Source organism: Adiantum capillus-veneris, chromosome 12 (assembly GCF_014529385.1).
Source record: "Adiantum capillus-veneris isolate H3 chromosome 12, ASM1452938v2, whole genome shotgun sequence".
Classification (NCBI taxonomy): domain Eukaryota; kingdom Viridiplantae; phylum Streptophyta; class Polypodiopsida; order Polypodiales; family Pteridaceae; genus Adiantum; species Adiantum capillus-veneris.
Window position 1 is genome coordinate 19945515 of NC_140942.1, and position 144179 is coordinate 20089693.

Genomic DNA, 144179 nt, shown 5'->3' on the forward strand with positions numbered 1-144179 from the left:
GAGTAAGACCAAATCCCTCGTATTGTGTATGGAAATCTGTTATCTGCTCAGCTCTTAAGACTTGCTTAAAGAGTGACACATGTGCATACGGATCTCCTGAACCACCATACTTCTTTGGCATACACTTGGCTACTTGAGATGGTCTCATACGTCTATGATCTGCTACCAATCTCATTGCTCCTGTGTCCCGGCTAAAGCTTTCTCTAGCATCATGGACTTCATGGGTTACCCTTGTCGGTTCCCCCGCCCTGAATCTACTACTAGGAGGTAAATGTGATGGTTCCGCTTCAAACCTTGGACCTGGCGTGGTATAGGTGGGGATTGGAACTGCACTACCTCGATTCGTCTCCATTGACTCTCTGGAATGTAATGATCCCATTGGTCCGAGCTTCGAGTCCCAAGGTTGACTGAAAGAGTCAGCAACCTGAGTTCTTTGTCCTCCTGTTGTCATTGAGTTTCGCACTCCAGTTGTTGGTGCTGGTCTATGTGAGTTAGAAGTAACATAATACTGATGTAGTGGTCCCCCAAAGTATGTATATCCTTCTAATTCTTTCTTGCCCATTGTTGAGTATTGCCGGCCATACTTATCGTAAGCGGCAATTTTCACTTCCGATCCCTCTGTGTAGGTAAAGACATAAAGTCTTTTTTGGTCTGTCAACTCTCCGGTGTAGGGTTCTTCACATCTATAATAGAGATCTTGCTCCCCATTATTATATTTGTACAGCCCCACATAGATGTTATCAGTGTTGATCCTTGTAGTTTCATTCTCTCTTCTTAACCTCGCATTAGGGAAGTTCATTATTGGTGCTTTCTCCTCGAGTTCTTCATCTATTTTGGCTTTGGTGCCCATCAATCCCCACTTGTCCACAATGTTAGGATTTAGGACTACCAAGTACATGGTACCCTCGTCATCTAGATATCTATCTCCGCTATAGCTCACAGGCACTAAGTCCTTGAACTCACTAGGTCTATCTTCTATCTTTACACAATAGCGGTCCATTCCATCTTTGTAGATCTTGGCACCTTGCTCATTGTCGTACTGGTATTTTATGAACAATAGCTTCATGGTGGCGGAAGGGTTTGATGATCCTGCTGCCATATTTTCTCTGTTGTTCAGGTTCAAGTGTTCCAAGTTTTCGGTGAAAATCTCGTAAGACCTCTCCGAAGAAGTATCAGAAACACTTCCTTCAAAGATCGGCTCTAATGGTTGCACCCAACTTTGGTTTACACTTCCCTCGGTTGATATGGCACTTGTTGGTTCCCCTTGTTTTGGTTGATTATTCCGGAGATTCCTGCCCGATCTCAAATTCATCAATTCCCCTAAAGGACTGTAACTTTTCCGTCTCGGCAATTTGTTTTCCCAGGTTTTTGTGGTTAGAATTGATCCAAACTGACTGATACTTGGTCAACTGTTTAATCTTGTCAGTTGGACAACTTCTGTTTCATCAAGTGAGAATTTTGTTGCAGTTATGCTGAAAAAGACATTATACGCGTATGATGTCTTTTTTCACAGATTTAGACTATTTTGGTTATGCTCACTCTCAGTAGCCCCCTTATGCTCTTTCCACTCACAAAATTCAGTTTGAACTCTGTTTGAGCAAGTTATGGCTAATTTAGGCTTTTCTTGGCAATTTTCCGCTTTTGACTTGATTTTTGGGTCAATTGTGATCCAAATGGGATGAAACTTGAAATATAACCTTTAGACAGCTATTACAATGGATCTGTGTTGGCAAAGTATCAAAATATGTCCAAAATTAGGTCAAAGACATCATACGCGTATGATGTCTTTTTCATCAATTTGGGTCCAAACTTGATATTTATGCTTCCCACAGTGTTTGTAACAATCTTGTCAGGTCAGATTTCAAAAATAAGCAGTGGATGTGCCAAAAGACATTATACGCGTATGATGTCTTTTGTCCCAGATTTTGACTATTTTTGGTTTTAAGCCTTCTCCAATGTTTATAATTGAGTTTCAAGTGTTTTTGTCAGGTTTGAATGTAAAAACAAGATCTGAATCCAAAATTTCCTATTCTTTGCGTTTCTTGGACTCCGACTTGTCTTTTCGGGTTTCTTTGAGTGTTAATGCTCTTGTTTTAAGTTGATCTTAGGGTAAAACCCCCCTTCTAAACACTCTGGCAATGTCAAATTTTCAATTTGAGTCTCTGTTTAGGTCCTAAAACATCATACGCGTATGATGTCTAAAGTTGCAGATTTCTAGTTTTTCAGCACAGAACTCTTCCAATAGCTCTTTTAAGTGCTCAGCAACAATCAGTTACACAGAAAATTTTTCTGAACTTTGTTTATTGCATATTTCACTACCAAAGAGACTTTTTCAGTGATCTAACATGCAATCAAACACATCAAGCAAATAGAACACCAATCGATAGCTCTAGATCAGGATCAAATCAGGCCCTACCTAAGCTACTTCTAATCATAAAATGGATTTTTTGCAATTGAAAATATAAAGAGATTTACTACCACACAAGGAGTAGCAAATGCTTTTTATGTCAACAACCACTTAAACACCATCAAAAAACAATCTAATCTAAGCTAGACTAAAAATATTGTCAACGCGGAAGACCCAGGAATACCCCACTTCCTAGTATCTCTCGAGATCTTCGGAGTCCACCACTCCTAGATCTTTTCTAACTAAAGTATATAAAGTAGTTTATACGACTCACCTCGTAGGATTAGTCTAAGGTCACCTACTTAGGGCTTTCGTCCCCGGCAGCGGCGCCAAATGTTAAGGCGGTTACGCCGCTAGCGGAAGCTAAATAGCGAGAACTCAACCAACAACAGAATTTGTCAGACGAGGACGGAGCTTGACCCGCAGGCGCATGGAAACAACTAGGTGGGTGTCAAATCACCTACTCGACCTTCTAATGACAATCACTACTAAGGAAATCAAATCTAAGTTCTAAAATACGCAAGTGACTGAAATCCGGACTACGAACGAATGCTATACGAAACAGGATCTATAATCATCGAATCGATCTCAAACTCAAGGGGAAGTCTATACACTAGGTAAGAACAACACCCTAAAGACTTGAACTGCAAAATCAACCTATAACCACTCCGTGCGGTAAACGCGTATGAAGACAGGCCGAAAAATACAAGTGACCGAAACTTGACCCCGATGGTACTAATGTGTAGCTCTACTCGTTGTGGTTCTATAGATATGCTGCACGCTCTATTCCGACACACGAGTTGGAAGAAAACTCACACCGAAGCTCGTAGGAACTTACCACACATAGAAGCCGATAACGCGCACTCTTGGTATCAGTGCGTAGCTCTCGCCGTTGCTAACACAATGGCGGTGTCGCTTCTCCAATGGCGGCTCCGTAGCTCGCGTAGCAAGTAGATAAGACTCTCTCTCTCTCTCACTCTCTCTCAGACACAGTCACGGCGCTCAAAAACTCACTTTGATTAATAATTGAATCTTCCTTAGGTTACAAAACTTTGGCTTATATACCTCAGCCTTGGAGGTGAGAACATCTCTAATTATTTACATCAGCAGGTGAAATTACGTCGGGATTACAAGCTGGAAACTCAATTGAGTCCCGTTACTTAATGAATGGCTCAAATCAAAATTAATGTCGGAAAGACATTTATTACAATCAATGGTTACGAAATGATGGGTGTGAGCAAAAATGCGGGTGTGATCCTCTGCTGGCTCAACAGTTCCTTTGGCTATTTTTGCAGGAGTGAGATTAATTTTTTTGACCAGGAGTCATTGTACATACTTGCAGCTAGTAGTTTGACTTGTATATTGTTGACTTTATAGGATTGATTGAAACCAAGCTTGAGCTAAGAGCTAGTTTTGAATTGCGACAACGAAAACGGGTTGATTTTGGGTTTTAAAGGCCAGGTATTCAACTTCAGTGAGCATTATTGGTCTTTATGTACCTTAAATCAGGTCGTGTACTAGCAAACCAAAGTTTTAACTGAGAAATCAAGAGGAGAGTGTCAACTGAGGAGAGTGTTAACCAAGAAGGGGCGTGAGATACCATAGTTGAAGAAGTGCTAGACACTTACTCCGAATCTTCTTCAAAGATGTCTTCCTTTTTTGGTCATTCAAGTACTGGGACCTCACTTAGGTTTAAGCATATATTGACCTTTTATAAGACCAAAAAGCATGGGTCTCGGATTTATCTAGATCCTAATGAGGAGTACGTGGTTACAATTGATGATCATACAGTTGAATTCAACAAAGAGGTTAGAGCCAACAAGCAGGAAACCTTTTACATGGACCAAAATAGATTGCAATACTTAAGGATTGTAAACCCAGAGAATGTGGACAAGTTGGGATCAGAAGTTGATACATTGATTCTAGACATGACCACCAAAGAGGGACCACTTGTATTAGAGCTAGAAGGGTATGATCACGCTGATGTCAAACCTCTAAATCATATATTGAATGATATCCCAAGACTAGGAGTCTATTATTGATCGTGTGATATATTTGTTGTGGATAGCTCACGCAAACCAGGGCATTTAACACCCTTGAAGTTTATGTATATTTTCAAGATCAAGGAGATAGGTGCAACAAACCTTCGTGTACAACTTTTTATGGAGTTCTATAACAATAACTTTGTTATGATGACTCCAAAAGAGGTTGAATAGACTAGATGTTAGGGCTACTTGATTAGAGAAATGATAATGGGAATGGGATCTGACATGGATTAAAAATTTGAACCAATCAAAAGATCTTTTGGTAGCATAGACAATCAACAAGGCCGTAAGGAACCTACCTCAATGATGAGAATTGGATGAAAGTCAGAGAAACCACCACAAACCAAGGAATATCGGGTGACACTAAAACCAAGGGAGCTAAACGAGTCACCACTTCCAAGAAATTGGTTTGAAGGATTAGATGGAGGACCACTGGCCAACAGAGTTTGTGCCAAGCACAATCAAAGAGTGAGACCGGACTGATTTTCAAAAATGGGTCAAGAAATATAGTGCATCAAGAGATCCATACAACCACTTAGCCAGCTTTAGGCAAGTGTTGAGAGTAGATTATTTTTTTGAATTCCATACTTAGCTTAAAGGATTTGGAATGACCCTAGAAGCTAAGGCTTTGACCTGGTTTCCAATCATACCTTTTGGATCCATTACATTATTGTCAACATTGGCTGAAATATTTGTTGCTGCTTGCTCAAAAAGGGAAATCAAGCCTAGTACAATAATACAAATCTATAAATTTAAGCAAAAGCAAGGAGACTCTATGAGGGGCAATGTAAGTAGAATGAGGTAGATGTCCTGAGTTGGAAATTCCAACCAAGGAGAGGCTTGCCTAATTGTTACTTGAAGGTTTGCTCAACAAGGAGTTGCATGCTATATTGTATAGCAAGAAACACACTACCTTGGAGGCATGCATCCTCAATGCAATAGAGGCTTGGGGGATAACTATGAGTTTTTTAGTGACGAGAGCCCTGTGAAGAATACATATAGTGAGCGAACTACATCTACTGTGCTAGCATGGGTAGGGACCACTATGGTAGCTCCTCTAAATTCCATAGAGTACATGCTCAAACGTATGAATGACATGATGAGCAACATGCAAATGATACCAGTGAGAGGGCCATGACAAGGTCTACCACAAGGGCAACCCATAGAACCAACTAGGCCATCTAAGTGGTGTTCCATTGAAGGAAAATGGATAAACCATGAGACCAATGAGTGTTATTACATACCAAAGTATGATGGAAATGTCCAATACATGGCCATGAGACCCCATGGACAACCTCTGTATAGGTATCCACCTAACATGTGACAAATGCAAAAGCTACCCATGGCTATGGAGAGCTCACAGTCTGTGCTAAGCCAACAACCACCCCTATGAGGACACAGTGCAATACCAATCAAGCACATGCATCCTGGAGAACAAGTGGAGGAGTAGGCCATAGTACTGATCGCGTCCTATAATGAAGCTAGTTCATCAATTGTGGTAGTAGAGGAAGAATGATACACTCAACAACAATCTACCATGGTGGAACCAGATTACCATGCTCCTTTAAAGGTGGCATCTTTGTTTTTTATTGCAAACCAGGGGGCTAGGCCATCCATGGTGAAACAAATGCCTAAATCGCGAATGAAAAATTTCCATAACTATGGATTGGATGATCATTGGAAAATTGATTTCTCGGAACTTGACGAGAATGCTAAGCCAATTGAGGCTTATTCCATGCAATGTGGTTAAAAGAGGGACATTATCCTGAGGATTATCGTAGGAATCTAGAAAACAAAGGAGAAATGACAATCAACATAGTAAATATCATGCCAATTAGCTTCTCTGACACACTACAATGAACCTACGATTCTAGTCAAAGTAGCGATGAGGGCATAGGCCAAGAAGAACAAGAAAAACAATGCTAGTGAAATGGATAGGAGGGTAAAAAGTCCTAGGATTCTTAAAAAGAGAGATGACAATGCTATGCACTTAGGAAACAAAAACAACAAAGAGAAATCAAAGCAAAATCTCAAAGGTTGTTCAAGAAAAGAATGAAGTCAATGTCAATTGAGTTCAAGAAACCAAAGCCAAAATAGGGAGGCTCAATATTGGTGGATAAAATTGATAAGCCCATCAATGCAGCCTTGGAAGTTTACCAAATGGCATGTTGTGCCAACCATTAGGTAACCATTCATATATACACCTTCAAGCCCCCCAAGTCCATATGTTGATAGCATATCTCAAACCTTGGAAGCCTTTGAAGCAAGTTTGAAAGCGGGTAAAATAATGGATTTTTTTTGGAAAAACTACCCAACTCCTAATTTGGAAGCAATAAAACTAGAATCTTACTAGAACTTAGTGAAAATCACGTAAACAATGTGTGAGGCACAAAAAACAAAATTTGAAACCATTGGGAGTCCAACAAAAGATAGAAAAAAACCCAGAACCAATGGAGAAAAAGGACACTAAAGAATTGAGGGATTCTTTAGTTGAAAATGAACTACTTGACATCATAGTATGAGCTAGAAGGAATCCCCTTGGTGGAGGAAGATTGGCCTAATCAGTTGTGGGAATAGGTAAGAGAAGTGAATGATGGAAGCTTGACTTTGAAATCAGCAATTGGTTTTCCAATATGTCCAATATGTTGAACATTTAACATTTATTTGAGCCATTTGAGTGGACTAAAATATTGGCTACCATGGACATTTGTGTCAATGAGTCCACACCAGCCTTATTTTGTGACAAAGAAGGCTCACTACAAGAGATTGCTTAAATTTCGACGTCAGATTACCGACGTAATGGCAGGCGTTGGTATATGTGTAGGTAAATCTGGAGGGAGATCAATTTCTTAAAAAATATATTTTTTAATTTTTTGACACGTATATTAGTGCACTTTCTGGTGCATATATTGATGTGTATACCAGCGTGCATACAGACACTTGTACTACTGCACATACCGGCACCTATACTGGCGGATTTTGTAAAAATAGAACTGTGGGTTTTCCTGCGCATTTTCCTCCTTTCTTCACTTCGTGTCTTGCCCTACTCCTCCTCACTTGCTACAGATCTGTTGCCTTACAACTTTTCGGAGTTGAGATTTTCACTCATAGGTTGCACCCCATCAACAAGCTAAGATTCTTTTCAAGTTTCTTGTAGATTTGTGCACTTTTGTGTGTGTGTGTGTGTGTGTGTGTGTGTGTGTGTGTGTGTGTGTGTGTGTGTGTGTGTGTGTGTGTGTGTGTGTGTGTGTGTGTGTGTGTGTGTCTGTTTGCAGGTTTGAGGATAATTTTCCAATTGTTTCTTGCTCAAATAGGCCACATTTGAGTGCTTTAACATTCTTTTTTGTTGCATACACACACTCATTCACATAAACATGCACGCAAGTAAATAAAAATGCACACTAAACAATATAAACACACTATATATGACGCGCACACACATTTTTAAATTTTTTTTTAAAATTATTTTATAGATAATATTATAAATTAAAAATCATCACATTAACTAAGAAAGATAATGACATTTACATTAAAAGGAAGATTTATTTTGATTTATGTTATTTTATAATTAGTTTTGTTGTTTTTGTGTAAATAAGTTTAGAAATTAAAGTTTATATAGTTATTTTTGTAATTGTGACTTATAGTAGGCTATTTGCTTAATTAGGTTTAGTCCTTTAACACTGACCGTTTAAGTAATAAGTGGTTTTATCGTTTAGGATTGGTCCCCATTTAGATTGATAAAGGTGAGCTGCTTAATTAGAGCGCCTAACTGCTTACGTATTGAATCATTTAGCCGAGCCCACATAGTCCACTTAGTAGACCTACACGCGGCTCGGCTAGTTTCATTATTAGTCACTTAGCAACTTAGGGCTAGTTGTGTAGGTTTAATCGGTATTCAAACAGTTTATTAGGGCTTACCGCTTAAAGGTAACCGCTTAGATATTTAGTCGCTTGTTGGTAATTGCTTAGGTATTTAGTCGCTTATCGTTCAAAAACGACTACTTTGTATTTAGGGCGTTCAAGGCTACACGCTTAGTGTTAGCCGCAAAAGGACTTTGGTAAATGTAGTAAATAACACAATAGGACTTCAATAGCACACACAAACTTCAAAAAAGCAAAAAGACGTATGTCAAACCCTAATATATAGGCATTGACCAATAAAGACGAGATTATTACCCGGTGGTCCTAATCTCTGTGCACCCCTAGACCGAGGTGTGCGGAGATCGGGAATGGCTAGAGAATGTGAGGTTGTTAGAGCTAGCGGAAAACGGTATAAAAACCGCAAACGAACTTCAGAAATGCAAAAGTCTTCAGAAGTGACTTGTGTACTTCAAAAACGCAAATGGACTTCGACAAACAAAATAGTAGTAATGCAATCGGACTTCAATAGCGCACACAAACTTCAAAAACGCAAACAAATTTCAAAAAATACATACGTCAAACCCTAATATATAGGCATTGACTAATAAAGACGAGATTATTACCCGATGGTCCTAATCTCTGTGCACCTCTAGACCGAAGTGTGCGGGGATCGGACATGCTAGAGAATATGAGGTTGTTAGAGCTAACGGCTAATAGTAGAAAAACTGCAAACAGACATAAAATATGCAACAATATTCAAAAATGACTTGTTTACTTAAAAAACGTAAAAGTACTTTGACAAACATAGTAAAATAACGCAATCGGACTTCTATAGTGCACACAGACTTCAAAAACGTAAACAGATTTCAAAAACAGAGGTATGTTAAACCCTAATATATAGGCATTGACCAATAAAGATGAGATTATTACCCGATGGTCCTGGTCTCCGTGCACCTTTAGACCGAGGTGTGTGGGGATCAGGCATGGCTAGAGAATGTGAGGTTGTTAGAGCTAGTAGCAAATGGTAGAACAACCACAAACCGACTTCTGAAATGCAGCAGTCTTCAGAAATGACTTGTGTACTTCAAAAATGCAAACCGATTTTGACAAATGAAGTAAAATAATGTAATTGGACTTCAATAGCGTACACAGACTTCAAAAACCCTAATATATAGTCATTGACCAATAAAGATGAGATTATTACCCTGTGGTCCTGATCTTCATGCACCTCTAGATAGAGGTGTACAGGGATCAAGCGTGGCTAGAGAATGTGAGGTTTTCATGTAGTTAGTGGTGTGTACTTATAACAAAAGTGATTTATTTATTTGTTCCACCATTGGTAGATAAAGTGTGGACGATGGGATGATGTGTCCTTGTGTGCATTACAAGCATCAAATCTTTTGAAAACAAAAAATCTACAATCAACACATACGCAATAATGGTCTCTTTTCCATAGAGCAACTACAAGACCTGCATTATCAATCTCATGGTCCGGAGGCAGTAGATCAACCTCTGCAAGTAGGTATTGCTTCAACTTCATCCTAGAGAAGATGATTTTCAAACAAACAGCACATCGACTGAGTCCACCCCACCTATACCCGATTCCACATTTCAAGAAGTAGATATGGATCAGATGTTAGACACGTTCTTTGACATGGATCCCATCATTGAAAACCTAGAAGGCGACAATATTCAAGGAAACACTACGAACCAACCTCAATCATCCCGTCCATATCGATGGCATGATAGCAACGATAAAGAGGGTAAGATGATGCAAACTCTTACACGTGTGCCACTTACAATGGTTCAAAAATCTCAATTCTCCATACCGCTTTGGCAATGCTTAATTTGCAGTATGTCTTTGGGTGGTCCGATGCCTCCGTCACACAGAGCTTTTCAGGTAAATACATTGTATCATAAGCATGCCAAAGTGCAAATTATAGTTCAATAATATGATCATTGTGTTTACTTGTTGATGTAACGACAGGTTGCTCAACGAGCAAATCTTGCCAGAAGGCAATCATATGCGCCCTACCCGTCCAACCACTAAAAATATTCTTACTAACTTGGGCTTGAATTATCAAAAAATGCATGCATGCCCTAATGATTATATACAATTTTGCAATGAGTATGCAAATTTGGAACAGTGTCCCAATTGTGGTTCAAACAGGTATAGAGAGGACACACAAGAAAAATTTATCCCTGTAAAGGTCTTTCAGCACTTTCCTATCATTCCAAGAATGAAGAGCATGTTTAGGTGCAAGTCTATAGCCGCTTTGATGACATGGCACTCAAATACTAGATCGACAAATGATGTGATGCCAATACCTGTTGACTCTCGTGCATGGAAGCACATAGAGGAAAGATGGCCTACATTTAAGGATGAGCCTCGATGTATCCCTTTTGTTCTGGCAATGGACAAAGTAAACCCATGTGGATTACGAAGTTCTTCATGAAGCATGTGGCCTATTTGCTTGGTTAATTATAATCTTCCACCATGGCTAGCTATATCAAGAAGGGCCATCTGTTGTTGTCAGTGATCCTCCTAGGAAAGTACAAAGCAAAGAACATGGACGTCTATCTGGCACCACTTATAAAAGAGCTCCAAATCTTGTGGAGAGGGATCAATGTGGTTGATATGTCCCAACCAATCGGTTGACGAAATGTACATGTGCAAGGAATTCTCATGTGTACCATGCACGATTGGCCAGGCTTAGGTGAGTGTTCAGTTAAATATATTTGAAACTCTCACATACATGCTATTCCTGGCTATACCAATACTTTTATATTTTAATTTTATGATTTTTCAAGCTTGAGTTACTCAAGCAATCATGCAAAAGGGAGAGCAAGGCCCAAAGAGATGACCTACAGGCTGTGGGTCAAATGCAAGAGATGTGGCCTCGACTTAAACCCAATGGAAAGTTTGCTATACCAAAAGTTCCATGGGTTTTGAGTCGTGCAAAAGAGAAACAACTGAAGAAAACTATATCTTTATTCAAGACTCCCACTAGGAACATACGATAAATAAGAACGGCTTTTACTAGAGATGACAATCTTGGTGGTCTTAAGTCCCACGATTGGCATAAATTTTTACAGTTTATCTTACTTATTGCCATAAAGGATTGTCTCACAGATGACATTAGAAGAACTTTTTGTAAAATTAGTGAGTGGTACACTGGATCAGTTCAAAAAAGATAAGAAAAGACAACATCAATACATCACGCTTAAATGCTATTGAAGCAGTCTGTATGGTAGAGAAGTACATTCCAACAAACATTCTTACCATCCAAATGCATCTACCTGTGCATGTGGTCGATGAAGTTGCAATTGCTGCGATAGTCCATAGCATGTGGATGTTCTTGTAGAGAAGTGCATTCCAACAAAAATTATTACCATCCAAATGCATCTTCCTGTGCATGTGGTCGATGAAGTTGCAATTGTTGCGGTAGTTCATAGCAAGTGGATGTTCTTCTTGGAGAGAGATTCATGAAAACTTTAAAGGGTTTCATTTGTCAAAGGGCTCGCCCCGAGGGTAGCATGGCTGAAGGATCACTTATACAAGAGTCTCTTATTCTCATGAGTGAATTTTTGGGCTCAATGGATCCAGAGATGCCCCGAATGTGGACTACTGAGGTCAACATCAAGGTGATAGGGGACGAGCCGCAGGGACAAGGCATCATTAGGAAGATGGATATCACAATGCGAGAAAAGGTTATGAGATTTTTCCTTCTCAACTCAGACATCATGTAAAAGTGGCTAGAGAGCTACGAAGGGGAAAAGAAACAACGCTTGACAAATTTCTTGCAAGTTAGATGCAACAATCTTAGAGGCAAAGAGGAACGCAGTGTTGATTACTGAAGAGGAAGAGGAGATATCAAAGGGTTGCGATTGGCATGTAATTTTCACAACTTCCTTTTTGAAGAGTGAATTGATTCAAGTGAACTCTAGGTGAGTGTGGACAGATGCGCGGGATACGTTCGTACTTCCGCGGCATTGTGAACAAGTTGTGCTCACAATAGATACATTATGGAGAGAAAATGATGAAAAAGATATGTCTAAACCGCGTTGGCTCTATGTTGTTCAAGTTGCTCCACGAAGCAAGCAAGTGTGTGAAGGATTGGAAGTTGAGCTCAAAGAGCTTCATGAACAAAGTGCACGGTCGACGGATGATGTAAGTTTGGATGTTGAGCTAGAGGTCTGTGGTGAGAAGATGCCTGACCTAGAAATGAGCTTCAAATACTGAAGTTGATGCAGAGAGCGATGAAGAAGTGGAGTTTGATGATGAAGATGTAGAAGTATAGATTCAGATAGACATCTTTGGTGCATAAACTCTCATAGAAGATGAGAGATTGACTATTGATTTTTGCAAGAAACTCTTTTAATTAGTCTACAATACTTGATAGATTTAATGAGTTGTGTACAGCTTTGTTTTTTGTTATTTGCATTGCTTAAGATTTTCTTTTGTAAAATAACATATTGTATCTATGTTATTTGTGTATCTCTAGCCATGGCCGATGATGATGATACATACTCTCCTAGTTTTAGTTTCCTTGTCACTCCGACCGACATGTCACCCGAGAAGATGGGCTCCTTTTTGTCACAGTTCACACGAGGACATGTTACTTACGCACAGAACCTTTGGGCAACAAGTTCCTCTAGACCTACTACACACGCCCCTATGCCTAGGATTAGTATGTCCCCTATACCAAACGACCCTACACCTTAGTCGAGTGTGCCCCCTACACCGACGGATGGTTCATCTTCGAGACGAGGTAGGCGTTGTTCTAGAGGTGGTGGTTGTTGTGGTAGCGGTTCTATCAATGCATCCACACCACCAAGAGAGCATCCACTACTCTCTTCAGTAGATAGTTCACCGATTGGCCCACCACGTATACCTTGGGGATCACACGAGCATGATCCTAGCAAGGTGTACAAGAGCGGGGATGGCGTTGTTGCGACGAATAGGGTTGAAAAGGACATGAGACAAAGGATTCAGTATCTCTATACAGTTCAATTTGGCCACTCTGTGATGGAGATTGGGATAATCAAAATGATGAAAGAAAGGATTACATCATCAAGACCATTCACAAAGAGTACAGACCGATAGAGGGGTACGATCCACTCTCAAATGATTGGATTTTGAGTGTGGCGATTGCCACAATGTCACATCGTCGGTCAGAGGTGAGAGAGGTTCAGGAATGAAAATTCAAAGCCTGCATGGTTGGACGCAGAGGAGTGGGCGGGGATTGCACGACAGACACAAGACAATCCTTAGAGATTTCAACAGTAGAGAGATGCATCCAGAGCACGTTTGGAGTCTGCTGGAGCATCACATCTTGGGAGTGGAGGTTATGACACACTTTGGCATGAGTTTATAAGTATTATACGTATGCTTTAAATTGTCAAAAATGTACATGTTATTTGAAGGTTTATCTTAATTTCGATTAAATCATAATTTTGCAGAGGAAGTTTCCGTGAAGCGCCCTTCGACACACCGAGAGAAGAAGTATGGGTACAAGCATGGACTTGTGGCCCTTTTGACCCATCTCCAGGAGGAGGGAGAGGCCATCAATTGGGAGGCATTACCATGAGGGTGACATCCTCCATATATGTTTTTTTTTGTAGTTGTGGTCTACTTAATACAATTGTGCTCATTCATTGTATACATGTACAATTTCACGCTTATGTTTATGGTTTTGCATTTTGTTTACGATTATGATTATGGTATGACAATCAGGTTATGGTTATGGTTTTGCAATTAGGGTATGGAAATCATGTTATAGTTATGGTATGGCACAGAGGTTATGGTTATAGTTATGGTTATGGTTTTGCAATAATGGTATGGAAATCATGTTATAGTTAGGGTTTGGCAATCAAGTTATGGTTATGGTTTTGCAATGATGGTATGGCAATCATATTATGGTTATGGTTTTGCAATAATGGTATGGTTGTTATGGTTATGGTATGACAAGCAGGTTATGGTTATGGTTATGGTTATGGCTATGGCTATGGCTATGGCTATGGCTATGGCTATGGCTATGGCTATGGCTATGGCTATGGCTATGGCTATGGTTATGGTTATGGTTATGGTTATGGTTATGGTTATGGTTATGGTTATGGAATGGAAAGAAGATTATGTTTATGGTTTTCCAAATACGGTTTGGCAATCATGTTATGATTTAACAATCAAGTTATGGTTATGGTTTTGCAATGATGGTATGGTTGTTATGGTTATGGCATGACAAGCAGGCTATGGTTATGGTATGACAAGTAGGTTATGGTTATGGTTATGGTTATGGTTATGGTTATGGTTATGGTTATGGTTATGGTATGGCAATTGGGTTATGTTTATGATTTTGAGGTTTTTAAGTCATGTTTTAATTATGGCTAGAAAACATTCATGCTATTGTGCCTATGGTTTGGGAGTCGAAGTTATGGTTATGCTTTTGGAAACTTGTCATGTTTAAGCTTTTGATTTTGTGGTTTTGTTATGCCTACAATTTTGCTAATCTGTACTCACTCGCTCTTCAGCGTCAAACATGACGGTCACTATTGTGCCATGGGACAATCAACAAGTTTTCTCTAATCATTATTATGATGCTAGTGGTGAACTAGATGAGGACACTCTTACCACAAAGGAATTTGACTCAGAAGGAGAATATATGTAAGGTCCCTAACCTAGAGATTAGGGAAAACTTGATAGTTGGCCTTCCATTATTCTCAAATTCAATTAACGGCACCTTACTCCAATTAAAAGAAGTAAGGATACGAGCAATAGAAGAGAGGAAGTTCCCTATCCTTTGCGATCGTGGATGTAAGGGTCATAAAACACAAGCCACGTTTGATAACCCAAAAGTCATAATGGGAGTGAAATCCTATATCGCAAAGGTTAAATCTCATTGACATACCTAGGATCTATAAACAATGCCTTTTGTCCCACGTTTGAGAGGCACAATCGTCATTCATAAAGTCCTAGATGTGATATGAGACTTATCCTTAATTAACATATAGACTTGTGACAAGTATCCGACTAATCGAGCCACCCATTCCTAGACATAGTTCCCTTTGGATACTACCCTCCCACTTCCCACACCCACTCACCCACTACTCTTGTTTTTTTATTTACTACCACATTGTTTTATATGTACACTCAAAGTTCATTCATTAATTTTGGGCATGGGTTCTTTCACACAGCTCCTCAAATATCACCCAAACAATTCTTTCTCAAACATGGGGTAATGAAGATAGTCCTATATTTTAACAAAAATAATTATCCATAATCACAAGTTTGCTATTACTCATGAACTTCATCTGTATACCCACCAATAGAGCCTTTTTAAAGGCTTTCTTCTTCGCTAACCATGAAGCTGGCAATCAAAACTTTCCCAGTTGCTAACCGCTAGAGAGAATCCCTCACTTGGAGATGCAAGTGCTCCTAACCACAACTTATTCTCTACTATCCATGGGATGAAAGCATGAAAAGGTGGTCAGGTTTTGGGGCAAAATTGGTGGATCACTTTGGTACTTTCATATTGTGTGAGGGTCTAGTCTAAGTAATCTAAGGGGGTACCAAGATTTGAAAACATCATTCAAGATTTCATCATTTTTTGAAATGCAAGCATGCAAAAGATAATTTGCTCAATGCTGGCACGCGCCAAGGTCGCATTGCATGGATTTCTCCTGCTTGAAACTCTTTCAGAGCTCACTTTCTGTTGTGTTGTGCCACTAGTGCCACAAGACTGCTGACAACCATTTCTTCCTCAAGGTAGTGAGAGCTCTCTCTCTCTCTCTCTCTCTCTCTCTCTCTCTCTCTCTCTCTCTCTCTCTCTCTCTCTCTCTCTCCCCCCCCTCTGCTGATGCTTGCTCATCTCTATTGGGTTAGATTTCCTTGCATATCTAAACTGTTGAAATGTTGGATTCTCTTCTCTCTCTCTCTCTCTCTCTCTCTCTCTCTCTCTCTCTCTCTCTCTCTCTCTCTCTCTCTCTCTCTCTCTCTCTCTCTCTCTCTCTCCACTGAGGGTGTTGCATTCATTGTTGGATGAGATTTGATGGGTTTTTTTATTGGGACACCAGAAATGAAGACGCCACCGCATAAGTGCACCTTACCAAACAAATCACCGATTGAGGTGTCATCCATCAGCTTGCATTCCAGCAGTAGCAAATGGTCCAAGAGTGGTGCAAGTTTGTCATCAAAGGACACCTTTCTTGCCTCTGATAAGATCAATAATAATCACCCATTTCCTTTTCATGAATGTATAAATCTGTTAAATTAGTACTTTTTGGTTAAAAAATTAGATGTTAAAGGTTTGACACTATTTTTTCCATGTCCACATTTCATTAGTTTCATTACATTGAATGCATAGTTTTACATGGCGGTGGAAGTATTTTGACTAATCCCCTTCCCTCTGAATTTTTGTGCTCAATAGTAGCATCTTGGAAGGCTCAATATCCCAAGTAGACCAAATTCTACTTTATCCGACATAAAAGGAGTACGGTCTAAGTTTGGAAGGCAAGTTGTACCAACATTTGTCTGATGAGGATGTGACAGATGAGGATTGGCTGGGCAGTCTTCACAAAGAAAAGGGAGAAGGGTGCTAGGATCTTCTTGCATATGGTGCGGCCTGAATATGCAGAAGAATGTAGGTTATTGTTTCACAAAGTATATCAAGCCATACCAACCAACAAAGAAATCACGCATAAGTTTTCAACCTTGTTTGTATATGAGAGATGCCCAGCTGCCATGCAAATTCCAACGGGTCAACAGAAGGTTGCATGAGCTTTTTTTGGTAAACAGGTCCTAGATCACTGCAAGAAGCTCGTGGGCAGGATGGACAAAAATCTCAAGAACTAGACTAACTCCAATGACAATCGCCAACATGTGACTCGGACCACACAATCCACTCTGTTGCAATTAGGGTCACAAGGAAACACACATAGCTTAGAGAAGACGAAGGAAGCTCAAGGCACACAACATAGAGTGTATTACTTAGTGTGCAATGGAAAGATAGATAGCCCTAGAGTGATGGGCGTATATATAATGCATGAGGGAAAAACCTGCTAAAGAGGGAAAAATGCTCCTGCGGTCCTAGTGTGTTCACACACATCACTATCACATGTATATGGTAACAAATCCCCCCTGGGAGTGATGTGATGAACGAGGGATGGCACAAAGAGTAAAGGGAAGTGCCATGCCATGAGGATAGGATCAGTCCACAAAGGGGAGCAAGCCCAAAGCTTTGCAGAAAGCTTCAAACTTCTCACGAGACAATGCCTTTTTGCAAAGATCTGCAAGGTTGTCCTCTGTTGGCACATAAGACAAGCTGATCTCTCCTCTTGAGAACCTCTCCTTGACATAGTGGTAATGTACCTCAATGTTCTTCTTTGTGCAAGCGTGAAAAATTGGGTTCCTTGCAACTGCCAATGCGCTCTGACTGTCAGTGTAGATGATGTTGGCAATGTCTTGTCCAACACCCAAATCATCCATAAGGCATCTAAGCCATACACACTCAACCGTAGCTGTGAAGACTGCCCTGTACTCAGCCTCACAACTAGAAGTGGAAACAATGGGTTGCTTCTTGCTCAACCATGAAATACATGAACTGCCAAGCATGAAACAAAAACCACTTGTGAACACTCGCGTGCCATAATAACCAGCCCAATCAGAGTCCAAAGAAGCATGTAAATCTAGTGGCAATGATCCCCCCTTTGGATAAAACAAGCCAAGATGCAAAGTGCCACTCAAGTAGCGAAAAAATTTCATGACTGCCTGCCAATGCTTAGACCCTGGACTATGCATAAATCTGCTGACCTGTGAGACTACAAACTGAATATCCGGCCTCGTGTTGCATACATAAATGAGGTAGCCAACAACAGTTTGGTAAAGATTGACATCATCAGGATCACCACATCATGTAGACTCAACTTCAAACCTGTCTCCATGGGAGTGAAAATAGGTTTGCAATCCTCAATTCCAAACTTACATAGCAATGTCTCTATGTAACTTTTCTGACACAAGGCAATACCACCATCACACTGCTTAAACTGTATGCCCAAGTAATGATGCAACATGCCCAAATATTTCATCTTGAAAATAGCATTCAAATCAGCCTTAAATTCATCAATATGTGCCTCATTGGGACCAATGATCAGCAAATCATCCACATAAAGAACAACAATGAGAAGTACATCACCCTCACGCTTGACATACAATGTGCTTTCTGTTGGACTATTACGAAAGCCTCGTTTGACCAAGTGAGTGTCAACTTTCTCATACCAAGCACGAGGAGATTGCTTCAATCCATACAAAGCCTTCTTACATCTGCACACTTTGTCCTCTTGTCCTTTCTTGACAAAACCGCGAGGTTGCGTTACATAGACTTCCTTAAAAATATGACCATTCAAGAAAGAAATACAATATCAAATTGATGTACATCCCAACCAAAATGAGCTATCAATGTACATAGAAAATGAACAATAGTCATACGACAAGTGGGAGAAAAAGTTTGTTCATAATCTATGCCTTTCTGTTGTGCATAGCCTTTTGCAACAAGTCGAGCCTTATGGCAATCAACCTCACCATCTAGCTTGCATTTCAACTTGTAAACCCACTTTGTACAATGGCCTTCTTCCTAGGAGGACAATCACATAAAGTCCATGTGCGTCATACTCTGATTGCATGGCAGCCATCCATTTTTTCGAATTCTATGCTTCGTCAAAAGATAGAGGTTCCTCTATATCACATAAGCTAGACACAGCCAAAGCATAACAATCTAATGCATAAGAGGCATGGAGAGAGCCTCAACGAGTATGACTAGACAAAGGTGCATCCTATTACTATTACGCAAAGTGTGCACCAGCCATTTTGGCATACCTCTAGCCTGCTCATTTTCATCCCTTTCCTCATCAAGCACATCATGTACATCTGCAATAGTAATAGGCTGATCTGTAACATTTTCAGGAACCCCCACAGGCTGTACATTTTCCTGATTGGAATTTACATTCGTACTTCCACCACTCAAGAAGCAACAAAGTGTCATAAATGTCCTGTGAGCTTACATTACTGTCTCTAGTACATGACAACAAGGGCTGAACAGAGTCTTCCACAAACACAACATCTTGTGAAACCAAAATATGTTTTTTTTGTGGATGATACAACCTGTAACCTTTGCTTTCAACACTATAACCAACAAAAATACAACCTTATCATCCAATTTTTTGCGTTGTGTTTGTGGCACCAAAGCATATGTCAAACAGCCAAAAACACGCATGTGCTCAATAGAAGGCTTTCTATCATGCCACGATTCATATGGAGTAATAGAATGCAAAGATTTTGTAGGACACGTGTTTAGTACGTAAGTGGCCAAAAAGAATGCGGCTTGACTCTTGACCATACATCGTGCCATTTTCGTAAGTGACTTGTTTTTTCTCTCAGCAACACCATTTTTCTTAGGCGTATAAGGCACTGTGCATTGGTGTTTTATCCCATGAGCCAGAAATTCATTAAATTCATGAGACATATACTCCCCCCCTTGATTGAAAGGGAGGGTGCCCATAGTACATTTTGAGACATTTTCAGCCATAGCCAGAAATTGTTTGAAGCACATAAATACTTCGGACTTCACTTTAAGCGGAAATACCCATGCATGCCTGGAGTAATCATCAACAAAAGTCACAAAGTAAAGGTAATTGCCCAACGATGGAGTTTGCATGGGCCCACAAACATCACTATGCACAAGCTGCAACCTGCATGTGGCCCTAACTGAACCATCCTTTGGAAACTTAGAACACTGCATCTTACCCAAAATACAGCCTTCACAGATGTGTTTGACAGGTGCTTCAAGAGGCGGCAAAGAAGCAACCATATCAGATTTCTGCAAACATAGCAAACTGGCAAAATTCAGATGACCAAAACATGCATGCCAAAGTTTTGCATCTGAAATAGCCTTTGAATCCAAAACTGCATTTGCAAAATTTTGTCCACACTTGTCATACAAAGTGAGCTTATACAGCCGACGACATAAAATGCCAGATGCAACAATTTCATCATTGAAACTGAGATCATGTATTGTACATCTGTCATGCACAAATTTGACTACAAGACTACGTCTAGCAAGTGCAGATACAGACAAAAGATTCTTCTTGATCCTAAGTACATAAAGTGTATCAAGAAGTGTGACAGAACTGCCATTTGCAGCAATAAGCACAATCTTTCTAACGCCCTGAACCGGATAAGAGGCATTGTTGGCACAAGTAAACAAATCATGATCTGAGGTAATGTGCTTTGTAGCACCATTGTCAAAATACCACACATGTGAATCTGCAGCAAACAAGCGTGCATCATGGACAACAGGATTACAGGTACACTATGTGCTAAAAGCCCATTCTGCATCAACATCAGCATCGCAGTCTCCTTCCACAGAAGTCTCAACAATAGCTGCATTTGTAGTGGAGCCAGCATTTGCAGTGGAACCACCCTCTTTCTTCTTATTAGCCTCTTTGGCCTTCAACTTAAGACACTGCTTGATCAAGTGATCATTAGCTTTACAATAATAAATGGCAACGCATCTTCTTTTTGCCCTTATCACAAAATTTCCAGATGAATTGTTGCCAACAGAAGCATTAGGAACATGTGATTTTCCACTTGTTGCATTGTTGTTACCACCCTTTCTTTGAGCAGCAATAAACGCATGTTCAATTGCACACTGTCTAGTCTTGTTTTTACTGGAAAGTGACTCTTGCAACAACAATGTGCACAATGCATCAAACTTGACAACTTCAAGATTTCCTTGGGTCATAACTCTCCAAGTACTAGCAAAAGTCTGGTAAGAGTTTGGCAATGCATCAAGAATAGTCTGCACAAGGGAACTGTCTGAAATGACTTCACCTGCAAAAATAAGTTGCTCATTAATATCCTTGACACCAGCAAGGAAAGTGTCCATATCATCTTCCTCATGCATAATCTTTGACTCCATCTCTTTACGCAGCAATGCAATTTTTGCCTCATTGTGGCTTGCATAAAGACCAGCCAAAATATCCCAAGCCGGTTTTGCAGATTTTGTTGAATGAATGTGAGGAGTAATGGTGCGTTTCACAAACAATGCAATCAATGCATTAGCCTACACATCCTTTACATCCCAACAAGCATGTTCTATTGAAGGTAAAACAACTTTAACAGTAGCAAGACCTGCAACATCTTCAACATCACCTACATCCTCAGAAGCAGGACGTACACTCGGGGGGTCCACCTCTATGTATGTAAGTATACCATGAGAGTTCAACAGGAGGGGTTTTTTAATTCAAAAATTTTGGGTAAATTTACATAATTATATTTAAATAAGGGTTTTTTTATAGCACTTTGGGAAAAAACCCGTAAGCTCATAAAGAAAGAGGGGTTGTTTTATTAGTTCAAGATTCATAGATAAGGGGTTTTTTAAATACCCTTTGAACGCACGTTGTATAGATGGTTTACATATAACGAACCCCCCCAGGACGTACATTAATGTCTTGCACAATATTCTAGACACCCTTTGACACAAGAACATGTTGCATCATGTAAGCCCACATGGGTAATTGTCCCCATCCAATCTGTCCTCATTAGCAAGCCATGGTAGATGTTGCACCTGATGTGAAAATTGCCCAAAAAGCGGAGAAACAAAGCGGGAACAACACGTTCTATATAACACAAACCGTAGAAGACTGTAAGGGACCTGTTATGCAAAAAACGGCAGTGCCAAAAAATCTGCACAAAATGACAAAATATCATATCTAGTATTGCCTAAAGTGGAAACGAATGCCGAAATGAGCCTAAATCAAAAATATAAGCAGACTATGCTCTATGAGCTCACCCAAAAATGTTGTCGACCAGCAAACGCTTTCCAAAGTTCACTGAAATCGGAGAAAGTGAGCATGTATGTGTTGGAGCTACTGGTGACTAAGTTCGAGAGGATGCAACTTGCTCTGATACCAATTGTTGGAATTAGGGTTGTAGAGAAACACACATAGCTTAGAGAAGACAAAGGAAGCTCAAGGCACACAATAGAGAGTGTATTACTTAGTGTTCAATGGAAAGATAGATAGCCCTAGAGTGATGGGCGTATATATAATGCACGGGGGAAAAAACCTCCTAAAGAGGGAAAAATGCCCCGACGGTCCTAGTGTGTTCACACACATCACTACCACATGTATATGGTACCACACTCTGAAGGCTCTCATTGACCATGGGGTGATAACTTCTATTTCTTGCAGTTTGGGCCCTCACTCATTTTTGAATTGCAGCTCTGCTAATCTCTAAATTGTAGCAAAAGTGGAGCAGATGTTGGTTGCAAGAAAGAGTACATTGGAGTCTTTCAAAGTACCTTTCATAGGTCGATACTTTGAAAGTACATATGCCCACTTTCCAAAGTACCATGAATGTGTTTGTACATTTTGAAAGTACATGTCTTTTTTTGATAAGTACCATGCATGTATTTGTACCATGGGAAAGTACACATGGGTTTGTTGCAAAGTGCCTTTAAGTTCTTGTGATTGGTACTCTGAGCTTGTCCTTGGTACTCTCATAGGTACTTAGAATGTATTCTTGGTACTTTTTTTACATGGGCTAATATTTACTTATCAAGTGTGGTGTAGAAAGAACTAATTGAGCTAGCAGCATCAAAAGCTACATGTGTTGCTCAAGTCACATTTTGTGAGAGCTTGTTGGATCAAGTGAAGAGAGGTGACTCAATGTTGCTACGTCCAATAGATAGCGAGCATGGGAGTCACCGACATGCCAAAGTGACTGTTCCAGGAGCATGTGTTGCAGATGGTTTAGGTTTTGTGGCTTTTGAAGTAGTTGTATACACTAGCGTGTGATGATGCATACCATGCTTTGTGTTTTGATGGATGGGCTGGGTCAGAGAAAGAATGTGCCAACCCTTCCTGTAAGCAGAGTATTTTGGAATCGGCAAAGTCGATGCATGTGCATAATGGTTGTTTTTCTATTCTCCATGTCTATTGAGATTAATAGAGTTTGTTAAGAATGTAAGAAACTTTTTTTGATTACACAAGCTACAACTTTTGTGGTGTAGTTGCAAGTTCCAGTCATTTGCCATATGTGGCAACATTACCAGCTAAGGTGCCAAACGTGAATGTTGACCGAACTCCGAACGCCCACACCATAGACACAAACATGAAATTTGATGATCAGCCAACTCCAGGTGGCAGGGAAGGTTCATCCTTGGCAAGTGACAAAACTCTAGCTTGCAAGGAAAGCTCACATGTGGCAATTGACAAAACCCCAGCTGAGGTGGATCCCTCTCAACAGACAGTAGGTGAACCAGAACCAAAGCAAACTGAACCAATGGAAGATGATGACGGATTCTATAGCACAAGAGAGGGTGGAAGCGGTGCAACACATAGTTCATGGTGATGCAGATCTAGATTCCCCTGTCTTCCTTAGTGATATGGTGAAGAAGTCAAGGAAGCAAAAGAAACATGATGATGGTAAGTTGTTTTGGCTATCTAGGACTTGGCTCCCTATAGGAATTGAGTGATTTTTATTGATGTGTCTCTTTATGGTGCAACTAGACAATCCAAAAATACGCGAGCCTCATAGATGAACCGCTCAAAGCAGCAATCTGACAAGGCTGAGGAAGAGAGTGATGGTGATACCTCTTTTACTCATGGCTTGTTTAGGAAAAGAATCTCAGCACGTAGAGAAAATTTGTAGGGTAAACCTCATTGATAGTTTTATCTCTATAGCTCGTGTTCATGCTCATCAGTGTATAAGTCGCCTAGGTTTTGGTTTTAGGTGGAGATGGGAAAGCGATGAGCGAGGAAGTTCCGAAGTCATCGCCTCCTGCGAAGAAGTCCCCCAAAAAAAGTACTCCCCTCCAACATCTAGTATTATTTTCCACCCCCCAAAGCCTTGTTTTTGCAAGAAACTGTGGCATTGAAGACCCTTTGTGTCTGCACTCTCTTGTAATGACAGAATTTTTGATTCTTGCTTTTTGAATAGAAATGAGAATTTTACGTTGGCCTCCATTTCTCTGTCTCTCAATTTATTGGAGTTGTCACTCTTGCTTAGTCTACTCCTTGAAGTATGTAAACCCCATGTCTTTTACAGAGATACCAAAAGAAAAGGGAACTCTCAAATTGCCTATCAAAGAAATAATAATTATCAAAGATCCACCTCCCTATATTTCAAAAACCATCACATCACTTCCATTTGATATCCCCTCATGAACATCATTAGTGTTTGATCTTAACGATGTCTTCTGTATTTCATGGATTAAAGATCCTGATAACTCAGATGCTTAACCCATCAACAAAAAAGATAACATGTTTGACTGAGGCTTTGAAGTATTTTTTATGTATGTATGATTTGTGCATGCCCACAGAGCGGGAATTGTTGTTCTTTAGGTACCTCTATGTTCCCAAGGATGCACAACAGTTCTTAGCTTGGGCTCTGGATTGGGCAAATATTTACATTTGGAGTTCAACAATACTGAACAGAGTGAACAGAATAATCAAAGCAGCTTTTGGGAGGCTTTGTGACTACTTCAGCGGATGGGTTGGACATAGTTGTGTGATGTAGCCACATTCTAAATGGTAGGTGCAAAACCATTATTTTTCAAGAATCTGCAACAATTTCTAAAGTTGGTTCCACGATACGATACAAAAAATGTGCTATTGATCGACAACAATCTTTATAAATGCCATTTTAATTTGCCTAGTCCCTACATCATTGTACCTGGCCTAGAGGATCGGGGTAGTAAATTTTTGTCTAGGGATTTGCAAGAGGTTCTTGCCAAGTGGCATGATGTTGCGGATCGATCAGCCAAAGCTTTCACCTTCAATGTGAAGCCTACATCGGAGGACAACTATGTTAAAGCTACACTCAAGCGAGGTGGAAAGACGACTAGTTATGGAGAATACTTGATGGGGCCACATTTAATGCCAATGGTCTTTTAGCCCTAGTATATCATCCTTAAAAAGCTCATGTAATTTTAGGAAGCCAAGCTTTGTAGAAAACCCTTATACTGCCATGTTATCATTACAGCTTAACGCTCTCTACTAACCCATGAGGGATGGTTTTTTGGATAACATTTTGATTGCCTCTATCTTAAGTAATTAACATGTAACTTATCGGCAACACAAAATTTGAATTTACAATTATTCCATTATGTCAGTTTAACATGCTTTAAACTCTAGTTTTTGTGCTTTGGACTCAATTTATGTTGTGGTTTGTGTGTGTTTGGTTAAAAGTGTTTTTGAGGCATGTTCCTTAAGGTTTAGAGAGAGGGTCCCACCTCCATAGAGTCGTTATTGAGGTACCAGAGGTGGCCACGTGTTGCTTTCAATGGACCCAAGTTGTGGGCATCAATGGGGGGACTTGTGTGATAGACCCTAACCTGTCAATTGTTGAGTTAGGACCCTGCCGTTATAGGCTTGGGAGAGGTACCCTTTGGTGAGAGTGTAATGAAGAGTGGTTTTGGCGAAATCCTTTTACCCAGTACACAGCACGACGGGCATCATACACTAATAGCGCGAGAGAGGCTTGTTGAGTTGCAACGGATAATTGGCAGGATGAGTGTCTCACTACTGAGTTCTTGGCAAATTTTTGGGAGCGCTTGTGGGACACAAGACAACCGCGGAGAGTCAATGGCTAGTTGCCCATGGAGCTACTGCATTTGGGAGTTGGTTGGTGCGCAGAGGTCACTGTACAATATGCACTGTCCACTTAAGACAATGCCACTGTCTGTGCGAATGTCCCATGGCACAACAAATCTGGCTTCAATTGATGCCTACAGCTAGCTAGTACACTTGGGGTGTTGTAGCTTGGTCCACCCTCATAGGCCCAACACTTCATTTTGAGATGGCTTCAGTCAACAATTGTCACAAGACAATTGTGATACAGGAGCGCCAACCTACACTCCAGCCCACCACAAAGCTTGTTGTCAAGAGTGAAGCAAAGATAGAGAGAGAGTTGTTGGGAGCTCGTCTGCAACAACATACTGTGGTTTATCTAGAAAGCCCATTGCTTATCTTGAGGCTCAACCCGTCTCATCGACGAAGACTGTACGAGACATCCGATTGGAATTGATCCATACACTCGAGAGACAATTCCGGAGGCTTCAAGGCAACTTTGATTGCATGTGGGAGTATCACAAGGCCTTCTTGCAACTTTGTTGACCAAGGCACTTCTTCACCATGGTTCACGGGTGCCTCGATGGCAATACTGCTGACTCGAGCAGTTGTTTTCTCCTCCCAAATCTTCATTTAGCTATCATTGTATACATCTAACTTCTCATTGGGAGCCTCCTCACATTTGGATGTAGCCCTCTCTAGTAGGGGCAAGTCGTAGCCCATTGGACAGTTTTCTTAACTAATGGAAGGATCATTTTCTTGCAAAAACAAAAATGAAAAATTTTATTAAATACATGATTGCTTTTTGCTTATGCAATCACTCTTGTTAGAGTTTAGTGGATCATTCTTCTTTGATTGGTTTGATTTCAATGATTTAAAGTGTTGATTAGGCATTTCCATGTAAGATTAATTTCCCTTGGGATGTTTTAATAAAACAAAGAATACTCACATCACCCTTTTGTAATTCTTTAAGGCTAGCACTTAAAAGTATGCTTGTTTAGTCTGACACAAATAACTTGACTTGCACACAAAACTTACAAGGAAAATACAAAATCATCACATACCAAGCAAATTGCATCATAAGTAGGAGAAATGAACTTGTTTCTAACATGAGAGTTGAAATGGAAAAAATGGTTTTCATATATAAAGAGGTGCCCTGTGTGCATGCAATGTGCAACTTTCTTTCTTCACCTTTCACTTGCTGTTTCTTCTTCTTCGAGGGTTTCCACTTGAATTTAATGTATTTAAACGCATTAGGAGATACAAAATATTGTCATCAGTAGCAGCATAGAAAAGTGTAAAAGTCATGTCTCTGGATATAGATATAACAAAAAAACCTTAAGGCTGCCACACTGTTTAGTGTTAGCCCTAGCAATCAAAATGACACTATGAAGGCCACCAAACTTGCTTAGTGTTTGCCACACCAACTGCATTCAATAGCCATGCATTTGTTTGAGATAAGGCCTGTTTTCTTCACCTTCCCTCATATTCTATGGAATTCCTTTGTGAGGCCACATGAGGAAGTCTTCCACAAAATGTTTACACTCCACTCCAAGCCAGAAAGCATAAAGTTAAGTTCTTGATCTAAAAAATCGCCGAAAAGCAGTACCCATCCAACCACAGCATATTCTACACTCACAAGTCACACCTGTATGTTTGTAGAAATATATCATAAAGATTCATTTATTTTTTGTCAGCTGTATGTTCGAGCTTCATGAGTTTTTAAAAAAAGCTGCCAGGCTGAAGACTCTGCTGAGCAATTGCTATCAAGCAGGCTCATTTCATAAGGGTTTTCCAGAGGCGGTTTTTTTTCTCCCCACCACCATTACAAGGAGAACATGCTATGGCTGAAAACAACATGGCTTGAAAAGAACATGGACATGGAACTTCTGACATCTAATAGAACTTCCTCTCCTCTCCTTTTTCAACTCGAAAGGGATTTGGGGTAAGTCCAACTCATCTTTTCCCGAGCCCTGGTCGCTATCAAATGTCAGTTCTCATCAAGGGATCTTGGATAAAAAATCGAATGCATACCATACAACATAACCGTGAAACCATGTTGCAACCAGGCTTCTCAACTGAACGGGTCGTATGGCACAAGCTTGTATAGGATTCGAAGTGCAAGGTTACTATATTGATTCTCAACAAAATCTGCACACGCACTTACATCCTTCCATTGCTAGCTGAGGTGCACATGCTGTGAAAAGAGAACATGATCTGTAGAAAAAGAATGAATGTGGCATACCACCCAGCATTCTATGTACCTTGTCGTTTATATTGCCATCTGTGCCGCCAATAACAAACCTAGACCTAATGCCGCTCCAAATGCTGTATGCAGACGAACACAGTAGTACTTTGCAAGAAAAATCTTTTCCTTATTCTGTGTCCAAAAAAAACACCAGTCAATCCTCTCTCTCTCTCCCACACCCGCACCCCCACCCCCACACCCCCCATCAAAAACAAAAATCTCCCATTACAATGGACATCTGAGGGACACAAGATAGCCTCCAAAACCTCAAAGTCTTGCTGGATTTATGGCAATAAACCTCTGCAAGTGCTGTTACACAAGTGAAACAGGGAACGGGAATGGCCAAAGGTGCCGAACGGGAATGGGGGGCCGGAATGAGGACACAAAAACAATTAAAATACACAATTTTCAGCTCTAGATTCCAAAATGTTAGATCCACACGACACATTGAGCCCTAGGTGCCCCAACCTACTCTAGTCTCATGAGTGCAGCATCACATTCACTACAGCTAAGTGGGGAGGGGGAGGCAAGTTGTCACTTGCAAGTGCCAAGGCCTAAGTGCTGTGAGAGCCAATGAGAACAGGAGAGGAAGGGAATCTCTTATTTAGCTTGCAAAGAGAGAGCCCGTGAAAGAGGGCTCCTTTCAAAGAGAGCCCTCCTCTTGAAAAGGTACCATTTGGCCTCTGATGTGGCCATTTTTAGCATTCAAAATGTATTCAGACATTGCCCGGCCCGACATGCCCGTTCTGTACACCCCGCGTCTGGTCACCATCTGGAAGCGTTCTGACAGTACCAAAACAGGAAAGTGGAACACTCGGGCGTTCCAGGAGTTCCACTTGTCCAAAGCTGGCCAGAGCGCCGTTCTGAGGTACTAGAATGCACATTTCCTGTTACTATGCATCTAACCAACTAAAGCTTTACAGGCTCTATGGTATTCTAAATATTGCTTCACAAATCCTCAATTTCCTATAAATTCAAGTTGGAGCAACAGAAACTAGCGTTCTAGAAGCATATAGGAAAAGTTCCTTGATAGTCATACCTCATGATGCTCTGTCACATAGTCAACAATCATCTTTCCAATTGGTACCGTCAACAAAACAAGAACCTGCATAAGCCATTTGAAACAGACAATGTAGTCATCACAAAAGAATGCTACTCAGCTTCCAAAACTCCAACATAGACTCTGATATGTCCTCATCAAAAGTACTCCTCACTTCTAAAAGCCTATTTGGCCTTCCAGAATTGTGTCAAAACTCAGTGACAAGTTACAACAAAACTTTAACAAAGGTACCGCCAGAATTGTTCCGAAAGGCATACTTACTGCACAATGATAAGGCAGCCATTTCATTGCTATCATTCCTAAAGCAAGCATATAAAGCCCAATAACTGATACTTTGACCACTTTTTTGCCTTTCTCTGTTCCCAGCCTCACCTGTAGAATTATACATACAGTAATAAAATGGAAAAGATGAATAAATCGAGTAACCAGTATAAACTCTTTCTTCACCAAGGAAACTCCCTCTATATATCAACATGTGCCTTACCAATGGAGAGAACTTGCCCACACTCCTGTCTCCCTCAATCTGCATTTGTTTAAGAAACGTTATAGTTTAGTCCTCTTGAATTTTCTGAACTCTTTAAACCTTGTTAAGAATGCATCAAAGCTGGATAAAATTGCTACAAAACAAGGGACAGACACGAGCGGCGGCCATTGGAGAACGTAAAAATTCCTATTTCCTCTGGCAAAGGATTTTTTTTTTTCTTTTTTTTTTTTGGGGGGGGGCCGTGGGGGGGGGATCAGAGTTTAAAACCTGCCTGGTGGAAATGGCTGCAAAAAAGGATCAATGTTGTGGTAATGCCAACTAATGTTGCCGCTCCCAGGATCGTGCCAGTTATTGGCAGGCTACGAACCATTCAGCTAGATAAGCACATGAAGATATTTTAGAATATAAGGAACTTGAAAGGTAATATAATTCAGGTTTCTCATACCTGCCAATTTGTTGGCTTAAATAAAAAGCTGTTGTTGCAAGCGGACCGAATGCAGTAAAACAAAGAGGCTCTCCTAGCCCCAAATAGCTGAGTCGAAATGGAGGACACTGAGTAGAGTGACACACAAAATTGTGTCAGATAGCATAACCAATTACATTTAAATGTACAAAAATGGAGCTTGGGACCAGTACTATTATAAGAAATGCCACATGTACAACCATAAGCTCCCCATACACACAGTATAAGCCCAATCAATTAAAAGCATAAGCTCCCCAACACATGATGATAAAGCCCAAACCCCTTCGTGATCCCTCCCTGAGGAAAATTCCCCAAAAACCTCTCAGCTAGCATTTATTACTTTACACAGAAAAAAAAACAGCAAACCTGATATATGTACCCACAGGCAATAGCAGCAGCTTCAAGGGCAAAAATTTGCATGTTTTGAGCTTGCCAACAGACCCATAAAAGACCAGAAATCCCAAGAGCCAGGCATGCATATGCAGAAACTAATACTGCTTCACGACTGCAAAGACAAGCCAAACACGTCATGCACACGTTTGAATAGCTCTTTAAGCACCAGCGAACCCACAAGCTTAGCATTACCTTCCTGTCATATTGACAACAGACTCTCTTTTTCCTTTATCAACGCCTGTCTCAGCATCATAGGCATCATTACTGACCAACGCACAAAATTGAAGTTAATAGGATCAAATCAAACTGAAAATTATGAACCAGGAAACCCAATTACTATCAATCAAAGCCAAACCTGTGTAAGCATAGCAAACATTCAACAGCCTGTAGAAACTTCCAAGCAGAATATCACAAAAGGCAAAACATAATACTTGAGCTCTTTCTTGTTGCAAATTAAACAGAAGAGTTGTTTTTTTCCGGGAAAAGTACCAAAATACCCCCGGAATTTGTGAAAGCACCCAAAATGCCCCTCAAATTTAAAGATTCCCAAAATACCCTCCCAGTATACCACTTGTCAATTTTAGGAACATATCTCAAGACATTAATTTTTACAAGTTTTTGGTGCTCCCTCAATGCAAGATGATATAATTATTAGGATCTAGAATGATATTATGAAAAGGTTCATTATTCCTTGACATAAATGCCACTATGTGAGCACATTGGTAAAAATTTCTGTCTAAGGAATGGAATATGATTTGAACATATGCTTCAAAGGAAGGTGTCAACCATGTAAAATTTTCCCCAGAAAAAGCTGTGTCAATCTATTGTATGAAGGCTAAGGCCTTCTCATTATCCTGGGAACCATGAAATTTAACGCTTTCTCCACTTGCCTTGTAAGCTGAGCCAACAGGTTGTCTTGGCATTGAACCAGTTGCATTCTGAAGAGGAGGATACCCTAAAGACTATGATCAGAAGTTCTGAAACTCTCATCTTCTTGTAAGAAATTCTTTCCAACTAGTTACTTTGGAAAAGCAGTTGGAAAAGTATGGTTGTGGGCTCCCTCAGAAGCTCAAACGCTTAGAATCAATACAAGAGTTATTTTGAAGCTTTTAAACCTTCATGTGTACTTTGGGAATTTTTGCAAAATGCATTGATATTTCGATATACCTTCATAAGTTCAGAATAGTCTGAACTCACGAATTATAAGAGGGAATAAAGAACTCATAAAACTATAAAAGCGAGGGACTCAAAAAAAGAAAAGAGAAAAAAAAAATCACTTTATTTGCTATGAAACAAAACTAGATAAAACAGAACATTATTAACATAAAAATGTTTTTAGAAGAGCGACAAGTAAAATAAGTTGACGCATCTTACTTGGCTAAAACTTAAAACAAGTACTCAACTTTAAACAAAAAAGGAAAATACGTCTTAAAACCTTAATCCTAGAAATCAAACTTCACACAACAACTTCTAAAGGAACATAATCTTAAGTCCTAAGTAAGCTAAATACGAAATCGAAAAATGAATACTACTACAAACCTATGAAGAAGAGGCTGCAGATAACCGAAGAAGTACGAAGATCCAAACTTGACAAAATGTGACCACAACTTCGCTACTTGTCCAAACAGGAAGAATAAGATTATCACCTTTATCATGCATAGCTTGGACAACAACTATGACATCCCTACTCACGTCGTCAGTGCCCAAGAGTAGGTGCAGGTTTGTATAGAGGTCATTCATGCTTTGAACATACTCTACAAAACCAACGAGCTGAGTTTCTATCACCCTCCGGATGCATTGATATTTCGATAAATAACCTTTTATTTTTAACATTTATTTTATGTTCTCTTGATTTCAACCTCCCTTGTAGATGACTTTTAATCAGTTTTTGAAATGGTTTTGATTTACAATTTTGAAGAGGCCTAGAGGGTAGGGTCCTAAAGAAAGGACCCTAGGTTTATTTGTGAGCTATCTGATATGATCACCACACTTGGACTACAGACCCTCGGTGATGCTTGCTCAAGACACTCTGTGAGGATTAGTGGTGCTAATCCTATAGTTAAGACTAAAACTTCATACTTGAGATCAAACTAAGACTAGAGACAAGAACACTTGTTGTTTGATTGATTGAATAAATGCTTGAAAACTGAGTACAATAGGCTCCTTATATAGGAGACGAAGAGTCATAATTGAAAAGACAAGTCTCATGGTGAAGAGATGAGACTTTAGATGTAAAGAAAATCCTTTGGACGAAGGGCTGCAACCATTGGTTAAAGGGGTGTGACCGGACGTTGAAGGAGTGTGGCTTTTGGTGAAGAGGCATGTCTCGTGACCTGTTTTCCTTGGCATGTCACTTCTCGTATCTGCAACTAGGACAAGATGTAATAATGTAGCATAGTCACAATCGTGACATTCCCTCCCATTTAAAATAAAACCCAAGGGTAGCTGTAGAAACTCCGAGAGAAGGAAAATATTTCTGCTTGCTTCTGCATCCAAAGCTCTAATTGTTAAGTCCCATGTCATGACACTGTTATTGACCATAACTATTTTGCCAAACTAAAAACTGACCACATCTGCAACTTGATTAGTGCCTTTGTCAAAGTCATTTGTAACTTTGAGCTTTGTCCAAGAAAAGATTGAAACTTTATCTGCTTCAAGCGAAACTATTGGTAAACTGACTTGAGTTTTCCGTGGAGTGATGACCACTGGTTGGAAATCTGCAAGGTATTCCATTGGTTTGTTTGAACAATAAAATCCTCCAAAAGAGATGCCGTACACTGAGATAGAGTAGTGTTTGGAGGTATAACCATCTGTAAAGGTTTATCAATAGAACAAGTTGCGCCCAAAGATTCAATTGCAACAACTAAAGTCGTGTTGCAAGAGTTTGCATCTGATTTATCTTTTGCATTACTGAAGGTAAGGACTGGTATCTTCAAGTTTGAAAAATTCATTCACCACTGCATTTGGTATCCATTCACAGACAAAGACTTTATTCTGCAAGGGTGGTGACGAGGCGAATATTTTTGCCTGGATCACAGTCAAAGAAGGGGTTATGTGCTTGTTGGTTGTCACACAAGAACCAAAAGCTTTTGAATCTTCAACTGTTTTAGCGGGTATTAAGGCTTCGAATTGAGAAGCGGGGGTTTGAGGGAGTTGTTGCCTCTTAGACCTCCGAAAAATCCTCTTGCACAAGGAAAGGATCAATAAATCTTCAACTTTACCACCATCAGACAAGAAAGACTTAAATGTAGGACATAACTCGCGAAGGGGAACTTGTCCAGCATCGCGGCATTCACGACCGAGTACTCGACTAAGATCAGATATATGTGCCACTAAGTAAGCCCATCTTGATATGGCTGATTTCTTTTTAAGATAAGATCCTTTGGAAGCTTCATATTGTTGCTTTTGTTGTTGATGATTCCAATAAGAAGTAGGTTGCTTAGAACTGTAACATCTCAAAGAATGTTTATGTTGAGACTCTTGCTGCTCACATGAAGATACTTTGTGTCTAGTTGTCTCTGCGAAACCATGCTTTGGTGGGTGAGGAAATTTGGGATGAGAAACCTCCGGTTTGAGCGGTTCTTCCTGGTCGGTTGGTGAATCTGCTAATGAGGAAACTGACTGTGTAGCCCTCGGCGCGCGCAAAGAAGAATGACCCTGAAGTACGTCCAAGCATGATGCCATCGATGTAACAATAGAGATAGCTTGTTGGATCTGCTCTTTTAGAACTGCTATTGGATCTTTGGCATAATATGGTCGTCGCCATCTTTTGAACCGGCCATGCTGACTGCTCGGCGAAAGTAAATGTTTCTGATACTTCGAGCATGGTTAAATTTGACACAGGTACCGCCTTTGGAACAAGTTCCAACTCTGGGGTAGGAGAATCTTGCGTGCAATTTGTTGGCAAAATCTCCATCGGAACTTCGTCTATATACGAGATATACGGAAGAGGCACAGACACGTTGTAACCATCTTTGTCCATGGCAGAGAGGGGAGTGATGAGCACAACAGAGTAACAGGGAACGGGCCCTTCCCGTTCCCGGAACGCGTTCCCAAAGAGGTTGGGGGGGTGGAATGGAAACATGGACAAACGGTGTTCCCAGAATTCTGTAATCGGAACGGGGGGAATGGCCAAAATGGTAACAGAACGGCAGGCCGGAACGACGCTTTTCAAAAAAACTGGCCGTTGGACAGTTATGAAAAATCCAATTGTTGGGGGTATTTGGGCGCTTTTGAATGGTTTTGGGGGGGGGAGGGGAAGAGAGGGGGTCTTCTCCTCTCCTATATAAGCCAAGGGTCTCAAGGCATATCTTCAAAGTTCAATCTCCCTCAAGCCTCAAGAGCCAAGGCAAGAGCTTGAACGTTCAACTTTCCTCAAGCCTTCAAGCCTCAAGGCTCACTCTCGAGTCTCCACCTCTTCATCAAGCCAAGGCACTCTCTCTCCCTCCCTTGGGCCTCAAGGCTTTAAGCCTCGAGGCTCAAGCTTGAGGCTCGCCGCTCCACTTCTCCCTCAAGCTCCACCTCTCCATCTCTCCATCTCTCTCGAGTCTCGAGTCATGATTCAATCATTCACCACCTCTCTTCCTCTCCCCTGGGCGTCGAGGCTTTAAGCCTCAAGGCTCATGCTTGAGAGTCTGCTTGAGAGTCAAGACTCTACCTCTCCCTCACTCTCCACCGCTCTCTCTCTCTCTCTCTCTCTCTCTCTCTCTCTCTCTCTCTCTCTCTCTCTCTCTCTCTCTCTCTCTCTCTCTCTCTTCCTTCCTCTCTGGAGTCTCTATCACTTATGGCGCAAGCTTCCGCATCAAGTGAACGTGACCCCTTGGGTGCCAAGAAGAAGAAGAAGGACGAAGCATCATGGTGGGAAAAAGTGCATTCCCGAGTGTTGGGAAAGTCCGGTGGTGCACACGCATGGAACTGCAAACTATGCGGCTTCGAACGGCAATCCGGCACAACCAAAGTCAGTGCTCACCTCCTTAAGCTAGAGGGACAACAAGTAGCAATATGCAAGGACGTCAACGAGCAATTGTTGAAGGTATTTGAAGCCAAGGATGCCGCCATCAAAGCCAACAAACAAGAGAAAGAAGTGGCAAGGCCTAAGCGTCCCGCAATCAACCCCAACAACTTGGTTTTTCCCTCTTCTACACCTTCTTCATCAGTTGGTGGTGATAGTAATGCGGCAACAACGGAGACGACAGCGATATCATTTCGATCAGCATTTTCAATGCCTAATACTACTCCGGTCTCCACTCCCAAATTTCACCAACGCACCCTACATATCACTTAGGATCCAAAAAGGAAGGAGGATGTGGATGCAAGTGTGGATGCTCGGTAAGACTTACTATCATTTTCATACAATCAATCATCTCGATTCTCATTCTCATCTGAATAGTTAATACTAATACCTCTTGTGTGCAATGTCTAGGTCGGAGCACTTCAAGACCATGTACACGAGGATTGGAGAGTATGGGGCACGCTACGTGCCACCCTCTTCCAAGGCCCCCCGTACTACTCTACTCGATAGAGAGAAGGCCGTTGTGGAGATGACAATCCTCAACATGAAGAGGCAATGGACGTAGTATGGCGTGACCCTCATTGAGCGACACTAGGAGGAGGTCCATCCATGGCATTGTTGCCTATTCCAAAGGGGAGATGTATTTTTCCCACTCCCATGACGCCACGGAGATAGGAAAATCAACAGATGTCCTGGCGGGTGAGTGGGCGGAGAGGGGAGATGTATTTTGCCTACTCCCATGATGCCACGGAGATAGGAAAATCAACAGATGTCCTCGCGGGTGAGTGGGCCTCCGCCGTAGAGACCATTGGGTCGGACCTTGTGATAGGTCTAGTCACCGATGGGGAGGCATCAAACAGGGCAACCGGAGCTATTTTGGAAAGCGCTTATCCTCACATCACGGTGTCCTTTTGCATGGCACATTGCCTTAACAACCTCTTGAAGGATTTCGGCAAACTATCTTGGATAGAGTCTCTCATTGCATCCACGTCCAAGGTGGTTGCTTTCATCAACAACCACAACATACTTCGAGCTGAGTTCTTGAAGCGGTCGGGGGGAAAAGTGCTTCTAAAGTATTGTGAGACGCGCTTCGCCTACAACCATCTATTGGTAAGCCGCTTTGTAGAGTGTCAAAGTGCAATGCGGCAGCTCTTCATCAGTACAGAGTTTGATGAGACTTCCCATGCAAGTACAATCGCAGGGATCGTTTGTACAGGGAAGGTAGAGGATCCTGAGTTTTGGGAGTCTCTAAAAGAATATTGACAAAATGGTGAAACCAATGATAAAATTGCTTAGAGTGATGGATGGTATGCAACCTTGCATTGGCAAGGTCTATGAAGCAATGGACCGCATGGTCAAGGCGCTTAAAGATCATGAGAAGGACCCAGATAGGCTCGAAGAAATCAAAGAGCTTTGCAATAGCAAGTGGAATGCCTATAGTTCACCTCTTCATGATGCAGCTTTTATGTTGGACCCAAAGTTCCAGGGTGCAAGGTAGGAGCACGATTCGGAGGTAAACACACATTGAAACACCATCTTGAAGAAGCTTCACCCTGATCGTGACTTGCAACGCAAAATCAAGGATCAGCTTGCGTTTTACGAGGATATGCGAGAATCATTTGGGACAGCCGATGCCCAAATTGATCGCACCAAGATTTCCTCCGTCTTGCGGTGGCAAGAAAATGGTTCAGATGGTCCCGATCTTCAACGACTTGCCGTCCGCATTCTCAGCCAAGTGGTTAGCTCCTCTTGCTTGGAGCAATTGTGGAGTGTATATAACCACATTGCATCTAGAAAGAGAAACCAACTTGGAGTGGAGAAAGCAAATGACCTTGTTTTTGTCAACGCACACTTAAGAATGCTTTGCAAGTCAACATCCAAAGTGACAGATCCTTTTCTACAGTGGGAGATGGAGGCAGAGGCAGAGGTGCTTGGAGAGGCAGGAGGATCTACGCATGAAGATGAGCCTATGCAGGAGGATTGAGATGATATTCACGACGTTCAGGACTCCACTACAAATTGGGAGGTGGGATACTCTTTTGCCCCTACCCAGAGGTGAACATCATGCATAAGTCATGACTCATTGCTCATTGGTTTTTGATATTTGTTTCCTTTGTTGCCGTCAGCTTTGCCCCCTGTAACAGACTTGGACACTCCAAGTCGAGAATCTACCGCGACAACAGAAATAATTACTTCAAAACAGTTCACAGTTCACAATTGATTCTACACTGGCCCGGCGGAGTTCCGTGCCTAGAGATATTGGCCCCAAAGACTGGAGCCCCTTTCGGTATTTCGTTTTGTATTAATCTGTGTTCAAAGTACAAGAGAGAGGCAGGTGCTCACTCTCAAACTCTACGTCCAGATGCTCAGAGTTGTGAGGCCCTGCCCACATACTTAAAGATTACAAGGGATGCTAAAAGAAGAGCCCAAAAGCTGTTCTCAAAAGCATTCAAAGTTAAAAGCTTTCAAAACTAAAGCAAGAGGACTCTTTCTCTCTCTCTCTTGCTTAGTGTAAAAATAAAGCAATCCCAAAAGGCTCCAACATAAGTTTTCAACCAGAATTTCGTAGCCAAAAACTGCCCTCAGCTTTCCGTAAAACACGGAGGTCCGTACATGCTGCCACGTGTCCACAGCTCCGCAGTTCCCGGGTTCTACGCCGCAAAATGCGGAAGCCGTACGCTGCCTGAAACCTGCCACACGGGGTGTGTGTGTTGGACTGTTTTCAGCAGTGCCTAGGCAGCCACGAAATTATTCTCAACAGGGCAGGTGTGTATATATAGCAGCCATGTCACCAATTTGTGACATACCCCCCTCTTGAAAGCATTGTTATCGCCCTCGATTACACCTGCAAAACAGACAAAGGCCATAAATTGTCTTAGCAGACACTGATTGTTAGTACCGACGCACTAAGAACACACATCTAGCACATGCATCAATCGACAGTCACATCACACATCACAGGACATCACTTGACATCACAGGACATCACATGACAAATCACATTCAACATTCATTCGGATCTCAGACCATGATTTATCGGCAAATCGCATCTAGATCCACTCAAGACCTCTTGACTAATCCCTATTGCAACCATGTCTATCGAGATCATTCACACCAAAATGTTGCAGTCATTCCGTCTATCAGTTAATGCATTTAAACAAGTCAAGAACAAATCAGTTCCATATTATCCAGAAATTCCATTTCATAAAGTCATACATCAGAATACTGTCAGCTCTCAGTATCCCTGAAGCTCAAAGAGACATAGTGACTCTATTATTCAAAAATCGAGGCATCTGCTGACCAAGGAGCGGAGCAACTCCCCTCTTGTGCAAACCCACCACACAAGATCTCCGGCCACGTTGAATTTGGGGTTCCATTTGCAGTAGTGTAACAGACTTGGATACTCCAAGTCAAGAATCAACCGCGACAGCACCAAATAACCACTTCAAAACAATTCACAGATCACAATAGATTTGCATTGGCCCGGCGGAGTTCCGTGCCTAGAGATATTGGCCCCAAAGACTGACACCCCTTTCGGTATTTCTTTTTGTATTAATCAATCATCAAGGTACAAGAGAGCGGTTAGGGTTTCACTCTCAAACTCTGCGTCCAAATGCTCTGAGAAGTGAGGCCCTCACCACTAATTTAAAGATTACAAGGGATGCCCAAAAGCAGAGCCCCAAAAGCTTTTAAAATTAAAAGCATCAGTTCTCTCTCTCTCTTAGAGAGTCTTTTCTCTTTTTTTTAATAAAAAAAAGCAAAATTCGCGTCGCCCATCATTTCAAAAAATTAAAAATTAAAAAAAATAGCCTCCGCGATTTCCGAAAATTAGGGTTTCTGTCAGAAATTAGGGTTTCTGCTGTCCGCCACGTCATCACTTTGTGACATACCCCCCTCTTGAAAGCATTGTAATCGACCGCGATTACGCCTACAAAACCGACAAAAGCCATAAACCGTCTTAGCAGACACTGACTGTTAGTACCTACGTACTAGGAACACACATCTAGCACATGTACAAAATCGACAGTCACATCACACGACATCACAGGACATCACCAGACATTCAACATTCATTCGCATCATAGACCATGATTTATCGTCAATGTAGCTAGCAATCACATCTAGGTCCAATCGGGACATCATCGATGTCTGAATGACTAACCCCTATTGCAACCATGTCTATTCGAGATCAATCAGACCAAAATGCTGCAGTCATTTCGTCTATCAGTTCCTGCACTCACAAGAAGTCAAGAGCAAATCAGTATCATTATCAAGAATTCCATTTCATAAAGTCATCTAGCAGAATACTGTCAGCTATCAGTATCCCTGAAGCTCAAAGAGACATCAGTGACTTTAGTATCAAAATCGAGGCATCTGTTGACAAAGGAGCGGAGTAACTCCCCTCTTGTGCATCCCACTGCACCAGATCTTCGGCCAAGCTGAGTTTCTGGGTTCCGTTTGGAGTAGACTATGCTAAACCAAAACATCGAGGTAAAGTTTCACAATCCGAGGAGTATCTGCTAGGTCCTCCTCCTCCATCCACTTCGCATCAAATGCAGGAAAGTTCTTGAACTAAACCAAGAACCCGCCTTCGGACTTTACCTTTCTTCGTATCGTTATGTGCCAAAATCTGTTCATGAATAAGGATCTCCTCGTTTTCTTCCACTTCAGGTTGCTCATCAGGCTCCCCATCATCAGGCACATCACCCTTAACAGGTTTCAAGAGACTCACATACAATGCATTGTGAATCCTCCAAGTATCTGGCACTTTCAATTGGAAGGAGACATCATTTATCTTGTCAGTGATCTGGAAAGGTCCGTAGTATCGCATACTAAGCTCTAGAAAAAGCCTCTCCTTTGCCTTTTTCTTTCGTAGGCGTGCCTTCTCAAAAGTAAGAGCACCCAATCATCCTACTTCAATTTCAAGTCGCGACGATGGGGATCCGCTGCCTTTTTCTGTCGTTCTTGAGACTCCTGCAAAGTCTCGCGAACCTTGGCAAAAGCCGTATCCAAATCTCGCGAATATTCATCCGCTTCAAATATCTAATCTTTCGTGCTCAGGAAGGATGGAACCTTCGCAGCACTTTCAACAATCTCACATGGCGTCTTCCCCGTCGAAGAGTGTATCCTGTTATTGTAGGAAAATTCCACCAAAGGTAAGTTCTTTTCCCATTGAGTCTTCTGATCCGAGATACAAGACTTCAATAAATCTAAAATCACTGAATAGGCAATCTCAAATTGCCCGTCAGTCTGCAAGTGGAACGATGACGAGAATTGCAACCGTGTGCCAATGTTCTCCCAAATTCCAAAACAAACTCATAAATCTGGGGTCTCTGTCGGAGACAACCGTCTCAGACATGCCATGTAATTGGAAAATCATCGTGATCATTCTGTGTTCTCGGGAGATCAAAAATGAAATCCATTTCAATACTTTTCCAGGGGTGGGTGCGTATGGGTAAAGGCTTTAACAATGCCTGTGCCTTATGCCTGTCAAACTTGACCTTCTAGCATACTACGCACAACTCTTCCACGTCCTTTTTCAGTCACGGCCAAAAGAAGTGTCTCTCTACCCCTTTCATGGTGGTAGCAATGCCGCGGTGACCCGTAAACGGTGGACAGTGGCATTCACTCATAACCCTTTCCTTCAACGGCTGTGTAACGCACAACATAGTCTTTTTCATCAAGTAGCCTTCCCGAAGGGAGTATCCAGCTACTGTCTCCCCATCCCGTATCCGTGTGAAAATATCTGCAAAATTTATATCTGTGGCATACTGATCGACCATATCCTCGAAGCTCCTATGATGTATCGCGGAAATAGCCAGAACCAACGGTTTCCGAGACAAAGCATCTACCACCACATTCTTCTGTCCCTCACATGGACAATCTGGATATTCGCCCACCGCATCTGCTTTTCCGAAAGCTACTTCTGTGACAAGAAGTAGCGCAAACTCTGATGGTCTGTAAAGACAGTAAAATCCGCTCCGAGTAGGTAATACCGCCACTGGGTAAGAGCGTGGATAACCGCCAAAAGCTCTTTCTCATAGATCTGTGTTGTCATCTCCGGCCTAGAGAACAAACGGCTCTCGTAAGCTATGACATGGCCTTCTTGCATCAAGACCGCACCCAGACTACGACCACAAGCATCACAATATACTTCAAATGACTTTTGCAAGTCCGGCAAAGTCAAAATAGGTCCCGTAGTCAATTTCTCTTTCAATGTCGGAAAGGCAGTCACCTCTGTGGGTCCCCACGAAAAAGGTACTCCTTTCTGTGTCAAGGTATGCAAAGGGGAAGCAACCTCTGCAAACTTTCGTATGAACCGCCTGTAGTACGAACACAGTCCCAAGAAGCTTCTAACTTCGTGGACATTTCCTCAAATCCGGCCAATCACAAATAGTCTCTATCTTGGCCGGGTCCATTTGCAGTCCTGCTGCTGACACAATGTGTCCCAAAAAGTGTATCTCTGGTAGGAAAAATTCACTTTTCTTTGCATTAATCACTAACGTGTGATCTCGTAATGCCTGAAAGACTTGAAGTAGATGATCTCTCTGTTCTGCCTCATTCTTGGAGAAAACAATGATGTCGTCAAAGAAATTGCCAACAAATAGCCTGTACTCTCGAAAAATCTTGTCCATCATCCGGTTAAATGTCGCAGGAGCATTGGTTAAGCCAAAAGGCATCACCAAAAACTCAAATAACCCAAAATTCGTCCGAAAAGCTGTCTTGTAGACATCTCCTGGCGCTATCCTGATCTGATGATATCCACTCTTCAAGTCAATCCTGCTAAAGGACGAGGATCCCTGTAACCTGTCAAGTATATCATCGATCCTAGGAATCGGAAATCTGTTCTTGATGGTGATTTCGTTGAGAGGGCTATAATCGATGCACATTCTCCAAGATCTGTCTTTCTTCAAAACCAACAACACTGGAGAGCAATACGGTGAAGTACTAGGCTAGACAAGACCCTTTTCCAAGAGGTCTTTCACTGGGTTCATAATCTTTTCATTTTGTACTCGGCTCACACGATAAGGTGGCCGATTCGGTGGCGTGCTTCCAGGTATCAGATCAATTGTTTGATCTTCAGGCCCTCTGAAAAGCAATCGGCGTGAGTGTGGAGAAAAATCTTGGCGTTCTTTTGATCAGGTCAAAACATATTCAACCTTTATCTAGCGTTCAGTTCTCTCCCAAAGGAATGAGTAAGAAACTGAAGTTCATCAAGTACAATCTCTAAGCCCTTCATTTATCAAAGTCGCTTTCTCGGTCCGATAGTCAACCACGGCGTAGTTCTTGTGGTACCAAGGGATCCTGAGTAGAACGTCACTCGCGTGCCCTGAGCACCCCTGTCATTGCAAACAAAGTTTGCCAATGCTCCGTGTAATGGCAACATCCCATCCGGGTGCTAGTCGAACTACCGCTGCCTGTGGCGTCAGTCTGTCGGTCGTAATTCCAAATCGAGCCGCCAATTCCAAGTGAAAAGAAGTTGTCCTTGGCTCCTTCAAAAGAGCTTCCTCATCCTTCACTTTGCCCCAAAAAAAGCGACAAAGTTTGTACTTTCATTCATTTGATTCGGTGCAAGTCCCACGCCATGTGGTACCAGTTCTGCTTTACTATCTGCCTTTTCTGCCACATTCCTCAACTGCTCTCGAACTCTCAGGCCTGTCGTCGTCTTTATCATTCTGTTCTTTCAGTGCCTTTTTAGGGCACTTCGCGGAGATATGTCCATGTTCCCCGCAGCAAAAGCACTTCCGCTCCCTGATGAAGCGAGCTCTCTCCTCAAGAGTAAGCTTGGGTCGTACATCCTTTCTCTCTATGTTGCTCTTTCTCTTTCTACTTTCATTCCCAGAAGTCTGCCCGGTTCGTTGTGTCGTGACCTCATCTGTGGGGTAGGTCAGACTGCCAGAGTGAATTGCAAAGCCCCGCTTCGCATGACTCATCAACTCCTGAATAGAAGCTGACTTCTGTTCCAAGCAGTGATCTCGGATCTCTGCAGGTAGACCCAAGGTAAACCGCTCAATCTGTTCTCTGAACGAGATCTTCTTGAATGAAGAGGCGGGTAGAAAAGAGCTCCAGAATCTTTCACAATAAGCATTGATTGTGTCTTTCTTGGTCATCCGAAGATGGTTCCAAGCAGCTCGTATATCTCGTTCATATTCTTGCGTCAACCAAGAAGAAACAAAAAGCTTTTCAAATTTCAGCCATTTAACTGGCGCACTCCTGTTTAAAAGAAGCGTGGACCACCAAGTACGAGCATTCCCCTTAAGGTAAGAGGTAGCTCTCCAAATCTTGGGGTGCTCTGAATAGCGTCCTCCCGCGAAAGCGATGTCAAACTATTGTATAAAAGACAAAGCCTTCGAAGCATCTGAGTATCCTGAAAAAGTATCAAACTTGATCAAGTGGCCACCTTCCTTAAACTCTCGGACTTTCTTGCTTTCATCTTCGAGAAAGTCATACTGGTTGGCTTTGTAAAAAATCTTCTTGTTCGCATAAAAGTTTCCATGATCAGAATCTGAGCTGTCTGTAGACAAGTCCTCAGTAGAACTGTCAGTCTCTGGGCGAGATGTAGCCTTCTTCTTGCTGTTTCCGAAGCTTTGTTTCTTGCTTCGCTTTTTACCTTTTCTATCTTCTTCGCTCGAATCCGAGGAGCTAGAAGAACTATGAGAAGAAGAAGAACTGGGTACTCCTTCAAATCGAACACGCTTCTTCTGTTTCTTTGCCTTGTCAAATGTCGACCGACGACCCAAATATCCCGGGAAGTCAGTGCCTTTCTTCTGCTTTTTGCCGTGCTTTTTGTCCTTCTTTTGCACATCGAAAAGCTGAGAAATCCGTGCATCAACCACGTTCTCGAGTTCCTTCTCCGTATATTCCTTGGAGGCAAAAGGTTTCTTGAGAGCGGGTTTCGGAAGTGGTGTTGTGGTTCTCTGCCACTCCGTCTGTACCTCTTCCAAAGAGATTTGGTTCATATATTTTGCCATCTTCGGGTCCTTGGCAAAATTGAGCATCATCTTTGTTGCATCGCCGATCAACTGGCGACACTCCATCTCTCGCCGCTCCGCCTAAGTAGGCCAAGGCGGGCCATACTCTCTGCCGGAATCTTCGTTGTGATCCTTGCTCGCATCTCCAGATGCAGAGGGAGTCGACTGATCATTGCCTGAAGCCATAGGTGCCGCGGGAAAAAAAATCTGGGGATCGGATTTCCCGTAGAAGAGAAATCGGTCGTGCTCTGACACCACTGTAACAGACTTGGACACTCCAAGTCAAGAATCAACCGTGACAACACCAAATAACCACTTCAAAACAATTCACAGATCACAATAGATTTGCACTGGCCCGACAGAGTTCCGTGCCTAGAGATATTGGCCCCAAAGACTGGCGCCCCTTTCAGTATTTCTTTTTGTATTAATCAATCATCAAAGTACAAGAGAGCGGTTAGGGTTTCACTCTCAAACTCTGCGTCCAGATGCTCTGAGAAGTAAGGCCCTCACCACTAATTTAAAGATTACAAGGGATGCCCAAAAGCAGAGCCCCAAAAGCTTTTAAAATAAAAAGCATCAGTTCTCTCTCTCTCTTAGAGAGTCTTTTCTCTTTTTTTTAATAAAAAAAAGCAAAATTCGCGTCGCCCATGATTTCAAAAAATATATATTTTTTTTATTTTATTTTCAAGCCTCCGCGATTTCCGGAAATTAGGGTTTCCGTTGTCCGCCACGTCATCACTTTGTGACAAGTAGACTATGCTAAACCAAAATCTTCAAGATAAAGTTTCACAATTTGAGAAGTATCTGCTAGGCCCTGCTCCTCCATCCAGTTTGCATCCAATGCAGGATAGTTCTTGAATTTAACCAAGAACCGCCTTCTCACTTTACCCTTATTCTTTCTCTCCTTATGTGCCAAAATCTATTCAGGAACAAGGATCTCCTCGTTTTCTTCCACTTCGGGTTGCTCATCAGGCTCCCCATCTTCGGGCACATCAGCTTTAAAAGGTTTCAAGAGACTCACATGAAATGCATTGTGGATCCTCCTAGTGTCAGGCAGTTTCAGCTGGAAGGAGACATCATTTATCTTTTCGCAGATCTGGAAAGGTCCGTAGTATCGCATACTAAGCTTTGGAAAAAGCCTCTCCTTTCCCTTTTTCTTTCTCAAGCGTGCCTTTCCAAAACGTAAGAGAACCCAATCATCCTCCTTCAATTTCAAATCACGACGATGGCGATCTACTGCCTTTTCCTGTCTTTCTTGAGATTTCTGCAAAGCCTCGCAGACCTTGGCAAAAGCCGTGTCCAAGTCGCGCGTGTACTCATCGGCTTCAAAAATCTTATCTTTCGTACTTAGGAAGGGTGGAACATTCGCAGCACCTTCAATAATCTCAAATGGCGCCTTTCTCGTCGAAAAGTGTATCATGTTGTTGTAGACAAATTCCACCAATGGTAGATACTTTTCCCATTGAGTCATCTGATCCGAGATATAAGACTTCAATAAATCTAAAACCACTGAATTGGCAATCTCAGATTGCATGTTAGTCTGCGGGTGAAAAGATGACGAGAATTAGAACCGCGTGCCAATGTTCTCCCAAATTGCCTTCCAAAACAAACTCGTGAATCTGGGGTCCCTGTCGGAGACAATCGTCTCGAGCATGCCTTGTAATCTGAAGATCTGCGCCACAAACAATCTTGCTAAGTGATCCGGCTTGACTGTTTTCTTCACTGGAATGAAATCAGCCTGCTTGCTAAATCTGTCAATAACAATCCATACCATCATGACCGCTTTGTATTCTCGGGAGATCAAAAATGAAATCCATTGCAATACTTTTCCAGGGGCGGGTGGATATGGGCAAAAGCTGTAACAATCCCTGTGCTTTATGCCTGTCAAACTTGACCTTTTGGCATACCAAGCAACTGCGCACAAACTCGTCCACATCCTTCTTGAGTCTCGGCCAAAAGAAGTATTCCTCTACCCCTTTCAAGGTGGTAGCAATGCCGCGGTGACCCGTAAAAGGTGGACAGTGGCATTCAATCATAACCTTTTCCCTCAACGGTTGTGTAACGCACAACATGGTTTTCCTCATCAAGTAGCCATCCTGAATGGAATATCCCGCTACTGTCTCCCCATCCCGTATCCGTGTATAGATATCTGCAAAATCTGTATATGTGGCATACTGATCGACCATATCCTCGAAGCTCCTATGATGTATCGCCGAAATAACCATAACCAATGGCTTCCGAGACAAAGCATCTGCCACCAAATTCTTCTGTCCTTGAACATGGACAATCTAGAAGTGAAACTGTGACAAGATGTTCGCCCACTACATCTGCTTTTCCAATAGCTGCTTCTATGACAAGAAGTAGCGTAAACTCTGATGGTCTGTAAAGACAGTAAAATCCGCTCCAAGTAGGTAGTGCCGCCACTGAATAAGAGCATGGATAACTGCCAATAGCTCTTTCTCATAAATCTGTGCTGTCAATTCCGGCCTTGAGAACAATCGGCTCTCGTAAGCAATGACATGGCCTTCTTGCATTAAGACCGCACCCAGACTACAACCACAAGCATCACAATATACTTCAAATGCCTTCTGCAAGTCCGGCGAAGTCAAAACTGGTCCCGCAGTCAATTTCTCTTTCAAAGTTTGAAAGGCAGTCACCTCTGTGGGTCCCCACGAGAAAGGGACTCCTTTCTGTGTCAAGATATGCAAAGGGGAAGCAACCTCTGCGAACTTTCTAATGAACCGCCTGTAGTATGAGCACAATCCCAAAAAGATTCTAACTTCATGGACATTCTTCAAATCGGGCCAATCACGAATAGTCTCTATCTTGGCCGGATCCATTTGCACTCCTGCTGCTGCTGACACAATGTGGCCCAAAAAGTGCATCTCTGGTAGGAAAAATTCACTTTTCTTCCCATTAATAACTAACTTGTGGTCTCGTAATGCCTGAAAGACTTGAAGCAGATGTACTCTATGTTCTGCCTCATCCTTGGAGAAAACAATGATCGTCAAAGAAAGTGCCAACAAATAGTTTGTACTCTCAAAAAATCATGTCCATCATCCGGTTAAATGTCGCAGGAGCATTGGTTAGGCCAAACGGCATCACCAAAAACTGAAATAACCCAAAAGTCGTCCGAAAGGCTGTCTTGTAGACGTCTCCCGGCGCAATTCGGATCTGAAGATATCCACTTTTCAAGTCAATCCTGCTAAAGCACGAGGATCCCTGAAGTCGGTCAAGTATATCATCGATTCTAAGAATCGAAAATCTGTTCTTGATTGTGATTTTGTTGAGAGCTCTATAATCGATGCACATTCTCCAAGACCCCTCTTTCTTCAAAACCAACAACATAGGAGAGCAGTACGGTGAAGTACTAGGCTGGACAAGACCCTTTTCCAAGAGGTCTTTCACTTGGTTCATAATCTCTTCGTTCTGGGCTCTGCTCACACAGTAAGGTGGCCGGTTCGGTGGTGTGCTTCCAAGTATCAGATCAATGGTATGATCTTCAAGACGAGCGGGTGGTAACTCGCCTAGCAGGCCTTCTGAGAAGCAATACGCATGAGAATGGAGAAAATTTTGGCGTACTTTATCAAGTTCAAACATATTTGTCCTATCCTCATCACTCAACTCTTTCAAAAAGATCGAGTAAACAAACAGACTAGATTTCATTAATTTAGGAATGGTCGAAGCCGATACAATAAGGACAGACTCGCCCTTGAATTTTACATCGAGTACATGATTCTGCCCTTCTCTATGGTCAATGTCTCTTTCCTCGCCCAATAGTCGACCATGGCGTTGTTCTTCTGGTACCAAGGAATTCCCAAGAGGACATCACAACATTCCAAAGGAATTATGTAAAAGTCCTCATGCCTCAAATACCCCTGACAATGCAACCTAAGTTTGCCAATGACAGGTGTAATGGCTACGTCCCTGCCAGGTGCCGCTAGAATTGCCTTTGTAAGTGGTCCCATCCGATCGAGAGTAATCTTGAGCTGCGCCGCCAGTTCCGGTGAAATGAAGTTGGCCTTGGCTCCTCCATCCAAGAAGATCAGGGCTTCTTGGTCTTTCACTTTGCCCCAAGCTCGGCAAAGTTCTGTACTCTCTTCCATCGTGCTGGGATCAGTACCTACGCAATCTGGAACCAGTCCTATTTTCATCTTGCCTTTTGTTCGACAATCCTCAGTTGCTCTCGAACTCTCAGGCCTTTCGTCGTCCTTGTAATTCTGTTCTTTTTGTGCCTTTTTAGGGCACTTCGCGGAGATATGCCCAGTTTCCTTGCATCCAAAGCACTTCCCCTCCTTGATGTAGAGAGCTCTCTCTTGAGAAGTGAGTTTGGGTCGTGCATTCTTTTCTTTCTTTTCTGGCTTGCTCTTCCTCTTTCTACTTTCATTTGTCGAAGTTTGTTCGGCCCTTTGCGTCATGATCTCATCTGTGGGGTAGGTCAGACTACCTAAGTGAATGGCAAAACCCCGTTTCGCATGACTCATCAACTCCTGAATGGAAGCTGACTTTTGTTCCAAGCAGTGATCTCGGATCTCTATAGAAAGACCCAAGGTAAACCGCTCAATCTGTTCCTTGAACGAGATCTTCTTAAATAAAGAGGTGGGTAGAAAAGAGATCCAGAATCTCTCACAATAAGCGTCCGTTGTATCCTTTTTGGTCATCCGAAGATGGTTCCAAGCAGTTCGTATGTCGCGTTCATACTCTCGAGTCAACCATGAAGAAATAAAAAGCCTTTTGAATTTCAACCATTTAACTGGCGCTGTCTTGTTTAATAGAAGCGTGGACCACAAAGTTCGAGCATTCCCCTTAAAATAAGAGGCAGCTCTCCGAATCTTAAAGTGCTCTGAGTAACTCCCTCCGGAGAAAGCGATATCAAGCTGCTGTATAAAAGACAAAGCCTTCGAAGCATCTCTATAACCAGAAAACATGTCAAATTTGATTGACTGTCCACCTTCCTTAAACTCTTTGACTTTCTTGCTTTTGTCTTCGAGAAAGTCATAGTGGTTAGCTTTATAAAAATTCTTCTTCTTTGCATAAAAGATGTTGTCATCAGAGTCCAAACTATCTAAAGACGATTCCTTTATAGAACTGTCAACCATGGGCGAGATTTAGGCTTCTTTGCCTTTTTCTTGCCCTTTCCGAAGCGTTGCTTTTTTTCTGTCTTCTTCGCTCGAGTCAAAGGAGCTAGAAGAACTCGAAGAAAAAGAAGAAGAAGAACTGGGTACTCCTTCAAATTGAACACGCTTCTTCTGCTTTCTTGCCTATTCAAAAGTAGATTGATGACCCAAATAACCCGAGAAGTCAACGCCTTTCTTCTGCTTTTTGTCGTGCTTGTTAGCTTTGTTCTGCGCGTCAAAAAGCTGAGGAATTCGTGCATCAACCACCTCTTCTAATTCTTGCTCTATGTACATCCTCGGAGTAGGAGGTTCCTTCAGGGCCGGTTTGAGGGTGGCTCTGTGGTCTTTCGCCACTGCGCATGCACCTCATCGAAAGAGGTCTCGCTCATATATTTTGTAAATTTTGGGTCCTTCGCAAAATTGAGCATCATCTTTGTTGCATCGCCGATCAATCGTCGACGCTCCATCTCTTCGAGCTCCGCCTGAGTAGGCCGAGGTGGGCCGTACTCCTCGCATGAATCTTCGTTGTGATCTCTTCCCGCATCTCCGGATACAGAGGAAGTTGACTGATCTTTGCCTGAAGCCATAGGTGCCGCGGAAAAAAAAAAGGGATCGGATTTCCCGTAGAAGAGAAATTGGCCGTGCTCTGATACCATTGTAACAGACTTGGACACTCCAGTCGAGAATCTACTGCGATAGCACAAATAATCACTTCAAAACTGTTCACAGTTCACAATTGATTCGACACTGGCCCGAGTGGAGTTCCGTGCCTAGAGATACTGGCTCCAAAGACTGACGCCCCTTTCGGTATTTCTTTTTGTATTAATCTGTGTTCAAAGTACAAGAGTGCAGGCAGGCGCTCACTCTCAGACTCTGCGTCCATATGCTCTGAGTTGTGAGGCCCTGGCGACATATTTAAAGATCACAAGGGATGCCAAAAGCAGAGTCCAAAAGTTGTTCCCAAAAGCATTCAAAGTTAAAAGCTTTGAAAAATAAAGCAAGAGGACTCTTTCTCTCTCTCTCTTGCTTAGTGTAAAAATAAAGCAATCCCAAAAAGCTCCAACGTAACTTTTCAACCAGAATTGCGTAGCCAAAAACTGCCCTCAGCTTTCCGTAAAATGCGGAGGTCCGTACATGCTGCCACGTGTCCACAGCTTTGTAGTTCCCGAGTTCTGCGCCGCAAAATGCGGAAGCCGTTTGCTGCCTGAAACTTCCCACACGGGGTGTGTGTTGGACTGTTTTCAGCAGTGCTAGGGCAGCCACGTCATCATTCTCAGGCCACGTCATCATTCTCAGCAGGGCAGGTGTGTGTATATAGCAGCCACGTCACCAATTTGTGACACCCCCTTTTTGTATTGCATTACCACATGGGTGATTGAGTCTTGACATGTCACCTAGTGACTCTTACAGTTGTTATTTAGCACTCTAGCCTCTACATGTCTTTTTGTACCGCCTTGGCTGGCCTTGTAAGCAATCTTTATAATCTATCATCTATCATCTTTTTGCTCCAAGCTTTCGTGTGGATTCTGGAATCTATTCAACTTTGAGTTAATGTTCTTTCTATGAAGAATAAGGATACTTTTGTAAAGGATGATCCCAATTCATGTATTGTGTGTAGTGAACAATTGCGTGTAAAGCCTTAAGACTGAAGAATCATTGCAAATCATGCCTAAATAGGATTCTACTTGGACTAATGGGTTATGGATCTCTACTAACATATAGCTTAAATCCAACCTAATTTAAGCATATTTTAAGCTTACCGTTCCGACACCCGTTCCCGTTCCGCTTTTCTGGGAGAGGGGGGGCCGGGGGGGAGGGGGGACGTTCTGCAGGCCCTTGTTCCCGTTCCGGGTAACTCTAAGGCACATTGTGCCTGTCACAAGGCTGTGGCAACCACTAACCTTAGTTGTTGGTTTCTTTCCCTTGATTTTTCTTTAATTTTTGGGACCCTCTTCTTAAGTCACAAATGGCTTGACATTGTGTGGCCAGTGTGAAACGGCCAACGGCCGAGAGTTTCACCCACAGTCGGGAAGGGTTTGTCGCCACAAGATGGTCAGGCTAGTTGGCACTGGAATCCGAGCAGTAAAAGGATGTCTAGGCTCAGTTCAAAGTCATTTAGGCCCGCGCTACACTTTATAAGTTGGTGGGTACTAGGAATTTAAACCAAAAGAGGCTAAGTGGACACATCGCGGCGCCAGATGAATTTGCCAGATTTGCATGAAGAGGGGGCACCCAAATTGAGAGAGGGGATTGATTTGACCTGATAAGTGCTACTGTGTGCAAGTACTGGGTGGAGGTCATAACAGCTTTGATTGAAAGCTTGCCTTCCCCCTTGCTCTATGTAACACGATGATTCCGCTCTCGTGTATCTCTCTCCCCCTTTGAATACAGAAACGTGATGCCCCGCTCAAGAGCTTTTCATCTGTATGTACAGTTGTGTGGGTTCATGCGCGATTGCCAAGACAAGAGCCTCTTGCACAGGTACTGGATTAGCTAATTGCTAATCCCCCGCACGTACAAGTGAATTCAAAGAGATTTCATGCAAAAAATCTCGTCCGATTAAAAGGGCAAGTAGCCCTACGTGTGCGGGAGCTCGAGGACTTGCTACGGATGCTAGCGGCACGCAAAACGGAGCCCAAAACAGAAAAATACAGCCTGCTGTGTAATTTAGCAGGTTCAGGGTTTTGACTCTAATTGATCCCTAATACCCCCACGAGCTTCGGGGAAGCGTTGGGATCACGATACAGGTGATTGGGTGCATTTTCCGGGCAGAAAACAGAGAATTCAGCGTGCTGCAGATTCTCGCCAAGTTTGGGAAAGTGCCCACATGCACTGGGGAAGTCATCTTTTACATGGGGATTTTGTCTGTGAAGCCTCCTACTGCGGTTAAGCTGCCAAAATTGGGCTAGAGTAGGCAATTTTCAGCCCGGTAAAAGCCGGACAGCTCGTAGGAACTCGCAAGTTTTCTCCCAAGGTTTATAAGAATAAAGAAATAGCGAAAGGGGCGTGAAACCGGCCCATAGGGCGGTAGACTTTGGCTTTCACCCGAAACTTTACTTTAACTTTACGACACAAAGGATCTTCACGAATAAGCCTGTGACGGGAATTCAACACTTCAAGACAAACCACGGCCTGGCAGCTAGAGCGCTACCAAGCAGACAACGACACCCTGTTGGCCCCAAAGATTGGCGCACCTTTCAGGCTATAAACTAACTTGAGAAAAACCTGTAAACTTCTACAAGCTGTCCCACTTTTATCATGCTGAAATTCCTTTACTCTAACCTGATTTCGGCAACATAACCATAGTAGAAGTCTCCACGGACAAAATCCCAAGTAAACGTTGACTTTCCACGCACTCTAGAGCACTTTGCAAAACCTAGCGAGAAATTGCAGGTCGCTGAATTCTCTGTTTTGCGCTCAGATCTGCGTTCTGTGGATAGCTCTTGAGCTCTTGCACCTATAGGGTCACTTGCCCCTTGAATTAGACAAGATTCCTTGCGAGAAATCTCTCTAAATTGTCCTGTACAAGCACCCAATCCTTTCCCGAGGCTCCCCTAACAAATAAACAATCCGAACGCTTACACCTAACCCTCACTAAGCTGTCCAAACCTGTCCATGGCTATAATTGCAGGTTTTTGACCCAATTTCGCCAATATAACGAGGCAAAAATCCATGTAGCTCAAAAGTACATGTCAAGGACAGTTTCCCTTGCGGTATGGAAGCTTTCCATTGTGCTGCACGTCAATTTCAGCATGCCATAATTTTCTGTTTTGCCACTGTTAGGTGCCTACTACCTTGTACACGCATCCCAAGGCCTTTCTGAGGCTCCCCTAGCGATTCCTGAAGTTTAGGTGCGAAACCCTAAACCTGCAAAAAAACAAAGCAGGCTGTAATTCTCTGTTTTGGACTGTTTCGAGCGGAGCGAGCACGCCTACGCGTGTCTCAGGTGCTCCCGCACGCAATGGGACAATTTCCCTATAAATCGGACAACTTTTCACGCGAGAAAAATCTCCATTTTCGCATTCCTTCGCGATGGAACTGTGCATTGTCAGGGGATATGGATTCAAAATGTGAGCCGCGCCGGGCTACTCGCTGTCGGAAAATTGAGAGCCAAGAATTGCCGCATCGCACAATACGGTAGTTATAATTTACTTGGTAATGCTAATGACGCACAAAAACCGCTTGAAAATTGATAACGCTGACGAAACTGATACACAATTACTGAGACACTGCCGTCAACAGCACCTGTTACTTAATTCAAATGATTGTTTAGGAGTTTAAACTCACCTTACAGCTTTCCCCGTGCCGTGAACGGCTCCGTGATTCATCAAAACGGATTAATTAAATCTAAGTTGATGTTGTGATCAAGATTTCTTCTATGTTGGGCTTCCATATTCAGCCCGCTTAACTTCGTCCGATCTTCTTGAGACCTGGCTTACCGAGCTCCCTTCAATTTGTTTCGTATAAGTGCCCTTCCACTTGCTTCTTTAACTCTTTCCTTGCTTAGATCCGAAAGCGAGTGAGAGAATTCCCTACTTAATTTTGAGAACAAGAGAAAGAGTCTCCCCTTTGCCCCCTCTTCTCCAACTCCTTGCACCTTGACACCGAGAGATAGAGTTATCTCCTTGCTTGTGTGAGAGCGAGGAAGAGAACGGCTTCTTGCTCCTCTCCTTGCTTGTATGTGAGAGCAAGAGAGAAAGAGTGTCTTCCACTTGCTCATGCACGAGAGACAACGTGTTCCTCCCTTGCTGCTCATGCCACCCTTCAGTCGTTCTTTTCCTCCTCAATAATCCCCCTCTTTGCATGTACTTTTTCCCCTATTATTAGCTTTCCCCCCCTTTCCTCTATTTTCAACGACGACGGCGTCGTCGTTGTGGGAATAGGGGCAATGATGTGGCAGTTGAAAATGTGGACGGCACCAAACATGGCGGGAGTGGAGCCGAAAATCCTCGCCATGGCCTGCTCTTCGGTTTTCTTCTCTATGGCGACCCCATCGGATGCCCGAGCCGGCCAGCGTGAGCTCCTCTCCCTTTCTGCGCCTTCTCCCGCTGCCTGCGCTGCTTCTCCTCATTTTCCCCCTTCATTTACCCACTTTGGCGGCCCTTCCTCTTGAGGTCATGGGCGAGCGGCCACTAGCCCCTTTGCTTTGGGCGGCCCTCCGCCAATGGTCCTTAGGGGAAGCCCTTATGGGCACAACAATCTACCAAAGCATTGCCAAGCACGACATCTTTCTCCAGCTCGACAGGGTTGCACACTCTAGGAGACGACATTTCGGACAAAGAACTCATCAAGAACTTTTTGTGCTTTCATAAAGCCACCTCATTTGACATACATAATGACCAAGCACTTTAACAAAGGCATTGCCTCGCACGATATCTTTTTACAGCAGCCCTCGACGACTGACAATACCATCGTGAATTTTTGTTGCCCTCTCCAGCATTTCAGATAATGCCACATGTCTTTAAGACGCACGTATAAATGATTGCATTTGCCGGAAGGTATTCCCTTCGCACTCGGTGAAAATAGCCCAGAGCTTCTTTCTGCAGCCATGTTGGGCATTCCCCGCAACCAATGTGCTCCAAGAGACACCGTTTTAAATTCTTCTTGCCACTACCATCTGTGCCCACCAACTTGATGACTGAGCCATCGTCTTCTTTTGGAAGCCACCGTCCCGAACTTTGTGGGCCTACTAACTGAGGTTGCCAAATCTGCCAAAAGTCATCTGGTACCTCATCATCGATCGTTGTCACCGACATCAAGCGTTAATATTTTTTACAGCTCCGGACTCCGATTAGCAAGTTGTAAATTCCTATAGACTTCTCAAGTTACATAGAACGCATACAAACCCTGTTGAGGCTGTAAAATTCCTAGATGGCATACCGATCGAGGCGACCAACCTGGCACGGAACTGGCCCCCAAGGAAAATTAAATTGGTAATAACTTGTCGGCCAAATCTCCGATTATTGATCTGAAAAGACCGACGCGCTCCACAAAGTGAGCACTTCAAGCCCATGCATTCACTTCATTTCTGTCCCCTCACTTGCAGTTGACTCAAACTTCAACTGCCATAACTTTTTCATCGTAGCTTCAATCGACGAGCCATAAAGACAGGCCGGTAGAGCACTTCAAGCACTACAGTTCTAAATCATAAACTCCCATCTGTGCTCACTTTAAGCATACTCTTTTTTTTTGCATCATTAAGGCATCTATTGGCCCTTTTAAGCCGCATCTGGCATACATTACTCATAAAGGTAGCTTGTTTTGGACTACACATATGCCCCACAATTAGAACCTCTTTAGCACCAAAAGTTGATTTTTGCCCTGAAAGTGTTAACTTCTTCAAGCCTGGACCAAATATCGTCACAGTCAGCAATATGTTGAGCAACAAACTGTCGACACCCCCTCTGATCCTTTAACTCATCTTTTGATCCTTCCTCACATCCTTTAATTGGTAGATCATCAATAAAAGGCATAGTAATATGAGGGATAAAGTCCCTTAATACCTTATTCATGCCGTTCATCATATGAGCTACAGAATTAGTAGCACCCTGTGGCAGAGTGCACATCCTTACCAACCCGAGAAGTGTACCCATTGTAGTAAGATCCCTTCTCTCCAAAGCTAACTGAAATTGATTATATTTAGAGTAAAAATCACCCATAGAGTAAATTGATCTACCTGCAAAGGTCTCAGCAAATTCATCCACAATTGGGCCAGTACTGACATTACGGATTATTACCTTGTTAACCAGCTGCATGTCCTGTATGAACCTTAAAGTACCACTTTTCTTTGGAACAGTGAACCATCGATTGGAGTATGATGCACACGATGGTTCGAAAATTCCCATTTGTATCTTCTCATTAAGGAAATTGATAAGCTTTGGCAAGTGAGCTTTAGGAACTGGAATGGGACGTAAGCTCCATGGCATGTGAGGAACAGTGAATATAACCATAGGTGAAACAACACTTGGATCCACACACCCAATCTCACTTGGCTCAAAAGCAAAAGCTTTATCGTGTTTTTCGAGCATACCTTGAAAACACTTGATTTCCTCTTCGTTGAGAAAACCATCGTCTTCAACCTTCGGCTGCTGCAATGTCTCTTTAGTAAATTTATGCCCAATGTTCTTTGGATTCCTGAGTATAGGCTGTCGAGAAGCTTCTTTGATCACCCCATCACTTCTTTCTAGTATAGGTGTAGCCACTGGACTCACTTTCTTTGCAATAGTCTTGTACTTCATCACTACCTGTGCTTCAATTGCTTTACCCAAGTCATCCTCAATATGCATAAGTGCCTCGTATATGTCCAGCTCTTCATACATGTCCATTGAGTGCACTTTAACAACTTCCATTCCACTTTGTAACCTGTATTGCCTAATATCCTCAAGCTCTGACATAGTGTCAACATAAAGAATCTCTTCGAAGATTCTTGAAATCACATCATCTAGTTCTAGCATATCACAATCTTGCAATTCACTTTGAATACTTGAAACATATTGTTTCTCCCACTTAGGTAAATCATTAAATTTTCTGTAAGATATTGAACCCTCAGATGTCAATCCAAAAATCTTGAAGAGAAGGTTTCTCTTTGCGAGAACTTCTCCTCACTTGTGCCACCATAGTCCCGCTTTATAGTGGCACCCCAAGAAAATCTTGAGCAAATCTGTGTTCTTTGAACTCTTTGCGTATCTTTGGCATTGGACGACACGCAAACTATCTTTGTTCTTGGCATGGTTAACACATACAATTAAAAATTGAACCGCTTTCTTACCATCTTGGCTCCGAACCATGGCATAGGCCGAGCCATCATCTAGCACCTTGGTTTCCATTCGCAAAGTCGTAATGTAGGGTTGTCCTAAAATCAGTGGGTAGGAGGAATGCTCCTATATAAAGAAGTTTTGCTCATCACAAACATCCACAATAGTTACCTTGACATTTGTACATGCACCGTAGAGATCGCCTAGAAGCATGTTGGCACCTCGACTCTGCCACCTGTGGTCCACATCAATAAGCCACTTCCCTTTCTGGCGCAAATTCTTCGCCATCTGGTCTATAAGGGCTAAGACTGGCTCTTTAATGTCACCAAGCTTTACCACAGTTTCAGTCATTGCTCTTGCCCAATGAGTCCTTGAAAAGTGATTCTTGGGTATAGTCTCTTCGTCTTCCCCATCATTAAAATGCACATTTCTTACCTCGGGTACAATCGGATTTGAAACCACCACAGACTTCGACTCTTCTTCTTCAAGATCTGCCAAATATTCTTCATAATCATCCAGAATTACTTCAATGTGTCGAACCACTTGGCTCTTAATGATTCTAGCTCTTGCTCACTCGGTATTGATCGCTTCCTTTTTATAATATCGATGATCTCCTCATGGAGCTCGTGCTTGGCAATTCCCAAAATATCCCCCCATGTGAGCGCCACTTTACTATTCAGGATACGCTCTTCAAAAACCTTCTTCAAATCTGTAGCCAGTTCAATATCAGATTTAAGTTTATACGAGGGTCCCTTAACCTTACCTTGCTTTTTGTCCTTTGGAGCCTCCTCCATAACCACTTCAGAAGCGGGCTTAGGAGCACCTCTTCTTGCTTGTCCGAGAACGAGAAAGAGAGAGAGAGAGAGAGAGAGAGAGAGATTAGATAGATAGATAGATAGATAGATAGATTGTATTATCGTCCACGGAGGTCAAATATGACCCATGGGACCAAAAACCAACATTAAAAACGGTTACAACTAAGCAGAAGATGACGATGACGATACATATCAGTTAAGGACTGAGGGTCCATTGGGAGGGTAAAAGGAAAGGGAAATGGGGAAAACAAAAACCTAGGGAGGGTCAGTTATGGAGTGAGCTAATTTAGGGTTTCGAAATTCTTGGATGATGGCTTTACCACCTCGGTAAACTGCCCATTTACCTTGTTTGCGGGCTTCATGTACCTTCTTGAGCTCACTTGCTTTGGCTTTGAGTTGGTTTATGGTTAATTCTTCGGTGATCCAAAATGTTGTTCCCTTGAGGAGACGGGATTGACGTAGTAGCTTTTTTCGTTCTTCTTTGTCCTTGAAGGTGAGAATACAATGCTCGGGTGGCACATGCTTGTGTGTGTCATTGATCCAGGAAATGGTTTTAGGCTCGATGTTCACAGGTTGAAGAATGTCATTGAGTTTGGCGATTGCCTCTTCGAGAGTGTCCTCGTTTGTGCACCAAGGTGCGTGAAGCCCTCCAATCCTGACCTTGAGGCCAAGGGATTCTTGTAGTTTGCATTCTTGTAAAACTGCTTGTATCTTGGTGTCGATCTTCTCATGTGTCGCTTCATGGGCTTCTTTCACTGCTTTGATAGTTTCGGTAATCGACGCTTCAACACTTTGAACTTTTGCAATTAGATCTTGGCTCTCTATCTTCGTCTCCTCTAACTTAAGCAAGCGTTGCTTGAGTTGAGCATTCTCTCCAATAAGTTCCTGAATCTGAGCTTCAAGAGCGGTAATCCTTGCTTCTTGACGAGTGGCGGGATCCTTCTTAGGTGCAGCTGTCACGAGGACATGCCATGTCACAAGGATGTGGCTACTGCTAACCTTGGTTGTTGGTTTCTTTCCAATGGGGTTTATTTTATTTGTTTTGAGACCCTCTTTTTGAAGTAGCAAACGGTCGAACATTGTATGGCCAATGTGAACGGTAGATTCACCCGTAGACGGGAAGTGGTCGGCACTGGAATTCGTATGGTAAGAGGATGTCTAGGCTCAGAGCAAGATCATATAGGTCCCCCCGTCGCACCTAGCAAGTTGGTGGATACTAGGAAGTGAACTCAATTAAGGCGTAAAGTCAAGGTGGGACTACCAACAAAAAGTATCCGACAGTTGGGCCACATTGCACTTTTGGATGCGGTCCCGATGAGGATAGATGGTCAGAAGACCAGTGGGAGCCCAACGGAAGCATCTCCTAAAATTTAGGGAACTGCTATTTTGGGCCGTGAAATGTGTTCGCGTCATTACCTCTGGTATGACTAGGGGAACATTTTATAACTCTGCCGCGAAGTCAACTGACGCGTCGGTTGGGATATTTTTAAGCGGCGAACCCGAAACGGGAAAATGCTTGAAAATGCGCCAAGTGGCAAATTCTCATGCACTTGCCTCTTGCAGAAAAATGGGCGCTGATTTTTAAGCTGGGAGAGGCCTCATTTCAGCATTTGTCACAGGTTAAGAGCTATAGCTAGCTGCTGCTCCAAAGCAAGCACTGGTGAGGGTCATAACCTCACCATACAGGTGCAGAATCAGCGTTGTGTATGCGCTGTAATTTGACTGTTTTTCAGCCATACGGACACCAGGACACTTGGGAATCGTGCCCCACTGGCAGAGGACAGTAAGGGGACTGTTTGGGGCTGAAAACAGGGCAAAAACCAGTAAATACAGCGTGCTGAATTTACTGTTTTTGGGCAAGAATCAGAGAGTATACGCCAGTGCAAGTGAGTTCTAGCAGGGGAATTGGTTTCGCGCAAGTTTTGGGGTTGTTATGCTGCCGAAATACGGCCAAATCAAATGGTATCTAGGTGGATACACGTGAAGGATTCCCAGGACCTTACCTTGTAATTTACCCTCCTAAAGAATAAAGAAATACCGAAAGGGGCGCCTATTTTGGGGCCTACAGGTTGTCGGTGTCTGCTCGGAGCATTCTAGCTTTCGAGCTGTGTGTATTCAAGTGTTAATTCCCGTCGCAGGTTCTCTTTGCAAAGTGCTCTGTGTGTGAGTCTAAAGTAAAGAATTTCGGGTGAAAGCCAACGCCTACCGCCCTACCGGCCGGTTTCATGGTTCCGTTGCCGGGACCTCAATCACTTTTTCCTTAAAGAGTGAGCCTGGATTGTTTAGGGTAAAGACACAGAGTGCAGGAACGCGGGGATTACACTATGGCTAACAAGGGGAAGGGAATTATGGAAGAGGGTTCCTCTTCAAAGTACATGCAGGAGATTCCTATGGTTTTTGAGATTGGCGAGAGCTCACGGCCACGTCAGTCTGTACCTGCTGTCAACGTGAATGTCCCTCCAGTAGTACAGGGCTTTATAACTAGGCAACTTGAGGATGATGCATTCAAGACTCAGTTAGTTGCCGCGGTGAATGTCTTTTCGCAACTGGTGCAGAATCCGAGGTTTATGGAATTCTTGCAAGCGCCACCAATGCAACAGCAAAATAGGCAACCTACGCCGCATACGGAGCTTGTTGATGCTCAAGCCCAGGTACTTCATGTGCCGCAGGAGGAAAGGGAACACTCGCATGTTGCGGAGTCGGGGGCTCCAAAGCAGGTTCCTCCCGTGCTTGAACAGGTGGCTAGAACGCCTATTCCACAGGTTATGCCAGTTCAGCCCGCCACCTTTCAGAGCCAGCATGCTATCTTGAATGGACAGGGAGCTGGATACCAAGCTATGCACTCAATTTTTCCACCACCCACGGTACATCCTGGGTATTTCGGGGGTGGATCAGTGTTCCAAAGTATGGCTGGTTATGCACCTGGAAGTCAGCCGTACATGCCAGGAACAGTGTTCGGGGGTATGCAAGGCATCATGCCAAACCCCATGTATGGTAGTATCGGCATGCAGCAAGGTTTTCACTGCAACCAGGGCCAATTTGGGGTGCCACAGGGTCATTTTGGCATGGCTGGTTTTTCTGGACAGAAGCCAGATATCGCACCTCTGACGCAAAATGTGAATGCCCAACACGTGCCGATCATGCCTAGTACAGTGCCCATGTTGCAGACCATTCCGTATGACAACTTGGGGGCACTAGAGAAGCCGAAGGCCTACAAAGAAGGTGGTGCAGCGGTAAAGTTCAGTACCTTCAGTGGTTTCGAGGACAAGACAAAGGCACTCACTTTCCTCCAGCAATTTGATACACCTTATGCGGGAGGGAATTTTACAGAGGCCTCGAAGGTCAGGAAAGCTGCCACTTTCTTAAAGGACAATGCACTTACATGGTGGACGACATTGTTAATGCAAGGACAGGCACCCGCCACTTGGGTTCACTTCAAGCAAATGTTTGCATCTGCTTGGCTATCAAATGAATTTGAAGCCGACGTCCTGCCAGATTGGCACCAGCTTACTTCAGCTTCGTGCAAGAGCTTGCTGGAGTACAATAGGAGGTTTTGTAAAGCGTTACTCTCAGTGACCTCCTACAGATTTGTGCCACTGACAGAGAAGATAGAAAAGTACTGTTGTGGGCTGCCTAAAGGGCTTCGCGATTACTGTACAAAGAACAGAGTGGCTACCCTTACTCAGCTTATGGAAGTTGCGAACACTGGTCTTGCCTTGTTGAAAGGAGAGGACAATGGATTTCCGAGCAGTGATAAAGGAGGGCAGCAAAAGAAAAATTCAGCGAAGAAGCCCTTTGTGAAAACGGCTCCTGATGCGTCACAGGGTCAGAAAAGGCCACCAAAGACAAGGATTCAGCCGGGACTTCTGAAGCGCAGGCAAAGAAACAGAAAAGGAAGCCTTTTGTGCGCAAGTCGCTCGAGGAAAAGAAGGTCCTTATGGCTGATAACAAATGCTTTATATGCGAGCAACCTGGTCACTTTTCTATCAATTGTCCACAAAGGAAAAGGCCAGCTGACTCAGAGGATAAAGAAGATCAGAAAGGCAAGAAGCCAAAACCCACGACAGGTTTAGTGCCAGACATGGTGGGTGACAGGCCCAGCACAGATGCCAGTGAGTTATGCACGACATGGGGTAAAGTTAGGGATCAGACGGCACTCATCTTCTTTGATCCAGGTGCCAAAGCCAACTTTATCTCACCAGAGTTAGCTATGAAGCTGGGCATCAGAGCTGAAGAGATGGGGTACACAGCAGAGACAGGATTGGCATGTCCTGGCCACTCAGAGTGTGTTACTCCCATCATTGGAAAACTGCGTCTACATATTCAGTCATATGTGGACACTGAAGAGTTTTACATCATGCCACTGGAAGGTTGTGACGCCTTGTTGAGGATCCCGTGGATGTTCCGAGTGCATGGAGTCTTGGATGCCTACAACAAAAAGATCACTGTACAGCATAGGGACAAAACTCACATCTTGGATGTAAAGCTTAGAGGAGAGTCAGTCCCTATTGTATCTGCTTCTGCTATCACTTCTGTAATAAAGAATCATCTTTCTGTGTACTTGATTTTTGCACGTGATGTCTCAGATAGTGATCATTCAAATTTATCTGTGTTAGATAAAGAAAGGTCAGCATTTTTGCAAAAGTTTAGTGACTGTTTTTCTGATTCATTACTGTCGCAATTGCCGCCAGAGAGACATGAGGACCATCGGATAGATTTGGTGCCAGGGTGTAGCCCACCAAATAGACCTCCCTACAGGGTTAGTGCGGCGCAACAGAAAGAGATTATGGGCCACGTTAAGGAGTTATTAGAGAAGGGGCTGATTCAGCCTAGTTCTTCACCCTTTTGCTCCCCAGTGCTCCTAGTGCAGAAGAAGGATGGCTCATGGCGCATGTGTATTGATTACCGTGCGTTGAATAAGAATACCATCAAGAATAGGTTCCCTATTCCTAGAATTGATGATATTCTCGATCGTTTAGAGGGTGCTACAATTTTCAGTAGGATAGACCTTAAGAGTGGATACCATCAGATTTGTATAAGGCCGAAGGATGTGCACAAGACTGCGTTTAGAACGACATTTGGTCTTTATGAGTTTCTAGTGATGTCGTTTGGGCTAACAAATGCTCCTGCCACGTTCAACAGAATGATGGACCGGATTTTCCGCTCGCATCAACAGTTTGTTGGAACGTTCTTCGATGACATGATAGTGTATTCGAAGAATGAAGAGGAGCATAGGCGTCACTTGACCATTGTGTTCGAAGAGCTGCGCAATCACAGGTTACTTGTCACTCCTAAGAAAAGTGAATTCTTCCTCGAAGAGATCCACTTTCTGGGCCACATAGTCTCAAAGGATGGTGTTAGAATGGAACCCGCAAAGGTCGAAGCTATCAAGACATGGCCAGACTTGAAGACTGTGCACGATGTCAGAAGCTTCTTGGGATTGTGTTCCTACTATAGAAGGTTTATCAGAAATTTTGCAGAGATAGCATCGCCTCTTCACGCATTGCAAAAGAAAGAGGTCACCTTCAGATGGACCCAAAAAGAGATTTCAGCTTTTAGTCTCTTAAAGGAAAAGTTGACTTCAGATCCAGTTATTGTTTTGCCAGATCTCAGGAAGTCATTTGTGGTCCAGTGTGACGCGTGTGGCAGTAGCATCGGAGCAGTGCTAATGCAAGACGGACGGGTAGTATCTTATGAAAGCTGAATTTTGCAAGGGCCAGAGAGGACTATGCAAGTCTATGAGAAAGAGCTCTTGGCCGTGATTCATGCGCTTTCTAGCTGGAAGCACTACCTCTTAGGTGCTGATTTTGTTGTCCAAACAGATCATCAGACCTTGCAATACTTCTTGACACAGTCAAAGTTATCCGAAAAGCATATGCGATGGGCAAACATTCTTTCCATGTTCCACTTCCAGATTATGCATGTGGAAGGCAAGAAGAATGTTGTGGCTCATGCATTATCAAGAAAGCCACAAATTTCAGCTGTGTCAATTCCTTATCATCATGAGTTAGATGACATGAAGGAACAGTATACTGCTGATGAAGATTTTGCAAGGATCTTTGAATAGTTACAAGAGGGGCAACATCACGAGCACTACCTCCTCAGAGATGGTTTTATGATGATGCATGGTAGACTTTGTGTCACTAGGCCACTGCGACATAAGGTCATGGAAGAGAGTCATGTCCCACCGTATGCAGGGCATCGTGGCATTGATGCGATAGTTAAAGCGGTAGAGACATTCTTCTATTGGCCTACCTTGAGGAGAGATGTGGACGCCTTTGTGCGAGCATGCATAGTTTGCCAAAAGATCAAGTTTAACAGGCAAAAGGCACCAGGGTTGTTACAACCACCGCCGATTCCGGATAAGCCATGGGAAAGCATTGCTATGGACTTTATCTTTGATCTTCCAAGGACGCCAACAGGGAATGATGGTATATGGACCATTATTTGCAGGTTCAGCAAGCAGGCCCATTTTATCCCTGTCAAGAAGAAGATAAAATCTGATCAGATTGCACGCTTGTTCATGTACAATGTGTTCAAGTACCATGGTATGCCACAATCGATTATATCGTGATCCTCGCATGACCAATTTGTTCTGGAGAGGATTGTTTGAGAACATGGGCACTACGCTCAAATTCTCGTCTTCGTTTCATCCACAAACTGATGGACAGTCAGAAGAGGCTAATTCTACTGTCTTAGATCTGCTGAAATGCTATGTGTCAGATAATAAGGGCAAGTGGGAACAGTATTTGCCTATGCTTGAGTATGCGTACAATAATACGGTGCATTCGTCTACTGGCAAAGCACCTTTTGAGATTGTTGAAGGCGGCAAAAAGGTTCCTCCCATTTTGCATACAAAGGACAAGATCTTTGAGGTAGATCAATATGTTGAGAACATGGATGAGATGTATAAGAAGATTAAAGTTGCCTTGGAGAAGACTCAGGCAAAGCAAAAAAAGGCTGCTGATCGTCACCGTCATGAATTGCTGTTATCACCTGGTGATTGGGTTCTATTAAGGTTCGAAAAGGCAAGGTTAAAGAAGATGAAGGGCAAGGAACGGCTTTTTCCTAAGCTCAGCATGCGTTACTATGGGCCTTTTCAAGTACTTGACAAGATCAACGATGTGGCTTACAGGCTGAAATTCCCTGATGCGTGGAAGATTCATAATGCGTTTCACGTGAGTCTTCTAAGACCCTTCGTGGGTGATGTGCCAGAAGATATGCCAGTTGAGGATCAGCCAGAAGTTGAGGACTTGATGAGATCCTGGTACCTGAGCAAGTTTTGGCACATAAGGACAGAAAAGTTAAAGGACAAGTTGCAAGACGCTATTTGGTGAAGTTCAAGAACTATCTGCCTATGGATACAAAGTGGATGGAAGAGCATGAACTGTCAAAGTCACCAAATGTATTGCATCTTTACCTTAAAGCCTTTGGGTTACAGCCTACTTATGCCCCAACCCAACGTGTGCAAAGGAGGGGTAATGATAGAGCTAGTACATGAAATGTACATAGGAATTCAGTGCCATAGATGGAAATGGCAAAAGTATGAAGGTCTCATTAAGTCATTTGTATCTATGTATGTTACGACCTTTCTTGCGGATACATGCGATGATAAAAGAGTGTTGATAGCACAAGATCATCAATGGCGTGTATTTATGGTATGCAATCGAGGACGTTTGCCATTTCAAGAGGGGGGTATGTCACAAGGACGTGGCACTTATTAACCATGTCACAAGGATGTGGCTACTGCTAACCTTGGTTGTTGGTTTCTTTCCAATGGGGTTTATTTTATTTGTTTTGAGACCCTGTTTTTGATGTAGCAAACGGTCAAACATTGTATGGCCAATGTGAACGGTAGATTCACCCGCAGACGGGACGTGGTCGGCACTGAAATTCGTATGGTAAGAGGATGTCTAGGCTCAGAGCAAGATCATATAGGTCCCCCCGTCGCACCTAGCAAGTTGGTGGATACTAGGAAGTGAACTCAATTAAGGCGTAAAGTCAAGGTGGGACTACCAACAAAGAGTATCCGACAGTTGGGCCACATTGCACTTTTGGATGCGGTCCCAATGAGGATAGATGGTCAGAAGACCAGTGGGAGCCCAACAGAAGCATCTCCTAAAATTTAGGGAACTGCTATTTTGGGCCGTGAAATGTGTTCGCGTCATTACCTCCGGTATGACTAGGGGAACATTTTATAACTCTGCCGCGAAGTCAATTGACACGTCAGTTGGGATATTTTTAAGCGGCGAACCCGAAACGGGAAAATGCTTGAAAATGCGCCAAGTGGCAAATTCTCATGCACTTGCCTCTTGCAGAAAAATGGGCGCTGATTTTTAAGCTGGGAGAGGCCTCATTTCAGCATTTGTCACAGGTTAAGAGCTATGGAGTGCTTCCTTCCCTCTCATGTACAGTGTGGTGCTAGGAGTGATGCCCTGCACACTACACACTGCTCTCTCTCTCCCCTACGTGCAGTTATGTGATGCCCCACAAGAGGGCTACTCATTTGACTGATGTACAGTTGTGTGGGTTCATGCTTTTGTGCTGAGGCAAGAGCCTCCTTGAGCAGGAACAGGGGTAGCTAGCTGCTGCTCCAAAGCAGGCACTGGTGAGGGCCATAACCTCACCATACAGGTGCAAAATCAGCGCTGTGTATGCGCTGTAATTTGACTGTTTTTCAGCCATACGGACGCCAGGACACTTGGGAATCGTGCCCCACTGGCAGAGGACAGTAAGGGGACTGTTTGGGATGAAAACAGGGCAAAAACCAGTAAATACAGCGTGCTGAATTTACTGTTTTCGGGTAGGAATCAAAGGGTATACGCCAGTGCAAGTGAGTTCTAGCAGGGGAATTGGTTTCGCGTAAGTTTTGGGGCTGTTATGCTGCCGAAATTTGGCCAAATCAAATGGTATCTAGGTGGATACACGTGAAGGATTCCCAGGACCTTACCTTGTAATTTACCCTCCTAAAGAAAAAAGAAATACTGAAAGGGGCGCCAATTTTGGGGCCTACAGGTTGTCGGTGTCTACTCGGAGCATTCTAGCTTTCGAGCTGTGTGTATTCAAGTGTTAATTCCCGTCGCAGGTTCTCTTTGCAAAGTGCTCTGTGTGTGAGTCTAAAGTAAAGAATTTCGGGTGAAAGCCAACGCCTACCGCCCTACGGGCCGGTTTCAACAGCTACCACCACAAGGAAACTCTTGCGTGTGCTGGTCGTTGGTGTGCTGAAGGAGGCCATTAGATCTTTCAAATTTCTCGACTCTATTGTGTGAGAAGGCCCGACTATGGGAACCAGTACTTTTCTCAACTCTGTTGTGAGAGCGCGGGCATGATTATGGGAACCAAGCTTAAGCAGAGAGAGCGCAGCTCGCCGAAACGGCTCTGCAGCTCGCAAAAACACAGTAGAAACGCAGAAACGCAATAGAAACGCAGCTTGAAACTCCTATAACTTGAGAAACGCAGTGGAGAAACGGTACTGTTGGCAATGGAGAAACGTAGTAGCTTCAAATCTCTGCAGCTCAAAAAGACGATGCTACAACTCGCATTCTATTGGCTGCTGTTGGCGATGAAGACACGCAGAGAACTGCTGGCTTTTGCTGGCTGTGGCGGGACAGGCCGAGGCGAGTGGATCTTGAAACTCCTGGCGGGGACCGGACATGGCTGAGCTTTAGGGATGCAGACGCCCCCCCCAGAGGGCTGCCCCTCGCCCTAGGGGAAGGCTTGCAGGCTTAGGCTTAGGCGGCTAGGGTTTCAGACAGTAAGAGAGAGAGAGAGAGAGAGAGAGAGAGAGAGAGAGAGAGAGAGAGACAGAGAGAGAGAGAGAGAGAGTGTCTTGCTTGTATACGAGAGCGAGAGAGAAAAAGTGTCTTCCCCTTGCTCATGCACGAGAGAGAGCGTGTTCCTTTCCTCCCTTGCTCATGCCACAGCTCATGCCACCCTTCAGTAGTTCTTTTCCTCCTCAATAATCCCCCTCTTTGCATGTACTTTTCCCCCTATTATTAGCTTTCCCCCACTTTCCTCTATTTGCACAACGACGGCGCCATCGTCATGGGAATAGGGGCGATGATGTGGCCGTTGGAAATGTGGACAGCGCCAAACATGGCGGGAGTGGAGCCGAAAATCCTCGCCATGGTCTGCTCTTTGGTTTTCTTCTCTATGACGACCCCATTGGATGCCCGAACCGGCCAGCGTGAGCTCCTCTCTCCCTTTCTACGCCTTCTCCCGCTGCCTGCGGTGCTTCTCCTCATTTTCCCCCTTTATTTATCCACTTTGGGCGGCCCTTCCTCTAGAGGTCATGGGCGGACGGCCACTAGCCCCTTTGTTTTGGGCGGCGCTACTCCAATGGTCCTTAGGGAAGCCCTTATGGGCACAACAATCGACCAAAGCATTGCCAAGCACGACATCTTTCTCCAACTCGGGAGGGTTGCGCACTCTAGGAGATGACATTTCGGACAAAGAACTCATCAAGAACTTTTTGTGCTTTCGTAAAGCCACCTCATTTGACATACATAATGACCAAGCACTTTAACAAAGGCATTGCCTCGCACAATATCTTTTCACAGCAGCCCTCGACTGACAATATCATCATGAATTTTGTTGCCCTCTCCACCATCTCAGATAATGCCACATGTCTTTAAGACGCACGTATAGGTGATTGCATTTGCCGGAAGGTATTCCCTTCGCACCCAGAGATCCTTGCTGCAGCCGTGTTGGGCATTCCCCGCAACCAATGTGCTCCAAGAGACACCGTTTTAAATTCTTCTTGCCACTACCATCTGTGACCCACCAATTTGATGACTGAGCCATCGTCTTCTTTTGGAAGCCACCGTCCCGAACTTTGTGGGCCCACTAACTAAGGTTGCCAAATCTACCAAAAGTCATCTGGTATCTCATCATCGGTCGTTGTCACCGACTTCAAGCATTGATATCTTACAGCTTCGGACTCTGATTGGCTAGCTGTAAATTCCTGTAGACTTCTCAAGTTGCATAGAACGCATACAAACCCTACTAATAGGCTCTAAAATTCCCAGATGGCACACCGACCGAGGCGACCGGCCTCACACAGAACTGGCCCCCGAGGATGTTGGGTTAAAGCCCCTAAATGACCCCCATGTTATACTTTAATGTACATTTTATACTTTGTCCAGGTTCACATTGAACCTTCACATTGAACCTGGACGAATTTTTAAAGTCACTTATAATAAAAGTAGGAAAGCCCACAAACTCACTACCGTGAGTTTTCCCCAAATCGTACGAGCTCTCTCTCTTCCTGCTTCGATCCATAGCGCTTTCTCTCTGTTGCACTCCGGCTCATGCTTCTTGCCCCAATCCTGCACTACATCGTGATGCGCACCTACCGGTACCATCTACTTCGCGCTTTCAACTGGTATCAGAGCTTTAGGGTTTCAAAACAACCCTACGTAGTCTGCTGGACAGCGAGTTAAAATTGCTCTCCTGCGATCAATTTCGCTTCCATCGCGAAGCCCCTTGGTTCCAAGGTCACCTGTCACCTGTTTTGACGTGGAATAACCTGTAAATCACCTGTTTTGACCTAAATACACACTTGTGGTTGAATTAAGATAGCTTCTTCCTCTTTCGCATCTGACACTAAAAGTTTGATGGAAATCAAACGGTTCGATGGTCAAGGCTTCGATCTTTGGCAAGAACACATGCAAGGTATCCTTTTCTTAAAGGATTGTGAAGATGCATTGGAAGAGAATAAGCCGCCAATTTTGTCTCACGAAGAGTGGACCAGGTTAATAAGAAGGCTATGGCCTATATCAAAATGGCTATCAATGATGACATTTTGACGGACATCAAGCGTTTAGACTCTGCTTATGCAATATGGAAAAAGCTAAAGGCCAATTATGAGAACACCACACCTGTGAACCAGGTGCATTTGATGCGAAAGTTGGTGAATATGCAGCTTGATGAGTCGAACTTCAGCAATTCGATGATAAGCTGAAAGCTATTTTCTTGCTTATGACATTGCTAGATACTTGGGAAACATTGGTTGTCTCCTTGAGTAACAATCCCACCCTCACATATGACGGTCTGAGAGGGTCTATTCTCAATGAAGAGATTAGACGCAAGTCTAGTGGGGAAGGTGGTAGTTTTGCCTACAGTGCAAGATGTAGAAATCAAAAAGCGCGATGCGGGCAACAAGACTCAAAATAGAAGTAAGAGCAAGATAAAGGATAAGGATGTTACTTGTTATCAATGTGGCAGAAAGGGTCACAAGAAACCTAATTTCAAATATTTCGAGAAAGAGCAAGAAAGGAAGAAGGAAACACAAGATAAGAAGAAGAAAGGGGAAAAATCAGCAGGTGATTCCTCCAGGGATGCTGAGAATGCAAATGTATCCTCTAGTGTGGTCATTGAGGAGTTGTCAGACGTTGAGGAAATTTTGGTTGCGGCTTCATGCCCCTCGGATTTGGTAATAGCTAATACAGAAGACATGCTTATCTCGAAGAAAGATGTCATTGATGCATTGCTTAGTGTGCTAATGATGGCCTATCCCAGTCATGTATAGTGGATTATGGTGCTTCATTCCATGTGACTCCATCTTTGGAGTGTTTTGCTATATATGATGCAGGCAATTATGGCAAGGTGTACCTTGGTGATAATTTTGCTTGCAATATTGAGGGAATGGGTACCATGCGTTTGGCTCTTAACAATGGTCAAGAGCTTCTGTTGAACGATGTCACATTTATACCAGGCATTAAGAAAAGTTTTCTATATGTTGGCCAGTTAGATGCACATGGTTATACTACCATCTTTGTTGGGGGTTCATGGAAGTTGCTTAACGGCTCTATGCTTGTTGCAAAAGGGTCTAAAAGAGGTACTTTGTACTATCTTTGATGCAAATCTTTGCCAGGCAAGTTTCTTGTTGTTGCTGAAGTTGCCTCACACACGAAATTGTGACATAAGAAATTTGGCCATATGAGCCAAAAGAGTATTGATGTGCTTTCCTCTCTGAAGAGGGTTGATGTAAAAGGCAAAAACTTGGATTTTTGTAACGGTTGTCTTTATAGAAAGCAAAAGAAATCTTATTATTACTCTGGTGCAGGGTGGTCTCGTACGGTCACGTACGGTCACGTACGTTTTGTCCACGTACGAAGACGTACGGTACTCATCGAACTAAAAAATTTTATGTCATACGATATGGTTACGTACGTTCAAAAATAAAAACACGCAATTCTTAACCCTAGATTTTACACTTAGGACAAATAGACAATTGATTATCACATTGGACAAGAATGCAACTTGCAAGTGCCAAGTGCCGACACTCGAGAGTTGAGAATCAAGACAATGAGACACAATGGGTATGAACTGCAATTCGCATTACATATGTCATAAATCAAAAAGCTAAGTTGAGATTTGATAATCGAGATGATACAAAAAAGTAGGCCTTTTAAGCCTCAATCGTGCAAAAAGTGGAAGTAGGGTCAAAAAAGATATGAGAGACACTAAAGTCTAAGAGCTTTCTCCGCTCTCATCATCATCATCATCTTCCTCTTGTGAGCTATGCTCATCAATGTCATCTTCATCCTCACATGAATCGGATTGTGGTGTGTCATAATCTCCCTCACTAAGGAGATTTCCCTCCTCGTCATACTCCGGCTCTCTAAGGTCCATAGTGTTGGATCTACGAATAGGCACATCCTCCAAAACAGAGGCCGCCGCAATGGAGCCGCTTCCCGAGCCTCGCCGCACATAGGTTGTAGGAGTAGTAGCCTCCATCTCACGCCCACGGCCACGAGCATGGGAAGCTCTTGCACCTCTACCTCTTGTAGCCGAAGGGACTCCACGCACAATGACCCTCTTGCGTGATCGTGTGCGAGAAACCCGTCGATCAATCTCCTCTAGCTCCAAGTAGAGCTCGCGGAAAATTTGCTCCTCCGTCATATCACGCTCTTTGTTGACACTTTTGAGAGTATCAATTGAGAGCTTGCAATCATCAACATTGACCTATTTGACAAGTTATACAAAAGTTCAAAAGAGTCAAGACTCAAGATAAAGTTAGGCTAGTTAGCACATGTGAATTGGAATGCAAAGCCATAGCCCATATGAGTCAAGAAGCAAGAAAGAGGGTTTACTTGTCTAGCCATAGGAATCTCATGCATGGAGCGCAACATTCAGAGATTGGAGCAACAATAGATGAGTCGCTCCAATTGCTTTGTTGACAGCTTGTTGCGAATTTTGGTGTGGATAAGCGAGTATGCAGACCAATTTCGCTCGCATGCATTTGATGAGCAATCCTATATTATATTCAAAAGATAGTGAGTATCATGTATGTAATATAATTCATGAGAGAGAGAGAGAGAGAGAGAGAGAGAGAGAGCGCCAAGGCCCGAGGCTTAAGAGGGTTTACTTGTCCAAGAATCCTTAATGCAACTCTTTGCAGGTGAGGTAATTGGTACCCGAAGCTCTCCCACCAAAAAAGAGGCTTCACCAAGGACTCCCTCTTCCAACATATGGTGGAAGTAAAAGCCGTGCCTCTTTGGTCTCCATAGTTGATTAGTTCTTGAAGGAATGCGCCGTGATGATCTTCCGAGAGGGCCTTGGGAAGGAAGTTGCGGCTCTCTTCTTGTAGCATTTGGTTTGTGAAAAGATCCGGCTTCTTGTAGGCCGGATGCAAGAGAGCCGCAAAGTGGTGAATGGGCCTCTTCATAAAATCCCATCTCTTTTGGAAAAGAAAGAGGATATCATCTTTCTTGGGGGAATCTTCAAAGACATCACTACAAAAGAGAGAGAGAGAGTGGTGAGGCATAGTGCAAATTAGCAAAAAACATATTGTCGACTTCAGAATGGAGAGCAAAGGAGATACATCATACCGTGTCCCATCGGGTGGACCATCAAGAATGGTTGATGCCTCCATTTCCTTGTATGCCTCATCCATGAAGTGGTGAAGAAGGCCTATGGTAGATCCCTCCATGTCGGTCATTCGGAGCACTCTGTAGATGGGCAAGATGGCTACCACAAGACCCTTCACCTCTTCCCAAAATTCTTCTTTTGAGGGAAAGTCGTTGGATGGCCTTTGCCTCTTGTGAGGTTGCCGAGTTCTCTCCATCACACCATTGCTTGAACTCATCGGACACCATGGTTTTTTGCACTTTGTTTTGGACATCGTAGAGGCGCTCAAGAAGAAGCCACATAGAGGCAAATCGTGTTGCCGAGGGTTTCTTCAACTCCTTGTCGGAGTACGCGCGAAAAATTGCAAGTACTCTCACCTTAGCATTGATGAAGTTGACGATAGTGAGGGTTTGGGTGAGAATGGCCTTCACCTATTCTAGTTCTCCTATGTCTTCCATGAGAAGATCGAGGCAATGGGAGGCACAAGGGGTCCATACAATGTTCTTGTATTCGGCCTCAAGTAGTCGGCTCATGCTAGTGCAATTGGATGCATGATCGGTGATCACTTGCACCACATTTTCGGGCCCGACCTACATTAAAGAGAGAAAAATTTAGAACACTTATCAAGAGGGAAAAAAGTAGTAAGTACATACTACACATTGCACAATGCACATTGCACAAGAAGAGGAGACAACTTAAACTCTCACCTCTTCTATTGCCGCCTTGATGTGCTTATAGATGAATTTTCCCGTGACCTTCTTGCCTCTTGCTCCCGCATCAACCGCTCTCAAGAAGTAGGTGCCAAGAGAGCATGACACGAGTATGTTAATGATGCCCCTCTTCTTACGATAGCTCCACCCATCGGAGAGAATGGAGCACCCATATTTTGCCCATCCGGCTCGCACAAAGTCAAGGGATTTTTCGATTCTTGCCCGCTCTTCGTCGAGCTTCTTGGTGCGCATGTCCACATAGGACGGACCCGTCCACCCCTCACATGGACCGACGGCCGCAATAGCTTTCACCATCCTCTTCCACCGCTCTAGTCGAAGGATGTTGAAAGCAAGATTACACTCAATGATGGTGCGTGCAATCTCAATGTCCGCAAGCCTTTGTCTCTCTTTGAGGAAAGACAATGGACCGGAAATCAAACCCACCGATTGCGAGAGAGAGGCTTGCCTTGCTTGCTTTGGAGGACAGCCACTAGCACTTGCCAATGCCTTCTTCTTATTGGTAGCCATTGAGCTTGCCGTCGCGTCACCGCTTGCAATGGAGGTAGAGGGAGAAGGGCCGCTTGTATCCTCCTCTGAGTCGGTAACATCAATGTCGGGCGCCACTATCTCCTCTTGGGCTCTCTTCATCCCCACCTTGCGCCTTTTCAAAGAGAGATACTTCTTCTTGCACTCGTCCAAAATGTCGTCGGGTATATTGGGACATGGACCGGCTTCACCTCCCATCTTCGTCAAGTGGATGATGAGTCGAGTGGAGGAGGAGATCATGATCTTGGGACAATACTTGCATGTCCACCTACAAACGTGTCGTTTGTCCCTCACTCTCTCATAGGAACGGCAATGCTTTTCAAAAGCTTCATGAAGAGGGGGAGCCATGATAGAACACTTGAAAGTTAAGAGATTTAGAGCTTGAAAGTTGAATGCCAATGGAGAGCTATGAGGGAGGAATGGAGAGTGTTGGACGGATACGCCGCGACGGACGTTAGCACAGCGAGAACTCACCTAACATATAATGTCAGCTAAGGACGAAGCTCGACCCGCAGGCGCGTGGAAGCAAGCGTAAGGTGTCAACCTACAATCGACCGACTCCTAACTAATTCCTACAGAGGTCTCTACCAATTGTCTAAGTCACAGCCTTCAAGAGTGCATAAGAGGAAACTTCCTACAACCCTTTCTAGAGCCGAACATCCATCAAACAATCTCAAAACACCATAGAACTTGAAGGAGACCCTACTAATACCAATAGGTCGCTCTCCCTAACGTCTATGAACCAAAACCCCAACCCAAAACACCCGGTGCAAAATCACGTAGGATATCTGGCCGAAATTTGCAGGTCTTTGTTTCCGAAATCTAAAGTGCCTAATGTGTAGCTCTACTCAATGTGATCGCGTGGACATGCAACAATGCAAAATCGGACAACGTATGCTCACCCAATCACCAGATGAAGCTCGTAGAAGGAGCTCGCACAACCGGACCGTACGCGCGCAATGTAGGTATCGGCGCGTAGCTCTCGTCGTGGGCAACACACTGCACTTCTCCGCACTCGATTCCAACCATCGGTGCACACGTAGCGTCAAGATGAAGCTCACACTCTCTCTCGTACACAGTACGCTCACTCACAGACTTCAAAACTTGTTTTTAAAATGACAAAAGGTTTTTCATTAAGGTCAAAAAGTGGTATATATACCTTATAATTCTCAAACCCTAAAGTTCCAAAATCAACCAACTACTCCATCTATCTATCAAAACTGGGATACAATCTGGAAACTTTTGTAAGTCCCAATATTTACAAGGTGAAAAATCAGGTTTCCTCAATAAATGAATAAGTACAAAAAAATTGATAATCCTCCGAGTAGTTAGTCTCCGTGGGGTGTGTCCAGCTTCTAACACTCCCTCCCTCCTTGCTCATGTCGTCCCCGACATGGCCGCTGATCTGCTTCTTCATCGTATGGTTTCACGCATCTTGATCAGTGATTCGTATCTTGCATGTAGGTTCATCGTTGTTAGGCCGAAAATATCAGTGTTTATGGTGAAGAAGCCTGTGTAGAACGCTTCTTCAAAGGCCTGGAGGTGATAGGATGGTAGAAACATTATCCTTTGATACAGCGCATGTATCACCTCCTTGGAAGGCTGACCATACAGATCATAAGCGCATCTGTAAGTATCTTGGAAGAAGAAGATATTGTCTGTTACCTGGCCTGGCTTGAATGTCTCAAATACTGCTAAGAGGGTTTTGCAAATTTTCTTCATCATGATGCACGTAAGGTCAGGTGAGCGAGTGAACAATTTGATGGCGTCCGTTAGGGTTTTCACCATGTATTGGACACTTATTCTCTCACCTGCCTTCAAGCCCGGCAGCTTAGGGTAATTCAGCCAAGTGGGTTGGCTCCTTTGCAAGATCTCCTGGGCTTTCCACATCTTGATCCTTGGTAGAGGACAAAAGCTGAGGTTGTCTCTGATGTTTTTCGGTGCCTCTACCAAGTGGATTAGGTATTGTGGGTACTTTGTGAGCCAAGCCTTCCTCCATTTGGGCTGAGAGTCAACTATTAGCTTGACCCCTTCTGGTTGGGAGATATCTGCGTTGTAGAGTGGTACAGTCGGCTCTTCTCTTATCCGCTTATTGATGGTGGCTGCTTCATATTTCAGTAATAGATATGGGAGAGAGGGTTGAAGCCATTCGCGCTTGAGGTTGTTGGCGTCGATCTTCTGGATGGTCATGGACTTGAAAACCCTCTGCTCCCACTCCAAGGCTTCCTTTGTTGTCTCTTTGATCTCCACCTCTATTGCTTTACGTAACTTTTCTTCCTCTTCCTGTGTTAGATCCTGTGGCTCTTGAGAGCATCCTTCTAGGATTTCCTCTTGCATAGGTGTGTCCACCAGATCTGCCACATTTTCTAAATCAATGCCTTCATTGGCCGCTGGCCCTGCGCCCTCTTGCTCTCCGGCTTGTTGTCCTCTCAGCTCCTCTATCTGCTTTAGGAGTTTCTGTTTTTCTGATTCAGCTTCTTCGCCCATATTCACGAGGAGGTCATTCAATTTGGCGTTTATCCTCTCCGCCTCCTCGAGCTTTCTTTTTATACTTTCTACTTCCTCTTGCAGGGCTTTTTGGCCCTCTTCCATTCTTGTTTGCATAACAATAGACCCTTCTGCCATCATCAATCTTTTCTTTTTTTCTAGAGTCAACTCCTTCTGAAGTTCTTGCATCTGCTCTTCATAGAGTTGACTTTCCGTAGTGATGTGAGTCGAGCTAGTAGCTCTGACTCTGGCAGGGGATGCCCGCAACCTCTGGATGGTTTAATCTTTCACTTTGAGCTGGTCCTTGAGCTCAAGGACCTCATCCTGGCTGGCTTCTTGATCTATCTCCGCCTTTTTTTTGGCGTTTCGCATGGCTTCGACTTCTTTAGATTCCTCAGCCAACTGTAGGGTCAGGTTATCCCTTTCCCTCTCGGCATCTATCAATGATTTGCTGAGCTGCTGACATTCCTCTTCAACTCCTTGCATTCTTTGGGCTGCTGCCTGATTTTCTTTCTCCATTGCCTGGCATCTTTGCAATGTCATTGCTAGGCTAGCCTGTAGCTCCGCTTCTCTCTCTTTCTGCCTTTGACTTTGTCCTTGTAGAGAGTCTACTTCCAGCTTTATCTTTTCTTCAGTGGCCTTGAGAGCTGCCATCTCACTTTCTGAAGCCATGGACTGCACTCTCAACCCTGTTAGCTTCGTCATCACCACATCCCAGTCATTGGAGGGTAGGTGCAGATCCATTGTATCTGTGGCCATTTCTTTTAGTTCCACGAGCCTGATGCCTTGCATTTGTTCCTTAGGCCCTGTGCTTGCCAAGTCGAATGCGATTGTGGCAGCCTCTTCTATTGTATATCCTGCAGTAGCAGGTCCAGAAATGTGTTGTATTCTTCGTTTGGCTTTGTCTTCTCACTCTCGGGTTTAACCTCTTCCCTTTCTTGGCTTTGTTCTCTCTTGGGCTCCTCCTGGCCTTTGTGTTTGTCTTCCTCCTCTTTATCTTCTTGTGGAGGGCTGTGAGGAGGTGGTGAGGGCGGTGGGCTGGGTTTAGGGCTGGCCGGTAGAGATGTAGGCTTTCCCTTTAAATCTCTGTCTGCTTTAGTTTTTCTATCTCTCTCTTGGCTCTCTTGCTCATCTAGCAGTTTCTGCCATATTTACTCCACTTCCTCCTCTGTGAAAGGTACATGCGGTATATTTTCTGATGCGGCATCAAGAATCTCAAAATTTTTGATATAATCCTCGAATCTGTCCCTTTGCACTCTTCGGGATGATCCCGACATCGACTCTAGAGATGGCTTCCAGAGTTCACTCAAATCACCTTTAAGGGCTCTCTCTACTCTGAAGCTCTCCATCAACCGCTCTAGTCTAGCCGCTTTTTGTGACCTTGTTTCTTTTGCAAGCACTTGGGCAAGTTCCTTCTTTCCTTTCTTTTGCTCTGGCTGCTCTTCTTGAACAGGCTCTAGCCGTCTTTTCAGTCTTGTGGCAACCCTTGGTGCTCTTTGTGGCTCGTCTTCTTTGTCTTCTTTTAGCCTCAGCCAGTCGTTCTGAGACGGGGGGTCAGGCCATCTTCCTTTTGCGTGCAATGCCCCATAATCACCTTAGTGATTAGTTCCTCTGGCACAATATATGTTGGCTTCTTGTTACCCATCTTTACTAGGTTGTCATGTATATACGCTGCATAATTGATTATCTTTGGGATGCCTTTCGTCATTGCCCAAGTGAATATCGTAGTAATTGCACCTGGCAACATTCTGTACTTTTGTGGCCGCTTCATGCACATATGGAAGTATTGGTTGTACAACTGGTTCATGATTGCCACTCTTGGGTTGGCAATATCTTCAAAGGTGTAGTTTCCTTTCTTCTCATTGTACACCTTGACCTCATCCCTTCTTTTAGTTACACTATTCCCCTTGTTGGAGAGGTCTAGTGCATCTGCTACAACCTGCTCAGTGATGATTATTTCTCTTTCTGGCCTGCCTTGTAGATCGGTTACTCTGGCCACCCCATCTTCTTTGATGGTTGTCACAAACTCCCAGACTCTCTTTATGTCAACCCCTGCCGGCACTACTTCAAAATAGTTGTGGAGATCAATCTTCTCCAAGTACCCGGCCATCTTGCTTCTTACGAACTCATTGAGTTCTCGCGGCAGCATTGGTAGCTCGATCACATTCCCTTCAGTGTCTTTGAACACTCCTTGGTAGATCTTTAGGTCGTTGGACTCTAACAGATCTTCTTGGATCCATGTGCTGGTGGGCTTTAGTGTTCCTTCTGGTATGACGAAGGGTTCCACTTCTTCTAGGTAGTCCTTAATGGTCATTCTTTTCTTCTTTGCCGGTGACTTCGCGGCTGCCATAGATCCTGTTGCACTCAGTAGTCCGGAGTTAGCGTTTTTTCCATATTAGCTGAGAAACTAAGTTTTAACTATCCACATGACTTGAAAATTGAAAATAAGGCTTAAAAGGAACTTGTGAAACTGTGCATGTGCTCACATTGCAAATCTGGCCAAAATTTTCTATTTAGCGTAGGATGTCTTTTTCATCAGAATTAGTTGATACTTGACATGCTGGTAGTGCATGGCTTATGGAACATGACTATGTGCTTGGATTTGGATTTGGGCATCAAAAAGTGGATTTTTTGGCTGATTCAGGCTTTAGGTCACCATTTGGGTAGAAAGTTCATAACAGGTAGTAATTGATGTCCAAATGGGTTGAAAATTGGTATATGGGCTCTTTGCACCATGGTATTGGCTCCCATGATGTCACTCTTTGCACAGAAGGTCCAAATTATGCTGAAGACATCCTACGCGTAGGATGTCTTTTTCATCAAAATGACATGAGATTTGTTTTGTGGGTAGTCCTTGGCCTATGGAACATGTCTATGCTCTTGGATTTGGATTTGGACAAAGATTGATGCTTGCAAGAGTTTGTGTAGTGTTTTTGGGCTCAAAAAGTGTATCTTGAAGGTATTGGGGGTCAAAAATGATTAGAATGGCTTCAAAATTGATATATGAGCTCTTGATGATGAGGTGATTGGATCTGGAATGGACAAATATCCTCTGTAGGCCAAAAATGTCAAATAGACATCCTACGCGTAGGATGTCTACTTCACCATTTTTTGCTTCTGACCACACAGATTGGTTGGTGATGTGTTGGTGAATGTGTTGTGCAAGTCTCATGTTATTTGAACAAGATTTGGTAGGTCTATGGTCCATTATTGTCTCTATGCCCTAACTTTGCGTTTTTTCATGCATATGAGGTCAATTTTGGTCCAAATGTGATGAGACTTGGTGAATAGCATGTAAAGGTCATTCAAAAAATGTGTATGATGAAAAATGTTGAGATCTGTGCCCAGAAATGTCCTTGAGAGATGATTTTTTCATGGATTGTGCCCCTAGTGCCTGCCCTTGGTCCCCCTGAGTCCCTTTTAAGCCTAATTTCAACAAAAAAGTCAAATGGATAGAGAATAACTCCCTGTGTGGACTTCAGAGCCTCCGAGCCGTTTTCTGACTTTTGGAGTGCTTTTTGGCGATGAAATTTCTTGATGTTGGTCTCCATAGCTTCCCAATCCCTTGGGGATCTTTGCCGTATGGTTTTTGTCGACTTTGGCTTCACCGGAGCTTCATTTGGTAATTTGTCGCTCTAGAAGCACCTGTGGTTGCGTTTACATATCTTCGATGATTTGTGGTGGTCTACCACCATAGGACTTGGTTGTTGATGGTCTAGGAAAGCCGCTCGTGAAGTTTGGTGGCAAACGGACATGCAGTTTGACCGCGAGAGCAATTTGACGCTTTGTGTGTCTGATGCCGTTTCTGAAGTTTAGTGCCGCTTCGGGTCACTTTTTGGTCATGCTAGTCATATAGACTTGTCGAGCATGTCGAGATGCTCCTACCCATGAATTTTGGTAGCATTTGGTCGCCTTTTCGCCGATTTCCCATTTGGTGATCTCTTGCGGGATTCTAAGAATTAGGGTTTTTCTCGATGGTTTTCTACTGCCTTTGGACATCCAGGACTGGTCTCCTATGATAGAGTAAGCTACCGACGAAGTCTTGTTGCTTTTGGGGTAGCCATTAGGTCGCCGTCTCTACTTGTAGGTCTCTACCGCCCGCTTTGTGTGTGATCCCTACGCTAGTTTTCGCGACATAATGACAAACATGCGCGAAAAGCTCAAGGTGGTGAGCCTACCTCTCATGTCTGAAGCTCGTCGGGTAGTCGTGCGCGTCGTAGAAGCTGCTGGAAGGTCCGTCCGCTCTAGGTGGCAGAAACTCTTTCCACAAGGTCAATAGTGAAAATGAGCTAAAAATGAGGTGAAAATTTCTTATAATGGAGGTCCCCGAACCACTTTTCATGAAATTTGACATGTGCTCCTATCTTCTTGCGAGATGCGGTTTAAGCTCAAAAATTTCTTGATTTGGACTCCATTTGCTCTGTTTACCAAAAATTTGGCATTTCAGTCAAAACCTGGTCAAAACACGCTTTCCGCTCCAGTCTCATAATTGCACCCCCACTGTAGCATAGGTTGTCCTATAGTCACTGATCATCCCCATATTTTTTGTTTTTCATAACGACCGTTTTTCACCTGCTTTTTGTATTTTTGAAGTTTTTCTGCCGAAAATTAGCAAAATTAAAAGGAAAATAGCAAATCAAATCCAGAAAATCCCCAAAAATCATAATAAATCACAAACATCTCCTCCAAACATTATATACACTCACATGCAATTTTTATGGCCTGATTTCTCTGTTTTACCAATATTTTGTCCAAAAAATGGCTATTTCTACTTATATACACACACCTAGGGGCTTGATTTGGCGTTTGGCCCCATATACCTATAGATACATGCTGTATAAGGGCATATGTACTTGGGTTAGTCCAAAAAATTTCGCAATCAAACAACAACCCTTAAAATAGTCGAAAATCATGTCCTTTTTTGCTCTTTCTGCTATTGGTTCCGCATTTGAGAATGCCTCCCCCCCTCCTAGCCGGAGTCCTCCAGAACGATAAGATATCGCCTCGGAGTATATGCCGTGCATAAGTTGTAAAATTTGTGCTAATGCTTGGCCGATTAATGTGGCCCTAATTTATGCATACTCGGTCAATGCATGGAAAAATTAATGTTGTGCAAGAGAAGGGAATAAGCAAGATGCTTATTGGCATTCGTCGTCGAGGTTTCCTGTTTTCTTTGCAAGTATCAGCTCTAACTCTACTGCTCTTTGTTTAATTGTCTTTTTTGCCACAGGCAATTGCTTTGCCACTACTGTTGATATAGCCGTAGTTGTTTCTATGGAGAGGATTGGCTTGGCCGGAATGGCCGTGGACCGTATTGCCTTTGCTTTCCATTGGTATTTTGTTTTTGCTGGTTTTTGTAGATATTTTGCTACTTCTTTTGTTGCCACTGTTTTGTTGTTGATTGGCATCCACATAAGTCGGTTGTCTTTTTTCAAATGCAGCTGTCTGCCGTCCGTTGTTGCTTGTACTGAAGGGAGTTCCTTTTGCTTTTGTTTGGGTATCCAAATGCTAGTGACATTTGAGTTATTGCTGAGCATTTTCTTTGGGATCCATATCTGTTTTATGCCTTTGGTTTTTGGTTGAACTATCTGCTTCGGTTGAATTCTTTCGTTGCATTGTTGTTTGTCTGCCATGTCATTTCTATCCTTCCACATCTATACTTGTTTCTATTGTTTTGGTAATCGAGGTCTTTGCACTGCGGTCTGCAACTTCGTATGTCTGTAATTAGCATGGTTGGCTTTTACCGGTCTGTTGGTCTCGGGTATCATGTTGTTCTTTGGGCATTCTTGCTTTTGGCTCTTTTTCCGGTGATTGCATGGCTTGCAGCTCATTATTCCGGTATTGTTGAGCAAAGGCTATCACCTGTTGTTCATGTGCGTGCTGAATTTTGACTGCCTTTGCATTCCAATCTGCACATTGTACTCTTTTTGCCAAGGTTGTCCCAACATCATTGGGTGTTGTGTGCTTTCATCCTCCACCACATAGAATTTATGTGGGTAAATATATTGATGTACTTGTACATGCAATATAGTCCATCCAAATGTTTTCAACGAGTGTGATGTACTACTTTCCAGCACTTGAGGAGTAGGATAAAGTTGGCCTACAGATTTGAGCTGTTGGTATAATCCGTAAGAGATCAAATTTGCTTGAGCTCCAAAATCAAGCAATGCCGTCGATTCAACTCGATTGCTACCAACTGTGACTGCAATTATTGGTTCCACTGTGTCTTCATCCCACTTCTTTAGTCGAATGGCATTGATTTGTAATGGTGCTCCACTTTGTTGTTGTTGTCGCAGAAGTCTTCTTTTTGCAATGCGTTCCTGTGCTTCTGCTTGAGCTTCCTCTCGTACTCTCTGTTTTTCCTTCATTCGTTGTTTTCCTTGATGAATTTGTTGGAGCATCTCCTGTGTGAGTGGTAGATGATATTTCTTTAGACGACATCCGCTAATCCAGTTCGGCATTTCTTCACCTGCTAATGTAGCAAGCTTGACAGCTCCGCTTTGTGATAGATCACTAATCACAAAGAGTCCCATCCCTAGCTTTTTAATTTTCTTGGCATGTTGCTTCAAAGTATAAACAAGTATATAATCACCTGTTTTGAACTCTTTAGTGCGCACATGCTTGTCAAAAAACTCTTTTTGTCTTCTTTTTTTAGCATAGATTGAAGCTACAGCTCTCAAGCGGAGTTCATCTAGCTTTTCAAGATCATCTATTCTTGAAGAGAGCTCATGCCCTGTCCATTCTAAGCGTTTCGCTACTCGTAGAGTTGGAATTAAAAACTCTATGGGTAGTATAGCATTTAGGCCAAACACCATGTTGTACGGTGTTGTTCCTATTGATGTTTTGTAAGCTACCCTGTATGCCCATAGTGTTGAGTGTAGCTGCTGATCCCAATCTGTTCCCACTACATAGAGCAAGGGAGAAGGCAAGCTTTCCATTGAAGTTGTGAGCAACTGCACCCACTACTCACACACATTGTAGCACACTTTCTGTGAGCTGAAATTAGCCCCCTCTTGAAATGGACGCCCCATCTTCATGCAGACTGGGAAAGCTGCTCAAGAGCCGCCATGTGTCCACCAATTTGCCTCTTTTGAGTTAATTTCCTAGTACCCTCCAACTTATAAGTGTAGCGAGGGGCCCAAATGACTTTCAACTAAGCCTAGACATCCTTTTACTGCTCGGATTCCAATGCCGATTAGCCCGACCAACTCATGGTGACCTACCCTTCCCGATTGTCGGTGAAACTCTCGACCATCGCCGTTTCACACTGGCCATACAATGTCCGACCATTTGCAACTTCAAAAAGAGGGTCCCAAAAATTAAACAAAAATCATCTGAAAGAACCAACAATTCAAGTTAGCAATTGCTACGTCCTCGTCACAGGGCGCCAGTCTTTGGGACCTACAAGGTGTCACTGTGCTTGGTAGCGCTCTAGTTGCCAAGCCGTGGTTTGTTTCAAGTGTTAATTCCAGTCATAGGTTTATTCGTGATTCGTGAAGTTCCTCTGTGTTGTAAAGTTCAAGTAAATTTTTTCAAGTAAAGAATCGGGTGAAAGCTCAAGTCTACCACCTTACGGGCCAGTTTCAGTGCTAGCGCCTTACAGAAGGGCCCTCTCATCTGCAAATGCTGCATGCCAATGCTTCTTAAGCAGATTAACTTTTGGATGTCCACATTGGGCCAACACTTTTGCAAATGGCTGGCCAAGGGTAATAAACCTCTTGCGTAAAAATAATCTCTAGCACTGCCTGAATAATGTACTTACATAAAACCAGAGTTACCCGGGAACGCCCCCTAGCCCCCGTTCCGGCGTTCCGGGGGGCAGTTCTCTTCCCGAACGTTCCGAAACGTCCCGGAACGTCTGACGTTCCAGGTGGCCAGTGCAAACCGGAATGGCCGTTCCGGAACGTTCCGGAACGCCCCCGGAATGTTCCGGAATGCCCCTGGAACGGCCAACGGCTACAAACAAATTTGGCAAAAATTGGAAAAATTGAAGTAAATGTTTGGGCTTCTTTTTGAAGTGTGCAAGGCCTCAAGGACTCATAAAATGCACCCCCCTCCCCCTTTCTCTCCACAAGCTAATCCTCAAGGGTCAAGCTCTCTCCCTCTCACACTCTCAAGATCTCTCCCTCTCAAGACTCACTCTCTCAAGGGTCAAGCTCTCTCCCTCTCACACTCTCAAGATCTCTCCCTCTCAAGACTCACTCTCAAGGCTCAAGGCTTCAAGCCTTCAAGCTCTCTTCCTCTCCCTCCCACTCTCTCAAATCTCTCCCTCTCCCTCTCACTCTCTCGAGTCTCTCCCTCTCACTCTCTCAAGCTCTCTCTCTCTCTCATCTTCATCTAGTCATAGCAAGGTTGAATGGTCTTCAAAACAAGTTTTTTGTGAGTATTAGAGTCAAAGCACTCTAATACTCCTTGTATTTAAACACAAGGAGCTAAAAAATGCACTGTTTGTGTGTTTTTTAACCTCCCGTTCCGCGTCGTTCCCGTTCTGGACACCTAGCCGTTCCCCCGTTCCGCGGGGATCCCGTCGCCGTTCCCGTTCCGCGTTCCGGGTAACTATGCGTAAAACCTCTTTGCAAGTGAAGCGTTACGCTACCATTGAAGGGGCATCACTGGGGAGAACTGCCATCGCTTGGGATAAGAGGAATAGCCGGTGGCCTTACTACGCAAAATTCAGCATGTAGAGGGGAATTTGTAACCACCACTCCATCTCAGCCCGGGTAAGAGACTCCTCTCAAATCACCAAAGTGTTTCCGGAAGAGGGTGTGGATGACGGTTACATCAGGGGATTAAACACCGGCATCGCAATCCACCGTTTCCATGCAACTCCGGGAGAGGGTTAGAATGTAGCGGTGAGGGTGAGAGGCTCACAACCCTCGGGTCGCGGGATAAAAATTTGCTCTAATAGCATTGTGAGGAATAGTGGTGCTAATCCTATAATTAAGACTAAAACTTCATACTTCAGATCAAACTGAGACTCAAGAGACAGAACACTTGTTGTTTGATTGATTGAATGAATGCTTGAAAACCGAGTATAATAGACTCCTTATATAGGAGACAGAGTCACAATTGAAAAGACACATCTCATGGTGAAGATAAGCGACTTTAGACGTAAAGACACATCCTTTGGACGAAGAGCTACAACCATTGGTTGAAGGGGTGTGACCAGTCGTCAAAGAAGTGTGGCTTTTGGCAAAGAGGCATGTCTCTAGAGCGAAGAGTCGTGACCATCCAAGCGTAGGGGTTGTTCTTGGCATGTCACTTTTCGTATCTGCAACTAGGACAAGATGTAATAAGGTAAACATAGTCACAATCGTGACACACCCAAGTAAGGGTGTCGGCTGGTGGTATGGGAAGCAGGTCCTAGAGGTATGGCACTAGGCTAAGTAGACACCCAAGCAAGGGTGTGGGCTGGTGGTATTGGAAGCAGGTCCTAGAGGTATAGCACTAGGCCAAGTAGACACCCAAGCAAGGGTGTGGGCTGGTGGTATGGGAAGCACGTCCTAGAGATATGGCACTAGACTCTATCGCCGGCAAGTGAGTCAGGTGTCTATCCCCTACATTGTTTTATGTGCGTGTTTGGCTTGTGTCATGTCATTTGTACAGGATGAATATTTATGGAGAAATAACAGAAAGCGTCCGCAAATGGTCCATTCAAGCACTTGTATGACACTATCTTAAAGTAGTTCTGGAGTGTTGAGAAATCACAAAGTGCTGTCTCTCCAGACAATCAACACACAGAAGTAACCATCAAAAGCCATTATATACATAAATGCAGCAATCTTGATGTAGTTCCACGGTGGTGTGAAAACTGGCAGCACTGTCCTTAGAAAGCAAGGATCTTCAATGCATAAATAATACAAATGCTAAAATAACCCAGTGCTCTTGATGTAGTTCCGGGTGTTGCGAAAACTAGCAGCACCTTTCGTTCATGAATGATCAAAATGCCAAAATTTCTAACAGAGTTGGTCACCATCGGGCCAAAATAGGGGGACACAAATGAAACCCTGAGAGGCAAATGTCACGCACAGAGGAAGTGTTAAACCAATCATCGAAGTGCAGCATCTTCAAAAGCCATTCACACCTCATTATTCTGAAGATACTATCAGAAAAGAGCCCCAAACATCCTACTCTCCACTAGATTAGACACCTCAAGAAGAGCTGCTTCTGGTGATAGCAGCATGCCTGGAGTGCACAGCCACTTGATACTCAGAAATCATTAGTACGTCTACCTCTCCTATTAGAACACTTAGTTCTTAATGTTACCTCTAACAGTGATCCCACAAATGCTTTAAAAACCAAAGAAATCAGAGCAAACGCTTCTGCCAAAGTAGAGAGAGCTTTCACAAAAACTTAACAGATAGAACAAGGAAGCTTAGTAAAAGACAACTAGCTTATTACAGCTGCATGACAAGAATAGAATGCCTACCTTAAGTTTAGCCAAGCGATAATTAGTACAGCAGAACCTAAAAGAATACCAAACCGTCCAGCATGGAAGATCTTGGTCTTATAAAATGCTGCAGCTGATCCTACCTGTCTCATAGACATTAAAAAACTTCAAATTAAACTTGGACAAGTTAATAAGATATGAAGCTAGGAGTGAGTCTTAAAAAGAGCAGCTAAACTAAAAAAAATCTCACAATTATTTAGCACACAGTGAGGTAAATAACTAAATTTTTTTCACAAAAGAAAATGCGTCACTGTGCTCATAAATCTCAAATGTTGGCCACCAGAACTCAAGCTTCGAACATGGTTATGCCTGAGTTTAATAAGCAATCAAAAAGGAGCCCTTCTGATTTTTTTGATTGACTGTTTTAAGTGTGGCCAATTGGCCGCATGCGTGGCTTGACAACGGTCCATTGGCACTGAAATCTGAGGTGTGCGCGCCAGTTAATGGGCATGGACAACATCTTGAAATGTGGAAAAGTTATAAGGTTATGTGTGAAAGAATTGTGCAAGACATTTGAAAATCACCTGCCCACAAGTTGGAGGGCTTATTCAAGAGGAAAGTAGAACACATAGCAGTAGTACGAGACTTACTTGCCTGACATATCACCGTCAAGGATTTTTTGGCTGATTTGATGTCACCTGCGGATCTAACCCTATGTGCATGTGGACAAGCTAACTCCTATTTCTAGGGTTTAGGGACTCTTGTGAGCCTATACGTAGGACCTGCATGCCCAGGCACTTTAGATTAAATGCATATCCTCAGATTACACATGAGCACAACCGGTGTCTGTTAGGTGTTGGCATTGGGGAGTGTACAATTGCACTAGTACCAAGTCTGTGGAATTAACTGCATATGAAGCACCTCTTATAAGTGAGTTCAACTTACTAATAAGTGAGATTTAGACAGCAATTACCAAGTCGTGGGATTTTAATATAAGACTCCTGACCCAGCCTTTGATCCCTATATAAGTGACCCTAGGGGTCACCTTTAGACCATCAGAAGTCAGTACCACAATGGCCCATGGACAGCCTATCACGAGGCAGTGACAACCACTAACCTTAGTTGTTGGTTTCTTTCCCTTGATTTTTATTTAATTTTTGGGACCCTCTTTTTGAAGTCAAATGGCTGGACATTGTATGGCCAGTGTGAAACGGCCAACGGCCGAGAAATTCACCCGCAGCAATGAGGCCAGGTCGCCACGAATTGGTTGGACCGATCGGCACTGGAATCCGCGTAGTAAACGGTTGGCTAGGCTCAATTCAAAGTCATTTAGGCCCCACGCAACACTTTATGAGTTGGTGGGTACTAGGAAATTAACTCAAAGGGGGCAAACTGGACACTTGGTGACCCGTGAGCAATCTGCAAGGACACATCAGATGGAGGCGCCCAATTTTGAGAGAGAAGGCTGATTTTGGCTGCCTTCATCTTCATTGTGAACTATTGTGTGTGTGAGTAGTGGCTACAGGTGATCAAAAAGCAAAATTCGCGTCGCTCATCATTTTTCAAAAAAAAAAAAAATCAACCTCCACGATTTTCAGAAATTAGGGTTTGCAGGAATTTTAGGGTTTCTGGCAGAAATTAGGGTTTCTATTGTCCGCCACGTCATCACTTTGTGACATACCCCCCTCTTGAAAGCATTGTAATCGACCGCGATTATGCCTGCAAAACCGACAAAAGCCATAAACCGTCTTAGCAGACACTGACTGTTAGTACCTACGTACTAAGAACACACATCTAGCACCTGTACAAAATCGACAGTCACATCACACGACATCACAGGACATCACCAGACATCACAGGACATCACATGACATTCAACATTCATTGGGATCTTAGACCATGATTTATCGGCAATGTAGCTAGCAATCACATCTAGGTCTAATCGGGACCTCATCGATGTCCCATTGACTAACCCCTATTGCAACCATGTCTATTCGAGATCAAGTAGACCAAAATGCTGCAGTCATTTCGTCTATCAGTTCCTGCACTCACAAGAAGTCAAGAACAAATGAGTATCATAATAAGGAATTCCATTTCATAAAGTCATCCAGCAGAATACTGTCAGCTCTCAGTATCCCTGAAGCTCAAAGAGACATCAGTGACTTTAGTATCAAAATCGTGACATCTGTTGACAAAGAAGCGGAGTAACTCCCCTCTTGTGCATCCCACTGCACCAGATCTTCGGCCAAGCTAAGTTTCTGGGATCCGTTTGGAGTAGACTATGCTAAACCAAAACATCGAGGTAAAGTTTCACAATCCGAGGAGTATCTGCTAGGTGCTCCTCCTCCATCCACTTCGCATCAAATGCAGGAAAGTTCTTGAACTCAACCAAGAACCGCCTTCAGACTTTACCTTTCTTCGTATCACTATGTGCCAAAATCTGTTCAGGAACAAGGATCTCCTCGTTTTCTTCCACTTCGGGTTGCTCATCAGGCTCCCCATCATCAGACACATCACCCTTAACAGGGTTCAAGAGACTCACATGCAATGCATTATGAATCCTCCAAGTATCTGGCAGTTTCAATCGGAAGGAGACATCATTTATCTTGTCAGTGATCTGGAAACTTCCATAGTATCGCATACTAAGCTTTGGAAAAAGCCTCTCCTTTCCCTTTTTCTTTCGTAGGCATGCCTTCTCAAAAGTAAGAGCACCCAATCATCCTCCTTCAATTTAGGGTCGCGACGATGGCGTTCCGCTGCATTTTTCTATCGTTCTTGAGACTCCTGCAAAGTCTCGCGAACCTTGGCAAAAGCCGTATCCAAATCTCGCGAATATTCATCTGCTTCAAATATCTAATCTTTCGTGCTCAGGAAGGATGGAACCTTCGCAGCACTTTCAACAATCTCACATGGCGTCTTCCCCGTCGAAGAGTGTATCGTGTTATTGTAGGCAAATTCCACCAAAGGTAAGTTCTTTTCCCATTGAGTCTTCTGATCCGAGATACAAGACTTCAATAAATCTAAAATCACTGAATTGGCAATCTCAAATTGCCCGTCAGTCTACAAGTGGAACGATGACGAGAACTGCAACCGCGTGCCAATGTTCTCCCAAATTGCCTTCCAAAACAAACTCATAAATATGGGGTCTCTATCGGAGACAATCGTATCAGACGTGCCATGTAATCGGAAAATCATCGTGATCATTCTGTGTTCTTGGGAGATGAAAAATGAAATCCATTGCAATACTTTCCCAGGGGTGGGTGGGTATGGGTAAAGGCTGTAACAATCCCTGTGCCTTATGCCTGTCAAACTTGACCTTCTGGCATACCAAGCAACTGAGCACAAACTCTTCCACATCCTTTTTGAGTCTAGGCCCAAAGAAGTATCTCTCTACCCCCTTCATGGTGGTAGCAATGCCGCGATGACCCGTAAAAGGATAACCTTATCCCTCATCGGCTGTGTAACGCACAACATAGTCTTTTTCATCAAGTAGCCTTCCCGAAGGGAGTATCCAGCTACTGTCTCCCCATCCCGTATCCGTGTGAAAATATCCGCAAAATCTGTATCTGTGGCATACTAATCGACCATATCCTCGAAGCTCCTATGATGTATCGCGGAAACAGCCAGAACCAACGGTTTCCGAGACAAAGCATCTGCCACCACATTCTTCTGTCCCTGCACATGGACAATCTGGAAGTGGAACTGTGACAAGATATTCGCCCACCGCATCTGCTTTTCCGAAAGCTACTTCTGTGACAAGAAGTAGCGCAAACTCTGATGGTCTGTAAAGACAGTAAAATCCGCTCCGAGTAGGTAATGCCGCCACTAAGTAAGAGCATGGATAACCGCCAAAAGCTCTTTCTCATAGATCTGTGTTGTCATCTCCGGCCTAGAGAACAAACGGCTCTCGTAAGCTATGACATGGCCTTCTTGCATCAAGACCGCACCCAGACTACGACCACAAGCATCACAATATACTTCAAATGACTTTTGCAAGTCCGGCAAAGTCAAAATAGGTCCCGTAGTCAATTTCTCTTTCAATGTCGGAAAGGCAGTCACCTCTGTGGGTCCCCACGAAAAAGGTACTCCTTTCTGTGTCAAGGTATGCAAAGGGGAAGCAACCTCTGCAAACTTTCGTATGAACCGCCTGTAGTACGAACACAGTCCCAAGAAGCTTCTAACTTCGTGGACATTTCCTCAAATCCGGCCAATCACAAATAGTCTCTATCTTGGCCGGGTCCATTTGCAGTCCTGCTGCTGACACAATGTGTCCCAAAAAGTGTATCTCTGGTAGGAAAAATTCACTTTTCTTTGCATTAATCACTAACGTGTGATCTCGTAATGCCTGAAAGACTTGAAGCAGATGATCTCTGTGTTCTGCCTCATTCTTGGAGAAAACAATGATGTCGTCAAAGAAAGTGCCAACAAATAGCCTGTACTCTCGAAAAATCTTGTCCATCATCCGGTTAAATGTCGCAGGAGCATTGGTTAAGCCAAAAGGCATCACCAAAAACTCAAATAACCCAAAAGTCGTCCGAAAAGCTGTCTTGTAGACATCTCCTGGCGCTATCCTGATCTGATGATATCCACTCTTCAAGTCAATCCTGCTAAAGCACGAGGATCCCTGTAACTTGTCAAGTATATCATCGATCCTAGGAATCGGAAATCTGTTCTTGATGGTGATAATTTTGTTGAGAGCGCTATAATCAATGCACATTCTCCAAGATCTGTCTTTCTTCAAAACCAACAACACTGGAGAGCAATACGGTGAAGTACTAGGCTGGACAAGACCCTTTTCCAAGAGGTCTTTCACTGGGTTCATAATCTTTTCATTTTGTACTCAGCTCACACGATAAGGTGGCCGATTCGGTGGCGTGCTTCCAGATATCAGATCAATGGTTTGATCTTCACGTCCTCTGAAAAGCAATCCGCATGAGTGTGGAGAAAAATCTTGGTGTTCTTTTGATCAGATCAAAACATATTCAACCTTTATCGAACGTTCAATTCTCTCCCAAAAGAATGAGTAATCAAGTACAATCTCTAAGCCCTTCATTTATCAAAGTCGCTTTCTTTGATCAGGTCAAAACATATTCAACCTTTATCCAACGTTCAATTCTCTCCCAAAAGAATGAGTAATCAAGTACGATCTGTAAGCCCTTCATTTATCAAAGTCGCTCTCTTGGCCCGGTAGTCAACCACGGCGTAGTTCTTGTGGTACCAACGGATCCTGAGTAGAACGTCACTCGCGTGCCCTCAACACCCCTGTCATTGCAAACAAAGTTTGCCAATGCTCGGTGTAATGGCAACATCCCATCCGGGTGCCAGTCAAACTACCTCTGCCTATGGCGTCAGTCTGTCGGATGTAATTCCAAATCGAGCCGCCAATTCCAAGTGAAAAGAAGTTGGCCTAGGCTCCTTCAAAAGAGCTTCCTGATCCTTCACTTTGCCCCAAAAGCGGCAAACTTTGTACTTTCATTCATTAGATTCGGTGCAGGTCCCACGCCATGTGGTACCAGTTCTGCTTTTCTATCTACCTTTTTGGCCACATTCCTCAGCTGCTCTCGAACTCTCAGACCTGTCGTCGTCTTTATCATTCTGTTCTTTCTGTGCCTTACTAGGGCACTTCACGGAGATATGTCCCTGTTCCCCGCATCCAAAGCACTTCCCCTCTCTGATGAAGCGAGCTCTCTCCTCAAGAGTAAGCTTGGGTCGTGCATCATTTTTCGCTAGGTTGCTCTTTTTCTTTCTACTTTCATTCCAAGAAGTCTGTTGGGCTCGTTGTGTCATGGCCTCATCTGTGGGGTAGGTCAGACTGCCAGAGTGAATGGCAACGCCCCGCTTCGCATGACTCATCAACTCCTGAATAGAAGCTGACTTCTGTTCCAAGCAGTGATCTCGGATCTCTGTAGGTAGACCCAGGGTAAACCGCTCGATCTGTTCTCTGAACGAGATCTGAATGAAGAGGCAGGTAGAAAAGAGCTCCAGAATCTTTCACAATAAGCATTGATTGTATCTTTCTTGGTCATCCGAAGATGGTTCCAAGCAGCTCGTACATCTCGTTCATATTCTTGCGTCAACCAAGAAGAAATAAAAAGCTTCTTAAATTTCAGCCATTTAACTGGTGCACTCTTGTTAAAAGAAGCGTGGACCACCAAGTACGAGCCTTTCCCGTAAGGCAAGAGGTAGCTCTCCGAATCTTGGAGTGCTCTGAATAGCGTCCTCCCGCGTGAAGGAGTACGAGCGGAAGTGCGACGCGAGAGAGAGTGCGAGAAGAAGAGCACGACGATATGGTGAACTCGCTCTACTGTAATGTGTAGAGCATAGTGAGTTCTTATTAGGTTTTTACAAAAGAATATGTGTACATACTTGGCGGCCCGCCCGCTTACCTGGGCGACCACATTGGGCTTTATACCCCAACAACCTCCCACTTAAAGTCCAATGTGGTACTTCAAGTGTGAGAGAAGCTACTATACAAGCTAATATACAAGAGATGTAGAGAAGTGATGTACTACCCTACACCTAACTGCTTGCGAAAATGCGCAAAGCTCTCTGAGGGAAGTCCTTTTGTAAGTAGATCAGCAGGATTTTCTGTGGTGTGAACTTTGATAAGCTGAAGTTGCTTATCCTCGAGCATTTCCCTGATGAAATGATACTTCACATCCACATGCTTTGTCTTTGAGTGATAAACTGGATTGCGAGCCAATTGTATAGCACTTTGACTATCACAATATAACACAGGCATCTCTTCTTTGATTCCCAAATCTGTTACTAGTCGATTAAGCCAAATTGATTCTTTGCATGCCTCTGATGCTGCAACATATTCAGCCTCTGTAGTAGACTGAGTAACACAATCTTGTAATCTAGAACGCCATGATACTGCTCCACCAGCCAATGTAAAGACATACCCTGACATAGACCTTCGGTTGTCTAAGTCACCTGCATAATCTGAGTCTGTAAAACCCTTTACACTTAGCTCCTGACTCCCATAGCATATACGCATACTCTTTGTAGCTTTCAGGTATCTCAATATTCCTTTCACTGCCTCCCAATGTTTTTTTCCTGGGTTTGACATGTATCGACTTACTACTCCCACTGCAAATGCAATGTCTGGGCGAGTAGCAATCATTGCATACATCAAACTACCCACTGCAGACGCATATGGAATCTTATCCATTTCAGCCTGTTCTTCCTTAGACACAGGACAATCTTCTTTGCTAAGTTTCACATATGGTGGCAATGGAACACTCAATGCCTTTCCCTTCTCCATATTGAAACGTTGCAAAACCTTGTCAATATACTATGTTTGAGATAACCAAATCAACTTCTTTGATCTGTCTCTCTCAATGCGCATACCAAGTATATGACTTGCCTCACCCATGTTTTTCATGTCAAACGATTTTGCCATCTTTGACTTCAAAGCTGAAATTTCTTCCAAGTGCTTGCTAGCAATCAACATGTCATCCACATACAAAATAAGGATCAGCCAACTGCCATTCTTAGCCTTCTTTGTATATAGACAGTGATCGAACTCACTACGTTTGTAGCCTTGAGAAAGCATAAACTTGTGGAATTTATGGTACCATGCCCTCGGTGATTGTTTTAAGCCATAAAGACTCTTTAACAACTGGCATACCCAATCTTCCTTACCTTTCTCAACAAACCCTTCTGGCTGCTGCATGTAAATTTCCACATCTAAATCACCATGCAAGAACGCTGTCTTGACATCCATTTGGTGCAACACCAAATCTAATATGGCAACCAATGCAAAAAAGCATCTCAATGTAGTCATCTTGACCACCGGAGAGAAGACTTCATCAAAGTCAATGCCTTGTTCTTGCTTAAAGCCCTTGGCAACAAGCCTTGCTTTGTACTTTGGCTGACTATCATGAGCGGTGATCTTATACCTGTAAACCCATTTACAAGGTAGAGCCTTTTTGCCTTGTGGTAATTTAACTAGCTTCCATGTCTTGTTTTTATGCAGAGCTGTCATCTCTGACTGCATGGCCAATTGCCAATTCCCGGAGTCCTTCATTTGCACTGCTTCCTTGTAACATGAAGGCTCATTGCAATCAGTCAACATGACATAATTCATAGATGGAACAAACCTATCAGGAGGTCGCGTGACACGTCCAGATCTACGCACAATAGGTGGCTCAGGCTCAGCCACAACCTGTGGTTCCACTCTATCTTGTCCTTGCTCTTCTTGAGCCCTGACATTTTGTCTTGCACGTGCAGGTCCATCTTCTTGGAAGACAACTCTTCTAATCTCCTCAACCCTATCTGGTTTAGAATGATATTTGGATTCATTAAAGTGAACATCATTGCTGCGGACAACCTTTCTGGATTCGGGATCCCAAAGTCTGTACCCCATCTCACCAGAATTACCATAGCCTAGAAAGATGCACTTTCTACTCTTTGGCTCAAGTTTGTTCCTAAATTCCTTTGGAACGTGAGTATATGCCTCACAGCCAAAGACTCTGAGATGCTTGTATGAGGGCATTTTGCCTGACCATACCATCTCTGGCACTGAATCCTTCTGCAAAACCTTGCTAGGAGATCTATTTACAAGATGAACAGCTGTTGATACAGCTTCAGCCCAAAACCCATTTGGCAGCTGTGCATTAGACGACATACTTCTGACCTTCTCTTGTATGGTCCTATTCATCCTCTCAGCAACACCATTTTGAGGAGGATTGTAAGGAGCAGTAAGTTCACGTTTTATACCTTTTGACTCACAAAAGTCCTGAAAGGCCTTTGAAACATACTCTCCACCATTGTCAGTGTGTAAGCATTTAAGCTTCTTGCCACTCTGATTCTCCACAAGTGTCACAAACGTTTTCAAAACACTAAACGCTTCATCCTTGTGCTTGAGAAAGTAAACCCATACTTTCCTCGAGTAATCATCTATAAATGTCATAAAGTAAGAAGCTCCCCCTAGAGATAGGTTAGGCATAGGTCCACACAAATCACTATGAACAAGTGCCAACTGTGTATCTCTTCTACTGCTTCTATGCTTATGTGGCTGCTGTGTTTGCTTACCATACAGACAATGTTCACAGAATTCAAAATCATTAAATGAAAAGCCAGGCAAATAACCAGAACGAGACAAGATTTCCATTCCCTTCTTGGACATATGTCCTAACCGGCTATGCCACAAGGAAACGTTCGGCTGCTCGGTTACATTGATTACATTTTTAGAGACATTTGATACATAAATCATGTAAAGTCCTCCAGACTTTACTCCATGTGCTACTGTCATAGAACCCTTGGATATCTTCCACATGTTCTGTCCAAAAATGGTGACGTAGCCAACATCATCGAGTAAACCTGTGCTGATCAAGCTCTTTGTAATTGCGGGAACATGTCTCACATTCTTCAGCGTGAAAGAAGAGCCATTCTGAAACTTCAATTGAACATCTCCAACACCTAAGATCTCACATGTTTGCCCATTGCCTAGCCGAACATGATCTTTAGTGGTCACATAAGAAGTAAACCACTCCTTGTTTGGAGACACATGAAGTGATGCCCCTGAGTCTATAATCCAGTCACTCAGTGCATTTCCATCAGATGCTATAAGAAGAGCTGAGTCCATTGTATTCTTCAACAAGTAGATGTCTCCTGACACTAGACTGTCATCCTCTGCAACAATGTTTGTCACATTTATTTCTTGAATCTTCACTGAGAACTTGTTCTTCTCACCATGGTCTTCAGCTTTCTCTTTGTCTTTTTCTGCTTTCCATTCTCTGCAGTCTCTTTTCATGTGACCCTTCTTGCCACAGTGGTAGCATTCTATGTCACTCTTGCCTTTAGCACTGCGGGACTTGCTACGAGACTGATTCCTCTTTCCACCTTTGTACTTTTCTTTGGTCCTTCCCCTGACAACTAAGGCTGTTCCTTTGCCTTTGTCCATTGTCTTTCTATTGGTTTCTTCAGTAAGCAGACTTCCTTCTACACCTGCTATGTTCAAACCATCTGGAGGTGCAGAATTACTCAAAGCTGTGCGAAAAGTGTCCCAACTTTCCGGCAATGTGATCAACAGGAACATAGCTCTAACAGGTTCATCAAACTTGACACCTTGAGCTGACGACTGACTATAGATTGTGTTGAATTCATTCAGATGATAGGACATAGGTGTCCCTTCTTTCATCTTCAAGTCAACAAGCTTCTTAAGCCAGTATACCTGTGAAGCTGCACTCTGCTTCTCATAAAGATCACTCAGCTTTAACCTTGCTTGATAAGCCGACATCTCGTCTGCTACATTGAAGTAAACGCTTTCTGCCAAAGTCAGCATAATGGTAGAAAGTGCCAATTCATCCATTTCGCTCCATTCATCTTCGTCCATATCTTCTGGTTTTATCCCCTTGAGCTTTATAGGTTTTATCTGCTTCTTTTGTACCAACACGTGCCAAATCTGCTTCTTCCACAATGGGAAATTGGTTCCATCCAGCTTCTTGATATTGTAAAGAGCAGTATCCTGTGATCCAACCATAGCTACGATTCACAGTGGTTTACTTTCCTGGGAAAAATTCGGCAGAGTTCCCCCTATAAACTGACCTCTGAACCAATATCAACCTGTCAAATGAACCAAGAAAACTTCAAATTCTGCATAAATTTCGGCAGAGTCTCCTTTGTAAAATGGCTCTGGTGTACTCAAAAAACACTGTCTCTCTGACACTGTAAGCTGCGGGTAAACCTGTCCTGCACCTGTACTGTCTCTCACTGTCCTGTCACTGTCCTGTAAGCATAGACTGTGACAATGCCTCAACGGCAATAAAGCAAAGATGCAATCCCAACTGTCTAGCTCACAGTCAATACATCCTAGCTGCCTATCTAAGGGTGCTCGAGGGATCGCTCCAAGACCTGTATCACCGAAAGGATCTCAACATTCGAGAATCCCCCAGCTCAATAAAACCTCACTCGACCCTCAACAAAGGCTGCAGTAAATCTGACAGTACATAGACTTCCCACAAAGTCATACATCCACAAATTTCCCACTATATGCTGTAACCACTGCGGCAGTTGTTTGTTGCGTGACTCACAGCCAGCAAACCCTCAACAAACATACATCATCTCTGACAATACATCCCATGTGGAAGTACCTGCACTGTCAGGATGAAATCTGGAATATCAAGCAGCAAACACAAGCTACCTGATGAACTAGTGGATGTCGCCTACAGTCTGTGTGTAGATGCGCCCGTGTCGTATGTGACACGCCTCCAAGAACTGTGAGCCGTCCTTCGATGTGTAGACAGCCACAAATCAACACTCTGGGAGTGTCGATATCCTCAGCACTTGCAGTCATAGGCCGAAAACCCCAAATTTGCAGAGTCGGATCTGCACCCGTCGAGACCACGTAGTCGAAAATGGCCCGTGCAGACCTTTGTCGAAGCCGAACGGTGGCCGAGATGACCTCAGAATGAAATTCTGACAACACCAAGCCCTTTGGGCTGTCCCACGAGATTTGGGGCCGTGTCTTCGCCTGTCGAATTTCACTCCAATCTGAGTTGGTGACTCTAGCCTCCTCCAGTGCTGCCCCGAGCCTCGATCTGAGCTCTGATACCAGTTGAAGGAGTACGAGCGGAAGTGCGACGCGAGAGAGAATGCGAGAAGAAGAGCACGACGATATGGTGAACTCACTCTACTGTAATGTGTAGAGCATAGTGAGTTCTTATTAGGTTTTTACAAAAGAATATGTGTACATACCTGGCGGCCCGCCCACTTACCTGGGCGACCACATTGGGCTTTATACCCCAACACCGCGAAAGAGATGTCAAACTGCTGTATAAAAGACAGCCTTCGAAGCATCTGAGAATCCTGAAAAGTATCAAACTTGATCGACTGGCCACCTTCCTTAAACTCTCGGACTTTCTTGCTTTTATCTTCGAGAAAGTCATACTGGTTGGCTTTGTAAAAATTCTTCTTGTTCGCATAAAACTTTCCGTCATCGAAATCTGAGTTGTCTGTAGACGAGTACTCAGTAGAACTGTCAGTCTCTTGGCGAGATGTAGCCTTCTTTGCCTTTTTCTTGCCCTTTCCGAAGCTTTGTTTCTTGCTTCGCTTTTTACCTTTTTTGTCTTCTTCGCTCGAATCCGAGGAGCTAGAAGAACTATCAGAAGAAGAAGAATTGGGTACTCCTTCAAATCGAACACGCTTCTTCCGTTTCTTTGTCTTGTCAAAAGTCGACTGACGACCCAAATAACCTGAAAAGTCAGTGCTTTTCTTCTGCTTTTTGCCGTGCTTTTTGGCTTTCTTTTGCGCGTCAAAAAGCTGAGCAATCCGTGCATCAACCACGTTCTCCAGTTCCTTCTCCGTATATTTTCTTGGAGGCAGAAGGTTTCTTGAGAGCGGGTTTCGGGAGTGGTGTTGTGGTTCTCTGCCACTCCATCTGTACCTCTTCCAAAGAGGTCTGGTTCATATATTTTGCCATCTTCGGGTCCTTGGCAAAATTGAGCATCATCTTTGTTGCATCGTCGATCAACTAACGACACTCCATCTCTCGCCGCTCCGCCTAAGTAGGACAAGGCGGGCCATACTCTCTACCGGAATCTTCGTTGTGATCCCTGTCCGCATCTCCAGATGCAGAGGGAGTCGATCATCATTGCCTAAATCCATAGGTGCCGCGGAAAAAAAATTGGAGGATCGGATTTCCCGTAGAAGAGAAATCGGCCGTGCTCTGATACCACTGTAACAGACTTGGACACTCCAAGTCAAAAATCAAGCGCGACAGCACCAAATAACCACTTCAAAACAATTCACAGATCACAATAGATTTGCACTGGCCCGACGGAGTTCCGTGCCTAGAGATATTGGCCCCAAAGACTGGCGTCCCTTTCGGTATTTCTTTTTATATTAATCAATTCAAAGTACAAGAGAGTGGCTAGGGTTTCAATCTCAGACTCTGTGTCCAGATGCTCTGAGAAGTGAAGCTCTCTCCACTTATTTAAAAATACAAGGGATGCCCAAAAGCACAGCCCCAAAAGCTTTTAAAATAAAAAGCATCAGTTCTCTCTCTCTCTCTTAGAGAGTCTTTTCTCTTTTTTTATATTAAAAAAAAAAGCAAAATTCGGGTCGCTCATCATTTTTCAAAAAACAAATCAACCACATTGATTTCCGGAAATTAGGGTTTTTGGCAAAAATTATGGTTTGCAAGAATTTTAGAGTTTTTGCTATCCGCCACGTCATCACTTTGTGACAGTTTCGGAGCAACGAGAAAGGAGGGCAGCAAAAGAAAAATTCAGCGAAGAAGCCCTTTGTGAAAACAGCTCATGAAGCGTCACAGGGGTCAGAAAAGGCCACCAAAGCTGAGGATTCAGCCGGGACTTCTGGAGCGCAGGCAAAGAAACAAAAAAGGAAGCCTTTTGTGCGTAAGTCGCTCGAGGAAAAGAAGGTGTTAATGGCTGAAAAGAAATGCTTTATATGCGAGCAGCCTGGTCACTTTGCTACAAATTGTCCCCAAAGGAAAAGACCAGCTGACTCAGATGATAAAGAGGACTAGAAAGGCAAGAAGCCTAAACCCACAACAAGTTTGGTGCCAGATATGGTGGGTGACGCCCAGTACAGATGCCAGCGAGTTATGTAGAGCATGGGGTAAAGTTAGAGATCCGACGGCACTCATCTTCTTTGATCCAGGTGCCAAAGCAAACTTTATCTCACCAGAGTTAGCTATGAAGCTGGGCATTAGAGCTGAAGAGATGGGGTACACGGTAGAGGCAGGGTTGGCATGTCCTAGCTACTCAGAGTGTGTTACTCCCATTATTGGAAAGCTGCGTCTGCATATTCAATCATATGTAGACACAGAAGAATTTTATATCATGCCATTGGAAGGATGCGATGTGATATTTGGAATTCCATGGATGTTCAGAGTACATGGCGTGCTGGATGCCTTCGGCAAGACGATCACCCTTCAACATAGCGGCAAAACTCATGTTTTGGATGTAAAGCTCAAAGGGGAGTCGTGTGCCTATTGTATTTGCTTCGGCTATCACTTTTGTAATAAAGAATCGTCTTTCTGTGTACTTGATTTTTGCATGTGATGTCTCAAATAATTGTCAGTCAAATTTATGTGTTAGATAAAGAAAGGTCAACATTTTTGCGAGAGTTTAGTGATTGTTTTTCTGATTCATTACCGTCGCAATTGCTGCCAGAGAGACATGAGGACCATCGGATAGATTTGGTGTCAGGGTGTAGCCCACCAAATAGACCTCCCTACAAGGTTAGTGCGGCGCAACAGAAAGAGATTATAGGCCAGGTTGAGGAGTTATTAGAGAAGGGGCTGATTCAGCCTAGTTCTTCACCCTTTTGCTCCTAGTACAGAAAAAGGATGGCTCATGGCGCATGTGTATTGATTACCGTGCGCTGAATAAGAATACCATCGAGAATAGGTTTCCTATTTCTAGGATTGATGATATTTTCGATTGTTTAGAGGGTGCTGCAATTTTCAGCAGGATAGACCTTAAGAGTGGGTACGCCATACGGATGCCAGAACCATTGGGAGCAGTGTCCCACTGCTAGAGGACGGTTGAGGGATTGTTTAGGGCTGAAAACAGGGGAAAAAACTAGTAAATACAACATGCTGAATTTACTGTTTTTGGGCAATATTCAGAGGGTTTATGTCAATGGAAGTCAGTTCAAGCATGGGAATTGGTTTCGGGTAAGTTTTGGGGCTGCTATGCTGCCGAAATTTTGCCGGAACAGGTGGTATCTAGCTGGATATACGTAAAGAATTCCCAGGACTCTTCTTGTAAGCTACCCTCTTAAAGAATAAAGAAATACCGAAAGGGGTGCCAATTTTGGGGCCTACATGTTGTCGGCATCTGCTCGGAGCATTCTAGCTTCCGAGTCGTGTGTGTGGTTTAAATGTTGATCCCCGTCGCAGGTTACCTTTGCAAGCTCTCTCTGTGTGTGTCTAAAGTAAAGAATTTTGGGTGAAAGCCAAAGCCTACCGCCCCACGGGCTGGTTTCATCGACCAAAGCAAGCTTGGGGTGTGCTTGAGGGGTATACTCTCTCTCACACACACTCACATGCTCATTCTCACTTGGGCAAAGTGCAAGAGCTCCATCTCCTTCTCCAAGCTTGTTGAGAAGTTGACTGCCTACACCAACACTCTTGGCTATGGAATGCAAATCCAACCAAGAGCCATGCTTCAATGCTTAAGCTTGCCATCTTCTCTATCTTCATTACTATGCTATTATGTATGCTAAGCAAGAAGAGTATACCTTCATAAGTTCAGAATAGTCTGAACTCACGAATTATAAGAAGAAATAAAGCACTCATAAAACTATAAAAGCAAGGGACACAAGAAAAGAAAAGAAAAACAAAAACAAACAAACAAACTAACTAAATCACTTTGTTTGCTACGAAACAAAACTATATAAAACAAAACATTATTAACTTAAAAATGTTTTTAGAAAAGGCATGTGTAAAATAAGTTGACGCAACGTATTTGGCTTAAAACAAGTACTCAACTTTAAGCAAAAAAAGGATAAGACATCTTAAAAACTTAATCCTAGAAATCAAACTTCACACAACAACTTCTAACGAAACACATTCTTAAGTCCTCGGGTAAGCTAAACACGAAATCGAAAAATGAATACTACTACAAACCTACGAAGAGCAAAGAACCAAACTTGACAATATGTGATCTCAACTTCGCTGCTTGTCCAAACAGGAAGAATAAGATTATCACCTTTATCATGCATAGCTTGGACAACAGCTATGACATCCCTACTCACGTCGTCAGTGCCCAAGAGTAGGTGCAGGTTTATATAGAGGTCATTCATGCTTTGAACGTACTCTACAAAACCAACAAGCTGAGTTTCTATCACCCTCCGGAGGTGATGGGCATACTCAGCCATGATAAAGGCTAGCATTTGTCAAGCTATATTAAAAATACTAGAAGCGCTAAAGATCAAAACAACAATATAAGGTGAGGAACTATTTCTTTTCTTCTACGAATGCTTCTTCTTCCTCTTCCCTACCCTCATTCCCCGCTAGCCCTCTCCACCTTTGAAGGTGTTTGAGGCCTTGGGACTGAAGCCAGGTATGGTTAATGCTTTTACAAAGTTTATGTTATGCTCGTGATGCATGAAGCTTTCCATCTTCATTGCATCACCTACGTCACAAGGAACACAACGATTCTATTGTACCAAGTCTCTCTTGACGAAAGAATCTATAATACAGAAGCCTATTGGAACCGGCTCCACATAAATCAGGTCCTCAACTGTTGTCATGTTCTCTAATTCTCTCTCTTGCAAAAGTATTGTTCATGACAAGTTGATTAAGTATAATGGTTATGTTGCTACCGCTAATTAATTTCACCCTCTATGTTCTCAAAGTAGTCTCACAAAAATGCTCACTCTAATTCTTTTAATTCCGCTATTCTCAAAGTTCATAGGCCATTTCCATTACATAGGCTATTCCTCCGGTGTTTGAGGTTGGTGAGGGTTTGCGGCCAAGACATTGTTTCATACGCCTCAAGCAACTTCGTGAGAACCAAAGTAGCTAACTGAGTACTCGTCAATGCACTTTTCATAGCGAATAGTAGATCATGAATAACATTAGCCTTCATGAAAAATGATTGCATGTAGCTTCCTCGTGGAAACTGGATGGCAGATAACTGTCCAAAAAGGGTGACTGCTCACATCGTAGAATCCTGATCAAACATTCCGACGAGCTTGAAGCACATATCATTGGCAGGCTTCAAAAGTCTGAATGACTCGAGAAATGTTCTTTGTAAGAGATTGCACAATGGACGACATTGCCTTCACATTAGCCGCATCCCAATCAACACACGATTTGAGATATTCATCAACTTGAAGGCGAGTGTACCTGTTGTTGGCATCCCTTGTGGGACGGGGCTTCGAACCATCGACAATATCCCATAAGACTTTTCGTGAGAACGAGAGCCGCATAATCGAATTCCAATGAGCTTAGTTATTACCGTTCAATTTGTCGCTGGCGCTCGAGCAAGGGGGGGCCTATGAAGTTGCAAGATATGGAAGTAGGGAAGCCTTCTCACACTCCAAGGGTGGCCGCACTAACCAAGCCGCAAAGTCTCCAAGCTGGTCCATTCCTTTGCACAGAGAGCTCCAGGCGAAGTGGACATCACACCTGAATTCTCCCGAACTACTCCGCCAAAAGGTGCTTTTACACCCCTCTTGAGCTCCAATCTGGTCGCCTCTCCCAAGCAGCTCCACACACATTGCTTTTGAGCCCCTCTTTGCAAATCCAATTTCCAAAAAATAAGGCACCTCATGATGCTTAACACAACCCAGTTTCTGGACCCAAGACCCACAAGAATCCAAGTTCCTCGTGAACTTAAGAACCAAAGATCACAGTGTATGGTCATCACCCGAAGCGGAATGGATACTTCGCATGGAGGTGATGGGCATGAAAGTAGTGAACAAGAATTTCCTCACCATGGAGGTTTCCTGACCCTCCCCCTACGCCGTCTACGCCAGGGCTTGTACCAAATCCTATGGAGGCGATGGTCAAGTCGATGTTGGAGATGATGGCACAACAACAAGAAACGAATCACGTTGCGATGGCACAACTCGAAAGAAAAGCAAAACAACAGGAAGCCTTGGAGCATGAACGCCAACTCAGACAAGACAGCTTTGAGCGTGAGCATGATCAAGCGCGCTCTAACAGAACCCACTTCCTCTGTCAATGCAATAAATGATAACACGAGTGTGTCCCAAGTTTCTCCTGACCCTCCCATTGATGAATCTCTCCTTAAATATTATGGTCATATGACGCGGCAACGTCTTGTCATATTGTTTGACCCAGGCAGTATGCATGATGTGATTAGTCCCTCTTGTTCAGAGAGCCCGCCTAGAGGTTAGTCAGAAATCTCCTCTTGAGGTCTCTGGCTTCGCTCCCGGTATGGATTCTCTCATCAAAAAGAGTGCCTTGATGTGTTGTTTACAATTAACAAATTGCTTTCCGTAGAAAATTTTTTGTCTCTTCTCTCTCAGGATGTGATATGATTTTGGGCATTCGATGGTTTCGTGAGCATAACCCTCTCATTGATTGGGCGGAAAATACGTTCACTTTCAATGCCAGAAGTGACTCTCTCATTGTTATTCGTGGAGAGCAAGTTATTCATTCTCCATCTCTCATTTCTAATGTGCAGGCGAAGATTGAACGGATTCAGGAGAAGGAGACTCTCGATCTCATCTTCTCCAAAGCATGATACACAAGATTTGCATGATGAATTGCATGATAATGATGAACCTGATGATTTGAATGACAATGACAAACATGATGATTTGCATGATGATCAAGATGTGATTTCTCACAAGCATGATGATTTGTATGACCACGATGTGATTGATCACAAGAATGATGGGTTAGTTGACTATTTCTAGTGAAGCTAACCTCATTGCACATTTGATCAATCACGAAGAGCCGATCTTGGCTCTCGAGTCGAGGTCCACAATACCCTCGCAGGAAGATTTGATCAAACACGACGAACCGATCTTGGCTCTCAAGCATAGGTCCAAAGAACCCTTACAGGAAGTACTATGTGTTCGAATGATTCGTCAGCACGCATTATACGAGTGTTTCATTCGTGATCGTTTCCTGTATTTTAGTCAGCATCTTTATGTAATCCCTTTTCCTAGGCATAACATATTGTACGTTGAGCACGTTTCACTCATGGATGAGCACAGATGTATGAGGATTTCTAATGAAAAGATGAAATGTTTCCATTCAAGAAAGTCACATTCCATGTCTCTTCCTTTGCATGACACAGTTATAGAAAGAGCACATGAAAGTATGAGCACCAAGCATGGGCATTTCCATTGTGAATTGCCACACTTGATTGATTTAGATCAGAAGAGAAATATTCGATCTCATTGTTTGCGTGTATGTGGTGAACGGTTTGGCACTCCGTCTATTTGTTCATCTACATTGCATGCACAGTCTTTAAGGAAGACGAGATTTTTTCCAGTCACTTTACATGGAATGGGTATGTTCATGTTTTTGTATTGAAAGTGGCTTCAGGAATTTTCAGCCTCGAAGATTCTTAACTGAAGAAGCATGACTCTAGACGAAGTTGAAGCATCGAAGGAGCCACAGAAGACTTTGTGTCGCTTTCGGCGCGGCCCAAAGAAGCAAGCTTTGCAGACCTTTATGAAGTTCAAGTACCGCACGACCCACACATCAGAGTGGGCCGGCGAAGAGTCCCTTCCAATATTCCGGATGCTATTGGCGATCTCCCTTGACGCCATACAGTTCGGTACCAGTACCTGTCACGTGACACATCCAACCCTATGTGTCCGTGGACAAGCTACAGCACGACCAAGGTTCAATTCAGTCAAGTCAGTCTAGGATAGAAAGTGATCTGGCACTTTTGTGAGTCTGTTCGCAGACCGTGCATGACCAGTCACTTAGATTAGATGCATATCCTCCGGTTGCACACAGCATGATCATCAACATTACCATCAGAATCCAACAGAATCCATCAGGAGCATTTTCCAGTGCATTAAACCTATTTTCCCTATTTTTGACATTTTTCACTTATTTATTAAGTGACTTTTGTTGGGAACTAGGTAGGGCAATTTTGCTAAGATAATATATAAGCAAACCAGAGTTAGCACTTTCTGGCAGATGAGGCAGCAGGAGCAGTGCTCAACAGGCCAACTCTCAACAAGAACAAGAACCTCTCTCAAGCAAGACTTCCCCCTTGGTGGCGTCTTACCCCAACAATCGCAGCGTTTTTACCACAAGCTCCCTAGCATCTCTAGCCTTGAGCCTTGGCGATTTCAGCCAGCAAAGGAATAGCCCTGCCAACGTTTTTGGAGACAATTTCATATGGCGTTTTTCAGCTATAGAGCATAGCGTTTTTCAACCTGCTGTACAGCGTTTTTCAGGCCCTTGAACCAGCCTTTTCAGCAGTGGTTGCAGCAGCAAATTCAGCAAGGAAACCCAGCAAAACAGCCAGCCTTCAGCAGCGTTTTTGCACAGCCTATGACCAGCGTTTGTGGCAGCCCAAACCGGCACTTTACATCAGCAAATTCAGCCAAAGCAGATAAGAAGAAACACCCCGACAAGAACCAATTCGAAGCATTCAGTTTTCAGCCATAGTCTCGTTTGCGTTGTCATCACCGTCGGCCTCGACATAATCATTAGATTTGCATCAGCATCTTGTACCAGATTGTGCAATCCATAGTAGACCATTCTCGCCATCGAGAGTGGGGCCCTTGGAGGAGGGTTTTACAACGTCTCTGGTGTCGTATTCTCTTCTCTCTCTATCTCTCAGTCTCATGCACCTTCGCGCACAGTGTCCATTCACTTTGTTTGTGTCCATTGCAATCTCTCACTAAAGGAACGGAAGGCTCTCCCTTCCGTAAGTAAAAGGAACCTTGAGCACAGTTCGAAGCACTCATCTTGAGCAAAGTTCATCATTCATTCCGTTGCACCTTACAGCTAAACACAACCCGACATGAGAAACCTACCTCACACTGGTCGGACACAACCACAAAACAGGCCCCACTCCCTAAAACCTATCCGTAGGAGAAACTAGGACACCAACTATACGAATTCATAGAGATGCTTGAACTCTTCACACGAAGACCACCGGCATAAGGTTAGGGATCACCTCTCTCTCTCTCTCTCTCTCTCTCTCTCTCTCTCTCTCTCTCTCTCTCTCTCTCTCTCTCTGCAAAAGAGGGCTCTTATGGTTCTCTAGATACACAATTGGATCACACCAAGATTGAGGTGGCCCTATGGTGGGAGGATTATGGATTAGATTGGACTGAGTTGCAGCAATTTGCCTCGTGTTCTTGGCGAGGCTGTAACAAACTTGGACACCCCAAGTCAAGATTCGACCGCGACACAACAGAGATTCACTTTAAAACATTTCACAAAAGACAACACGGCCCGGCGTAGTTTCATGCCAAGAGGTATTGGCCCCAAAGACTTGCGCCCCCTTCGGCATTTCTTTTTATATTAATCTGTGTGCAAAGTACAAGAGAGTCCGCAAGAACTCACACTCAGACTCTGCGTCCAGATGCTCTGAGTAATGAGGCCCAAAAGACTTATTTATTCCTACAAGGATGCCCAAAAACAAAGCCCCATAAAGTAAACTCAAAAGCAATGGCTCCCAAAAGCATTGATTAAAATCTGCCATTCAAAAGCAGCCAACGCCAATTGCGGAGATCCGTACATACTGCCACGTCAACAGCCCAACATGTTTTGCGGAACATCGCAGTCAAAGCGGAATTTGCGGGCGTCCATACAAATTGCCACGTCAGCCTGTCGGCGCATTTTACAAAGATTCTACCAACAAGGTGTGTATCCGAGGGGCCTACCACGTCACCAATTTGTGACATACCTCTCTCTTGAAAGAATTGTAATCGCCCTTGATTACGCCTGCAAAACAGACACAGGCCATAAACTGTCCTAGTAAACAGTCAATGTCTTAGTAGACACTGACAGTTAGTACCGACACACTAGACACGACACATCTAGCACTTGTACAAAACGGCAGTCACATCACTAGACATCACAGGACATCACAAGACATCAGATGACAAATCACATACAAATTCATTCGAAATCTCAGACCATGATTAATCGGCAACGTGTTCAATAATTGCATCTAAATCCATTTCGAACCTCACGGATATCCAATTAACTCATCCTTATTGCAATCATGTCTATAGAGATTTATGAGACCGAAATGCTGCAGTCATTTCGTCTTTCAGTTCCTGCATTCAAACAAGTCAAGTACAAATCAATCATTTTCATTTTTGCGAATTCCAATTATAAAGTCATACAGTAGAATATTGCCCTTTAGTATCCCTGAAACCCAAAGGGGACATCGGTGACTATTCAAAATCGGGATAATCCGTTGACAAAGGGGCGGAGTGACTCCCCTCTTGTGCAAACCTCCTGCAATAGATTCACCCTCGCTGAATTTGGGGTTCTATCGAAGTAGACTATGCTAAACCAAATGCTTCAAGGTAAAGTTTCAAAATCTAAGGAGTATATGCTAGGTCCTCCTCCTCCATCCACTTCGCATGCAATGCAGGATAGTTTTTAAACTTAACCAAGAATCGCCTAATCACTTTATCTTTTATCTTTTTGTCCTTGTGTGCTAATATCTATTCTGGAACGAGTATCTTCTCGCTTTCCTCCACTTCGGGTTGCTCATCTGGCTCCCCATTATCGGGCACATCACCTTTAAAAGGCTTCAATAGACTCACATGAAATGCATTGTGAATCTTCTAAGTATCAAGCAGCTTCAATCTAAAGGAGACATCATTTATCTTTTCTTTTATCTAGAAAGGACCATTATACCTCATGCTACGCTTTAGAAAAAGCCGCTCCTTTCCCTTTTCTTTCTTAGGCGTGCCTTCTCAAAACGTAAGAGCACCCAATCGTCTTCCTTTAATTTCAAGTCGCGACGGTGTCAATCTGTTGCCTTCTTGTGTCGTTCGTGAGACTTTGCTAAAGCCTCCCGGACCTTGGCAAATGCAGTGTCCAAGTCCCTCGTGTACTGGTCGGCTTCAAAAAAATTATCTTTCATGCTAAGGAAGGGTGGACCTTCGGAGCACCTTCAATGATCTCAAATGGCTCTAAGATTGCCCATCTGTCTGCGGGTGGAAAGATGATGAGAACTACAACCGTGGCCAATGTTCTCCCAAATAGCCTTCCAAAACAAACTCGTGAATCGGGGATCTCTAACGAAGACAATTATCTCAGGCATGCTGTGTAGTTTGAAAATCTGTGCAATGAACAGTCTCGCTAAATGATCCGGCTTGACTGTTTTCTTTACTGGAATGAAGTGAGCTTGCTTGTTAAATTTGTCGATCACAATCCAAATGCCATCATGCCCACTCTGTGTCTTCGGGAGATCAAAAATGAAATCCATTGCAATACTTTCCCACGGGCGGGTGGGAATGGGTAAAGACTGTAACAATCCCTGTGTCTTATGCCCGTCAAGCTTGACCTTCTCGCATACTAAACAACTGCATACAAAGTCGTCCATATCCTTCTTCAGTCTTAGCCAAAAGAAGTAACGCTCCACACCTTTCAAGGTGGTGTCGATCCCGCAGTGACCCGTAAAAGGTGGACAATGGCACTCAGTTAGAACCTTTTTCCTCAACGGTTGTGTAACACACAACATCGTTTTCTTCATCAAGTAGCTATCCTGTATGGAATATCCCACTACTACCTCCCCATTTGTATTCGAGTGAATACATTGGGAAAATCCGGATATGTGGCGTACTGATCAACCGTGTCCTCGAAGCTTCTACGATGAATTGCAGAAATAGCCAAGACTAGCAGCTTCCAAGACAAAGCATCTGCCACCAAGTTCTTTTGTCCCTAAACATGAACAATTTGGAAGTGAAACTGTGACAAGATATTAGCCCACCGCATCTGCTTTTTCGAAAGCTGCTTCTGTGACGAGAAGTAGCGTAAACTCTGATGATCACTGAAGACCGTGAAGTTGGCTCCAAGTAGGTAGTGTTGCCACTGAGGAAGAGCATGGATCACTACCAAAAGCTCTTTCTCATAAATCTGTGCTATCAATGCTGGCCTTGAAAACAATCAGCTTGCATAGGCAATGACATGGCCTTCTTGCATTAAGACCGCTCCCAGACTACGACCACAAGCATCACAATATACTTCAAATGACTTTTGCAAATCCGGCAAAGTCAATACTGGTCCAGTAGTCAATTTCTCTTTCAGTGGGTCCCCACGAGAAAGGGACTCTTTTTTGTGTCAGAATATGCAAAGGGGAAGCTACCTCTGCAAATTTTTGAATGAACCGCAGATAGTAAGAACACAAACCCAAGAAACTTCATGAACATTCTTCAAATCTGGCCAACACGTATAGTCTCAATCATGGCTGGGTCCATCTGTACTCCTGCTTCTACTGAGACGTTGTGTCCCAAAAAGTGTATCTCCGGCAAGAAAAATTCACTCTTTTTGGCATTGATAACTAACTTGTGATCTCGCAATGCTTGAAAGACCTGTAGCAGATGGTGTCTATGTTCTGCTTCATCCTTGGAGAAGACTATAATATCATCAAAGAAAGTGCAAACAAACGATCTATACTCTCTGAAAATCCTATCCATCATTCGATTGAAAGTCGCTGAAGCATTGTAAGGCCAAAAAGCACCAAAAATTTATACAAACCAAAGCTCGTCTGAAAGGCTGTCTTGCAGACATCTCCTTACACGATTCGGATCTGATGATATCCGCCTTTCAAATCAATCCTATTGAAACAAGAGGATCCCTGAAGTCGATCAAGAATTTCATCGATCCTTGGAATTAGAAATCTGTTCTTGATGGTGATTTTATTGAGAGCTTTGTAATCAATGCACATTCTCCAAGATACGTCTTTCTTTAAAATCAACAATACCGGAGAGCAGTAGGGTGAAGTACTCGGCTGAATAAGACCCTTTTCTAGAAGGTCTTTCACTTGGTTCATAATCTCTTCATTCTGAGCTCGGCTAACATGGTAAGGTGGCCGGTTCGGTGGTGTGCTCCTAGGTGTCAGATCACTGGTGTGATCCTCAAGACGAGATGGGGGCAAGTCGCCTGGCAAGCCCTCAAAGAAGCAGATGTGAACTCACACCCAGCAGATGTTACTCTCAAGCAAGTTAATTTGGACCATATGTGAATGGTGTGCAAGATAATAGTTGTCCATGTGCACGACTCCTCTTGGATCAAATGCTCAAGCTCTACACACCACCATGACCTTGTTGCCATCCTTTGTAATTGGTGTCTGTGAGTGTTGGCAATGGCTTGCACATCTGGTAGCAAATCCACCTGTATCTCGGAGAGTAACCCATATTCACCATCCGTGCCAGATCAACTAGAAGTCACAAAAGTCTGCTCCTCTCCAAAGTTGTAGGGTTTTTGCAAAGAAGAAAAAGGACGACTGAGAGAAGCTATGAACATGTTTTTTACTCTCAACAGTGGCCAACTAGAGAAGCGCAAAATTAGTCACCCGTAGCTCAGAGAAATCCATATTTTGCAAATGGCCCACGTTCCTGGACGCTGGCATGCTTCAGGCAATTTCAACCTTATACGCAGATGTGAAAATTTTTTAGAAGGATAAATGTAGGATAAAAAAGAGCTTACAGTTAGCGGAACCAGTGCAACAGAGTAGATGGGTAGCTTGATCGCTCTCCACAGTAGTGATTGCTGGCTGAGCTTAGGATCCTCCGCTTCTTGTCCTCCACCTTCCTGGGAGCTTGGTGAAATGACTTGATGAGCGTCTTCGTCTTCGTGGGTCTGTGTTGTTGCATCTTCAAAAGAAAAGTTGAGCCTCGTTGAGCGAGGGAAAGGAGACAGAAATAGTGGTTGTCTAAAGCAGCTCCTCGAAAACTGCCTTGCAGAAATGGGACGCTTTAGAGCAGACCGGTGGCCCACAATTTGGAGATTGAAGGCAGCCGAAGCAGCTACTGGAGCTGCCCACATTGCCATAGCCAGTTACCCTCTTGTGGGAAGCTTTCAAAACTCTCAACCACTTTTAAAATCCCTTTTTTCACTCCCGCTATTTGTTAATTTTTTATGTTGAAAGCTTGTCATGTCATGGACGCATGATATAGTATATAAAACAGCTACACTTCGATAAACACGTGCCGAGACTCTTCAACATGTGAACCAAGGCTTGGTTCAGACGAAGCAGCGAACAAGAGGTTCAGAAGTTCGTGGCTCCACTTTGTCGAGGTGAAAGCTTTCCCCCGAAAATTTGAGCGGCCCCCCGCCCTTCCAAAATTCATCTTGTGGAGATTTTAATGGAGCGAATTTTGGAGTGAGCTTTCCTTCTCTTTTTGACTAGATTCTGTATTTTATCGAAAATTCTTGTTCAAGAGGTGATTGGAGCAATTGAAGCGAGCTTTTGGGGGAGAATTGTTATCCATCTCTCTCTCTCCCTCTCTCTCTCTCTCTATACTCTCTCTCTCTCTCTCTCTCTCTCTCTCTCTCTCTCTCTCTCTCTCTCTCTCTCTTAGAGAGAGAGAGAGAACACTAGAGATGCGCTATAGAGCAAATGCCATAGTAGGGATCCACCGCATCATCAAGCATATGAGGACACATTATACAGAGTCAAACCAGCTCGTCTAAAACCCATTATCTTCCTTAACTCACTAGGCGTTAGGTACAATATAATATACAACCACCCAAAAATTTTCTATTAAGAATTTCACCTCTAAATACAAACCCCTTTTTTTACAAGATATTTCCTAGGTCAATACAAGGTATTGAGGCTAATCCTCAGTTAATTACACCAAGGCCGTGGCAACAAGCCACTCCTATATCCAGAAGGAGAATACCTTGTATTAACAACAGCATGTGTGTGTGTGTGTGTGTGTGTGTGTGCCCTCCTTTACCCAGGCACCATAACTAATGAGTATAGTAGGCCCATTAGATATCGGCTTACTTCCTTAGTAAAAGAATAAGTAATGCAACATCAAACATTGCACCATGCCATTCTTTTTTACCCAAGGCAGATGTTATGGTAGAAATCAAAATTCTTCTATGGAAGCCATTATAGCTTGAAACTTCCTAATAAAAATCCCAGTTTCTTCTAGGGTTGAAAATACATTAGAAGAGAAGTAAATAACTAAATGTAGAATACTCAATCAAGTATGTAGAGCAATTTTGAAAGTTTTGTTGCTCTTTTCCATTACAAACTCAGCCGCAGTAAGCTTAAGGTGATCCCATTTCTAGAAAAACCTAGTAGAGAAGTTACCCTCAAAAGAAGTATCAATATTTAGTTCAATTGACAAATAGTTAGTAAGTTTAATGAAGGCGATACTGTTGACAAATTCTTGTTCTAAAAAGGTTGGATCAATCGCTAGAAAAGGAGGATAGATATCCAACACCTATTGGGCAAAGTTAGGGTTATTGATACTTAATATGTCATCCATAAATCTAAAGGTGTGATTACATTGTATAAGCAGAGATAGCCCTTCTGCTTGGGAAGTTTGGTTAATAATCCATTTATATTCAAAATATAGTAAATAAAGGTCACACATAGCCGGAGAACAAGAGAATCCCATAGGAATGCCACATCTTTGATGAATCCCATAGGAATGCCACCATAGGGTGTGGTTGGTCGTCAGCAAGTGATACCATCCATATGCTCTATGGCAAGGACTGCAATCATGCTAATGAGCTGCCCTTTTCTTGGTAAAGCCCCATGCTGGACTGAAAACAAAGAAACTGAACTGGCACAAGAGGGAGAGAAAGGTGTTTGTGTGTGTGTGTGTGTGTGTGTGTGTGTGTGTGTGTGTGTGTGTGTGTGTTTACAGGCTGCTAGACTCGATCATGATGCCAAGCTTGTTGCCTTCTCTTACAAGGTAGCTTTTGCTGTGAGCGTCGCCATGAATTCCCCCAACTTACATTGTTTGATATCCCTCATCATGTTCTTCGTTCCTTAGTCTCAGGTTTCTCTCCTTGTGCCCATCACGTGCATTGGCTACAACCGTGCTTGGAGCCTCAAAGTTGATGAGTCATGTCGTAAAGCCTGAAGAGTGCGTGCGAGAGCGTGTGTGTGTGCAACAATGGAGAAGAGAGGAGACACAGGTTTGGGTGGACTCCAAACCCAATAGTGTTAGGGTTATGAGTCCTTATTCTTTTGTATAGAATGAATGGCCAGTGTTAGTTCCCGATTAGTCTCCGGCCGCCTAACACTCAAGCGCGGCACATTGGGCTTTACCACCCCAACAACCTCCCACTTAAAGGACAATGTGTCTTTAAGCTGGGGTGATAATGTATATATACAATACAGGTAGACAATGACCATGATTATCTACCCAATACCCATGAGTGCCCGACAATGTGCAAACCGCTCTACAGGTAAGCCCTTTGTTAGAAGATCAACAGGATTGTCAGTGGTGTGAATTTTTGGCAAGCTGCAATCGCTTGTCCTCAAGCACCTCACGAATGAAGTGATACTTCACATCCACATGCTTTGTCTTTGCATGGAACACTGGATTCTTTGCCAATTGTATAGCACTTTGACTATCACAATGTAACACAGGCATCTCAACATTGATTCCCAAGTCTCCCACGAGCCGACCAAGCCATATAGCTTCCTTACAAGCTTCTGAAGCTGCAACATATTCAGCCTCTGTAGTAGACAAGGTAACACAATCTTGCAAACGAGATCGCCATGAAACTGCACCTCCAATGAATTCAAAAACATAGCCCAAAGTGGACCTTCTCTTGTCCAAGTCTGCTACATAATCTGCATCCGTGTAACCAATGACACATGCTTCCTTTCTTCTAAAGCAAATGCACATGTCTTTTGTACCATTCAAATATTGCATAACCCCTTTCACTGCCTCCCAATGTTTCTTGCCTGGATTTGACATATATCTGTTAACAACTCCCACTGCAAAAGCAATATCAGGACGTGTAGCAATCATAGCATACATCAAACTTCCAACTGCAGATGAATAAGGCACTTTTGCCATTTCAGCCTTTTCCTCTTCAGGCTTAGGGTAATCATTTTTAGAAAGTTTCACATATGGAGGCAATGGAGTACTCAATGTCTTCCCCATCTCCATATTGAAACGCTTGAGTACTTTAGCGATGTACTCAAATTGAGACAAATAGACCAATTTCTTGTATCTGTCTCGCTTAATGCGCATGCCAAGGATATGGCTCGCTTCACCCATGTCTTTCATTTCAAAGTTTGCATGTAACTCTGACTTCAAAGCTGAAATCTCATCCCTGCATTTCCCGGCAATTAACATATCATCCACATAAAGGACCAAAATCAGCAAACTACCATCTTTAGCTCGCTTAGTGTAGAGGAAATGGTCCATATTGCTACGTTTGTAGCCTTGAGAGAGCATGAACGAGTAGAATTTACGATACCACTCCCTTGATGACTGTTTTAGACCGTAAAGAGTCTTTTCTAACTGACACACCAAGTCTTCATTACCCTTCTCAACAAAACCTTATGGCTGCTGCATATAAACTTCTTCTTGAAGATCACCATGCAAGAACGCCGTCTTGACATCCATCTGGTCAAGTTCCATGTCGTCTTTAGCAACCAATGCAAGTACACACCGCAGAGTAGTCATCTTGACAACCGGAGAAAAGATCTCATCAAAGTCAATACCCTGCTCTGCTGCTTAAATCCTTTAGCAATAAGCCGTGCCTTGTACTTGGGTTTATTATCATGAGGTGTAATTTTTTTCTTGTACACCCATTTGCATGGTAATGCCTTTTTACCTTTAGGCAACCGAACCAACTTCCAAGTTTGATTCTTATGCAACGAGTCCATTTCTGATTGCATAGCTTTCTCCCACTTTGCCCTGTCATCCATTGACATGGCTTCCTTATAGCAGGAAGGCTCTCCGCAATCTGTCAACATAATGTAGTCCAATGAGGGAGTAAATCTATCAGGAGGCCTTGAAAATCTTGTAGACCTTCTAATAACTGCTTGAGCCGGTTGTCCCTCATCAACATCTTGTACTACAGGAGGATTTTGCACTTGTTGTCTGACATTAGGCACTTCACCCCTATTGTGGACAATTCCATCTTCTTGGAAGATAACTCTCCTGACCTCCACTGTATGCACAGGCTTCTTATGCATCTTTTCTTCATTGAAGTATACGTCATTGCTGCGAACTATCTTTTTAGCTTCAGGATCCCATAAGTGAAATCCCACCTCACCAAGATTGCCATAGCCAAGAAATATGCATTTCTTTGACTTAGGAGCCAACTTGCTTCGAAAATCCTTTGGAACATGGCAATACGCTTCACAGCCAAAGACTCTAAGATGCTTGTAAGAAGGGGGCTTCCCAGACCAAAGCTCTTAAGGTACCTTCTCATCTAAAGCCTTGTTGGGAGATCTATTAATAAGATGGACAGTAGTTGCTAACGCTTCCGCCCAAAATCCATTAGGTAACTCTGCATTAGACAACATGCTACGTAACTTCTCTTGTATGGTACGGTTCATCCTCTCAGCAACACCATTTTGTGGAGGGTTATATGGAGCAGTCAGCTCTCTTTTTATGCCTTTGGAATCACAAAATTTCTGAAAGGCTTTAGTGACATACTCACCACCATTGTCTGACCTCAAGCACTTTACTTTCTTTCCAGATTGATTCTCCACTAATGCCACAAAATTCTAAAATTTTGAAAGAACTTCATCCTTCTTCCTAAGAGGATATACCCACACTTTCCTTGAGAAGTCATCAATGAATGTAACAAAGTACAATGAACCTCCCATGGATACGTTAGGCATAGGTCCACAGACATCACTATGCACTAACTCTAATGGCTCACTTTTCCGAGTGCTTCCCCTTTTGTGTGGTGACTGTGTTTGTTTACCATAAAGACAATGCTCACAAACTAAAAAGTCTGAGAAATTGAAGCCAGGCACATAACCAAAACAAGATAAGATTTTCATTCCCTTTTGAGACATATGTCCTAACTGGCGATGCCACAAAGAAACACTTGGCTGCTCGGTTACACAAATTACATGGTTTTTAACATTGGATACATGTAGCATGTACAAAGTCTCAGACTTTGAACCATGTGCTACTACTAAAGAACCTTTGGTGATCTTCCACGAGCTATCACCAAATGTGCAGTAATATCCTGCGTCATCCAATTGTCCTATACTAATCAAGCTTTTGGTAAGCTTCGGCACATGTCTCACATTCTTGAGCATGAATGAAGAACCATTCTGAAATTTCAGCTGCACATCGCCGACACCAACTATGTCGCAAGCAAAATCATTGCCAAGACGAACACAACCTTTACGGGCTACATCATATGTACTGAACCACTCTCTGTGAGGAGTCACATGAAACGATGCACCTGAGTCAATAACCCAATCTTGTAAAGCATAGTCATCAGTGGCAACCAAAAAAGCTGAATCCATGGCAGATGTGAGATAAATGTCTCCATCAGAATCTTCAACAAAAACATTATTGATCTCTTTAATCTTTATACTGCTTTCCTTAGTCTTGCCTTCTTCCGACTTCTTGTCTTTACCTTTCTCTTGTTTCCACTTTCGATATTCTTTCTTCATATGACCCTTTTTGTGACAATGATAGCACTCAATGTCTTTTCGGCCACGTGATTTGCTACGAGATTTTCCTCTCTGATTCTGCTTTCTCTTTTCTTGTGATCAACCACGAACAACGAGAGCATTGTTAGTACCACGAGAAGTATCAAGATTCTTTTTGCTAACCTCATCAGTGAGCAAACTTCCCTCAACATCAACACATGTTAAACCATCAGGAGGTGTTGAGTTACTTATGGCTGTGCGAAAAGTATCCCAACTTTCTGGCAACGTAACTAGCAAGAACATTGCTTTGACCGAATTGTCGAAATTGACTCCCTGTGCAGAAAGCTGACTGAAAATTGTGTTGAACTCATCGAGATGGTTGCACATGGGTGTGCCCTCATCCATCTTCAAATCAACTAAATTTTTCAGCCAATAAACCTGTGATGTTGCACTTTGCTTCTCATACAGGTCACATAACTTCTTTCACAGCTCATAACTAGTCTTTGCCATGTTCACATTGAAGTACACATTCTTTGACAAAGTCAGCATGATGGTGGACTTGGCAAGCTCATCCAACTCCTCCCAGTCATGCTCATCCATGTCCTCAGGCTTTATCCCCTTCATCTTTATCGTCCGGATCTGCTTCTTCTGTATTAAGACATTGTAAATTTGTTCCTTCCAAAATGGGAAGTTAGTGCCATCCAACTTCTCAATATTGAACAAAGAGTTCTCCGATGATGAAGCCATCACTCGACAAGGAACAAAAGTGATAGATCCGCTCCACTAAAGAAGATGATAGAAAACCTGGAAAATTTCGGCAGAGTCTCCCCTGCAAAACTGACTTCTGAACCCAAAACAAATGTGTACAATGACTGAAACGCTGATCAAAGTGGCTAAACCAGCAAGATAAAATCTCAAAGAACTGTCATTGTCAATGTCTCCAGCTCTAGAAGAGTGTCTCTGACCAACTGAACACTGTCAAAGGCATACGCATAAAGATGACAGCAATGCCAACAATGGCGGGTCAATAGATACATACCAATACTGCACTAACCGCATCAACATACATCCTATGTCGATGCCGAAACTATGGGGATGTCGGGGGCTCGCTCCAAAACCTGTATCACCGAAAGGATCTCCACATTTGAGAATCCCCCAGCTCAATAAAACCTCACTACGACCCTCAACAATAGGCTTTGCATATTTCCATCACAATACATAAACCGCATAAGATCTTACATCAACCACAGAAATTCTTTCTGTAACCGTTGCGGCAATTTGTCTGATATAACGTACCCTCAAGACCTTACATCAAATATGCATGTGATAGACATTGCAGAAAGAGTCTGCAATGAAAACCTGTACACGCAGAAGAACCGATGAGGGTAGACCACCCTGCTGTTTGAACTGAATATCTCTCAAACTGTGCAAAATTTGTAGAAACTTCCTTTTGCAAAGTTGCAGACCACGCGAAAACGGTTGGGTTGCATAGGAATGGACCTGAAATGTGCTATTTTTACAGGTCAAAACAGATCTGTAAAAAATATGCACCTGTGTACCATAGACGTGCAGGCAGCTTGAGTGACATATCTCAAAATTGGTGAGGATTTTGAGAAAATGTTCTTCTGCAAAGTTGAAGAGCGCGAAAAACTAGTGTGGGGTCCAAGAAATCGGCTTGAATAAAGACGTTTGGTAGGCCAAAATAGATTTGCAAAAACGTGCTGCAGTTTTTGCTGCTTCTCCGCTTTCCTCCCCGCTGAGCTCCAATGGTGCTCCCAATCCCTGAGCTCTGATACCAGTTGAAGAGTGCGTGTGTGTGCAGCAATGGAGAAGAGAGGAGACACAGGTTTGGGTGGACTCCAAACACAATAGTGTTAGGGTTACGAGTCCTTATCCTTTTGTATAGAATGAATGGTCAGTGTTACTTCCCGATTAGTCTCTGGCCGCCCAACACTCATGGGCGGCACATTGGGCTTTACCACCCCAACAAAGCCCAAGCCCAAGAGCTTTTGCATGTTGCATGCATCAAAAATAGAGAAAGTTGACCTCAGTTGATGAGTGTTTTTCCTTTTTTTTTTTTTGGAAGTGAAGAGCATAACATTCAGAATCCTTGTGTGAGTACATGAAGAGCAACAAAACCAGAAGAAGCCATGATAAAAACACACATACATTTTATTGGTGAGTCCAAGGGGGGTTTACTCTCCTTCCAGCGTGGCACCACGAGCTCTATCATACTATTTAATTCCATGATCTTCTATGTCTAAGTCGCACTCTAGGCTTCGTGCACCTCAATTTCCTCTCTAAGTGCACATATTTATATAATCTACAATTTCTGACTTCTTTATCCGCTCACTTTGCGTACACATATTTATCTATATCATAAGAGCAAAATACAATCTCGTGTTCAACTTAAGAAAAGCTATACCAAGACTTCTTAATTCTCGGTACATGCACTCACAATTTGAGAAACAAATTGAAAGGGTCATTCCTCATAAAGGCTTGTATAACATCACCGCATTGAAGTTGTTCTATTAAACAAAAGAAGAAAGAATAGAAAACTTAGCTTGAATTTCCAAAACTTGCATAGATGTTTGAGATAACTCAACATATATGCTCTCATATCTATGCTGGACATCATCTCCAAGGAAGCTGCATCACCAAGAGCATAAACACGGCCCTGATACCACTACAACAGTCAGGAGCGCAAAGAGCCCTACAAAAATACTAAAAATAACATGCTACATGCCATAAAACAACATATCTACATACCTGACGAATCCCACAAGCACATAATTGACACAATATATATATATATATATATATATATATATATATATATATATATATATATATAGAGAGAGAGAGAGAGAGAGAGAGAGAGAGAGAGAGAGAGAGAGAGAGAGAGAGCATGTGCAAGTGAATCTCCAAGAGCAGAGTGCTACATAGGCATGACAAGAGAGGTGAGAAGAGAGAAAAAAGGCACAGACATTGGGTGTAGTCTCCCCTTGTGCAAGAGTGAGCATTTTTCTCTTACACAAATTTATTTACAGATTTCTTGAATGCTCAAAATGAATACAAACTGTCTGTTCGAACACAATGTGACCTTATCTCATAAAGAGCTCTTTAATTATACAATATCAACAAATTTGATATCCCTTTGCATAGTCTAGCCCATATTTTCCACCTGTCACTTGTATCTATTTCTCATTTCCATGAGAGAGAGAGAGAGAGAGAGAGAGAGAGAGAGAGAGAGAGAGGTAGAGGGAGACAAAAGGGAGTGAGAGAGAGGAGATAGAAAGAGGGAAGAGGGAGAGAAAATAAAAAGCTCGCTTGAAAAGCTCTATTTGGAGCAAGCTTTCAAAGTGAGCTTTTTTACTAGATTTGGTTAGTAGAGCAATATCTTAAAAAAGCCTCCTATGAAGCTCTCACCAAACCTCTACTCCACCTCTTGTGAACAAGGGGGAAGGCGATATTTGAAAAACCAAGCTCTTGTCACCCGCTCCGTTTGAATGTAGCAACCCAAGTGATAAAACCATAAATCCTCCTTGTTTTTGTTGACTTAACTAAAATTTTCCCCTTATTTTGAAAAAAACTACGGGTGGACACGCAGTAGGTAGGGTCGCAGGGGTTGAGCTTATGACTCTTTCCCCTTATTTTGGCAAAAGCTAGGCTTGGAGGCATGATGGGTAGAGCCGTAGGGGTTGAGGTCATAACTATGTGTGTGTGTACACATGCCACAAAACATTGTTGGTGTCTTGAAAGTGAAAGTGAAAGTAGCTCCCATTCAAGACACAAACCTTTGAAAAAGCTAGTTTGACAAGCAATTGTTGGCGAATACGCCGCGACGGACGTCAGCACAGCGAGAACTCACCTAACAAGATTTGTCAGCTAAGGACAAAGCTCGACCCGCAGGCGTGTGGAAGCAAGCATAGGGTGTCAACCTACACTCTATTGACTACTTCCTACAGAGGTCTCTACCCAATGTCTAAGTTACAGCCTTCAAGAGTACACAAGAGAAGATTTCCTACAACGCTTTCAAGAGCCAAATACCCATCAAACGTTCTCGAAACGCTACGGAACTTGAGGGAAATCCTATTAACACCAATAGGTCGCTCTCCCTAAGGTCCGTGACCCAAAACCCCAACCCTAAACACCCAGTACAGAATCGCGTAGAATGTCTGATCGAAATTTACAAGTCAATGTTTTCTGAAACTAACATGCCTGATGCGTAGCTTATCTCGATTCGGACGAGTGGATATGCTGCAATAAGAAAACAAACACCAGAAACTCACCGAAACCCTAGATAAGGCTCGTGGGTCTATCTCGCAGAAACGAGCCATACGCGCACAGTGATGAGCTTGGCGCGTAGCTCTCTTCGGCGGTAAGGAGCTGCACTTCTCGGTTCTTCAAACGGATCACCAGGACGTGCGTAGCGAAGCTTTAAACTCTCACTCTCTCTCTTACACAGAGTACGCTCAACTCACACAGACAAACTTATGAAAATGATAAAAGGTTTTTTTGCATTAAGGTCAAAAGTGGTATAAATACCTTACAATCTCAAACCCTAATGTTCCAATTTAACCATTTACTAAGTTTAAATGTCAAAAATGGGATACAATTTGGAAGCTTCTGCAAGCCCCACTATTTCCAAAGGTGAAATGACGGTTTCTTCTCAATTAAGGAATGACCACAAAGGAAATTAGTATCCCGCCGGGCAATCATCCTCCGTTGAGTGTGTCCAGCCGCTAACACTCCCCCCCTCCTAGATCATGTCGTCCCCACCATGATAGTAGAACTGCTTCTTCAGTGGAGGCTTTCGTGCATCTTCAGAACAGACTCATACCGTGCATGCTGGGCCAGTAATGTAGGGCCGAATATATTTGTATCGATGGTGAAGATTATGTAGAAGGCTTCTTCAAAGGCCTGGAGATGGTACGAGGGAAAAACATTATTTGCTGGTAGAGGGCATGTATCACCTCATGGGGAGGTTGAGCAGACAGTTCATACGCACATCTATATGTATCTTGGAAGAAAAATATGTTGTCTGTTGCCTGTCTAGGTTTAAAGATCTCAAAAACTGCAAGCAGGGTTTTACATATCTTCCTGAGCATAATGCAAGAGAGGTCAGGCGAGCCAATGAACAATTTAATGGCGCCCGTTAGGGTTTTCACCATGTATTGCTCACTCATTCTCTCACATGCCTTCAAGCCTGGCAGCTTTGGGTAGTTGAGCCACGTGGGGTGGCTTTTCTTCAGCAGTTCTTGTTCTTTCCAGGTTAGCATCCTTAGTAGAGGGCAAAAGCTAAGGTTGTCTATGATTATTTTAGGCGCCTCTACCAAATGTACTAAATATTGTGGGTATTTAGTTAGCCATGCTTCCTCCATTTTGCCTGAGAGTCCACAATAAGCTTAACACCTTCTGGTTTGGTGATATCTTCTTCGTATAGTGGCACTATCGGCTCCTCTTTAATCCTCTTGTTTATTGTAGCAGCTTCATACTTGAGGATATGGGAGAGAGGGTTGTAACCATTCATGTCGAACGACATTTGCATCTAATTTCTGAATGGTCAGAGACTTCAATATCCTCTGCTCCCACTGCATTGCTTCGTTGGCGGTGTCTTTTATGGCCGTTTCTATTGCCTTTTGTAGATTGTCTTCTTCTTCTTGTGTTAGATCCCGGGGCTCTTGGGATGGTCCCACAAGGATGTGCTCTTGCATTGTTGTGTCCACTGGATCTGACACCATGTTTTATATCAATTCCTTCCATAACTGTTGGCCCTGTGCTCAATTGTGGCTCTTCAGTCTGTTGTTGGCCTTTTAGCTCATCAATCTGCTTTTGATATGATTTCTTTTCCTGTTCAGCTTGATCCCCCATGGTCACTAAAAGGTTGTTCAATTCAGCATTGGCTTTCTCAGCCTCTTCTAGCTTCTTCTTGGTGTCTTCATTTTCAGTTTGCATCTTCTTGAGATCCTCGTCCATCTTCTTTTTCAAGGCTGCTAGCTCATCTTTCATGGCCTTGTTCTCATCCTCCAAACGGCTTTGCATCACTAGGGAGCCCTCGGCCAGCATCAATCTTTGTATCTTCTCTAGTGTCAACTCCTTTTGGAGTTCCTTCATCTGTTCTTCATACATATCCTTCTCTAAAGCATTGCTAGTTGAGGCCGCGGCTCTGACTCTGCCCGGAGATGCCCTTAGCCTCTGGATTGTCTGATCTTTCACTTTTATTTGATCTTTCAGCTCTATAACTTCGCCATGGCTGGCCTCATGTTCTAGCTCAGCTTTTTTCTTAGCATTCCTCAGAGTCTCCACTTCTTTGGACTCATCGGCAAGTTGGAGTGTCAAGTTGTCCCTTTCTTTCTCCGCATCCGTTAGTGATTTGATGATTTTCTTATACTCCTCATCTGCTCTTTGAAGCTTTTGGTTTGCTGCCTGACTCTGACTTTCCAGCTCTTGGCATCTTTTTAGTGTCGTGTCCAGATCAGCTTGCAGCTTGGCTTGCTTCTGTGTGTTCTCTTGGTCCTGCTTTTGCAGCGAGTCCACCTCAGCTTTGATTTGAACTTCATTTACTTTGAGATTATCACACTCAATCTCAGTGGCCATAGACCTTGCTCTGAGCCCAGTGAGTCTTTGCTCACCTCATCCCAATCATTGGCTTGTGGCTGTAAATCCATTGTATATGTGGCCATTTCCTTCAACTCCACCAATCGAGGGCTCAACATATATTCTTTGGGCCTAGTGCTAGACAATTGAAAAGCTGCATGAGCTGCCTCTTCTCTAGAGTATCCAACAGCTAGTAGGTCAAGGAATATTCTATAGTTTTTTGCTTCTGGATTTGGCTTCTCCAGCTCTGGTTCAGACTCTTTCTCTTTGTCCTGTTCTTTCTTAGAGATTTGCAGGTTCTCAGATTTAATTAACTCCTCAGTCTGTAGGGGTTGAGGAGGACTAAGAGGAGGTGGTGATGGTGGAGGGCTGGATTCTCGGCTTGATGGTGGGGTTGGTTGTTGCTTCTTGAAGTCTCGATCAGCCTTTGTTTTCCTCTCTCTTTCTGCATTTTCCTGCTCTTTCAGTAGCTGTCGTCTCACATCATCAACTTCTTCTTCGAGAAAAGGTATGTTTGGGATATTCTCAACTGTAGCATCTAAGATCTCGAAATTCTTTATATAATCTTCAAAGCGATCCCTTTTAGTCCTTCGAGAAGATCCAGACATAGCCTCAAGTGAGGGCTTCCATAATTCGCTCAGATCCCTTTTAGCATCCTCTCAGCTTTGAAACTCTCCATTAGTCTTTCCAGCCTTGCTGCTTTCTGTGACTTTGTTTCCTTTACTGACACCTGTAGAGTTGCTTTCTTCCCCTTCTTGGGCTGTGGCGGCTCTTCTGGCACTGTCTCTAAACGGCGCTGCAACCTTGTGGCTACCCTTGGATCCTTTGGAGGCTCTTCTTCTTTGTCTTCCTTCAGCTTGAGCCAATCATTTTGGGAGGGAGGTAGAGGCCAATTTCCCTTGGTATCCAATGCTCCATAGATGACTTTGGTTATCAACTCACTAGGCACAATATAAGTGGGATTTTTGGTCCCATTCTCACAGGGTTGTAGTGAATGTAAACGGCATATGCTATCTCCCTCGGGCGGCTCTTCTGCATCGCCCAAGCTAAAGTGGTGGCAATAGCTCCAGATGGCATCCTGTATTTCTGTGGCCGCTTGGTACACATGTGGAAGTATTGATTGTATAATTGGCTCATGATGGCCACCTTCGGGTTTGCAATATCTTCAAATGTATAGTTATTTTTCTTCTCTGAGTAGACCTTAATGTCATCCCGCCTCTTAGTCACACTGTCTCCTGCATAAGAGAGGTCAAGTGCTACTGCCACCACCTCCTCTGTGATGACAATCATCTTATTAGACTTGCTCTGCAAATCTGTAACTCTGGCTATGCCATTCTCTTTGATTGTGGTGACAAATTCCCACACTCTTTTAACATCAATCCCTGCTGGCAAGGCTTCAAAGTAATGGTGGAGATCCAGTTTCTCCAAGTAGTCCCCCATCTTGCTCCTGACAAATTCATTAAGCTCTTGAGGGATCATGGGTAGCTCCACTACATTTCCCTCCGGATCTTTAAACACTCCTTGGTAGATTCTTAGATCATTGGCTTCTAGTAGGTCATCTTGAATCCAAGTGCTTGTGGGCTGCAGGGTTCCCTTTGGGATAACAAGAGGCTCCACTTCTTCTAAGTAGTCCTTGATAGCCATCCTCTTCTTCTTTGTAGACGACTTTGTGGCTGCCATGGATCCTGTTGCACTCAATAGTCCAAAGTTAGCGTTTTTTCATAGATTTGCTGGTAAACTAAGTTCTGACTACCCAAATGACTTGAAAATTAAAATAAGAACTCAAAAGGGACTAGGGAAGCCATGCATGTGCCCACAGTAGGTTTTTGGCTAAAAAATAAGCATGTAGATATCCTACACGTAGTATGTCTACTTCCTCTGATTTTGATGAAACTTGACATGCTTGTGGCCCCTGACTTGTGCAACATGGCTATGTACTTGGAACTTGGTTTGGACATCAAAAAATGCAATTTTGAGTAGATTTAGGCTTTTGGCTCACAAAATGGGTAGGATGTCCTATATGGATGGGCAAATGATATCCAATTGGATTGAAATTTGATATATAGGCTTCTTATACCATGTAAAAGACTCCCTTGATGTCAACTCCTGCACAGAAGGTCAATATGACCCTAGAGACATCCTACGTGTACTATGTCTCTTATCTTAGAATGACTTGATTTTGGTTCTGTGGGTAGCCCTTAGCATGTAGAACATGGCCCTATTCTTAAATTTTGATTTGGATAAGCATTGGTGTTGTTAGGAGCATGTTTAGTGTTTTTAGGCTCAAAAAAGTGCATCTTTGAGGTTTTGGGGGCCAAATGTGATGGGTCTGACTTGAAATTTGATATATGAGCTTGTGAAGATGTTATAAAGAATTGTGGAACTCAAAACCACTAGCTGGAGGTCAAATAGGGCATTTAGACATCCTACGCGTAGGATGTCTATTTCACTATTTTTTCATATCTGACTCCACAGTTAGCTTGGCAATGTGACAATGAGTATATTGTGCAAGTTTCATGTGATTTGGACTAGTTTTGGTAGGTCTATGACCCTTTATTGTCTCTATGCTCTGACTGTCCGTTTTTTTGATGCATATGAGGTCATCTCTTGTCCAAATGTGATGAAACTTGATGGCTACCATGTATAAGCTATGTAGAAGCTGTGTATGAGCTGAGATATTGAGTTTGGCTTGCAAAAGAGGCCCTGAGACATTCTACGCGTAGGATGTCTTTCGAGGAATTCTTTTGGAAGAAGTGCTACTAGTATATGCCCTTAGCCCCCCCGAGTCCCCTTTAAGCCTTATTTCAATAAAAAAGTCAAAAAGATAGATAGAAACTCCCTGTTTGGCTTTCAGAGCCTCAGAGTCGTTTTCTGACTCTTAGAGTGCTTTTCGACGATGAAATTTCTTGATGTTAGTCTCCATAGGTTCATGGTTCCTTGGGGAACCTTGCCATATGGTTTTTGTTCGCTTTGGCTTCACCGGAGCTCCGTTTGGTGATTTGTCGGAAGCGTCTGTGGTTACGTTTGCATGCCGTCGATGACTTGTGATGGTCTACCACCATAGGACTTGGTTGTTGATGGTCTAGGCAAGCCGCTTGTGAAGTTTGGTGGGAAACGGACATCCTATTTGGCCGTGAGAGCCAGTTGACGCTTTGTGTGTCCGATGCCGTTTCTGAAGCTTAGTCCCGCTTCGGGTCGCCTTATGGCCATGTGGATTATATAGCCTTGTAGAGCATGTCGAGATGCTCCTACCCATGAGTTTTGGTAGCATTTGGGCGACTTTCCACCGATTTACCACTTGGTGGCCTCTTGGAGGGCTTGTGGTGCCAGGGTTTTTTTTGCCGCCTTTGTGCATTCAAGAGTGGTCCCCTATGCTAGGGTAAACCCCCTATGAAGCCTTATTGCTATTGGGTTAGCCGTTAGGTGGCTACCTCTACTTGTAGGTCTCTACTGTCCGTTCCCCGTGTGAACCCTACACTAGTTTTCGCGATAAAACATCGAACATACGCGAAAAGCTCAAGGTGTTGACCCTACCTCTCATATCTGGAGCTTGTTGGGTGGTCATGTGCATCGTAGAAGCAGTTGGAAGTCCGGTTCGTTCTAGGTGGCTAGAGCTCTCTCTCAAGAAGGAAATAGTAGAAATGAGCTCTAAGTGAAGTGAAAACATCTTATAATGGGGGTCCCCGGACCACTTTCTTTGAAATTTGACATGTGCTCCTAACTTCTTGAGAGATGCGGTTTAGGCTCAAAAAGTTCCCGATTTGGACTCCGTTTGCCTAGTTTCCAAGAAATTTGACGTTTCGGTCAAAATCTGGCCAAAACATGCCTCCCACTACATTCACATAATTGCACCTCCATTGTACCATAGGTTTTTCTATAGCCACTGATTATTCCCATATTTTTTGTTTTTCATTACGATCGTATTTCACCTGCTTTTTGTATTTTTGAAGTTTTTCTGCAGATAATTAGTAAAATTAAAAAGAAAATAACAAAATAAACCCAGAAAATCCCCAAAAATCACAATAACTCAAAAACATCACCGCAAAACACTATGTACACTCACATGCAATTTTTATGGCCGGATTTTTTCGTTTTACCAATATTTTGCCCGAAAAATGGCTATTTTTATATATATACACACACCTAGAGGCCTAATTTGGCGTTTGGTCCCATATACTTGTAGATTCGTGCTGTATAAGGGCATATGTACTTAGGTTAGTCCATAAAATTTTACAATCAAACAAAAACCCTTCAAAATAGTCGAAAAACATGCCCTTTTTTGCTCTTTTCACCTTCATTGGGTCCGCATTGAGAATGCCTCCCCCTCTCCTAGTCGGAGTCATCTCGGACGACAAGGTATCGCCTCAGGGTATGTGCAGTGTATGGGTTAAAAATTGTGCTAATGTGCGGCCTTGTAATGTGGCCCTATTCGATGCATACTCAATCAATGCATGGAAAAATTAATGTTGTGCGAGAGGAGGGAATAAGCAAGATGCTTATGGGCATTCGACGTAGAGGTTTTCTATTTGTTCTTGGTTGAGTTGGTAGTTTTTCTTTGCAAGTAAAAGTTGTAACTCTACAGCTCTTTGTTTGATCGTCTTCTTTGCAAAAGTTGTTGGGTTGCCGCTACTGTCGATATGGCCGTGGTTGTTTCCGTTGATGGAAGTGTCATTTCCGTTGTAGCTATAATCTTGTTCTCTGTTAATTGCCCTTTGGAGTTTTGTTGTGGAGGCTTTTGTAGGTTTATTGCTTCGTCCTTGGTCATCATTGTTGTTCTTCTGATCGGCACCCATATAGATCGGTTTGCCGGTTTGATATTTAGTGAGTGTCTGGCTGCTGGTGTTGCTTGTACTGAAGGGAGTTCCTGTTGCTTTGGTTTGGGGATCCAAATGCGTGTCACATTTAAGTGGTTATTGAGCATTCTCTTCGGGATCCATATCTTTTTTATTCCCTTGGTTGTTGGTTTAACTGTGTTCTTCTATTGACTTTTGCTATTGTATTGTGGTTTGTATGCCAGGTCGCCTCTATCCTTCCGTACCCATACTTGTTTTTCGCGTGTTGCTAACCTTGATCTATTCATTGTGGTCTGTGTTGTCTTATTTTTATAGTGAACATGGTTGGCAGTTCCCTGGTTGTTCTCCATGGGTATCGTGTTTTGCTTTATTGGCACCCATCCTCTTTGTTCTTTATCCAGTGATGGTGGTGCTATTATCTGGTTCCTCCGGGTTGTCTGAGCAAAGGCTACCACCTGGTGTTCTTGTGCTTGTTGAATTCTGACGGTATTCGAACTCCAATCTATCTGCACAGTACATTCTTTCTGCCATGGTTGTCCCAATAACATTGGGTGTAGTGTGCTTGCATCCTCAACCACATAAAACTTGTGGGGATAAACATTCTGATGTACTTGTATATGCAATATCATCCAACCCAATGTGCTTAATGAATTTGAGGTACTGCTTTCCAACACTTGTTGAGTAGGATGTAGTTGATCTTCGAGCTAGAGCTGATTATATAGTTTGCAAGATATCAGATTTTCTTGAGCTCCAGAATCAAGCAATGCCGTCGATTCAACTTGATTACCCACTTTGACTACAATTATTGGTTCCACTGTGTCTTCAACAAAATTCGTTAATTGAATAGCATTTATTCGCAATGGTGATCCACTTTGTTGTTGTTGTCGTAGAAGCCTTCTTTTTGCAATGCGTTCTTTTGCTTCTGCTCGTGGTTCTTCTCGTACCCTCTGTTTCTCCTTCATCCGTTGTTTCTCTTGATGGATTTGTTGAAGCATATCCTGTGTTAGTGGTAAATGATACTTTTTTAACCGAAACCCACTAATCCAATTTGGCATTTCTTCTCCTGCCAATGTAGCAAGTTTGACAGCTCCACTTTGTGATAAGTCACTAATCACAAAGGGTCCCATCCCTCGCTTTTTAAGTTTTTTGGCATGTTGCTTCAAAGTATAAACAAGTACATAATCACCTGTTTTGAACTCTTTCGTACACACATGCTTGTCAAAAAACTCTTTTTGTCTTCTCTTTTTAGCATAGATCGAAGCTACAGCTCTCAGTCGAAGTTTATCTAGCTTTTCAAGATCATCTATTCTTGAAGAGAGCTCATGGCATGTCCATTCTAAGCGTTTCGCTACTCGTAGAGTTGGAACTAAAAACTCTATGGGTAATATAGCGTTTAGACCAAACACCATGTTGTACGGTGTTGTTCCAATAGATATTTTATAAGCTACCTAGTATGCCCATAGTGTTGAGTGTAATTGTTGATCCCAGTCGGTCCTTGACTCCAATACAATTTTAGTCAAAACAGTGCATAGTGTTTTATTTGTGGCCTCAGCTTGTCCATTTGCTTGTGGATGATATGGAGCAGATTTCTTATGTATGACCATGAATTCCTCTAGCAGATATTCAATGACTTCATTAAGAAAATGTGTTCTTCGATCACTGACAATTTCTATTGGTAATCTATATCGTACAAAGACATTCTCATACAAAAATTGTGTAGTGGTTCTTGCGTCTGCTTTTTGTGTTGCTTTGGCTTCAGCCCATTTTGTGAGATAGTCCGTAGCCACAATGATATATTGGGTATGGGTGCGATATGCAGGGGGTGAAATAGGCCCTACAAAATCAATTCTTCATTAATTTGCAAATGCCCGTGCTCCCATCATTGGCCGTAGTGGCATCTCATCTCTCTTTATCGGCACCTTAGTGCACTGACATGCGTCACAACGCTTTACAAACTCCTCGGCATCCATGTGCAATGTAGGCCACCATATTCCTGCGACAGTTAAGACAATTTTTGCCGTCTTATCGCCTGAAAAATGGCCTCCACTTATTCCTCCATGTGCGTGTTCTAAAATCAACTGGTATTCACTTTCACTTGCACAGATTCTAAGTTGATTGTCCTTTCCTCTCTTGTAGAGTTGATTTCCAATTAAATTAAAGTCTCGAGCCTCCAACTCTATAGCCCTTTCTCGCGCTTTTGTTATGTTTTCCTTGTTGTTAAGAAATCAATGATATATTGACTCCATGCAGGTGCAATGGTTACCTGAAACAATATCGCGTGATCCACTGATCGTTTGGCACTACATATAGTACAATTGTTAACATCAGCATGTGTGTCAGCATACATAGTTGGCCAATAAACTCCTAAGTGTTTCAATCTTTGGTGTGTTTTCATTGTTGAAAAATGAAATGCACAATCTTGGATGTGTGATTCTTCAAGATAACGCTCGAATTCCTCTGGATTTATACATAATCGTAGAATTTGGTCCGAGCTTAGATGGTATAGTCGTCCTGCAATCAACTGAATTTTTTTTGTTTTTTGAAATGTTTGTTGTTTGGATCTGTCTTCCTTGTTATCAAATCTACCTCCAAAGGAAAGAATGCTAACAATTTCCTGAGACCATTTGGGTATCATTTCAATATTGAAAAGATAAGCATCAGGTATGTCATCATCTACTCCTTCAGGAGCTTCCCTATTTTGTAGCCTTGAAAGATGATCTGCCCGTGCATGAGTTTTACACTTTTTTACTACTACTGTGAAGTCAAACTCTAGCAATATAATAAACCACCGTACAATTCTCCCAGTATTGCATGGTTTATTTACTAGATACAAAAGAGCTTGATGATCTGTGAAGAACACAAATTTATTTGTAAGCAAATAATGCTGAAATTTCTTTACAGCATAAATCATTCCTAATCCCTCTCTTTCAGTGGTGGTGTAGTTCTTTTCTGCACTATTTAGCTGTCGGCTCGCATAAAAAACTGGGAAATCCATTGTTCCTTCTCCAGGTTGAGCCAGAATACTCCCAATTGCGTATGCAGAGGCATCAATGTGAACATGGAATATCTTTTCCCAATCTGGTGCTTTAAGTACATGTGCTGATACAAGGTTTTCCTTAAGCTTTTGGAATGAAGTTTCACACTCCTCAGTTCAGTCAAAACTGACTTATAAGTGATATAGTGGTTGTGCAATGACCGCATACATATATATGAATCTTCGATAATATCCGTAGTGTCCCATGAAGGATTGTACTTGTTTGGCATTAGTAGGCATGGGCAAGTCTGCTATGACTCTAATTTTGTTTAGGTCAGTGGTTATGCCATTTCTTGAGACAATATGTCCTAAGATGCGGCCTTGCCTTACCATAAAAATGCACTTTTCCGGGTTGAGACAGATTTGATATGTTCTGCACTTCTCAAATACCTTTTGTAAATGGTCAATATGTTCTTCTCATATAAGAGAGTGGACACAGAGATCATCCCTATATATTTCTAAGAATATTCTCAAGTGTTCTTTGAACGCATGAGTCATTAACCTTTGGAAGGTAGCTGGGACATTGGTTAGGCCAAAAGGCATAACTCTATACACATATATTCCCCACTCTGTGGCAAATGCTGTTTTGTGTTGATCCTCTATTGCAACTGCCAATTGGTTATACACCGAAAACCCATCTAAAAAGGAATAGGCCCGTTTTCCTGCCACCCTCTCAAGCACATGTTCTATGATCGGCAAGGGATAATTATCCCTTATTGTGGCTGCGTTCACTTTTTTGAGGTTCACACACACACACAGCTTTCCGTTCTTTTTGGGGACAACCACAATGGGTGACACCCAATCTGTATGCTCGATTTCATAGATGAATTCAACATCCATCAGCTTGTCAATCTCTTCTTTGATTTGTTTAGCGAATGTGTCATTATATGTGTAAGGACGCTGTTTGCTAGGTTTGGCATCTGATTTCAAATAAATTGTATGTTGGCATATCGATGGATCAACTCCTTTGAGGTCTTTGTAGGACCATGCAAACACATCTTTATACTTCTTGAGAAGTTGTGTTAGCCGTTCTTCTTCTTCAGGCTCTAAATCAGTTGCTATATAGACAGGCTGAGGCTCTTCGCTTGGTGAAGCAAGGTCTATCCGTTTTGCATTTTCCGGCCCATCGTAAGATTCCTGGTTTATTCTTTCCTTTATTGGTGGTGTCGTTATGATTTTTCTGTCTTGGATGGTGAATTTTCGATAATGGGATGGTACATTCATGTTTCTTTTTTCTGAATCCTCCTTATCGTCACTTTCTCCCTTAGTAGTCCATACCTCTCGTAACGACCGTTTTAGTTCTTGGTATTTCTTTTTACGTTCCATTTTGGTCCACTTTGGATCTTTTGTCTTTTCATGTTTTGACTGTTGAGATTTTCTTGATATTGTTTCTGTTTTAGTCTTTCGTGCTTGTTTTATTTCCTCATGTGTCCTTTCCCTTCGAACTCTTGAGAATCTTCCTGATATTTGGTCTTTTACACAATCCTCTGCCTTGAGAAGCATTAGATAGTGAGTTTTATCTTTTATCCTGGGCATCAGGTTCTCTCTAATTTTCTTTTCTGTTCTTTTTTTTCCTATAGCGTTCCTGACGTCTAGGGTGTTGATTTGTAAAATCATAAAATCTTATATCCGCAGTTGTTTCCCTACTCTCGCTCGAGCTGTCTGAACACTCGTTATCTGCATCGTGACTTAGTTCCAGATGCTCAGAGGAGTCATAAAACTCTTCTTGTTCTAGTGAATCTACATACTCATCTCCTGCTGGTATAAGGTTTACCATGTAATAGGGTAGCACATCATATCCATCTTTATCGCAAAATTTTGTCGTTGGGCTATTTGTAATGGTACAGACATCCAATGTTGCTAGTATGTGTTCCCATTCCAGAGGTTCTAAGGTATCTTTGGGGAAAAGGTTCCGGAATGTAATCCTTGTCTCAATAGCTCTTTCTAAGATGCATTCCTCTCTTTTTAAGCTCCTACAATGTGAAACTCCGCAGATCCATAGCTCTTTTTTATGCCCTAACCATGCTGGGAGTTCGGACCCTATGTAGCTGAATCAAACTCTTCCACTGGTGTCTGGTTCACATCCTTGTAACTATGGTCTTTTAGGTATATTTTGGTTGTAGTCTCCCCACGTCTGAGGTATATGTGGTTGTAACCCCAATCCTGGACCATCTTTAATTGTCTCATGAATGATCTTCCCAAGATGATCTTGTAATTGTTCTTTTTGTCGAAATCAACTATTGCAAACGTATGCTCATACTCGATTCCGCAAGAGGTGACAATTACTTTTTCTAAAAGTCCTAGAGGCTTTTCCATGAACCCATCTGCCAGTTGCAATTTCATTCTGGTAGCTCTCAAAGCCAGTTTTCCCCATTTTTTCCAGATTTCTTTGGTGGCGATAGCGACTCCCGCTCCATTGTCAAGAATAGATTTGGATACTACTCCTTGAAATTCTACTGGTAGTGTGGTATTTCTATCTTCTCCCTAGCAATATTCTCCAACCTTGTTTAAAGGTACTGGCCTAGTGTTTAGTTGAGGCTTGTCCAATTCTCTGATCCCTTCTTAAAGCTTCGAGGTAGGGTCTTTTACTCCAAATTTTTCTAAGCATTTGCCTACGGTGGTCCACATGTTTGATCGTAACCTCAGGAGTTCGGCTAACGTGATTGTGCATGCCACAGGGGTGGACAATAACTCAATCAACCCTTGTGAATCCATCACTCTGTTGGAAGAAAGTCTTTGAGATGGGATTGCTCTCACCTCAGACTTAGCTTCATCCTCCCCTAGGTAGGAGCGTAGAGTTTTTAGCGAGTCTGGTTGGCTGTGCCCCGAACTAATTGAACCCTGGTCCCCCCCTTGTGAATGCACATCAAAGTTCATTTGTGATCTTGCCTCAAACTCTTCAATGGGAGGTAAGATCTCATTTTCCTCCTTTCTAGTGCTATTTATTTGGTGGTTCACCCTGTTAGCTTCATTTGCTTCCCGGATTTGCTTCCACAGGTCATCTAGACTGTTACAATCCTTACCCATTTCTACCAATGTTTTAGGCTGGAACCATCGATTGTCTCATCTGTTGTATTTGGCACTATGATAGGTTCTCTCCTAGACTGAGAGGCAGTCGTGAGTCTCTCCTTCGTGTCTACTTGTTTCTCTAGAGTTGGTTTGATAGGGGTTGGAGCTGGTACCTCGTGCCAACTTGCAGGTTTACCAAGCGGATTTTCTATCAAGGGTTGGGTTGTTTCAATCATCTTTCGACACATTTCCAACCTCTGTTTTTCTATTTCTGCATATGGATAAGTCATCCATCTTTGCTCTTGGTTTTGGTTGTTTTTGAGTCTGGCTTTGTATGCTTTAAGTGCGCCCAGCTGCTCATTTACTTTTTCTACCAGCACTGATCCTCCCGATCCTACAATTTTGGGTTCTACTATTTCCTTGGCTCCTTTGGTTGTAGCAGCGTGTGAACTTAAACTAGTTAGATCCTCTAACCGCTCCAATCTATCCTTTGTGTGTTTTAACTCCTCGGATAGAGCCGTTTGCTCTCGTTCTCTCCTGGCTTTCCTACGCGCCTTTCTAGCTTTCCAAGTGCTTCTTTGATTTTTTATTTTTGCACTTGGGGCATCGGTCTTTGGCTCTTCAATTATGGGTTCGTTTGTCATTCTTTGAGTTTGAGCTCGTGTCACTGCCTGAATAGGTATTACTGTCTCGTTTTCTGAACCTCCACTGGAAGGCACTGCTTTCAGCATGTTCAAAGTAGTTTTTTCTTCTTTGCTCGGGTTCTTAGGGCAATCAGGAATCAAGTGAGTAATTCCACACTCAGTGCAATACGCGTTGACTCTAATGATTTCATAATGAGGACAATCCCTTAGCCAATGATCTCCGCCACACTTGTAGCAGGGTCCCTTAGGTTGTCGAGGTGCTCCTTGAGCTCCTCTCTATTGGTATGCATGCCTCTACCCGCCCATGCCTCCGTTGGCTATGAACAACAGTGTTCGTTCATCCAAGTTGTATCTTCCTTCTCCTGCTGCCTGTGCAACTGTTGGTGGTCCTGTACTTCCAATCTTCCGGTGGATAATAGACAGGATTTGCTGCATATCCATTGGAATCTTTGTAATATGCATGCATAGGTACCAAAGCCTTCTCTTTTGGTTCATTTACCGTTGGTGTGTATCTTATGCCGACCGGTCATAATCTTGGTAGGGGTTGTTGTTGCCCCAATACTGGTTGTGGTCTTTCAACACCTACAGGTCCTAGTAGGTTACCTGCTTGATACCTAGGCATCGGTGGAAATTGAGGAGATGCTACCTGAGCTTGGGGAGCATAAGGTCGCTCTTTCACATATCCCTTGTTATCATAACATTCCTCCGTCACATGGTTTGTCCATTTTTGTTCAATAGCACACCACTTCGGCGGCTTAGCCTGAGGTTTGGCATACATATTAATTTTTTTTAGCACTTCCTCCACGAGCTGCTCCTGGCTTACAACTACTTATCCTTTCGGTGCTGTCTTAGTGGACTTGCTTCCACTTTGTTGTGAGGATGAATCGTCATCAAGATCCTTGAATTCACCCTCTTGTAGACCGCACAATTGTCTACAAGGTAAAGAGACTCCTTAGTTAACTCATTTAACGTCGTGCTCCTCTTCATATATAAGTCCTTCTGGAGATCTGCGTTCCGCAGTCCTTGAATAAATATAAGCATAAGTCTAGAGTGGGTTGGCAGTCCTTCCACAGGGCAAAACTTCACAAATCTTTTTAGTCGTAGGGCTGCTTTTCGCACTATTCCCCTTCTTTCTGTTTGAATTTATGGATTTGTGAGACTGTATTATGAGCTATCCCCCTTTGTGAGAATTCGTCAATAAACTCGTCAAAAACCTCCTCCATAGACTCGAAATCGCTATGCTCCATAGAGTCAAACCAAGTAGTGACATCCTCTTCTAGGGTAAGTCCAAACCTTGCAAATTGAGTAGGGAATTCCAAAACTTCTTCAGCTCTAATTACACGCACAAAGGCTGTTACATGATCCCTAGGATCTCTGTTTCCCGTGTATTTCTTGTTTACCCATTTTTGCACCTGAGAAGGTCTAATTCTACGATGGTCTACAAATCTCATCATTGGTTCTCCTCATCCTACTCGATATACCTCCTCTGGCCTTTGGTAGTGGGAGGGTTCCTCTCCCGGAGGTGCTCCTAAGCCATAATTTCTGACGATTCTTGCAAGAGGTGGTTCATCTCTTCGAACTCGTTCTATGGGTTGTTTTCCGGGCTCTGTCGACTCTTGAGTTTTTGGCTTACTCTCCCCTTGATACTGTGAATAGATGGTGGTTCTTGTAAATCTCTTAGCCCTCGTGTGGCTGGATAACCATCTCTATTTTGATCTTGTTCTAATGTCGCACTTTGTTGAAGCCATGCATGCAATGATGGTTGGGTTGCTTGTTGGTTCTGGTAGTTGAACGTTTGTTGTCGGTTAGAATGTGATGTTGCGTCGTACTCTTCTGAAAATGGATTTGTTGACTTGCTAGGGGTATAGGTGGACCTTGGTACTTCTTCGGGGGCATATGTTGATGTTTCTGGAACTATTGCCTTTTCTACCTCCTCTGGGAGAATTCATTTGTATTCTCGCCGTACCTGTCAACAAAAATGATATCCTTCCCCATAGCAGTTTCATAAGAGAACAAGTAAAGAACCTTGTCTTTGCTTAATTCATTTGGGTAGGGTTCTTTGCATCGAAAATAAGAGACTACTCCCTCGCTCTCATGCTTGTAAATTCCCACATTCTCATTATAGGTAAGGACCCTGGTTGTTTTTTTATCATACATAAAAAGAGCTCCAGGTCGATCAATTTTTGGAGGCGGCTCTTGAGCCTCTGAGACCATTTTTCCATTTGCCACATTATCTCCATATCTGTTGTAATCCTCAGGGATACTAACTATCAGATAATGGTTCCCCTTTTCGTCTCGAAATCTATCTCCATCATCATAGACTCGAATTATCTCCAGTCTCTGAGAAGGTCTTTCCTCTATACAAATACACTTGCGTCCCCGATAGTCAGAATAAACTAGGGCTCCCTTAGAGTTTGTTCCTTCTAAGAAGATTATAGTGAACTTGGCATCGTTCAAAGGGTTTTGGAAGGTACTTCCTGCTAGCATTGGTCCTTCATCGAAGAAATCTCATGGCTGTTGACTACCCATCATGAAGAAGGACTTATCCGATGAAGTGTCAGTATCACTACCCTCCTCAATGATTGGGGCTAATGGATCTAACCTTGCCTGGGTTACACTTTCTTCAGTGGATACTAAGCTACCCTGATCACCTGCCACTTTTTGGTCTCTAGGAATGTGTCTTCCTAATCTTAAATTCATCAACTTAGCAATGCAATTTATCACAAATCCAACCACTCACTTGGCAAGGGATCAGTTTCCGCACAATTTCTTGCCTTGCCGATAAATATACCTGTACACAAGCATTTAATTTCGGCAATCGAATCAAAGCATTTAATCGCTAGAGGTGGTCTTAGTGATGATCGGTATAATTGGAGGGTTAACCTCAACCACTATTGTACTCTATACACATCGGATTTTCTTGATTAGGTCTGCTAATCTGGAACTGTACTTTACCCGAGTGTTTGTTAGTCTAGAGGTAAAGTCTTAATTCCGTCTTTGCTCCGTCAAAAGGTCAAACAAGGTCCAATTTTACATCTGAAAGAAGTTTTGGAACTCTTCATCACTCTATGTCCACAGTCAGATTTTGACTTCAATAAGACCCTGTAGACATCCTACACGTAACATGTCTACCTGCTTTGTTTTGGCTGAAATTTACACTATAGATTCCCCTTGATGTGCTGAGTCCACAACTGTTCTCACTTTTTGATTTGGACACCTATAAGCTGGTCAACTGATCAGAAATATGTTCCAATAGTCTGATGTTGATATGATATTTCATCAGTCAAATCAACTCCAATTTGGACCAAAATTGACTAGGAGGCTTGCCTAAGGCTATACAACACCCTGCTATGTCCACAGTCAGACAATATCATGCCTTAGACATACTACGCGTAGCATGTCTAACTGCTCAAAATTGCTCCAAATTCAAACCACAGACTCCTCTTAAGGTGCTGATCACTCTGGTATGCTCACAATTGGATTAGGAGTGCTAAATCATTGTGAACACATCCTATGCGTAGGATGTATAAGTGCTATGTTTGACTCCAAACTTGAACCACATCTTCCCCTTGATGTCAGCAACCCAATGCTATGCTTAGATTTTAGTTTGGATTTCAAAAGACTCCAAATTTAGCTATTCTAGCCTTTTTCAATAAAAAATGCTAAAGTCTGCTTAAAACCCAATTTTCTCACCCAATTGAGATGAAACCTTTCTCATGCACTCAATAAATCATGTAGATCATGCTCATGAAGACATCCTATGGTTTTGGTCTTTAAATAATACCTTGGCACAATTTGGGTAGGATGTCTGGCAATTCCTTTCTTTTGGCCTTATCCTGTCAAGATATGGTCAAGTTCCCCCTTCCAAGTGAATATAGGGTAATTGCTACCTTCTAAACACACTGGTCAACTCAGATTTTCAAAATTCTCACAAGAACACCCTGTAGGCATCCTACACGTAGGATGTCTACTGCTCCTTTTCTTAGACTAAAGTGTTACTTTGCCTTCCCTATGCTCTCAGCAAGTGCCAATATGCCTTACAAGTGCAAAAATATGCAAATTTCTCTCAATTTAAACATTTTCTGAACTTTTACATTTTCTGAGTCCGCCTTTTAGCTTTTGGGAAATCCAATAAGGGAAAAACACTCAAGTCTATATGTTACTAGGGTGAAACCCACCCTTTGAACACACAGGTGACCTCAGTTTCCCCAAATTCCCTACCAAAAACCCCCTGGAGACATGCTACGTGTAGGATGTCTATTGTCTTAAAATTTAAGTTTTTTCTGACAAAAGTACTCCCTATGCTCTGTATACCTCTCCACAATACTCCCAGAACATTTGGACTCCAGAAAAGCTTCCAAACACAAGTTCCCGTTCTTTCCTACTTAGCGTTTTCTACTTTCTGATGAGCCTATCAGCAAATAAGACATTCATAAGATGCTCTAGATCAACAATCATGATATCCTACTTACCCTACTCCTACTCATCATGTGAGATGGTGATTTTTAGTGCTTCGATTGCTTCTTGGCCTCGCACGAACTCTCAAGCTCACCTAACACCGCATCTACCACCCTAACTCCTACTCTCTACACCACAACTTAACTAATACCTAAAACTACCTATGTCAGAAGATCTAGGCTAGACACACGCTCCCTAGACTCCTCCTAAGACCTAGAGAGTCCACCACCCTCTGATCCTTTCTAAATGTAAAATAAGACTCTGGCAAGCCAGAGAATCCCTATCCTCAAGGAGTAGTCTCGGTCACCTTCCTAGGGTTTTTTTCCTCGACAGTGGCGCCAATGTTGGCGGATACGTTGCGACGGACGTCGGCACATCGAAAACTCACCTAACAAGATTTGTCAGCTAAGGACGAAGCTCGACCCACAGGCGCGTGGAAGCAAGCATAGGGTGTCAACCTACACTCGACCAACAATTGACTACTTCCTACAGAGGTCTCTACCCAATGTCTAAGTTACAGCCTTCAAGAGTACACAAGAGGAGATTTCCTACAACGCTTTCAAGAGCCAAATACCCATCAAACGTTCTCGAAATGCTACGGAACTTGAGGGAAACCCTATTAACACCAATAGGTCACTCTCCCTAAGGTCTGTGACCCAAAACCCCAACCCTAAACACCCGGTGCAGAATCGCGTAGGATGTCTGGTCGAAATTTACAGGTCAACGTTTTTTGAAACTAACATGCCTAATGCGTAGCTTATCTCGATTCAGACGCGTGGATATGCTGCAATAAGAAAACAGACACCAGAAACTCACCAAAACCCTAGATAAGGCTTGTAGGTCTATCTCGTAGAAACGGGCCGTACGCGCGCAGTGATGAGCTTGGCGCGTATCTCTCTTCGGCGGCAAGGAGCTGCACTTCTCGGTTTTCAAACGGATCACCAGGGCGCGCGTAGCAAAGCTCTGAACTCTCACTCTCTCTCTTACACAGAGTACGCTCAACTCACACAGACAAACTTATGAAAATGACAAAAGGTTTTTCCGTTGAGTGCGTCCAGCCGCTAACAGCAACCAAGAAAGAATAATGCCACTGCCATATTTCCTTTAACAAAATCGATTATTAGTAGAGTATTCTATAATTATTGCCTTCATGAAGGCTAGCACATCCCAAAGTAAAATTAGGTGAATCCCTCTTTTCCTGAACTTGTTTGCTTTTTTAACAAACCTTATACTTTTGTAATTGTAAATGCCAATGTGGGCTCTCCATCTAGCTACTAGCCTAAAATAGTTACTTTTGCCCAATATCCATCTGCTTTTATAAACCTTATGCTTTTTAATTTGTAGAATGCCAATGTGGGCTCTCCATCTAGCTCTAGCCTATAATAGTTACATTTGGCCGAAAACTATATGTATAATGGTTATTGTGCCCTCTTGGCAATTGATGAACCACCCAACTGGTGAGTAGTTGATCGTCCTCAAGTTATGTAAGCATTTGTTGCAATATTCTTGCATCATCAAGCTCTAAATTCTAGATTTTGCAATTGTTGAGAGGAATCAATATTAAACAAGTGATGTTGGCTACCAAGAAAAATCTTCATCATCATTGCCCAAATCACTTGTTAATCATTCATGGTCAACCTCAATAGAATAAAGCGTCAAAATGTCTTCATAATGAAAGTTGCATATGAAGTCCTTTCTTCACAAGACAAAGCGTCATGTTTGTTGTGTTGAAAATTACCGGCACTACTCACTCATCATATAATCACATTCTCTCATAAGCCTTGTTCAATGCATATTGATAAGACAAGGCATTTTAAGTTCCAATATTGTGTTCAAACAAGTACTGCAATCCATACATGATCAAAAGGACACCACACAAAATAGCATCAAATGCCAAGCTTATTTTGCAACCATCATTATGTAATATGTGTCCAATATGCTATAAAGGTAGCGCAGTGGATGGCCATCTTTTTCCACAAGCTCTTCATTTTCAACAACCCACAAGCTTGAGCACAACCTTAGAATCGAACATTTTGCGTTTTTTGTCTTCTTCAAACATTTTTGATAGCAATTGCAAAGCCAAATCTCCATGCCATTCCTAACATATGTTGTGAGCATCACACCAATAAAAATGTCCAAAATATTATGCTTCCTCAAATGTTGCACATATCTTCTACATACTCATGAGCATGTTCCTAGCATGAATGCCAATGGACAAACCTTTCATGAGGGTATTCAAATGCATCTCTTTGCCAAGATCAAGGTCAAGTGTAACCACAAGCCTATGCAAAACTCACTAACATATGTACTTCTACTAGATGCCTTTTATCTCCATCCCTTGCACCACATGCAAGGCTTCTTCACCAATCCCTTGTTTAGAATATGCTCAGACAATAGTGCTCTACAAAACCACATCTCGATATGTAACTAGTCAAACGCTTCTCTTTCCCTCAACGAGGAGGCCACATTCGCAATATATGTCTACCAAGGTGTTTCCAAGGAAGATATAATCACCAAAGTTTTCATGGCCTCCAATTAAGGCAGTCCATGAGACAACTTTTTGAACATAAATACTACTAAAGGCTACTTGCAATTGTGTTAGTGCACCTAACTTGACATACTTATTGACCAAAGTATTATCATTTTCCTTGTACATAACTTCAAAGCAAAAGCAATAGTAGTAAAACAAACATTGACCCCATGTATTTAGAATGACAAATGTGGCCATGCTTGGCTTTAAGTAGTTTCTTATAGCCTTTATGCTTTCTGTGCAACCATATCTTACACTACAATAGGTGTAAAAACATAAGAAAAATTTATTGGATTAGGTTGAGAGCACTTGCATTGCATTTTACCAAGGCTGGAAGTTTCCTTTGACAAGAATAACGCAAAGTCAACTCACGCTTGATGTAGACTAGGAGACAACAATGCTCCCGAAGGCCCTATGGTGCTCTCATGAGTCTACCACACTTGACATAAATGAAAATCGCATGCAAGTCCTCCACTTTGTTCCCCACATTGTTTGTTTTAGATATTTCTATGGCAATGGTACCATCTTCATGTACATGGTGGCAAAATTTGTTAGGTTGCATCATTCCATCAGATGCAACACCTTTTTTCCTTTCGCATGACTTCCAAACTTAAGTTACAACAATAGATGACTCCAAGCTGCCTATGCATAAGATTGCACCTGGAAAATATTCTAAAAGGATTTCTCATCATGCCCATGACTAGCATAACCTACAACAAGTGCAACACAAAGAGACCATATCATGATTATGCAACTTTTCAAGCACTTGTTGAAAGAATTGTAAAATGTGGCTCAAAACATTCCTTCCAATCATTATGTCTACATAGCCCTTGATGAGTGCATCCAAAAACATCATTATCAGATATTGT

The 144179-nt window shown here is 43.0% G+C and overlaps 1 protein-coding gene and 1 pseudogene across 1 annotated transcript; both read right to left on the bottom strand.

Moving 5' to 3' along the window:
* Nucleotides 1–27497: 27497 nt before the first annotated feature.
* On the bottom strand, nucleotides 27498–112738 carry ABC4 (UbiA prenyltransferase family protein). Its single transcript, XM_086524925.1, has 13 exons — nucleotides 112344–112738; nucleotides 87281–87384; nucleotides 30779–30850; nucleotides 30560–30698; nucleotides 30176–30282; nucleotides 30002–30089; nucleotides 29731–29769; nucleotides 29508–29618; nucleotides 29226–29291; nucleotides 28293–28318; nucleotides 28203–28248; nucleotides 27973–28089; nucleotides 27498–27911 (listed from the first exon to the last, which is right to left on the bottom strand). Exons 1-13 carry the CDS (start codon nucleotides 112686–112688, stop codon nucleotides 27780–27782), a joined length of 1392 nt encoding a protein of 463 aa, XP_086381051.1. The 5' UTR covers nucleotides 112689–112738; the 3' UTR covers nucleotides 27498–27779.
* LOC147445421 (uncharacterized) lies at nucleotides 71640–72851 on the bottom strand (annotated as a pseudogene).
* Nucleotides 112739–144179: the final 31441 nt, after the last annotated feature.

Bases quoted from the DNA above. Each gene is read 5' to 3' on its own strand.
- ABC4 (XM_086524925.1), bottom strand. From the start codon at position 112,688: ATGGCAATGTGGGCAGCTCCAGTAGCTGCTTCGGCTGCCTTCAATCTC. The intron at 30,090-30,175 runs GTATGAGAAACC...AATGGTTCGTAG, and splicing joins TTAAGCCAACAAATTGGCAG to CCTGCCAATAACTGGCACGA. The intron at 29,770-30,001 runs GCAGGTTTTAAA...AAACAAATGCAG, and splicing joins TTTGCAGCCATTTCCACCAG to ATTGAGGGAGACAGGAGTGT.